This window comes from Cebidichthys violaceus, unplaced genomic scaffold (genome assembly GCF_023349555.1).
Source record: "Cebidichthys violaceus isolate CVI_PGR_0920_01 unplaced genomic scaffold, fCebVio1.0.p SCAF_1, whole genome shotgun sequence".
Taxonomy (NCBI): Eukaryota; Metazoa; Chordata; class Actinopteri; order Perciformes; family Stichaeidae; genus Cebidichthys; species Cebidichthys violaceus.
In genome coordinates this window covers 12,387,231-12,502,230 of record NW_027176262.1, presented here as the reverse complement: position 1 = coordinate 12,502,230, position 115,000 = coordinate 12,387,231, and the positions used below count along the sequence as shown (strand labels likewise).

Here is a 115,000-nt window from a genome sequence, read left to right as displayed (position 1 = left end):
ACAACTCAGAACAAGGATCTATGATGCAATGCACAACATTATATATATATATATATATATATATATATATATATATATATATATATATATATATATATATATATATATATAAAAACCTGTGGAACAACTATTTACCACCGTCTTACTCTCGCTGCACCTATACTTTCACTTCATCTTAGTGACAGATACTATGATAACTCACCTCTCCCCCTTCCCCTACCCCGGCCCCGCCCCCTGCCTCCTCGTCCTCGTGTGGGGGGAGCAAATGGGGCTGAGCCTTCGTCAGAGTCCAAAGCCAGCTCATTGGATATATCAGAGTCTGCAGGCTCATTGCCACGCTCCAAACGGTGAGCTTTGGCTCTGTTGATAGCCTGAGAAATGGAGAAATGAAGCACACACAGTGTAACACAACAGACCACACAACATTTAAGGCTTGTGTGCAATCATTACTTACTTCTTTGATTTCATTCTCTTCCTCGGTTGTGTTCTTTTTAGAGTCTCTGAATCGCCGGATCTGAAAGTGTAAAAGCATGCATTCTGTTAATGACGTGCAACAGTACCATCCTCTGCCCTACTTCCCATGCTAGCCCCAGCCCTTACCTCAGTGTCTATATCCTGCTCCGTGGTTACTCCTCTGGCTTGGAGGTGGCGCTGTGTCCTCTCTAACTGGTAAGTGATCAGCTCCTCAATGGCGTCTTTCTCATCTTTGTCTACAAACTCCTGGATTGCCTTCCCCATGCCCTGCTCTGTCAGAAGGGACAGCTGCACTGTCTGTGGAGATATGCACACACTTTTTATGAAAAAAAATAAATAAAAATTCAACAGAAAAAGTGTTATGAAACCCAGTAAGTGTGTGAATGTAAAACTGTGTATGTAGTACCTGTTCGGTAGCCTCAAAGTACTGTTTAACCAGGTCCTCCACTCTCAGCCCCTCAACTGCTGTGGTTTTTAACAGTTTGCTGTAGTCCACATTGACCTCATCTAAAAAGCACAAAAATGTAAACATGTCAAATAGATAATGCTGTAAATGAACCAATGGTGTATACTGTAGATCCATAGCTGTGTATTTAGCTTGACTCAGACCCTTGATGTCCTCCTTCTGCTCGCGGCGTCTGAGAAAGTGAATGAGGTCTTTTGGGTTGGCTACGCGGTCGACAAACTTCTGACTGAAGCGAGAAGTGTTAAACGTCTCAAAGCCTCCACTGTAGTCCACCTGGGAAGGCAATGAAGACGATGAACTTGACTGAAGCGCGAATGGAAATGTGTGTGCACACGCTGCAAGTGTGCCCATCTTACCCTCAGGCGAATAAGAGGTTTTTCTGGGGTGAGCGGACATCCAAGTCGTTCTCTTTCAGCTTCTTCCAACATCTCTGTGACCTACAGAATGACAGGAAGATTAAGACACAGATATAAGGGGACAGATGAGGACACAAATGGTAAGATGAGCAATAGATGTTTGCTGGTGACTTTTAAGTGTTACCTTTGCATAGCACAAGTTCTCCACCTTCTTTGTGACCTGGGGTGTATCAGGTGTGAAGACGTCTTGGTAGTCAGCCAGCACCACATCTTGGATGAAGAACTGACGCACCGTTTTTAGGGGGATCTTTTGCAGGTTCATCTTACGACCCTTCACCCTCAGCAGCCCTATGTGCCTATATCCACACAAACAGAGTGTTTGGGCAACTTTATCTCTTTAAGACACCTACAGAATATAGAGTATACTATCCATTGTGAGCATGTGTGTATTTGTTTGTACTTCTTGGTTGCCTCTCCAGGGGACAGGGAGGTGGCTACAGAGCTGCCAGGCTGTGTCACATAGAAGAGCTGCTGTTCATTTCTGGTTGGCGCAATCAAACACTCGTGCTCATGACCCCAAACCACCAAGTCGAGAAATTCATCCAGGAACTGCTCAGGGATGTAGTTAGTGGGTCCGTGTTTACTCCTAGAGAGGACACATAGGCAGAAAAGACAACAACTCAAAACAATTCACAAAGTGTAGAGTGATATTGAGAAAATATAGTGGTTTGAATCCCGAAACCACTAATATGCACACACCTGTTCTGGTGGATGGTGAAGAGGTTAAACCATTCATCTTGGTCTTCTTTGGGACGAAGCATCGTTACCTGGTTGTTGACAAACATCCTGTACAAGCGCTCATCTGGGATAGAGCCTAAACACAAATGCATAAATATTTTAGACCAAAACATGAATCATTTTACTAATCTTGGCGGAACACAGACAAAGAATATTCTAGGAATGAGTATTTACAGTTCACCATGATACAAATAAACTCTTACCAAGACCAAATAAGGCTAGCTTGGTGCTGCCTTTCTGCATGAGGATGGGACTAATTTCTATCCTCTCCACCGACTGGGAGTGACCAAAGTGATTGACAAGACCAGAGGCACTTAGCAGATCCAACGCACACAAACCTTCAGCCTTGAGTGGAAACAAAGAAACCGTGACAATAAAACAAACAGACACACACATAAACATACTTGGATATTAAGATCTGGTGTTATTTATTTTATGCTGATTCACAACTCACCCCAGTTGGGTCATCATGGTTACCATGAATGCTGAATGCAGGAATAGAGATGTTCAGGTTTTCATCCTGATAGTTAACCCAGGGGAACCTACAACACGTCAACAAACATAAAAACAACATTGATGTAACAAGACGACAACATTTTGATAAAATGACCACACTAACGCAGCAGAACTGACTGAGTGGTGTTGAAGTTGACAGTCTGGTCACTGAGAATGTTGAACTGTATGGGTGTGTCTCCCATGCAGTATCGTCTTAGCATGGTGATGCAGCTGTGGAGGCATCGGCGTGACGGCTTGTTCTCGTGGAACAAATCACCACCCAGCAGGATGAAATCTACCTGCAAGCGAAAAACCAAATAGAAAGCAGTGGGCATTTAGAGCAGGTACACTTTCTTACGTCCATTCAAGCAGACAGAGATAAAGATGTTGAGTCATCCACGTACACATTTATCAACTTGTATGTACCTGATTTGTCTTGGCACATTTCAGGATTTCATCGAGTGTGTTGTAAGAGTCGTTGCCACGAATAGCATCCTTCTCAAGGTAACCGAGGTGAATATCTGTAGCAATCAGGATCTTGAAGGTATCCTCATCATCCCTAGAAAAAAACAGCACACAGTACAACTCGTACATTAAGATTGTTTTATTGTTTTGTAGCCAGATTTAACTGTGAATCATCTAGATACAAACCATGTATTTGAGAAAAGCTTTGCAGGTATTTAAAAAGACTCACAAGGTGTTCTCTGAGGACATGATGAAAATGGGATCTCACTCTTGACGGGTGGTGGTCAGCAACAGGCTTCTGCAGAAAATGCATTCATATCTTGCTTAAAAAAGATTTCAGACACGCTATAGTGAGGCAAAACACTCATTCAATTATGAGACTAAGTAACACATTTGTGCAAATATTATGTTTATATGTAAGGAGCAAGTATGTATAAATACCACATATCACAGTTAACGTTAGGTCACAAAGACCATGAGCTAATCGTGGGAAATATTGCAGAATATATATTATATTTTTGTCAGTTTCTGACATAAAGCCATGTTTACAATATGTGGGTCACCGAACAATACACGTTGCGTTATACTGTGTGATAGCTAGCTAGCTAGCTAAGTATCCGTTAGTAAAGTCGTAGCTAACAGCAACATCTAAATTACTGACAGGATGAGTTAAGCTACCGTTAGCTTTCATTTTAGCTAGAAACCCTCAACAGCTAACGTTAGGTGAAACGTATCAATAAGATAGCTAACAGGAACTAAACTTTAGAGCTTACAAATCGGGTGTGTCTAACGGCAACCTACATGTCTATTGAACGTTAGCTAGATAATTACGGTTATTTGTATTGTATGCTATAAACTACAACCATACATCTATAACTACAACGTGGGAGAAGCTTAACCTACCTCCTCTTAGGTTCAACAACTTGTAAACATGCCAGTAAAATCCCGGCAACTCTTGCAAACCCTCTCTCCCCGCCTCTCACAGATGGCTCACAGTTATTGTAGTTGTATTATGAAACAGTAGGGTTCTAAACTCTGGAATAATCGCGGAAGAAAAACTACACTTCCGATAACCAAAACGGTGTGCGTTTGTTTTATCGCTACGATCACGCCGGTGCGGCTGCCTCGACACAGAACGGTAGTTTAAAACCGTCAGACGGGCTAGTCTGGTGTAGAAATCAATCTAACCCCTCAGAAACCCTGGATTGTGTGGCTTGTCAAGTGATGTTTTCTTTTCATGACCTAGTTATATTAGCAGTGGCAGCTACAGTCGTAGCTAGCAGGGCTGTCAATCAGGAATTAAAAACGGGTTGACTGTTATTTCACTTTTAACTAACATTAACATATTTGTGCATAATTTACTTCTCAGCACAAGCGACGCAGACTGGATTGGCTGCATTTCAATGGAGACGCTGTCAGAAACACCCGGTGCTGATGCTACGCGGGAGAAGGTAGCTTTGACTTTAAATTACTAACATTACATCTAGCATAATTGAACTAAAAAGAGAGAGTTAAAGCTGCTCTATGGAGCTATAGCTAGACTATACGGCTACCTAGCAGCAGTTGCTACAACTCAGACTCAGATGATGTTGCAGACCTGGAGAAGTTTCACCTTAATGTGTTCACGTTATATTTGACTCATGTTGTAACGTTAAGGTCAATTAGAGCATGCAATGTAAGGTTTTAGCTCATGTTATCTCATATCAAAAATGTACTGTAGAAATCAATATTCGCCAGATATTGTGGATGTTGGTCAACATTTAGCCCCGTTTCTCTGCAGGAGCTCTGTCCACCGCCAGCACCCAGTGGAGTAGTATCTGACAGCCTTTCATCTTATACGGACTATCCTCCTCACCGTCCCTTCATCAACACACTTCTGCATCACACACCCCAAACACGCTCACATCAGTCTTGTCGCCCATCATCACCCAGAAAGGCCTTCCCAGAGACCAGCAGTGCAGGTAACTCTTTAATTTATGCATTCATGTTTGTGTTTTATTTTCAAAGTTTCCATTCCAGGTATTGTGGTGTTTCAGAGCTCCATGGTAACAGCATGTGTAACATGATGCCGCACTACTTGAACGTCTCAGTTGCACCGACACCTATTCATTCTTTTCACATTATCCTCCCTCTCTTCCCAGCCTACCCTCCAGTTTTTTTCCATCCAAACCTAAAAATCATATCTTTTTATACCACGACTTTAATCATGCCTTAAATATGTTCAATCCACCCAACGTGTAGATATCTTATCTGCCCTGAGGAACCTCCAGGAGAAGATCAGGAGATTGGAGTTGGAGAAAGGACATGCGGAGCGCAGTCTGCACACTGTGGGGAAAAACGCATCACACACACATAGATTCACGCAGAGACTCTCACAGGATCACAGAGACCCAGAAAGAGAATTAAGTGGACAGTCCAACTGCAATCAAGGTGGGTGCATGAATAACATATTATAGCTTATTTATTTCCCCTCCTATTCCTTATATCTCATGGTGTCTCATTGTTCTCCAGTGTTGATCACTCACCTGGCTGCTGCAGAGTCTCGCTGTGTGAAGCTGGAGCGACAGCTGGATCACATGAGGAGGATGTTGCGCGGTGCCAAGGCAGACAGGACCATCCTGCTCAAACAGCAGGTTAACCCAGTGCTACTGAATTAATAATAAAGAATAAAAGAAGCACAATAAACACTCATGCTTTAATGCAATTCGTTTTGGCCTCTAAGGTGTGAGTGAGTAGATTTGTGTTTTATTAATTGTTCACTATGCTTTCAGGTTTCGATGGAGACGGCCAGGTCAGCTGATCAACAGTCTGACGTAGTGTCTGAGCATGCCCAGTTGGAGAAGCTGGAGCGACTGGAGCAGGAGTATCTCAGGCTGACACGCACACAGAACAACGCTGAGGTACAGATAAGGACACAGCCCAGTCTGAGAGGGAAAAGTCCATTTTTGGTAAAACTACCTGTAATTTGGTAGAAATTGATTAGTTCTAAAGGATCACAATCCAAATGCTGTAAGTCAAAATACACTGATCTAGCTCTGGTTCTTCAGATCAGTTAAGAAATGGCATTTGTGGGTGTTGTCTTACTTAGCCGGAATTATGTTGAAAACAATATTGATGTTTTAAGTGGGCAGTTACAGGAGGAAAAAAATCAATTGTCTTATTATTATTATTATTATTACCACAATGAAGAAGATTGTATGTGTTTTATTATGTCAGATAAAGATTCAGGAGCTGGAGATGAAACTACAGGAGGAGGAGCACCAGAGAAAGCTTGTCCAGGAAAAGGCCAATCGGGTAACAACGATTTAATTTGTATTTCTCTTTAGCTTCAACCATCACTATTGACAGTTGTAATGTTTGCTATACTTGAAAGGAAGCGTAGTCTATTGTTTTACGTACTGGGTTCTTTATGCTAAATGTAAATCTTGAAATTTCCACACACTCACTTGTAAATAATGTTCTGTGTTTGTGTTCCTCAGCTACAGACAGGTTTGGAGACCAATAGGATACTGCTGCAGTCAGTGTCTCCTTGCCTGTCCAGCAGACAGTCCAAAGAGAAGAAGTCTTATTCAAAGGTAAAGAACTCCACAGGGTTGCTTCAAAGTTTTTACTACTGTTTGAGAATGCTTCTTTCCTTCTTTATAAGTACATCTTAATCTTTGAAGTTGCATTTTCTCTGCTTTTATTTCCTCAAAAAAGCGCCACACTTTTGAATAAGAATCGCTTTAATTTTCCAGATAGTGTCGGTATGAAAATAATATATTTTGAAAATCTGTTGGACAGAAAAACTAATCATTTCATTATTTTGAACAGTAAATGATTTAATGAATACTTTTGATAGATTAACCGATTAAAAAAAACAATGCTTAGCTGCAGGTTTACTTCATGCACCCCAATCTACATTCTCTTGTGGATCTTACTATTGTTTATGTTGATTTTCCTCTTTCCAGAAATCTTCACCACAGCAGTCGTCCTACACACAACCACACTATAGACTGAGCCTCAGAGATGTTCCTTTTGTTGCTGGAACGGTAATATGGGCACACAAACGTTAGCGCTGGAATGTAAAATGGTATTTATTCAATGCTTCACTTCCCTAACTCTCTTTCTTCTCTCCGACCTAACTTTCAGTCAGTGGGCTGCAGCCACTCAGTCCGAGCAAACGTCCAGTCAGTTTTGTCTCTCCTGAAGCGACACCAGCCACACCTCTGCAACAGCCGCGTCCTCTCTAACACCGCAAACGGCTATGAGACGGGTTGCCGCAGGCATTCAGACGGCTCCTCTTCCTCCTCCTCCTCTGCTAGTGGGGAGGAGCTGTCCGAGCTGCTACAAGCGCTACAGGAGGAGCTGAGACTCATGAGCTTGTGAGTGTAGTTGCGTATGAGCTCTATAAGGAGTGACTTACTTAGAATAGTGTTGGATTTTAGTCTCTGTTTGTGTTGCAGGGAGCAGGACGAGTTGATGAGGCAGGTGGAGGCCAGTGGCTCAGACCAGGAGAGAAAAGAACTTCAGAGGGAGCAGGAGAGGCTGCTGCTGAAAATGGAGAGGAAAGGAGAACAGATCAATAAGCTCTACAAACACAAAACACACGTAGGTTTTCACACTGAAACAAGTCCGTTCACACAAAACTAAATTGCAGAAGTAAGATTTTGTTTTCCCTCCTTTTCCTCGCCGCTAGATAAAGAAGTTAAGAAACGAAGCTAATTCCAGGCGGAGCAGTGGGAGTGAGGTGAGGGTGACTTCCACAATGTCCACTAGAGGTCGCTCTGCTGCACCAGTCAAAGTTAGACCAGGAGAGAGAAGCAGGGGGAACCTGAGGCTGCTGAGGGACATGAGGGCTCTGCAGACCTCGTTACGGACCTGAAACCCACCAGGACATGAACACACCACATTAGGTTCTAGTTGTTGGTCCTATCTACGGCCACTATATCGTGATCAACACAGCCACTGTCTGTTCATGAACATATATGTACATTGGGATTTTTTTTTTTTTTTTTTGCTGCATTAGGAAAATGTAACACATCTAAACAGACTATGTTTAACAAGACCTAAGTTTTCTCTACCAGTCCGTCCAAAGTGCACCTTGTCAGTTTGTTGTCTTCTTGTCAAATTACTTTTTGGAATATTTTAAAGAAAGAGTGGGCTCTAAATGATTGTTCTTTATTAAGAATGGTTCAAACCTCTGCCTAGACTTTACTCAATGTTTAAGTCCTTTACCAGACGGAGGCATGAGGGTTCAGAGTGACAACTTAGCTATATAATTGAAGATCCAATGAAGAAAAGCTTGAAAATAATTTTTGTATTTTTTTAATAAATAAACATTTTCATTTTAGTTTTTCATGTAGTTTTCTGAGCATGGAAACAATGTTTACAATAATGGACAACCTGGACTTTTATGAGTCTCATAAAATAAAAATGATAATATATATATATTTTTTTCTTAAACATTCCTGAGTTGCTTGATAGTTACAGATTCTCACACTTAACTCACATATTCATGAATTGGATGCAGCAGCCGTGGTTTAAAGAAACTGCAGTAATGAAATTGTTTGATACATATTTCTACAATTTGATGAGCTAATTTTGTGCTGAAGGACCTAAGATACACTGTGCTGTATTTGGTTCAGACAAACTGAACCCCTTTGGTATGTCCTATTGCAGACTCACTATGTGTGTATATGCACACGTGTTGTGTGTTATGATCAGACATTTCTATTATTTCACCAAATATATGTAGGATTTTTTTTTTTGACAAACCTATTTTTGAGTGAAAACCTATTTCTCTAAGGAATAAAGTATTTGTGTTTGCTTATGGCTACAGTTCTGTTTTGTGTATTTTGGCTTTGGCCAAAGTTGTATTTTAGAAGATATTCAGTGATCCACTGTCCCTTGCTGGGCTCTATGTATCTATATTTTATTATCTACCATTGATGCTGGTTCCATGGACCGCCGTCATGATGTCAGTGGACATCAGACCAGAATAAAATCATCAGGACCACATCAACAGTTTCTTCTTTATCATAACCACAAAAACAAGAAATCCACTGTCTTCCCAAAATCAGGGATGGAGCTGGAGTCCAGGATACTTTCCTGACATATGAAGTACGTAAAGATGAAATCACCATGCTGTCAGTAGCAGAAACCTGTAAGCTCCTAGGTAAATGTATTACCATGTGTGTTCATGTTTTGTTTTACATTGTTCCTGGTAATTAAAACTTCCTCTCGAATAAATTAATATTTATTATTACTATATACGTATATATATATATATACATATATATATGTATATATATGTATATATATATATACATATATATATATATATATATATGTATATATATATATATATATATATACATATATATATATATGTATATATATATATACATATATATATATACATATATACGTATATATATATATATATATATACATATATATATATATATATATATATATATACATATATACATATATATTAATAATATAGTAATAATACAGAACAATACCGGTCCCTCATGCTTTATTGTAGCTTTGACACTATTTGACTTTCTGACTCTTTTACAGGTACTATTGGAGCTGTTGCTAAATATTTTTTCAACAGTGAAATAACAATGGAGACTGACAAACAGCTGGAGGAATTGGAGAGAACTGGGAAGAAGGAGCATGTGGTTTTCCTGGTTACACAGTGGCCAGCCGTTGATGCTCGTACCAACGTGGTCAGCATTCAAATTGGACATTTTACAAGAACCCATTCCCTCCTGCCTTTGGCTAACAGACATAATGCCATGATCAGGATTAAAGAGGTTAGATTAATGATCTGTGTTACAAGCTGTGTATGTAGGATACATTATTTTTGTAAATCTACACCTAAACTGTGTAGGGGCTAAGGATAACATAGACCATAAGAATAAACAAGACATGGTTATAATGAAATACCAACTCTGTCCTCACTGTGTCCCCAGCTCTTTCATCAAAACAGATCCGGTATCAGTTTCTCCATACGCAGGAGTCACTGGTTCGCCATGAGAGAGGTACAGTGCAGACACCCAAAAACATACATACAACACTGGACTCCACCTTTGCCCGATCCCTATGAAAAATGGAGACAGCCTGAGTGAACCCCCGCTGTCATCACATAGGTCTGAACCCCAGACCTCCCCAGCCATCAAGGCCCGGGACCCTGAGAGCTATACGGAAGCCTGCACACAGGATGGAGCGCTAGACCGGTTAAGAGATACAGATGAATTTGGCCGAACAGATGTTAAAAAAATATATATGGACAGCGACAGCCAGGTGGACACAGAGGTGATTACCAGTGCCATGGAAACCAACAATCAAAGCAAACAGACCTGAACCAGGTTCTGTGTGGTCCTATGAGCTGGTAATTACATGCCGAATGGCTGATTGACTATAAATGATTCAACCATGGTGCAGCGTATTTAACAAGTGCCATTGCTCTTGAACACAAGCTATTAACAAAAGAGCTTTTGTGCAGATGGCATCATTCATTCTCACTATGTACAACAGCTCTATTCTCTCTTGAGTGGATGTGCAGTACTTTAATGTAATATTTGATGTGCTACATCCAAAGTAGACAGTATTTGCTTTGCTTGTAGCCCCTGTCTGACATACTAAATAATAAATGTCTCTGTCAGTGATGGACTAATAATCCAATGAGCACAGAAGGTAAAAATATTCAGTTAATATTATATAATACTCATTTGTTTGCATGCAACATAGTGAAGAATCAACACTTCTTTATCAATCACCCTTGTTTTCCTGGTGCATTTAAACCAACAAAATCTGCAGTATATCAAACTAGAGGTACGCTATACTCAGAGTAAAAAGTAGTATTTTGAGGTGGTGCGACATACCGATATTAAGGATAACCATGACATTTAAAAATTAAATATTTATGATATTATGGAATTAATGCAGTGCCTTTTAAATCAGGCTTTTGTACAGTTATGGTAACAGACTTTCTCTCCACCCTCGCAATAAAGTTATTTGTTTGCCAAAAAAGAGACAAACACACAATAAATAAAATTTAAGATGAATTTTACTGACAGCAATATTTTTTTTCTTCAAATTTTCTATAGATATTGGGATGATATCATTATCACAAATTCTTTAGGCCACGATAATCGTGTCGTGAAAATGTGATATCGTGACAGCCCTAATTTGAAGCATGGACATTTTCTCTCTGAGTACATGAGCTCCTGAGTTTCAGCTAATGCCAAAATACTGAGACGACAAATGTGGACTTCAAAAGGCCTCGAGTTGAATTTGTTTGCGCAGTAATAGCTTATAATGACTGTTGAAGGTGCCTTACATTCATTTTCATAATAGTATACCAAACACTGGTTTATTTACAAGGAGCCTTTCATACATGAAAGCAGAGACTACAGTGTGCGATGTGCACTAAAAAAATACTCTTTAGAAACACTGTTAAGAAGTAGGTCACATGTTTCAAGGCACACATGGCCCCTTGACTACCCGTTAAAGTTTACATCATGAAAAGAAACAAAGATGAATAACTAATGAGCCTGATGTTGCTCACGAGGCCTGAGTCAGTGACCACAGCTGTCCGTAAAAGGGCCGTCACCTGCAGGTGTGGGTCTCACTCCAAAACGACACCCCAGGTCGGGAGAGGAGTCCAGACATCTGATCCTCTCTGCAGAGGGCCCCGTGTCACATCGCTGTTAACCGGGCCTGGATTGCAATGGCCTGATGAAAACAACACCCGTAACCAGAGTCTTCTATTTGTGTGGTCGGGTGTGATAAAATCGGTCTGCTGGCTCACTCATTAAGAGCCCAATCCACACTGAACTAAATGAAGAGGCTAACCTGTTTTGAGGCTCATTTCATGTGTTTTTAAGTCTTCAAAAGTTCTGCTTCTATCAGGAATCTGTCTCAGTTATGGAAGCCAGCTCAGTGATTTTAGGCACCTCATGGTGTTTGGCCAGAACTGGCCTGTTGGTGTAAATGTCCTCCACAGGTAGAAGAAAAGTGACCGTTTTTACCTTGGTCCTGAAAGATCAAAGAAATCACAAGCATTATATGGCTACAAAGCTGCAACTTAGGTGTATGCTATGGAGACAACATATCTTTAAATACGTGGCAGGCCAGTCTGTACCTGTTTTTGTGTACATATTCCTGCAGGGAGTGCCTGTTGGTTACTTTTCCCATTTCTTCTGTGGCTGAGTTACCAAAGATACCATTACCATGCTCGATCTGTTCATGTAGTCTTCCCCATCCAGAGTCACTGGGCTGTGCCCGATCAGTCCTTCCCTCTGTCATAGTCACACCGGACAGACTGGAGCTTATAGAGTATCTTCGGACAGTCATGACAGCGTTCTCTGTGAAATAACATGAACATGATGCATTAGAATGGATTCATTCCCACAGTGTAGATATGGATATGAAAAGAAAACACTAAGGACATTTTCTGATGTCAAATCAAAATGTCATGTTCATTTTTCTAGCCAATTTAATAATGTCATGACCTCCCATGTCTTAAAATAAACACATGGTTTTATTTTACTTTCTCATATATTGTTGCTGTGAATATAAAGTGCATTTATGTCACAATGTTTCATTAAGAGGCTATTGGATTGCAGTTGTATAGATCTAGTGTTTTTGTAGTTTGAATAATAATATTAATATCAGGGTATCTCGGCTCTTAACTTGCTTTTGGATTTGAAGTATTTTCTAATTTGTCTCTTATGACACCTCCAACTTAATGAAAGATGCTTAAATCACTTAACACAAAAACATATCACTTTCGTGTGTACTATAGTAATATGTTGTATTGCTTGTGATCTGGCCGATATTTTAATAACACGTTAATAGTTTGAACGCACAGCTGTGCAGTAACCGGACCTCTTACCTTTGTATTGGCCCTCCAGGACTGGTGCAGACGCATTTCGCCTCAGGTTCACATACGGGTTTTCCTCCATTCCCGCCCGCTGCTCTGCTACTGAAGATACAGTGCCGGCTCCCACTTGCATTGCCCCAAATGACCGCTGACCGTAGTCTCCCCGCAGCTCTCGGTTCTCCGCCTCCAGTTTATTGATTTCATCGCGCATCTCCATGATAACCTGCGCCAGGCCGCGGGTGCTCTCCATGGCGCTGCTGCTGCGCTGCCAGTACCACGGCTTCCCAAAAACCGGCGGGGAGTCGCGCAGGAGAAGCTCGCCGTGCCGCTGGGGTTTTAACATTGTGCTCCCAAAAGCTTGTGCGGTCTTCCCGCTGTGTGCCTTTCTCTGTTGTGTTTTTTGCCACAATCTCAGTCCAGATCTTGTTCTGAGGGAGATTATGTCACCTTTCACCACTTATACAGCTGAAAGGGCTCCAGTGATCAGTCAGCAGCGCACAAAGGATGTTTTATTAATCAGCCCCGGCGTCTAGTTTCAGGAAAACTAAGCAGGGGTCGGAACTGAAATGTGCACTGCATTAGAGCTTGAATGGCGGGAGACCTACTAAACCTGCAGGATGTCTGAAATAGTTCGAGTTTAATGACCACTTCTTGGTCCTGCAACACGTGCAGCACCTTCATGTTTTAGCTCAAGAAAAGATGGGCAAGATCTTGAACTTGGAGACACAGATGGATGGACTGGCCTCTAATCCAATATGCCTTCCCCTGTCTCGTGAATATGCATGTTAATTGATAAAAGCAGCGGTTTGGCGGTTAACCCAATGATGACGGGAGATCTTTGAAAAAAAAAAAAAAACACATGAAAACAAAGCAGGTGTTTGATAAATAATATGAGAAGGAATCACTGCAACAGACATCAAATACAAAAATACACATATTTACACTCAATGGGGCCTCCACAGCTGAGATTGTATGGTCAGGTGCTGCAGTGGAGCTCATGTGGACACAGGTTGTAACCCATAATGAATAGAGCAGACAGCCTCTGAGCACACCTGTAGCTTAGCTGGTTTGACTCCAACATGAAAAGAGGTTTAACACTGCCCACATGAATATAATATGAAATATTGTCCGATGAGCCAACGGCTACCAGGTAGCAGGTCCATGACCTGGACTGAATGTTGTTGGCTCAGAGCAACCTGACCCGCCAGACTGTAGGCCACTGGGAGGGAGACAGGCATACATAAGCCGCTCTGTGGAGGAGAGAAACCCAATCAGGCCCCTCTTTCTGGTTCACAAAATAGGCTACAGAGAGGGAGGGAGGCGAGAGAGATGAGACAGAGGAGAAATACTGATCGTCTGGAAGGAAATGAGTTTGTGAAGAAAAGGTAGGAGGTCAGTGAAACTCTATCTGCTGCACCTCAGGTGTGCAACTTACTGCCACTGCCCACGTTGCACTATTTGTGTGTGTTGGCAACCACAGAGTGACAGTGAAGAGACAGTCGTAGAAATTTGTCAGCTGTCTTGTCAGGCAGAGAAAGAAACAGACAACTGAGAGACAGAGGACTGCAAGCTGTCTTTTACCACCAGATGTATGTTCAGGGCCACTTTTTATACACAGTGCAACAACACCAGGCTTAGCATCAATAAGTAAACAACCACTCTGCACCGTCAGTAATTATACCCAACTATTGGAGAAAAGTGAAACCTGATCTCATGGAAAACTGTCAGTCATTTCACTTTCATTGAAACCCCTGTCACAAGTTTTGTACTTGGTGACTTCTCACAATACATTTTATAAGTTTCTGTCTATATTACTTTATTTAAGTGAATGATCTAATTCTAATACATCATTCTCTTAACTAATTCCTGTTTTTAGATGGCATCTTAGCTGCCCACATACTAGTAAAATAGGATGTCAATATGGTTATTGTGAAATAATAATAAGTCAACAATGAAGATGGAAAGCACAAAGGAAGCCAGAGCCTCTGCGTAAACATAACGGAGGCGGTCTGAAACAGAGACACCAAAACAACAGACAGACGCATAGCAGTGATGAAGAGAGCCTCCAGGCTCCATCAGATAAAAAAAAAAAAAACACTGTCGGATTTGGATTCATTTGGCTACTGACTTTGTTCTGACCCCTCTGATTTTGGAAAAGAAATCAATGATCCAAAACAAAGGATTGTTTCTTTTGGAGTCTATCTATTCATTTAAGGCAGGATTACTGTACAGCAACAGTAACCCTGCCTTCCGTTTCTACAGAACGATTGATAAACAAAGAAAACACAACACAATGCATGCACTTATTTAACAATGAAATATGCCCCAAAGCACTGGCCCTGTGACATTACTGATGAACGGAGATGACGTGACAGGTTGACCTAAAGCCGAATGCCTTTCTTCTGGTTAAAACAACCCTGGTCTCTTTTATCTGGTTGCTTTAATGCAGCAGAGCCTTTTCATCTCTTGCATTGGTCCTTCTCAGCTAAGTCCTATTCCGCTGCATATCTAAAGTTATTTTAGTGCCATTTACTCCTTGAAAAAGAGTCCAACTCATGATTGAAGATATGAAAGCTGGACATTTACTGTATAGTTTCACAATGGTGGTTCAACCTCCACTACCTCTATGTGTTAAAATTGGAAACAATACAATTGATATTAAGAGCTGATGGATTTAAACATTCAAACAGCTGCTGTCTATCATCTTGTGCACCATGGACCCAGGCAAAAAGTAATTTTCTTCTTCTTTGTTTGCTATTTCACACATTTTCATCTGTTGTGCAAATGAAGGGCTTCACACTTATCTATAATTAGCTGCAGTCCGGTCTCTGTCTCTGTCAATGGACAGAATGTGAGGGGCTGCTGAGCACAGCTGCAGCCAAGGCACAATTGTATTGTAGAAAGCTATTTTACCCCACTCAAATCTGGATTAATGCAATTAACATAGTGAGCAACATGAGTGATAGTGAGAGGAAGGGTGATCTGAATGTAAGGTGCAATGTCCTATGAAAGACTAGTACACTGACATGTGGATGAAGTGGAAAATTATGTAGTATAATCATGAATTTTGGACATTAACAAAATTTTATTTAAATGTTATACATAAAACTTTAGTTTTTGTTCTTTTTTTAAATTCAGCTAAACAAATATTTATATATTGTATATTTTATAAAAAGAAACATTTCAAACGTTTTAAATATTAATATTTCTTATTTACAATTCAAAACAGTACAGGAAATAATAACAGTAACAATGCAATTTCAATCATAAAAATGTTACAAAACATACTTTTTTTTTGTCTCCATTTGAAAATTGGCAAGCTGATATTTCCAGAACGTTAGCAAGGATACAAAGTAGCAATGTAAAGCTGCTCTACATTCAAACAAGAACTGGAGGTGCGTTCAACTCTTCAGATGCTTCGTTAGTTAAAAAACCTGTAATCCAATTATTTTTTTCACATTAGTCGTCTTACAAGATCTCTTGAGATAGTTTGAAGTACAATGATATTCCACTGAAAAAAATTTAAAAACTGTCATCAAAACGCACCAGGGCGCTACATGTTAGATATATAGCTGAACGCACCTCGAGCTCAGTAAGGTCATTGTTCTCTAAAGGGACTGGGTTGTGGAAAGAAGGCAGATGTTGGGTGGTTGTGTGCATGTATTTATGAACATGTGCACAGTATGTACTTGTTTGTGAGCGTGTTGTCGGTGTGTAAGGTGATGAATCAGTTGGCAGGGCGGGGGAGGGGTATCCATATGACACATGGATCGAGTCTCTAAAACCAAAACAAACGGTAGCTAACAGTCCAGCAGCCTGGCCTCTACTGTAGATAGTCAACGTTCAACGACAGGACCACAGACTATCACGACCACAGTCTACACACTTTTTCCCTTGTTTTCTCTACACGCCCCATCAGTCAAAGTTCCACTAACCTGCTGCTTTTTGCAGCAGGAAACAACTACAGTCAGAAGCAAGCAAATGAGCCACTTTTGAGGCTCGAACTGGCACTCTAAAGCCATTCATGGGAAAAATAAATGTCCTCCCTGGCAAAAAGGATTTCTTGAGTCTAGTGGCCATTCAGTAGGCGCTGTGCCGTTCCGTTCCTGGTTGTCTTGTGTGAGGAATCTGGACAAGAGCAAGAACAAAAAGAAAGCTTGCATTGGAACAGGAAAATTCAAAAGGCGGTTAAGTAGTGAGACTAGCAGTTTGGCTCTGGGATAGATTGGCTGACATATGGGAGAATGATAAAGTGGTTTAAGCAAGTAGCAAGGTGACAACAAGACGTTTTTTATGAAGGATTTTGATGACATGACATACCGGTCTTAGAAAGAGTGGACAGAGAGCTGTTAGAGAGAGAGGACGTACTGGCAGCAAGAACACTTTTTTGTAGCTGTAATGAAAAAAGTTGGAAAAGAAGTAGATGAAAACGTGAAGTAAAAACAGAAGCTGATACACATGAGAATGATGATGCTCATTATGCCATGCGAATAAAAAAAAGCAACAATGTGGTAATAACATAAGTGTGGACACTCATTGGTCATTGCATCGTGAGACCTGTTCATTCATTATGCCAGACAGCTCAGTCAGCATGTCTCGGTAGTGAGCTCTCATCTCCTCCTGATACTCCAGCTGGTCCTCCTTGATCAGACGCTCATTCACATCCAAAGCCTGACCGCAGGCTTCTGCAAACTGCCTGCAGGGAGAAAACAAAGTTTTAATGATTATTAATCATGCCATGGAAGCTGACCTTTAATGTTTCATTTTTTTTTCCCGAGAAGTAACATTGACAAAAGGCTCTAACGGGTGCGATTTACACTGTAAGAGTTTACACTTTGAAGAAGTGTTGCATTTATAAATCCTAATGTGCATATCAATTATGATCATATCATGTATCAATATAATCAAATAAATTAAAAAGGAACTGACCTTCATGAAGGTTTTCCTGTATTGTTTGCAATATTTCTTTCCCTTTTATTCACATGTATTTGACTGAAGTTTGACTTCATCTTGGCCTTTAATCATCTGGGTAAGTGTGTTACACTGTAACATTTGTGTTTATTCGCTACTAAAATGGATTTAGCTCTAAAGCAGCTGTCGAGACTATGCAAACATGTTAAATTAAGCATTATGTGTGTGGACTATTAAACATTGGAGAACACCTTTTGTGGTAATACACCATTTTTTGTTGTCATTATAAGGTGTTGAATTTTTTTTTTAAATATACATTCCTACAGTGTAATGCTAGGGACAAAATCCACAATTCTTTGCATTGAATTGTGCATGCATATTTTATAAATGTCCGACCTGAAGATCTCCTTGAGCAGTTTGACCTGGTTGTCTGGGTATTTCTTGGCATTCTTCTCTTCTAAAAACGCCCTGGCATAGGCCATAGGCCCTGCATTTACCTGGAAATGGAATGATCAGGTGAGATAAAACCAAGCAAACGATTTCAACCACAAATCAGTACTTTTGGAGGAATCCCCACCTTGACACTGACACTGCCCTGCAGTTTCAGCTGCAGCCGGATCATGTCCACCTCCTCCATATTGCAGAGCTGGTTGAGCTCAGAGACTTTACGAGACATCTCGTCAATGGCTACCTCAATCGGGTTCATTTCTGTGCTCTGCTGCTCCACCACCTGGATACGCTTCTTTAGATAGGGGAAGCAGGAACTCGCTGTTGAGAGAGAACCAATAACTCACTGGTCAGACCAACTCTACGTTTTAGTTCCCTCTGTTTTAAGGGCAGAAATTGTACAGACATACATGTATATGTTCTAGTGCTTTCCTGTTGATAGGGGAAAAAGTGTCAAACAAATACTTACTGGTCAGTATGGTGCGTCTCTTGCACTGCTCCTCCACGTCTCCATGTTTCTTTCCAGACAGAGTGAACGGCGTCTCAAATACGAAGCGGTTGATGTTGTGATGTCTCTCAAAATCTGTCCTTTTGTCTTGTTGTTCTTTCTCGTCAAAGTAGGGCACCACGTACGTTACCTGAATGTACGCAAACTTGGAGTCCAGGTCTTTAGGATTTACCTGTTGTTAAAGAATGTTAAGCAAGCAATAGTGAATGTCCACAAATTCACCAATAACTGGTAATAATAACAGCTAGGCAAATGATTCAGTTTTAATGTCTTAAAAGTATCTTAAACCGGCCACCTACCTTATTGGAGTCCTGGATCATCTTGACATTATCAGCTCCAAACTTGTCAGAGTAGAGTTTGAGTAATCTCTGGGAGATTTCCGACAGCCCTGTCAGCTTTGGCTCTTTGTAGATGAACTCTTTGCTCTCTTCTTCCTCAAAAAAACCCTACGAGAACACATGAACACACTCTAGTTAACAATGCCTTTTACATGTATGGGTGTTTGTATGTATGCAACGAAAGTTTACTATGTGGATGTTGCTTTTGCTGTCAAAACAAGCTGTATGTCGGTGTGATTTTATGTTGCCCCCTAGTGGTTTATTGAGTCACTGGTTGTACACACAGGTGTAACACATGTTAGAACAACTCAAGGTGTCAGTGTTAAGCTCTGGATGGGAGAGTTCAGAGGTCATACTCAAAGCAGTATTGGAGGCAAATGTCAAAAGGTGATTGAGGTTTATTAAATAGTTATTTTCCCATCCACTGTGGCTTTTGGACACCAGCTCTTCTTAAATGTTTGGGGAGGAAACAACATCTTTGGAGATTATGGGAAGTAAAATGGACCACAGCAAGCTTGAAACAAACCCATCACAGGGTAAGAGCAGCAGAAGTTAATAGTAGCAGAAGGAGAAGAGAGGTCAAGGTGGTTAGCACTGAGGAAAATGGAAAATCAAAGACATACAAAACTTACCACAATCTTGATATAGAATATATTTTTAAAAAAGGAAGAAAAAAGAAAAGAGCAGACGGAAGAATTAAGGACACTGACTCAGTAAAAAAAATCTGGACTTGTTATTTTTCAATCTCCCTGCCTCACTGATGAGAGACTGTAACTCTGTCCTCCTTTTTTCCAACAATAAGAGGATTTCTTATTCTTATCAGCTTATGAAACTTGACTTCAGAGCTCTGAAATCACTGCATGGAAATACTATCCTCTCATTAACAGATAGGCATCTGTGTCAAGGATCCAGGTTCTTAAGAAACAAGCCTGAACTGCACAGCTCTCCTTCATTGACAAAGCCATTAAAAACAAAATCACCTGTTATCTGTATCAAATATGCGATAACTAATTCCAAAGAATTAGTTCATCAAAATAACAATATAGAGAAATAAAGAGAAATATGTTTCAATCTTTTATGGCATTTAACTGTGCAACCTTTTTTGTTGCAGAGGTAAAAAAAGCGTTGTGGAGTTGGACATGTGTTTGCCAAGTTATAGTTTCCTAGGGCTTACAAGAGACATACAGTATTTTACTATAGTAGCACCTACATATCTGTACATTTAATACAGAGACATTTGGTATCAAATTCAGTTTGTCGAATCTGTCAGCGGTAGAGTTTCAGTTACTGTTGTTCTGCTGTGGCTTAAGTAATGTGCGTGTACAGACGTTCCCATGCAAGTGTGTGCTGTCTGCAGTAAGGAAGTGTCGCTCACCTGTCCATAGAAAGCTACACGGTAGTAGCGACCGAAGAGCCGCTTTTCTGAGTTCACCACCTCAGTCACCTTCAGGTAGGAGCGATGGATGTCGTAGTACAGCTCCGACAGCCTCTGTGGTCACGCACCAACACACATGTAAGGTCAAACCTAGCTCAATATGCACACACACACACACAGACTTACAAAGGATGGAAGGGTTAACAGTTACCTTAAAATCCCTTCGCTTCTCAAAAACAGCAATCACAGGTTTGTTGATGTCAGCGATGAGCTCGTGTCTCTCTGATTTCCACAGGTAGTCCACACACAACTCCAGCTGCTCTACCAGAGTGTCCTACACAGTACAGCAGGGAGCATGTTAGAGAGAAAGACTGCAAACCGGTCACAATATTTTCAAAGCTATTTAATTCAACATTTTTTAAAACTTGTAATAATGGTTCTGGTCATTAAATAATACTTGAAAAGCAAAAAGGAGACTTCAGTCATTTGTGAAGCTAAAAAAAGTGTATTTACGATGCTGTTTAGGATTAAAGGCTAACACTGACCTCAGTATAGGGCGTGTCTTGTGTACCAGTGTCTTCTTTCATGGCACCCTCCTCCTTGACATTGGGGCTGATGCACATAAAAGCTGCCCAGCCCATAGAAAACGACGCTGGCATTTCAAAGAAGTGACACAAAGGCAGGTTAGCAAGTAAAAGGATATCGACTTGCGCTACATTTATGCTCAGCTTGTTAACATACAGAAACTGAAATTCTTGTGTCAAAATACAAAACGTATTACTGTTTCACGAACACGCATTCGTCAAAAGTCATACCATTTTTTCAGACTAAATTAAAAACTTCAAATGCGAGCGTGCTTCATATCAAACCTTAGTGACACTTAACAACTTATCCCGCGAGACGTGAGTGAACAGTGAAGCCCAGCAGCGACAGTAGTGACAATGATAACCGGACACAATCATCATAAATGCAAGAACAGCAGTCATCAAAATATTATTAACTGTATTCTATAATATAGTGTAGAAACCTTATTTAACACCAGAGTGGTTTTGATTTAAACTGGTACCTTATGTCCCTTCAATGCAAACCATGTCCACCTGTCAATATCAAAACCTGCCACCCAGTGGCAAGTGGTTTAAACATGTCAGTGCACACCCACTCCCTCCCATGCTCCCTTGTCTCTCCATCCTGATCTTCTGAACTCCCGTCCCCACCACCCAGCAGGCCCCAGGCGCACACACTCACTGTCTTGATCTCGGGAGGTAGTTAGTAAGGAGCTACAGTTAAAGAGAGGGCTTTCTTCAGGGGACACACTGGACATCCTGGCCTTGTCAGCTCTCCAGTAGCCTGTTTGGTAGGAGGGGAGGAGGAGGAGGACGAGGTTTACAAAGTCCACTTGCTTTTGCCTATTATGCTCAAGGACAAGGCTCGCGAATCAGCTGAGCTGCTGGCATGCTATGCTAGCTATTATCACACAGGCTCACTGTGTAAAGTGCATGCAGAATAAGATTGACACATGCTGTAGCCTATGTGAGGAAGCACATGCAATGACAAAATATTTGCAGATAGAGGAACATGCAGCACAGCTAAAGGTGTCTAGAAGTCATGGAAGGGAATGGTATTTGGAATAAAAGACAGATCTCTACAACTAGTTGGAAACATGGGAATTCATCTTCATTCCCCATGAGTTCCTAATTAATCTCCACCACACAAAAACACACTCAAGTCAATGGCGTGCTCACTTTCAGGCATACATATCAACCCCCATGATGAGATGAAGGACTGATGCTTGAAAGTTTAAGTAATTTGCAGAGAGTTGTTGTGATGAGCATGTTAGCAGAGAGAAAGAGAGGTTTGCTGAATGACAGAAGATGGCTGTGATCAGACTTTCCATGTCCGCAGAGATGCAACACACTGGCAGCAACTTCAAATATATGCGCATATGTCCATATGTGCAAACACATGCAAAATGTAAAGTTAAAGCAGCAGTATGTGTGCACCAACCTCTCCTCTTCAGCGATTCAGCGATCAGGGCTGAGATGTGGATGTAGCACATGGCAGCCTGATGGGAAAATCAGACATTACCATAAAATTCACTTCTTAACTTCAATCAAAAAAAGCAATTTCTGAAGTTTCTGAAGTAAGACCACCCTGAAAAGTACAACATTTCTAACCTCTGAGAGATCGCCGTTGCGGACGTGAACCTTAGCCATGCTCTCCAGCCAAGTGCACCGAAGCTCGGGGGTGCTGGCGTAGGAGTTAGCCAGACTGTACTGAAGATCCACCAGCATCTCTGGATCCTTCTCATGCTCCTTCATTTGGGCTGTGGCCATCAGAACCGTTCTGATCCGTTTGGTCAGGTCCTTCACCTCAGCAGGGAATGGAGTGTTCTGCAGAAAACGTGTTATGAACATTCATTTCTTTTAAACAAAAAAATAGACAGAAATAACACTGTAAATCATAATCAACGGTAATAAAGCTGTGATACTGTGATACACCCCGAGAACCTGCTGTACCTTGAGTGGTGCATCTCCATTGGCAAAGTTATTAATGATAGCAAGGGACTGCTGAAATCTTGAGCCACCAATGCCAGCATCTGCTATCAACTGGCTCACTGCCTTGATAACCTGATTTGGAGTGAGGAGTGTTGGGTGAGGACAATGTCACGATTAACAAAACACAAAATGCTGAACATATATCTGGTCTCACTGACCTGCAGATGGGAGCGGACTATAGACTTGCCCTTGGTAAATTCAAAGTTTTTTCTCATGAAAAAATACAGCAGGGCAGCTGCCTCCGTCTGGGTGGAGCTGGAACGATGGTTACAGCACTTGAGGATTTCATAGCACAGACAGCCACACAGGTCTGCCTTACCCTGGAAGAATGCACTGGGGAACTACATGTACGCAGAGAGATGAAGATGAAATCACACATGAGGAAAAACAAATCTTCTTCATGTAGATGTTGTATGTTTACATGAAGCTTGCTGGACCTTTTGTACAAAGAGCCTGAGTCCAGCGAAGATATGCCGCAGAGTGGCGGTTGATTGGTTGATCTGAAAGAAGAGCAAGTAGGTGTCCAGCACCTTCTTCATCAGTGCATTTTGTCCTTCATCCAGCAACAGCTGCTTCTAAATAGATGGATGTGAGAAGAAAGAAGCAGAAAATACATTTTACTTTCAAGTTTTAACTGAAAGGTTTCCCACAAAGACGATAAAGAAAAATAATATATTTTGGGCACCAGGTGGCAGTAGAGTAGCATTAGCTTGGCTTCAGAATGTGCACGAAACACTGTATGTGCATGATTCAAAATGTAATTCGTCCTGGAGCCTACACATCTACGCAAATTCCATGCGGACAAAAAAAATACATACAATGTATTTTTACATTGTATGTATACAATGTAAAACTATACTGAATATACAGAACATAAGATAGATTGAAATAGATTACTCTTAACAATAGAAAATAGATGACGCACACAGTGAGTGTGTGGTGTGAAATGTAGTTTCAGGTCGTAAACTATGAAAGGACCAAAGACCTTGTGATGGTGAACAAAGAGCTCCAGTACATCCAGCACAGTGAGGGCCACCTCTGTAGACAAGTTTGCCTCAATATCTGTAGGACTCAGGGTGTCCCCATCCTGAATGTTCCCATCTGGAAACAGGATCAGATATCAATAACTCAAATCCATATCAGTAACTTTATATTCATCTCAGTCAAATGTGTGTGTGTGTGTGTGTGTGTGTGTGTGTGTGTGTGTGTGTGTGTGTGTGTGTTACCTGTCTCCATCATCTGCAGCAGCTTGGGGTTGGTGAGAGCATTCTTGCTCCTGATGATGGGCATGGTTTGGGAGCGAGCATGTCGGTGACCTTCCCCTCCAGATGACGCCATCCTGGAGGCAGCAGCAGGGATCAGCAGTTTGATCCAATACTTGTTTAAAATCATACTGCAGTAAATGTACATCTAAACTGTAGGCAAACCATCTCTATTTTAGTAGGAAGGTAAATATAAATGGCATCCATGTCCCAAGGACATGCTGTTATTGGGAGTCTATTAACACATGGGAGGACAGAGACAGAGACAGATCACACCAAACACTGAAGGTATGAGGAGGGACATGCTGAGAACACAGTTACAGTCTATAACATGGAAACACAAGGTGGTCACATCAATGATGAATATCCACAGGGCAAGAATGTATTTATTTAAATCTAAGTGTTGTTGTAGGTTGTACCTGTATTCAAATTGTCTGGAGTTTCTAGCTATTAAAGAAAATATTTACATTTTGAGCCAATCGCCATACATCATTAGCATTAAGAACAATTTCAGTAGCCAAAGACCCTTTAAATAGTTTAACTCTGTAACGTGGCCACAGTGTTTTCCTGGTGGAGGGTGATTACCATTGTGGGAAGAGACTTGAGGGATGAGAGGACTGGGAGGGGTGGTTAGAGACCTTCAGGGTGCCATTGGCGTGGGTGGACTGGGCCAGCTTTACTGCCGCTGCTAGCTTCCTGTTCACGAGCCAATCACATCAAAGCTAACATTAGTTAGTCTGGTTGAGACCATCATTGTTTGGTGTCCATCATTAGTCAGTTATATTAACTATGTGTGGCATGCTAATAGCTAAGCATGCCTACAATCAATACAAAAATTATCTTATATAGCGTAAATGTACACATTGCAAAACAGCACTATGTTTGCAATTTTATGATCTTGTTGCATGTTTATAGCAACTAGGTCACACTGTTTTCCTGTAAGGCTAAATGAAATGCAAAAAGCATACAGGATCACCAATTTGCCCTTGGCGCGATGAGAGCGGCTAAAGTCAAAGAGAAAGATCAAACAGCTCATATAGAGAGGGAGGTCAGCCAGATGGAAGGGTTAGTGGCGTAGCAGAGTCAATGGTTTTAGTTTGCCATTAGTAGAATATTGTGTAAATGTTGTATCAACTATTGGGAGAGTGTTAGTGGAGAGTTGAGTATAGGCTTGAGGTCAGCATTAACGGTGGACAGCAAGGAGATTAGGATGTATAGATGTGATGAAACCGATAGACAGTTAAGCTGCGGCACAAATCATCTTAGTAACAAACAGATGTTCAACATAGCATATTCTCATGATGCCTAAATGAAGCTTGATCTACACTGAGCACATGGTGCCTTGGCCGGCCAAAAGAAAGAGGACACAACTACTATGTAAGCCAATCAAAGAGACGGAGGGCTACAAACTCGGCATGCAACATCAATGAGAAAACAGTGTTACAGAATGTAAAGAGCAAACAAAACTAACAAGCAGCACCAGAATGAATACTACATAAAAGGGTTACTTAATGCAACAGAACATCAATAAATGTGCAGTCACACTGACAATCCATTAACAGCTGCAGCATGCACAGAGAGGGAGGACATGACGCATGCACTGGGGTGGAAACTACAAAAGCAAGGTAAAAATTACAATTCACAGTTATTGGTTTGTGTCCTGTAGTGCATATTGTGCATGTGCATGAGTGTGTTTGAATCTTAACTAAAGTCAAAAATATGTTCTAAGTTAAGGAAGTGATGCTCCCTGAACCAACGCAGCAAAAACAGCATACGTTAGAAGAATGTCTGGGATTAAACTGCAGCGTTGCTGGCTAACTTTAAAGGCCCTGACAACCTATTTTCTCAATCAGTTTGTAATGAGAACACACATGTTTGTAACAGTTTGGGTTATTTTAATTGCAATTTGGTCAAACCACATCCACACACTCCTAATGAAGCACATTAGCAGGTTGGCTTCACCTTTTATTGTTGCTTTATCAATAATATTTAAGATGAAGGAAAAATTTTAAACAAGTTTTCAGCAGGGACTTCAATGGTTGATTGTTGTCTGATTGTCCTCCTAGCTTGCTGGCTACACACTGCTAGTGTAACGCAACTCTCCTGAACTTCAATGGGTGCCCACACTGACTCAGCCAGGCTTTAATAAAGAGCTAACAGAGACAGACACAGGTGTAAGACTGTGAATCCCCCATGGCCTTGTATTAGAGACGAATGTTAAGTAGCTCGAAGACCCAGACAGGCTCAACTGCGTCTGAGAGCACTAGCTTCCAGCTATCTTTATTCTGTTAATGCCTCCACACACAGTAAAGCAGTGTGTTCTCCCAGCCTTTTGTTGGCTTACATCTCAGCATCTTATTGCTGAAAGGAAAAAGAGAGCTAATTTAATTAGCTGGGAGGAACCAGAAGATGGAAGAGTCTAGCTGTGCCAATGGCTCAGCTCCAGTAAGAGCACACACACACACACACACACACACACACACACACACACACACACACGATATCAACCCCCATCCTGTGCTTGCCAACTACTACAGTACAATATCCAGCAGTGCTTTTCTCTCAAAAGCAAGATCCAGGAGTTCCCCCTCCCCCTCTCTTCCTTTTCTTCCCCCCTTTACCTCTTCCCCTCTTGAAGCACATCCCTGAGCGTGCACACGCATACAGAACACATATGAGTATTTCTGCCTGACTGTGTTCGATTGATTTATTTGTGCGTGTTTGCATACGTGTCTGTGTGTGTGTCGCTGCATTTGCACATTTGTGTATTCGTGTGTGCGCATGATTAAAGGGTTTATGTGGGTTGGGGGTGTTACAACCATTAGCAGTATGTTGAGTTAATAAGCTGTTCCCATATATGCAACATTATAATAAATGCATGTGAATGAGACCTGGTCCACCCCTTTGTCGGAGAAAGCAGTCAGAAGCACACACTCACCTGGCTATGTGGCGTTTTCCGAGGAACCTGAAGTGCTGAAGACACAGCCTGAAGAAAGAGAAAATGCAGAAATACCTTGGTTGAAGGGGGAAGGTTTGCTCGTTTGTATGTGTTTTGTAAGTTAAGAACACAAGACAAATGAAGTGCATTTGATCAAACTGAGTTGCAACAGCCCAGTCTAGATGCTGACACAAACAGGAAACAGGCAGTTAATTAACTGCACTGTTCAGTGGAGAGGGAGCTCTCGTTGGAATTACAGTCTGTTTTTCTTCTCTCTCTTTCTTGCTGTGTCATTACTTTCATCTGGTCCCTTCTGGCTTGATTCTTCCCCTTTCTTCTCATATCAGTCTCCTGTCCCCGTCCCTGTCTGTCTCAATGTTTTTTTTCTCTCTGTGCTCAGTATCACTAGCCAGCCTAAAAGAAGCTGTGGTAATACTCTGCAATGAAAAGAGAAGAGCACTTACTCCAGGATGTTAAAGAAGTCTGATATCTCCTGGTGAATGGCCCGGTGCCAGTAGGACACCAGCACATCTGGAAACAGGAAGCAAATACATCATGTCACATAGCAAGGCAGATGTCCAGAGGGCCAACCAAATGCCAAAGAAAATGTTTGTAGGGTCAGTATTTTCATACTGAAAAGGTATTGGAGTGATTAAAACAGGCCCTGTACCTCTGATGATTGCGTGAAGTATGATAGTAAGTATAATAACCCATTTAAAAAATGTACAAAGGTAAAAGATTCTGGGTAAATCTAATTAACATGTTCGTGAGATGTCATTTCATACCCTCAGATATAGTTTTCATGATGTGCAAAAAGCACATGAGGAGACTGCGGGTCTCTGCCTGGTCCAGCTTGTCACATCGAGAACCGTAGCCTATGAGGGACTGTGGCCGTGCAAACTAAGGAGAAACATCCAGACAGAAATATGGTCAGAGATATACTGTTAGTATTGAGCTACCATTGTGGACACTGAGGTCATGTCCTCAATATTCTTCATACTTAACACATGAATAAAGGGTTCAGCAATTCCCTGCCAAAATTGTATTCCAGGAAATGTGGAGAGGGTTTGGAAACATAATTTATACCTTCATGTTGGGAAACTAAATTTAAAGAAAAATATGAGATATAGAATTCTTCTTTTATATTAAGAGATCTAGGGCCCTGGAAGTGGGGGATGTTGGAAGGAGTGATGGCTGTAATATTTTTTCTTTCGGGGATGACATGCAACAAAGCTCCCCGGATGGACTTGAACATAGCAAATATATGATAAGTCGTAGACCACCAGGCCATCACCCAACTTCAGTATTTCTTTAGCTGGTATTAGAGCAGTGTGCTAAGTCCACCTGTCCAATCTTAAAGGCACAGTGTGTAAGATTTAGTGGCATCTACTGGTGTGTTGCAGATTGCAACCAACTAAATAGCCCTCAGCTCACCCCTCCTTTTCCAAGCGTGTTGGAGAACTACGGTGGCCTACAGATAGGGAGAGTAATCTTTAACTAGGAGCTAGTCTTATCAATACTCTGCTTTTCTACATGACTAAATAATTGCTTTTAAAAATATATATAGAATATTAAAAAATAAATTCATAACAGGATTAGAATTCATATTTAAAATACATCTAAATATTGTTTCTAGAGCAGCAACAGTTATGTTTACAAAAAACAAAGTCACTGTATAAAGTCATGAATATCTCACTGGAAACAAATGCAAAAACACAGACATCTGTCCGTATCAGTAATTCCCCCTGTCCTCTGTCCTCCTGGCTGCTTTATCCCTGCCAGCAAAGAAGTTTTCCAAAATGAAAAGCTTTTGGCAGATCCTGCGTGCTGTGCTTGTGTAAACACAGCAGAGGTGGCCGATTGAATTAGGTTTCACTTTCGTTTACATGTTCGTTCTTGTTGCACAGATATATTGATAATGTATTGGCTTTTTACACGTGTAAGCATAGTTGCTGTCAACTCCAGTATCCTTCACTTCACCTGGTTCACTTTACCACAGCGGCCTATCTGCCCGCGCTTTGTGTCAATGTGTGTGTAGTTGTGTCTATGTGTGTGAGTAGTTTGAGGAGCTCAGCCCCACAGAGAGAGCAGAGCAAATGTGCGCTGCAGTGTGATAATAAATTACATTAAAACATTAAAAAGTATGAATAAAAACACCAGTAACATTGGGGCTTATCAATACTCCGGTAATTTAGCACCGGGCCCGTTAAATACCGGGATTCGCAACACATCACTACCTTAAGATAACGTAAAACGTGAATGTCTCTTGCTACAGCCAGTGTCTGTAGAAAACATGGCGGTGCAATATGTTGGACTCCGTGGAAGATGAGCTAGGAAGATATAAATGTTTTTTCTAAGTTATCGAAAAAACCCTACGATTCTTAGTTTCGGGGAATTATACACTGATTAAAACATAATTATGAATATTATATTTCATTGCTGCCAATCCCCCTAAATGTTACACACTGTACCTTTAAGTGGTCTAAAATGGAAGCCAATGGATGTCCATTTATTGCATACTTGCGTATATATGTATATATATATATATATATATATATATATATATATATATATATATATATATATATACACACACACACACACACATGTATGAAACACATACAATACATGTATATGTATGAAACACATACAATACATGTATCTAAACGATCTCAGTTCTTGCTGCTCCTCTCTGAGAGTTAGAAGTAAAGAACCATAAGGGGACGTGTCATAAAACAGTAATGGCTGTTCAACTATTTTCTTTCCTCACCTTCTCACATCCGTCCATCTTCTCACTGTTCCTGTCACTGTTGCTAGGGTTGGAGTCCACACTGATCAGAGAACCTCGAGACTCCGCCTGGTTACCCGTGGCAACTGCCAAGGATGAGAAGGCTGGTGGTGGTGGGGGGGGGGGGGGGGGGGGGGGGCATCAATGTCCTCATTCACAGCTTTTTATATATAGACACTGGAAATAGATAGACAGCTACATACAAGCATGTCACACACTCTTACCTGTTATGGAGTTTAGTACTTCTTTGGAAAAGGAAGCATCTACAGAGTTGCCATGGCGAGTAACAGGAATCACACCCCCCGCCACTCCGCCTCCTACACTGAGGTCGTCTCGAGAACCCTGGTGGGGGTGCAGACAGGGGAGAGTCTTATTATTTAAAAATTCAGGCTATTGTTTATATTAGTTATGAGAGCAATATTATTAACAAGCTGCCAAGATTTCAGGCTCAACTTTACAACACCAGCATCCATGAAGGCAAGCAACATAAGTCTCCTGTTTTCTCATAACAATGTTATGTTATGTTATTTTACTCATTTAATAATGAAAGTAAACATTCAAAGTTGTATCATAATTGACCATTGCATTGCTGTACTTCCAGCTCAACTTGCAGGATGATTCATATACAGTACAGTACTCATCAGCACACAAACTTTTGTTTAAAGTGTGGTGGAAATCAAATAGAAGAGGACAGACAGAGACCGAAAGACAACATGTACATCCAGCAAGACTGTATAGTGTAGGCAGCATTCCTGTAGTCCCTGCAAACCTATAACATCTAAGGAGGAGAACCTGTGCTGCAACGAATGATACAAAAAGATGTCCAGCTGATGAAGTAAAGCATGCTGGTGTCTCGTTGTGTTCAGATGAATCTACATTCCTAAAATCATTGTAATTCAGTAGGTAACATGTTGTCATAAGCAATAAGAATGAGAGCCCAAACTTTAAATATTAGATCAACATTATGTACCTTCAAACACTGCAGAAATGTATGATAAGATCTTTCATCTTGACTCTTACCTGGTCACTAGAAGTGAAGTAGATGGGGAAGAGGTCCCTGAGGAAGAATCGAGGCATGTTGTCCAGGATCAGGCCATACAGAGGCAGGTAGAGGGATGCAATTCTTGCCTGCTTCTCCTGGAAGGGCAGCCAATGAAAGAGGGTATAGCATTTTAAAGAGTTGTGCATATTCTTCATCCAGTAGCATCATCTTGTTATACCCCATCAAATCAACATGTTGTTTTATTTGTAAAGCTAGTATTGATACCTTTAATATGTTTGCAAATCCTTTTACACTACACTGGCAATACAAATCTCCAGTCTTTTGGTAGTCCATAGAACATTTCAGTGTTCACATTTACATAATATTTAATATCTCTTGCCAAGAAAATGCTGTGGCCTTTAACGAAACATGATTTCCCTATAATTTGGCACACATTTGGCTTTGACTGTCTTTACTACAGCCCTGCAGTTGTGTTGTAGTTGGCGGTATTTGGTTCTGTTTAACAGAGGGCAGATTACTGACTCGATCTGATCTGGACACTTCCCAGCATTCATTAAGCAGCTGCTACGAACAATCACATGTCAGTGTGTATGTGTTGTGTGTGTGAGTCACATAGGAAGAATTTCTACTGTGAGCTCATGACTCAGTGTTCATGCCTATTAGTTTCCTCCCGTGTAAACATGTGCTCTGGCTACCTTGGTGGCATAGCGTGCATCCAGAGAGTGTTTGGCCATGAGAGTCTTCAGGGTGGCCAAGGCTAGGTGTCTCAAGTCCTGCTCGTCCTGGAGAGCCAGCCCCAGCTCCCGTAGCAACAGGCCAGTCAGGAAGTGCTTCCTGCAGAACTCTCCAGTTAGGTTGTACTCGGGCACTGACACTGAGGAGAGACAGCATAAAAGATTCACATTTTAAATCAACTGAGCTGCACGTGATTTAAATAACGCCCGTGCCAATATGCTTTCCATCAGGGAGTTAATTAATCCGTTTATAAATAAAAAATCTGGTTACTGTGAGCAAATAATGTGACAAGCCAATTTTCCATGAATCTCATTCACATCATACCACAGTAGCACACGCAACATTACGAAGGAATGAGTGAACATATTTACCATGAGTACTTTGTGGCTCTGGAGATGCATGGTCTGACATGAACAAATAGTTAGAGAAAATGACAGGAAGAGAAAGAGAGAAAGACAGAGTGTTAATAGACAAATGAGAGTGAGAGCTACTGGATGTATGATAGTTACCACAACAACACTGGTGTCACTGAACCACAGCGTATGACTCGAGCTTACCTGTGATGCGAGCGGAGGGTAACGGCAGGCTGAGAGGAATGTAGTGCTCGTGGTTACACACCTCTCTTAGAAATTCAAATTTCCGCTCACACAAGACCTATCAGACAAGAAAAACATATGAATGTATTGTGTATACGCGTCTAGTTGCTCTTTTCCAGAATTTAATTCCAATTAAGTTGTTTTTTACCTTGCTGTCAGTAGCAGTGATCATGTTAATGTAGTTGCTAATCAGCTTGAATGTGAAGCCTCGGTCCATGAGGGTAAAGCAACGCTACGAAGAGACAGACAGAGACATCGGCTAATAAGACCATTTAACACAGATGGTTGAATCAATACGTTACAATTGTAAATGGAAACAATCTTCATTTGCAGTCTGTTTATATAGTTTGTATTGAGCATTATAAAGTATGCCCAGTTTGTTCACATGTACTCACACTGGGTCTTTTTTTCATTTAACATCTACAAGACAACAAATTTTGCTCCCACCTTGACAAAAGCTGCCACAGCTAAGTTGGCACTGCGTGTCTCTTCTGCCAGCTCTTTGTTTTTCCAGAAGATGTGTTCGGACACCGTCTCCACCAGGGTCTCCACGCGGCTCAGGTAGGATGAGGGGAAACGCTGGGGCCTCGGAAGCTGTAGGAGCACAGAGTCAGCATTGCATAATCATGCACTGTGTCCAAGGACAGATTATACAAATGCAAAGGAACTACATGGAACAAATAAGTAACAATGAGGGACTCCAAGGGCCAAAAGTAGAGTATGCCACCTTACCTTCACCTTGTCACAGTCGAGCAAATGTTGGGCCATGGATTTGACAATCAGCTCAAAGAAGAACCAGGAGAACTGAAAACCAAGAGAAGGCAAAGCAAGGTCAGTCTTGCTCCAATATTTTCCATCTAATCAGCTCCAGCATTAAAAAACGGGGGAGGCACACATGATTTTGTTTGAGAGTTTTGCACTGATTTACTTTCCTCTAGGACCTTAGAGGCATAAACAACAGTTTCCATAATTTAATAAAAGCTTTCTGTTTTAAAACTAAATAAACTGATGAGTAGGTATGAGGAGAGAGACAAACCTTCAGGACATTCTTGACTGCTGTCTGTTCATTGCTCTTCAGGTCAAAAGTCATTCCCTTAGCCAGCTCCTCGTGAACTGTCCTGAAGCCGTGGGCCTCTGACCTGAACACATACTACATACATAAAGAAAGGGAAATGGGTCAGTTAAAGCAAAAGTTGAGCGATAACAGTGAATGAGAGGGGAGAGAAAGGTAGGGAATTGCATGCAACAAAGATCTACGCCCAGATTTCATGGTGTTGCAGTTCATGGTCCTAACTAGAGCTGCAATGATTAGTCGATTATTGATAGGTCGATTGGAAGAAATATAATTGGCAACTATTTTGATAATCGTTAAAGTCACTTTCCAAGAAAATCCCTCAAAAACTCTTGGTTCTTAAATGAGAGAATGTGCTCCTTCTCTATCTCTTACATTAGAGTAAAATGAGGTTTACTGATTATTTTCTTGATTAATCAATCTATTATTGGTCTATAAAAAGTAAAAATAAAATATAAACGGTGAAAAGTGTGACACAATTTCCTACAGCCGAGGTGACATCTAAAAATGTCTTGTTGTGCAACCAACAAACCATTCATTATTATTATTAATTATATGATTATATAAAACAGATAAATGAAGCAAACTCTCTGGAATGTTTGGGCATTTCTTCTAGAAAAAAATGACCTCAACAAACAACCGATTATCAAAATACTTGCTAATTAATTTTCTATTCATTGGCTTATCAATTAATATATTAATTGTTTCAGCTCTAATATGGACTAATACGCACATTCACAAATACTGTACATGCATGAGGACAAAGACATTTACAGCAAACAGCAACCTGAAATAAGGCAAAAAAAATATTTTCCATTTGGCTAATTATATGAAAAACATATCTACGGTTTGATTCACACAATATTCCTGCACACTATTCAATTCATGCTACAGTGAATTGAACCCCCTCTCTTTCCTCTCCCTCACACACACACACACACACACACACACACACACACACACACACACACAAACACACACAAACACTCAGCAGTTTAAATTGGGCACCACTACTACTGAACATCATGCCAATCTGTTACTATGGCAACCTCGGTTCCATTAGCCGTGCTAGTCCTCTCCTCTTACCCTCCCACCATTCGTCTTTGCTACTGCCTCTTCAAGCGCAGCAGTTTTCCTTCACTGTGGCCAGCATGAAGCAGGTCTCGTGGTTTCTCCTGCTCTCTTCTCTAATTATCTTACTGATTTCCCCCTTAAACAAACACGCCTTGTGTTTCTGATTGAGCAGGCTGCATGTCCTTAGTTTGCCTCCTACTCAATCAGCCTTTCTTCGACTTCTTCATCTCTCCCTACTTCTCTGTTTGTGTTTGCACAGTTTTCTGGGCATGCGGCCCTAGCCACCCTCCTGCTGGTCCAACACACACACACACACACACACACACACACACACACACAGACACACACACACACACACACACACACAAACATACAAACACATAAAGCCTCTGAAATTAAATAGTCAGTGCAGAGATTCCAGTCCACAACAGCCTTTTCATAATTATCATATGATCATCCTGACAACACACATACAAACACACTCCATTCAAGGGATTGCTACTAGCACACCACACACACCATCGTATTGTTGCTGGATATGTTATTATACCTTGATATAGGAGTGCAGGTAGTGATCCAGGTTTTCTTCATGGCACTTTGCAACAATGTGGACCAGCACTCTGCAGACACAGGACAACAAAGCGTTGTATTTATTACAGCCGTTATCATCAATCAGTCACCAACACTGACACATTTTCTCCTCATTATTTCTTTTCAATAGCAAATCTCTGTTATAAAACAATAAAAATGGGGTATGGTGTTTTTGAACAGGAATTCTAAACACATCCCTCACTGTGTGCTTTAACACAACCACTGAGCCCCCACCCTGATGTGAGTAGAGCTGTTATGGGTGTTGTAGTACCACAGCCTACCTGGTGGTAGCAGTAGTGACCTCGTCGTTGTCATTCTGAGTCAGAACCTTGAACAGCTGGTTGAAGAGCACTGGCAGAAATCGGATGATCACTGGGATCCTTTCCATACTGAGAAGACCCTGTAGGATGGTGGAAAAAAGAGCGTAGGAGGAGAAGTGTGGAAATAAATAAGAAACATAAATCATACAAAGGGCAACAAAAAAAAATATGTTTGGCATACAGTACAGCAGGGGTGCACTGCTTAGTCATGTAGCAGTGTTCAGTAGTCAAAGCTTTGGTTTTTGTTTCAGTCAAAAAAAAAAAAATTGAGAGGAACTAGGGCCTTTTCTCTGACCTTTAAGCAGTTGAGGAAGTTGGAGGTAGGAGGTAGCGAGAGGTCCAGCTCTCTCTTCTGGCACTGCTGGAAGAATCGGTTCAGGTGGGGGTCCTGGCACAGAGAGAGGAAACCATGGATATCAGCAGTAAGCATCTGCACTAATACTTAGTGGACTGGTTCCTTTTTTAACAGTTAATCCTAAAATGTGAACCTCACTATGTCAGTCATTTTCAATTTCATTTTCTCAGTCATGTTACAAACAATTTAAGTACTTTTAATAGTTTCAAATAGGACATCAAATAACCACAAAGTTCATTGTGATATTTTTGGTTTGACTATTTACTATTGAGGCTAATACAATACAGTATATAGTAGTTTTTTGTTACGTGTAGTGAACGTTTTGTTGCAGCAGCATGACTTCACAGTAGTACCAATCATTTGCATCTAATAAATATCCATTCATATGATACTTGTTTTCTATTTAGTTGTTTGAAATGTTATTATGACAACATGACTTCACATTCTATCTTACTTTTAAAAAGATGTTTCAAAGGTATTTATTCAATTTTGAACTTGTCATTAAAAATATATATATAAAAATCCATCATAAACTAATTCATTTCATTTGCAAGTGAAACCAAGACATAGACTCTACCTGGACCCAAAGCCAATTTCTGATAAATTCGTGGCAATAAATAAAAGGCCTAATCTTCAAGGAGCGTTGTTTTTTCAGCTGCAATAGACCGCAGGCGCAGCTAATCCAGTTAGTACGGATACAGCTTCACTCAACTGAGCCAATCGAATCGATTGTTTACCGTGCGTAGACAGTTTGCTAGAGAGAACAACAGCATTAGAGTGACGTAAGAAAGAGATGGCAGCATGGACAGATGACTCTGCCACTTTCTGGCTACAGATCCTGTATGAGACTGTTTTCTTTGGTAGCACTCAAAGTAGCACTACACACCTTGACCATGTGCTTGGATTGACTTACAGCTGTCAGTCAGCTTTCTCCGATATGAAAATGTATTTTCCATAGAAGTTCAATGTGCCTGTATGTTAAAAGTATCCTACTTTGAAAGTTGATAATAAATGATATGAATGAATGAATCATATAAAAATATATTGAAAAGTACATTTCAGATTTTATTTGATAGATGTAGGTTAAAGGACGCAATTGAGAAACTTTGAGGTTCAGATTTTGCTTGGAGGAGATTTTAGTAACTGGACCTCTGGATACCCCTGACTTATACTATCCACTAATCCTCTTATTTGATTTGAGAAATCTAATGTTCATTTTATGTCCATTTTGCCATTCCACACAAGCAGATCCCACTCATTTGAATTATTTTGGAGAAAGCTGCGATGGAACAGCTAAGGAAAGGAAACTGGCCAATTATCTCGTTTTGGGGTTAAATGTTCTTTTGAGGCCTGACAGTGCATGTCCACATTCTAGCTCATTTTAACAAGGATGTTAAGGCTAAAACCAGCAATCCATTGATTTTCTATACCACTTCTTCCGTTTAGGTTCATGCAGAATTGTCACCTATCCGAGCATTCACAGCTCACACCTTGGACACATCGGCAGTCCATCACAGTATCAATAAACCGTGAACAACATAAAGAGAGCGAGGAGAGACTGCAGAAACCCAGATGGTTTTACCTGAGTGTATACTGTGGAGACGACATTGGTGGACACTTTGAAGATAGCTTTTCCTCCATCAACCCATTTCAGATCTGCTCCATTCTGTGAAAGGAAGAAAGTGAGGATGCCACCAACCCATGTTCATTCTCTTTCAACATTTATCCACTACCCTTCTTCTCACAGAAATTAATGTTTTCATTATTCATCACAATTTCTAATATTCATACACTCTGTATCTGTCCTTCTTTTCCCTTTCCTTCCTGTCTCTCACCTTGGTGTTGCTCGCTTCCTTGATGGCCAGGTATCCAGGTGGCAGATTACAGGAGATAGGGATGCTGAACTCCTGGGATGACAGACGACCTTCTTTGAGGAGAGGCAGCCAAGAATACCCCACTAAAAAAAGGTACACACGGATGGAAAACACAAAGTACTGAATGGTGGACAAGATCAACCACAAAAAAAACCCTGCTGCATAATAAGTTTCACTATATTATTGCTTCAGATCTGCCGCCAACTCACCTGGTGTCTCCAGGGTTTCTTTCCTCTTAGCATTCGTCTTGGCGTTGATGTCACAGGTGACGTGGTAAAAGGAGAAAAGAAGGTGATGCTTTTCATGAAGTTGAGTAGGAAGCTCAATCTTCACCTGGGAACACAAAGGCATGTACCGAGTTATATGATGGGCCTCAAGGGATGCTGCAGATTGGTGAGTTTTCTAGAAACACTTGTTTATGTTTTAAAGACTGCTGATGCCAAGCATTTACCTCATCATAGAAGTCTGGGTTCTGGGAGTGATGCAGGACTGTTGAACAGGCTGCTGTGGTGAGGACTGGACCTCCCGGCTTGCCGTAGATGCACTGGAAAAAATGTCAGTAACAGAAAAAGTCATGCTCTGCGAGTTTCTCATGATAGGCAGCATTTAAATGGAGAAAATAGAGTCGTATAAAAGCCAATAAATGTCACATCAGCATGTTTTTGGATAGCTTTCTACCTTTAAAGGTTTGGCAACTTCTTCGTCTGAGCAGCGAAACTCCACATTGACTGAAAGATTACGAGCCTGGGAACAAAAGGACCATTGTAACGTTAATTATTGCCAACAAACAAAAAACTGTGAAAAATAAAAGCATATGAAGTATGTAAAAAAACAAGAGGCACGTTGTTAGTGATTTTTTGGATCTAAGACTCTCAAATGATGCTTAAAAGCTAGCATGCTATACCTTGGCGAAGCTCTTCTGGCTGTCATATTTGAGGTGTTTAGGATAGACGTAGATGTGGTTTCTGTAGACGCGGTGCGGCTGCGTGAACTTGGTGGTGTCCTGGACAAACTCCTCCACCTCCACAGTAGGCTGGTGTTTGATCAGCTCCTCAAAGGGCTTCACCGGTACACAGGAGGATGTCACACAGTCTGAAAGAACAGAAAAGACAAGAGTTTCAAATGCATGGTAGAGTAGAGAAGTAGAAAGGGAGGAGGGGACAGAAAGGCAGCCGAATGGGAACATAAATGAACACAGACAGAGGGGAGGTATTGCCTAAAAAGTGGACATACTAGGATGCTCCAATGGAACGTGGTCGACTGCAATTTCCAGCGCCCCAGGAATAGTCTGCAGTTTGCTGGTCTTCTCAGCCCTGCACAAACAAAGGTTAGAGTTAAATGTCATAAGAACTGTTTATCTTGTCTTGGAGGAGCCGAAGTGACATTGTGTATGCCTTACCTCCTGTACTCAGATACCAGCTTAATCAAGTCATCTGTGGAAATCTTGTTGCTCTCCTGTTTGAAGAGAGGCGAGAATCGAGACTCTCTGTCCAGTGCCCCGTGGTTGTCCTTAAACACTGACCTATAATAGATAGACAGAGACATGCCGATTTTGGATAACAATTAGATCCTGTGGAGAGAACATGCTAAATACATTTTAAAATGTTTAGACAGCTGAGCTTCCAACCAGGGGCACTGACCTGACGGACCAGGCAAATGGCATACGGTACTTCCCCAGTTTACTACAGAACTGTTTGTTGGATTTCAGTATCTTCTGAACAGTCTGTACGAGACATAAGCAGAGAAAGAAGGGCAAAGGGAAATGTTAGCAAGACACCACAGCGGATATTTTATATTATACAATGGGATGGGATCAGCCCTAAATTCTAGTTGACCTAGACAGAGTGACAGACTAAATCAGAGGTTGTATAATACAGGCAGCAGGTTGAATGTCTGGTGATTCACTTAAACAAGTGAGCCATTTAAACAAGGACCACATGGAGCACAGCCAGCGGGGAAGCCAGGAAATGTCTTGGATAGGATGTCGGAAAAACCTAATTTCTAAACTATCCGACCAGACTGGCATTCAGTGATGAAGATAAACTCTGGCCTTACAGAAAAAAGATTTTATAAATGCTGTGCATTAAACTCTTGGAGTGCATTAAGCCATTTCTTGTACAATAAATGCCCTAACAGCATGTTTCATGAGACATTTTTGCCAGCTTGCTTCAAGAGATAAGACGATATAAAATGTTCAGCTTCGTATTGTTGGTGTCCATGTAATTGGTGTCAATGAACTCAAATATTGATGCAAAGTGAGAGTGACCATGAACAAATGACTGTCTGACCTTGCTGGAGTCTGTATTCTTGATATAAGGTTCTGCCCCACAAGCAATATTTCCCATCAGCACCTTTTCCACTCTTGCCACCATCACTATGTCCGTGTGGGGGTTGGTGACTGAGAAGATGGCCTACATGGAGAGCATTGGAAAGGCATATTAGACTCATCCACAAGTTAAATGCATTTTTCTTTGACATCTATAAAACATACTGCAGCAGTAACATCCTTGTACCTGTTTGGGAAAGGATAGCCAGTGCTCCAGGTCCAAGCTGAGGCAACAGTCTCCTGGCTTCTTCTCGGCAGGAGAGCACAGGCCATTTTCCTGACCTCCGACCCCCGTCACAGGACCGCCTATCCCGTTACAGCAGCTTCCAACCATCTGACGCACAGCCTCATGGTTGAGGTCTACGTGAAAGTCTGCGGACACCTTTCTCCCTTCTCGTACATCCAGCAGAGCCAGCGACACGAAGAAGGGTTCAATCTAGTGGAGCAGATTCAGCTCATTCATTCTCAGTTCCTTTACATATAAAACTGTCATATATTCACCCAGCAAAATAGCCCCTTTGACATGCTTTACCATATATTTCATTGAGACATATGAATGCAAAAGTCAGTATTGAAGCACTGAAAGTGTAAGAAGCACATGTTTCTAATCCTCACATTAGTGACTGGTCCAGTTTCACTCTCGTTGATGCAGCCCTGTAACATGAGGTTGAGTGATCGGCAGGTTATCATAAACCTTCTGCCCAGCTTCTCCTCAAACGGACGCACTGCTGCATTCTCAACTGAGGAATGTTCGGTCCGCGGGCTCCTCAGAACCTGTGGTTGGTTAAATACAGTTTCATTGAGAAGAATTAAAACCAACAATCTCATGAGATCTGGTTAAAAACATTCATGACAACAACGCATGATGTCAAAACATGATGTTTAGTTAAAACACTGCATCAAATAGAAAAATGGAAAAACAATGAAGACACTTGGTACATACTGGAGTATCAGGGTCCAGCGAGAACAGATTCAACCTCTCCTCTCTCCTGGCAGAGCGAATTCCTTCATCCGTTTCAGAGATATACTTTTACAGAAGAGATGGCGATAAAGACAGAGAGAGGCAATTAAAGAGCAACTTCATGCAAATAATAAATTGCTTATTATGAATTATAACATCAGTAAAAACAGCAAGGGTTTTCTTGGTCTTAAAGTGTTTTTTTGTGAACAAAGGCAGTTATGTTAACATTCTGTGTTTCTCATGAAAATGCACTGTGTGTATAAAAACATGGAAAATTCCTTCCTCATAAAAAATATTCACAAAGCCAACTTTTTGAATATCTGTATCAGCATTGTTTTCATCCATATTTAGTATTCTTTCCTGACTTTTGCTGACACATTGCCAAGCTTCTACCATCACCTACTGCTGATCGATGGAAAATATCAGGAATATATATTGCTTGTGTGCATAGATGTGAATCGTCATGACAAAACATTGCTCCATAGCGCCACTAATGGTCAAAATCTCCAAAGGGTACCTTTAAATAGACTGTTGTGCTTCGCATGCATGTACAGTTATCAGTAAAAGCGGTAACTGCAGGCAGTAACAGCAGAGGTATATTATCGTTTCAAAGAGAAGAGTTGACAGCTTATAGCCAACCTTTGCTAGCTCTGGATTGATGCCGTTCTCTGTAGTAGTATCTTCATTCTCCTGCAAACAGCAGTCACTCAACGACAGGTCAAACACATCTGGAGGGAGAACAAACACATTTAGGACTCCTGAGAGTGACTTCTGTTCATGAGTGATGACTGCCTCGATGGGAAAGTTTATCTAAGCAGTGCATTTTCCCAAAAGGTTAGATGCCATATCATATTTTATAAATAGGCAGCACACTAAATACACACTAACCAGAGTCAGCGGACATATATCCAGCTCAGAATTAAATATGACTCCATTTGTGGTATTTACGGGCAATAAGGCAGGCAGGCTTCTGCAGAAATATAACCTTCGTGTGCCTGGAGCACTTCTTCCCAATGGCCATGCCGAACAAAATGGCTCATTAATGGTAGGTCACCACACGCTCGCAGCCTGATTTAGAGGCATGCTAACAGACCACAGAGCCATGACGGCTGAGGCTATTACATCATCCCACCCCTTTTCACTGGGCCAAGTCTCAAAGGTCTGTCGGGGTGCGTTATGTTACAGGCCGTGGTCCCATGCCCAAGCTCTCACAGATAATTTTTAATAACAAGGTATGATGTATTTTACAAAGGTGGAGTCACTGGTTGGTGTCAGGCTTCATTTCCTGATGGTGATGTTGTGGATTGAGCCCTAACCTAACTGAAATTCCCAATTAAGTTAATGGCAAGATGGAGATTATTTAGTTTGAGTAAATCAGAGAGAGAGAGAGAGAGAGAGAGAGAGAGAGAGAGAGAGAGAGAGAGAGAGAGAGAGAGAGAGAGAGAGCAGAAGGTTAAATTGTTGCTGACACCGAGTATAAAATCGTACTCTCTCTTTAGGGCACGATGATTTATACATGTGATGGAATTATGCTAAAAATTTCCTCTCCTTAAATACCCCTTTTGCCACAAAATTACCATTTGTGCTTCCATCTACTTTACTCTTTCCAACTATTTTTTCAGTTCTCTCTCTCTCTCTACATCATAGATATACTTTGTGTATTCCTAAATACAAAAGCAGAACCGGTCTCACCCTGCCGATGGTCAGTGAGGTCCAGACTCTTGCGGTCAGGAGCTGGACCGTCGTGGGGACTGATCTGTAAGATGCGAGTCAACGTGCTAATCCACTCCTCCATGTCCTGCTCGCTCTCCGCGGCCAGCACGAAGTACGTAACCTCGTTCATCTTCAGCTCAAAGGCATGTTTCCTTAGACGGTTATTCTGTAGGGGGGTGAATGGAAGGATGGATAAGATAATGTGGTTACGCAACAAAACCAAAGCTTGGTTTTTGGAAAATTTGACTCTTTCTTCCACATGCAGTTTTTGAAGATCAATGCTGACTTATAAACTTAGCCTTGATTAGCTTAGTTTCTGGATCTCTAATGGATAATGAAACCTCTAAAAATATAAGAAATATCACCACATGTCACAAGGACATCTTAAATCATAAACATAAAATGATGGTTTGGGACATCTGCCATCCAACAGTCCAACTGTAGACTTTGATAGAGATATGGATTTATTTGACAATAATTAAAAGGTAAAGACTGCCATCACATACATTTAAAGTTCAGAGGACAAAAACTAAATAAACCAATGACAAAATTAAAGCAATTACTATAATTTTAACTGAACAACTGTCTTTAAACAGCATGCAGAGACATAACAATGGCACCATGAGTACAACTATGATCAAAATCAGAATCAGAATCAGAACCATTTATTGCAATCTAAGATAGCGCCGTGGACGGCTGTCTCTGTAATTTGGTGCTCATTGTTTTGTGTTGTTTTTGTTGTAAATACTGTTAAACATCATATAAAAGATAATACTTGCACAGTTAAAGTAAATTGTCACTTCTTATTACTTTTGTTTATAGAGTGATGGTCTGATGAAGGTCTTCGTGAACCCAGTAGATACAATATTTGATGCAATGGAATTAAATGTTTAGATGTTTTAATCCTTTTCTCTTTGCTGCTTTTTGCACCCAGCACATTCTTGTTTTGTGCAATAGTTTTAGAGGGATAGTAAATTTCTTTAAATATCCAAGTGTATAAATCTATAATATAGTTTCTGTTGTCTTACTAATATGAATGCTCTAAAACCCACCTGTACTACACCGGTGCACGAGTCAAGGAAGATGCACCCTTTTGGTTCCTTTGAGATCTTCTCGTCTTTGTAGAAGTTCATGATGTAGGAGTTATCTGTCAACTGGGTGAGCTGAAAATATCTCCTCTTGAATGACTGAAGACATGAAAAAAGATTAAAATACTGCATTAAGGACAAAGTCATCGGCAACTACAGTAATGATTTAAAAATATCACAGAAAACACAAAGGGGTTCTTCTTCAAATATTTTTGAGAAATCTTCCTTGAACTACAAACAGCAAAGTAGATGGTGATATACCCTTACATATATATGTCATCATATCAGAACAAATTTAAAGTTCAAACTAAGTTCGCCACCCGTTAGAGCATTTCAGCTGAAAAGGGGGAGGGGGGGTGATCTGAGGTCAAAAGGCAATAAAAAGGCAGGGAAAGGGAGAGCATCTGATATTTCCTCACCCGAACAGTGATGCTATTGTTGACGGTGCTGTTGAAGTTCCCTTTGTAGAGCCAGCCTGACCGAAACACACCGATCCCGCCACCACCACCACCTCCCCCTCCTCCTTTGGAAGAGGACAGGGAGGTCGTATCCTGTGAAACGCAAACACAGTCACAGTTATAGATACATTAACTTTCCATTCATCCCTCTGACACAGAGGAGCAGATGATCAATAGAGAGAGGGAGACTTTTCAAGACTCATCCTATCTTCGGATGGCCATTTGTCAGTCAAATTATGTTCATAAACAATGTGCCACTGAACTGTAATGAGCTAACCACTCTTGATAAGTATATTTTAACAGCTTCAACGCTGGGGTAAACTAATTTAAACAGGATGTCTCCAGATGGTAATGCATTCATTCTAAAAGCATTTGTCAGAAGATGGTCATTACTGACCTCATCCTTGTCAATGTCCTCATGGTCAATCTCAAAAGAATGGGATGGCAGCTTCTCTGCTTTGTACAGTTTCCTATAAAGGAATGGGGAAAGAAAAATGTGAAACTCTGATAATGAAATATATTGATGGAAAGAGAAAACAATTCAGAAATCAAATTTGTACACTCTATTTGAGTGGTGCAAATGAGTGTGGGTAGCTGACTCTGCTCCATCATTGTCTGTCAGCAGCCGACAATAGGTAGTCCTCACTCGATCCCGCTCCACTGATTTCACAGGCTGACCTGTCTTTGTGTGCGAGCCATGGGATAAAATGCCTTTGTGTGTGTGCTGTGAGCTGGAGACAGCTAGGCAGCAGACTGTGGAGGGTAACGCTGGAACCACCCTCTTCTAAAAGTCACTGTCGTAAAATCTGTCTGAAAAAAATCTCTTAAGGCGGCTGTGTTTAGAAGATTTCTGGAGATTCTGGCCTGACAGAGGAATGCTAATATTGTCCTCCACAGATGAGAAACGCTCCAATCAATCACAGTGGTAAAAACACCACATATACAGTAGCTGTAGATCTCTATTGTTTCCTGGTGTATTTCACTTCAACATGAACATATAACCCTTAAGTCTAAAGTTTATGGTTTGTTAGCTTGTCAGCCTTATAAACAAACAATGTTTGAGCTGGTATGCTAATTCCACAGCTGCAAAGAGACAACTAAAGTTGGTATGATTGTGCTCTAACTTGTGTTTAGGCTGAATCTTACTTTATAGTTCAGCTTGGATGTCAGTTCAGAGGTCATGTGAACTGACTGAAGGAGTACAGTGCCAACCCAGGGGACACAAGAGGGACATTCCTGTGGTTGAGAGCAGTAACTGCCGGGCCGCTCTGGGTCTGTCTCACTGGGACCGAAAAAACTCCAGTTGACTGAGTGACAGCCTGATTTAAATGAATGTCTGACGGACTGTTTGGGTGTCTGACTGGAGGATTGACATTTAGAAAACGGATCGAGGGAGCACTAAGAGTTAACATGTGTTAGGGTGGAAAATCCTCAGTCTTCCACTCTGACTTTTTCTCACTCAACACCTGCCACCACCTTGTTCTTGTTAATGTCCTCCAACCTCAGTATAACAAATTGTGGTTATCCTAGATGTTAGGGGCTACTTCTGCGTCTGGTTGTTCAGAAATCAAGTCAGTAAGTCAAACAATTCTGAATCCATATTTTTTTTAATCACATTCACTTCCATATTGTCATGAATTGAAAAATAAAGTACATACAAAAGCAACTGAACATGAGAAAATATGCTTCACGGCAGTTTATTAACATGAGAACTCAGAGTTTTAGTACCAATATCGAAAAGTTACCTTTTCAATACCTTACTATGGGAAATACAGAAAGACAGATTGTCTTTTGTGTAGACATATTTCAGACCAAATATGTGTTGTGACCAAATAAGAAACTTAAAGTGAAAGAAATGGTTCAGACATTTTGGCACAAACACTTCTTTGCCTTCCTGCTGAGAGTTATATGAGAAGATTGATACCACTTTCAAATTTGTAGGCTAAACATGAAGCTACAAAGGAGACGTTGTTGTTGTAAAGAAGGGGAAACAGCTAGCCTCACTAACTAACACTTAATTTATTGTTTGTTTAATCCCCCCAAAAATCACAGTGTAAAATGGACAAGTTGCTTTAAATCCCATAAAGCAGACACAGTTAAGAGGGTTATTGTGTAAACGCAGAGTATATTACCTGGGCAGCAGGCGGTAGTCTCCAGCATAGTCGTCATACTTGAACTGGACCACATTTAGGTCCGAGTTGTAATACTTACAGGCCTGAAGGAGAGGAAGGAGATTAAGTTGAATGTGATTAAATATGAACTTTCTAAAAACGATGGGCTCTCTGGGAGCCCAGGGGCAGCTGGAACGTCTGCAGACAATGAAGAAAGCTACACTACAGTGAAAGTACAGCCAGACACCAGCTCTCCTGAGGGCCTAGTTACTGATGTGCAGGCAAAGATTCATCATTACAGTATCTAAATTATTTAGGAACTGAATTAAGACTCTGTCCCAAAGGAATCTACAAATAAAGATATCGTTCCGTCTTTATAGATTTCTTGTCTGTCTCACGCGTTAAAATAGTACTCTCATAGGTTGCTCTCACTGTAAGTCATCTCTGCCCCTCTCTCTCTCTCACACACACACACACACACACACACACACACACACACACACACACACACACACACACACACACACACACACACACACACACGTCACAAAGGCAGTTTCACATCCCCTCATGTGACTGCTTGTTGAACGCTGTGTCGAGAACGTTCTCTTTCATCCTTTGGTTTAGAAAGATCTCGATCTGATGTTTACAATGTCACAAATTAAAAGCAGACCAAACATATTATCATCTACAATATCAACCTCTGACAGGAAAGCACACACACACACACACACACACACACACACACACACACACACAAACAAACACAAAGAAAGTCAGACACACACACTATTCTCCAGTGAGCTGTGACAGTACTGTCTGGGGAGTTTCCGTCTACTCAGGGCTCATTTTAGATCGACCATTCATAATCTCAAGGGCTCAGTGGAGAAATCATATCTGATAGCCCGAGCCCAGCCAGTCACCCACACACACACCCACCCACCCACCCACACACACACACACACACACACACACACACGCACACGCACACGCACACGCACACGCACACGCACACGCACACGGGCACACAGGCACACACACACAAACACGGGCAAATACACATCAAGACATGCACACACATCTGAGTTATTTTAGAGGCCTGGTGAAATTGCTCCACCGGTATCAGGATGTCCTACATTAAGAACAGCCTTAACTGAAAAACCTAACCACCACCAACTGAAATCTTATTCCTATCAAACCACAGCGGCTTCAGTCATGTCCTGTACACATGAGGATACATGTGGGCAAACACACACACGCACACACACAAACACACGCTCATTACCTGTCTGACCAGCAGACATTCAGCTTGTAGTTCTGCCCCCTCAGGAACAGTCGACTTGAGAGTCCGTCTCTCCTGAGGCACAGTGGATACCTGGAGGGATAAAAAAGGGAAGGAACGGTTAACATAATAAAAGATGTGTCATGGTGAGGTGAGTCATCTCGGCTGAAATAAAAAAACACCTCCACTTACATAAAAATAATATTCTTAAATGACATCAAACATTAACCACCAGGGAAAATGAGCAGAGGTGCTATTTCACAAAGAAATGCGAAGCTGTCATATCAATTGATCACAGGACGAGATGTTTGAGGATCTGGGTGGTTTAATAAGAAATGATCCATCCATCCATCTTCTCTCTAGGTCAATCACTCTGGTCAGGTAATATAAAAATGATGGCTACCAAAAATGTTTCTCTCGCTACACATACAATTAAACCATTGTTGTAAATCTAAGGACATTGTACAGATTAAAGACTAAATAAGTGGAGAAACATAATGTTTTAATGATTTGATGTGAACCAAATGGATAATATGGCCTTCACAAACACCTGATCTCAACAGAATTGTCAAGTCAAGTAAATTTTACAAATATAATCCAATATCACCAATCTTCCGCAAGTGGCTTTACAATCTGTACAGCATACAACACCCTCTGTCCCATGACCCTCGCTTCAGTCCAGATAAGGAGAAACTCATCCAAAAAAGGAACAAAAACCTCAGGAGGGGCAACTGAGGAGGAATCCCTCTTGTAGGACCGACAAATAGACATGCAAGCTAACTGACATGTTAGAGAATATCTCTTGTATGAATGCTGTTCAGCTTAAGAATCTAAAGTTGTTCTGGAGGCCAACACACTATTCTACACTTAAAGTTGTTGTTGTATACTGAATATCTGTATATTTAACTGTATATAATCACAGCACGAACAAAACTTTTGCTTCTCACCACATAACTCTTGCTGGTAAAACCAACCAGATAGAAAACAATTAAATTTATGAATTTGATTTTTGATCAAAGGCATCTTTACTGTATGAAACAATGGCCTCTGTATTTCGTAAAGACATTCGTGGTCCCCAGAGGATGCATCTTAATCTCTTTCATTTTAATTTTAATTTTGCATCTAGCACCACCAGCAGGTCAAAATTGCACTTTGTCCAATATGTCCAAACCTTTTTGAAATTCTATTCCGCCTCAGCTGTACTTGATGTAAAGCAAAGGTTAGCCTACAAACACACTAAACTAGAATAATGAACACCTACGCAGCTTAGCATCAGCATGCAACAATGTCATTGTGAGCATGTTGATGTTAGTATTTAGCTTGAAGCCCTTTGTGCGGTGTCCGGCACAGAAAATGTAAAGAAAATGATGGAAAAGCTGGAAAAACATTGTTCTCATGAACATTTCATTGGTTACTTATTCATGGCAGCATTATCTAGTGCAGATTCTAGTTACTTCATCTGTGTCTAAGAACAGGAGAGCTACTAACATGGCTGTAGACCAAATTTTTCTAAAAACTACACACACATTACATTTATGAAGTTTGGCCTCTGCATTTAATCCCATCCTAGGCATTTAGGAGCAGTGGGCTGCTGTAAAGAGCCCTGGAAGCAACTTGGGTTTCAGTGTCGTCTTATTTATTCGAGTCATTTATCATGAGCAATAATTTGAGAGGACATGCACAAACGTAGTATATAGATGTCATATTTTTTTCCTTCCTCTAGAAATAGTTTCTGGCCAGCTTTATTGCAGTGGAGATAGATAATCCAAGTCAAATCCCTTAATATGTATTTTTCTCGGACACTGATTATATCTAGAACAAATAACCCAAACTATGAATCATGCAGCTTTAAATATATAAAGCATATGTTATGATCCATGAAACAGAAAAACACATTCACTCTTTAAGGTGCACATTTATACTCTTCCAAGTGATTTTGCAGAATAGGAATGAAAATAAGTCAGCAGTAAAGATCTCTGTGTGTGCACGGAGACAGACTTTGATTTCTACAACCCAATCAGCCGGAGCACTGAGCTCACGAACCAACTGGCAAAGAAGCAGATCTAGTAAATGCCTTTTGTTCATTAGCAATGCTCAGCCAAGCCACTTTCAGTTACAATTATGGAAATTGACTGTAGGCTGCCTCCACAAGCACTGACACAGAGACAAAGAAAATCAGAGGAGATTGTGTTGTAGCCAGACCGAGCTGGGAACCAGCAGAGTCGAGCATTAAAGCTACAACTCCACAAGCCAATGTTTCCCTTTACCACAAGCAGCCAATTAGGTCATCTTAATGTGCAGGGGATCCGCGTTTGCAGAAACGCATTAGCACCGTAATAAAAGTACTAATGAACGAAGAGCTAAAGGCAGCGGGGAGAATAAATTGTTTACTGTAATTAAAAGGCCGCAATGCTCAACATGCATGATTAGTGTGAATAAGTGTGTGATGCTGATGCCACATGTTGCATTGCAAACAATGTATCAAAATAAGAAGTGATGACTTGTACTATGTTCCCGTTTACTATGTAGTGTACTCTATTTACTGTCCGCCAAGGGTCTGAATTATATAGTATCGTAACAAGTTCTCACAATAGAACAGAAAAAAGTAATATCTATTGCGAGTACACTGCTTTCTGCCAGCGATGCAATGTGTTGCATTTCATAGATACCAAAATCTACGGTCAACCAGGATTGGACTTCATTAACCACTGCCCCATAAGGTCCCCGCATACACACAAACACACACTTACCGTGAAATCATGGTCGGGGAATAGGAGCAGGTCTCTGAGAGGGTCTTCCTTCAACTCGTCTCCCAGTTCAGAAATGACAGTCTCATAGTCAAGAGGATCAATCAGCTTCGGCTTCTCTTGCTGCAAATTGAAAAACACAGAGACATTTGATCAGTATTCACTTGTATCAAACCTCAATGGAGATATTGATTCATATTAGTTTTAAACCATTATTATTTATTGTGCTTTTGGATTTTGTTTATTCTATGTAACATCTTATCATGTATCTGGACCCTAAGTCTGTAATAAAGTTTTGATTGATTGAATATAATACTAAACGATAAGATCCAATAACATATGACACAATGCAATACGATATGTCCAGCATTGAAAAATGTCTAGTACTGTAAGTTGACATTGAATGCTTGGTCAAATTAATTTCTTGATGAGTAATATTTTCAAACTTTAGACTATATTCTAAATCTCTTTATTTAACACTTATACAGTGAGCAGTTTGTCATTTTTAGTTAAATTTGTTAAATAAAACATGTTTATATTCCCCAGAGACTGTTTTGGCCTCTGCACTGTAATTTCAGTATCGTTTTGCCACCAATATTTTCACAACCCTTCTCAAAGTTAATTCTATTTCATATCTCATATGTATGACCAGATATTGTAAGAGCAGAAAAAAGACAAGAGTAAAAGTACATTTGTGTTCATGAACCACATTCTTGCAGCATACATATTATATTAAAAGCAGTATCCATGACAGCGACAGTCATGACATTTCCTGTGTTTTGCCATGACATCAACAGGACCTAAATAGTTGTAGAGGAAGTAGCTCTACAGTACAGTTGAAGCGAGGCTGTGATGCACCACACCTACAAATACATATTTATGTAGAGTTGTTTTAAATTAACTGAGATTAAAAAGAGAAGTATCAGATACCTGAATCATGGTACATGTTGTGTGGATTTTTCAGTAAATAAAAACTTCAATATACGCAACCAGACCAACATATTAACATTGAATGACCTCAAACATGAAAACACCACATACAAGAGTTCAACAGTCGCTTCTATATGTGAATGCCTGTTCTCACAAACCCATTTTACACGCTCAGTATATAAACCACCAAACTAGAACTTCAGACAAAACAATCCATTACACACTAACTTTCTCTTTTAAAGGGTTATGTGAGTAAAAGTCAATAAAAAAATATTTTAAACATGTGTTTTACAGAAAGAAGACAATGGTAAATTACTTCTGTCATTCAGAGAATAGCAACAGAGCAGCAAAGTGAGAGCTGGAGCAGGCTGTGGTGAGGAAGGTAGAGGAAGTAATGATCTCTGGTTTGGTTCACACGCACACAGTGCAGACCGGGGCTTTTACCCACCACTGCTACTTTAACACTCAGAACAGGCCTCTTGGTGCACGACCAAGAGAGAGCCCAGAGGAAAGAGGCAAGAACGTAACTCAACCCAAGGTGATCTATGTTTTAGGAAAGTCATCTGTCTAAGTCTGGAACTTGCCACCCATACTTTATGCTGTTAATATTTCCCCCATGCAGTGTTAAAAAGTAGCATGCTGAATTACACTTTCAGCTCAATTTTTATCTAGAGTGATATTTTCTAGTTTTTAGTTCCTAGTCCAACTTGTATTACACACTTGTTTTTTCGATCATAAGTACACGATTCATTTATTGGCCAAAAATGATTGTCAACAGTCATTACAATTAATTAATCAATTAAATGAATTAGGCAAAAAATCACTGTAAATGAAATGTCTTTAAGTGTTGCACTGTTGGTCAGCTAAAACAAGGTTTCTGAGGGTTTCAACTTGTGCTCTGAGAAATCATGATTTTTTTGGGGGGGTACTTTCTGACATCTTAGTGACAAATAATTAACCAATGAATAAAAAAACAACAATGCCAACAGAAATAATCATGAGTTCTTAGCCCTAATAGCTAATGGGTAAACCAAAGAAAACGCTTCTCTGCGCAGTAATTGTTAGCATGTAAATGACATGAGATTCAAACTGATAAATGACAGATGAAAGCAGGCAGGTGAGTAGATAAAGCTTTAGGTTTTGTGACTCTCTGACCTGTGTGACGTCAGTGTTAACGTTTCAGGGGAAAGTCTTTGGCTTTGGCACAAGCTGACATCTGACAAATCCAGTAATGTACCATTAGCTCTGCTAGGTGTGCATGATTAATACACACATCATTTAGTTTGAGTATTCTCTTCAATCTGGCTCTTCCTGTCACAGAGCCTAGCTCACTGTAGTGTAACAAACACATCTTCAAAAGGGGAGGAAATGAAAAGCACACAAATATCTCGAAACACATTACATTACAGAATAATGGCCACTGACTGTGGTCTTCAATGATTAAAGCTGTATAAATCACAATTAGCACTATGACTGACAGCATATGAACATGTGTAAGTCACTGATAGTAAACTGTAGCCATGTGATAGTCAATAAATACTTGTTGAGAGTTGTAATGCAGCGTGAATGTGACTTGGCGGAGACAGAAAGAGACAAATACATACAATACTCAGCCGGGTGAAATCCGATCGCACTCGTTTAGACTTTATTTTCCTCCTGAAGGTGATTTTACTCCTGAAGCTCATTGCGAGGAGAATAAAGTGTAAGTGTGTACAATATTACACAAAAAAGCACCAGAACTTCCACTATCTGGAGAATAAAAAAGGTCAAAGCTAAATTAAAAGTGAACTAAACAAAACGCACATCACAGACATGTGCTCTATCAGAAGCAGAACTAACGCTGAGAGGGATTGTGAGTTTGTGTCAGTGCACGTGGATGTAGAGGAAGTTGATGTTTGGTGTCCAACACACTTCAGCGCACACACGTAACCACACACTCCCCTGCAAACGAGAATCTAACCAACCAAACGTTTCTATTCATCATACTCTCAATGTCTTTCGTTTTCTGACAATTCAGCTAGACAAGGCAATACACTATTATCTGTAAGCAATTTAAGAGTAACAGCTATAAGACAATACATTTTTAACACTTCATATTACTAACCGTACAAATAGTCAACCCCTCAGCTAAACACTATCATGTACCCACACACACACTCAAAGTAAAACTCTCATCATCTTATCTGCCTGTCCAAAAGTATCAACAGTGCACCGTCAACCCCCACATGCACACAAACATTATGAACTAGCATGCAAACCATCAACTTCCTGTTCTAAAGCTAACCTGTCCTAATCCTCCACACAAAACTGTCTGCAAGCCGGTGAATGTACAAAAAGACATATACAAAAGTATTCACTCATACATGGAACGCAACATCAACTATAGCCTTTATATCTATATTTGTACATACACAGACACTCACTTCCCCAGATTAAACCTCATTGCAGAACAGAGATCAGTACACGAGGAAACAACTCCTGATGATGGAACAAATATATATACTTGCTGTTAACACGTTACATAATGCGCCGCCATTCGGCACAGTTTCTGAAATGACGCATGAATGTATTTTTCAATGCTGTGACTAAGCACCACGAATAAAATCTCATTCATCTCAAATGTGTTGGGGGAGAGGCGGCGATCTTAGCTACATATCTCAAAACCTGAACAAACAAATCCAGAACTATCTTCCACAAGAGATAAAAAAGAATATAGGTTCTTGTTTTTTTGTAATTTGTTTGCACTGAGCCTTTAAATATATATTAGATGTGTAAATGTAGAACTGTACATTGGGAATAAAGATAATCTTTTTAAAGTACAAATCTGAGGCGGCTAATTACAATAGTTTATAGTATGTGGAGGTTACGTCAGTTGGCAGTTCAAGTGATGCAAAGTGATAGACAATTTTGAGGTCAAATGTAATGGAAATGATGTGTGTGAAAAGTTTGTCATCTGTTTCGCTTTGAGCTTGCAGCTTGCTATTTGTGAGACCTTATGAATTATCCAAGATAAAACTACAGTATGTCCCGTGACTGCAACTCTAATGTTCATGAGAGAGTGGAACAACAACCTGCAAGTCTATCTGGACAAGACGTTTCTAAGTAAAGCATTCATCTTAATCTACTGTAGGTTTTTCTAATTTAATAAGTTTGAACTCTTTGATGTTTTGCATCTGAGACAGTGAATCATAATTATGCTCTTAGCGCTGCACTCCTTCAAAGCCATTTAACGTCTGGAGCTCAACCTCCCTCCTCTTTTTTCACCCTTTTCCTCCCTCCATCCGTCCTCTGTTCTGCAGCTGCCTCCATCCCTTCCTCTCATCCCCTCCTCTCCCGCTTCCTCTTTTCATCAAACATCCTCAGCAACGCACTCCTTTATTTTTTCTTCCTTTGATTCTCTCTCTGTCTCTTCCCTGATCCCTTGTTCTCACCCTATTTAACATCCCTTTTAACATCACTCTTTACTCCTCTGTTGTTCTCCCTCCCTCTTAGCAGGGGTGAGATAGAATGGGTGTTGATGTTGGTACCCTGCAGTTGTGTGGAGGGCACAAATAGAGCACTGGACTGGTGGCTCACAGCATAACTGTGTACAAGAGAACGAGACAGAGGGAGAGGAGGGTGGGGTGGGGTGCTCTGAATTGGTCAGAAGGAAAAAATAAGAGCAGAATCAAAGTTGTGAAACGATTACGACAAAAATGGGGAGAATTGACAGCATTCAACTCTTTGCACGTAATGCACACAAGCTGGTCTGTGTCATTCTCAAGCACAGATTAAGGGCTAATCATCCTTTTAGAGGAAAGATGTGAGGAAAGAGAGACAAAAGCGGAGAGAGGGGGAGTTTTGAGGAAGAGAAAGAGTATGAAAGATTGATAGGGAGTATGAGAGAGAGAGACAGAAAGGGGGGAGAGAGGGGGACAACTGGGACAGAAACGAGGAGAAGACACCAGACAGAAGTCATCTGCTTTACATCATTAGAGCAATGCAAAGTCTAAGGAGAGACACAGTGGGACTAATGGGCATTCATACGTCAAAGAGAAGTCGCTCATCTGATGAAAATTACTCTTCTTCTTTAGTAAGGCCAATATGCTGTGTTGAGTAATGGTAAAAAAGATAATTAACGTTTTTCTAACTTTCCTGCCTGCTTCCAAAACACACCACACAGTCTTTGCGTTGGCTGTTTACTTAACAAATCTCTTTTAGATCGTCCATTCAGCTGTGAGGTTATTCCACAAAACCATTAACAGCCCTCCTTCTGCAGTGAATGGACAAATAATTCCCCGAATCACACATCCTGTCAACGATCAATTAACCAACCAGTAACACATTATCGAATGACACTCAAGAGGTCGACACCAAAGACAATTGACAGTGTCCAAAGAGAGACCAGAGGGTTTGCATTCTTTCCCTGACCACAGTGTGAGTGACTGGGTGTTAGATAGAGTATCAAGCTTGGAGGGGTGGAGGTTTAGGAGGCCCGTCTGACAGCTATAGGGGACAACGTGGAGTATGTGTTAGACCCCTACACTAGAGCCCTTGATGGAAGCCATGGTTAAGAGACAAATTTCTTATAGAAGTCTTTCTTAACAGTTTTACCTTTTATCCTGACGATTGTGAACAAATCACAGACCAGTGGTACTATTCTTGCTCAGTTTAAAACTGAAAATACTGACCCACTTTTGAAGAAACCCTTCCTCGATCAAACAGTGTTGAAGAACTGAAGATCAACTTCCAAAGACTTCTATCAACCAAAGTTATTGTAGATGATTGCGTCATCATCGTTTTAAGACGTTTCCTGAGCATAGTTAGGAGATGGCACATATAAGTTATGAATGACTTACTACTAACAGCTGGCAGTTTTAGTTCTATAAGATCACAGCTGTGCATTTGACACTACAGATCAATCAATTAACTGAACATCTTTAACAATGGGTAGAAATATCAGCAAAGCTGACTTTGACTTTAGAGTTCCCCAAGGTTCAATACTTGGGCCTTTACTATTCTCTGACTTTGTTTATACTCAGGCATGGCACCTTAGCCTGAGCCTCCACAGACGGCGCAAATGTGAATCAATTGTGATTAACTGTAAACTCAAATCTCATACCCATGGACTACTTTATTGCCTTCATAAAAGCCCTATAAAGAAAGAAGTCAATGTTTTAAAAAAAATATTTATCAAATTTTTAAGACCTCAGACTTCTAAAGCCACTAAAAAACAAATTGGCCATCTTTTTTAAATCTTTCAACATGTTTATAGTGCTTTCTTCAGTGAACTACGTATGTCTACGTCTCGAACGCTCGCACCTAGTTACAAAAATTCAAAAGGTGAACGACCAAGTGTCGCGACCACTTGCATTTTTTGGAGTGTGGACCTTGTGCCGGCTTCCCTACGGTGAGTATAATCCACGCTTTACTCTGACATGAAAAACCATGTTCTCATGCTACAAAAGATCAGCAAAAGGCAGAGTTAGTGCACTAGTTTATAGTAAAGAATGGCCTACAGTACAAGAATCAGCAGGCAAACATGACCTTGGAGTGTAAACCATTATGACTCTAGTTTGCAACAGAGACCAGAAAAACAGGCACCAGAAGGTTTATGGAGGGAAAGAAACAAAGGGGAACCAGAAGGGGTGAGTGCAAAGATCCCACCATGCCAAAACTGTAACATTTTTTCCACTAGGTTTACAAAAACCAGGGTCTCTCTGGGAATAAAAAAAATCTGGCCAACACTAGTGGATACAGATACCAAACAGATGTACTGACTGTACTAAGATGAAAAGTTGGTAGAAACAACACACTTTTAAGCAACTTCTTCATCAATTCCTTCATTCAGTCATTCATTCTCAGGCAAATAACATTTTATTCATGGTGCTTTTTGAATAGCTATTTTTATCATCCTTTCTGTTGACCATATGCAGAGTTTGCAGATTTTTCCCACAGAAACTAGACTCCTCATGTCTGACCCCACCATCCCCCTCTATTCTCCTCCCTCCATTTCCGTCCTTCTGCCTCTCAGCTGTGAAGGGAAACAACCAGGCCCCAAAATCACTGATCATACATCAACCTCAGCAAAGAGAAAAAGAAAGAGGCAGTTAAGAAGAGAAAGTTGACAGGGAAAGTTTACTCTTTTATAGAGATAGCAGAATGCCGAAATCAAGAAAAGAAACTTTATACACATGGTAAAAATTACTTTAACTTTTTTTGTTCAGGACTTCCATCCGTCCATCATTGCAATTAAAATGGACAGAAATATACGCTAATGCACATCCAAGTATGTTCTACACCCACATGCTGTAGCCCACTCTACCTGTCCACACATGCATTAGGTAGAAAGGCAGAGTTAATGGGAGCTGCAAGTGCATTAGTGATGGTTACCATTACAATGATGGTCAGAGGTGAGGTGGTAGTGGTGTAACCCTCTAGGGTGGGAGTGGCAGCATCCAATGACATCTGGTCCTGTCGTGAACACATGTGACCGCAGTCGGCCCCGCCCACTGAGCGTAGGAGCAGGACCACACTCGCCGAACAACCCATAATCCACTGCTCTTGACTCCTCGTCCAGCCTGATCCTGTCCAGCAGTATAGGCTTCACCTGCACTGAGGTTCCTCGTCTATCCCAGTCAACCTGAACTCAAGTGTCCGCCCTGATGACACAGTCCAGTTCAGTCCAGCCAGCCCCTGGTCCAGCCAGTGGTGCTGTGTTCTGTTCAAGCCCAGTAGGATAACCGAGACACCATCCTACTCGACCCTCCCCAGTCTTACTTCCCCAGTTCTGATTTGCAAGCTTTCTGTTTCTTTCCTGTACTGCTCTAGTCCAGTCTCCAGCTCCTAATGTTGCTGAGCTTACACACTGGCAGCCTTACACGGCTCCCTCTCTTTCCCCCTCTCTCTCTCTCTTCCTCTAACACACACACACACACACACACACACACACACACACACACACACACACACACACACACACACACACTCTGACAGCAGCTGTGCACGGTTCAGCCCAGCCCAGCTCACCCAACAAATCACAGTCTGCAATAGCTGTCAGCTGACCAGAACCAGCTGCTGCATGCACGCACACACACATACAAACCTACATCATTTTTCAGATTTTCATTCTGCAGCACTCTCCTCCACCATTTTTCCTCCCAATAACATCAGTCCTTTCAAGTCGCAGTTCCGTTGGCTGTGTTTGTGCATTCGTGGTTTGTGCACTGAAGACAGGCACATGAATCGCAGACATGCTGTCCCACACTCTGATTTGGTAAAATAAACTGTTGCTTTAAAAAAATGGGAAAAAAATAAAAAGGAAAAGATTCAAATGTGTTTGTTTTAATGCATATGCATGTGTTCCCTACAGTAAATCAAGCTTGATGTTCCAGAGTGGAGGTTGGCAGAGTGTGTGTGCAGCTCCAGGCAGAGTGTTGGGGCGTGGTGAGAGAGGCTGTTGAACAGAAAGTGGATAGAAAGTGGGGAGTGGGTGGCTTTATGGATGAAGCGTGGATGTGGAGATTTAGTTCTGTAGAGCTGACATGTTAAATTCCTGCGACTTTGGTTCAGCACATAGACAGGCAATAGGACACTGACTGGGCTTTTGGTTAAATCTAGAACTACTTCATTTATACAATTCCATTACAACAGCTCTGGTGTCCACAAGTGCCACTCTAATTGTTCCCATGTCACCGTAACATCTGGTTTAGCTTTATTCTTCATGTGCCATTTTCACTGTGTGTGGCTAAATTGAAAGAAATAAAGAAATGTGCATTTTGAGAACAAAAAGGGTTTTCATATGTTTTGCAGCCATTTGAAATTCTTCTCATTATAAAATTACCCTTTGTATTCATTGCCAGTCGTACTTGCAGAACCAGAGGTTGTCCAAAACATAGATATTTTTGAAAAATATGGATGTAGCACCAGTTTTGTCACCCAGAGGTTTCTGAAGGTACGCTTTGAAGCCTGAATTTTGGTTTACTGTTCTTTGCCATCTTTGTCAGTCACTGGAATTTAATTTAATTTAGTTAATGGGGAGGTGGTGGAGCGAGACAGGGACAAGCACAACAAACTGAATATGACAGGCCGAGACGACGGTCAATCAAACACTGCCCAAAGCATACTTCTCAAATAAGCAGTAATATTTCCTAAATGGGACAATGGTTGTCAAGATCACCACCAAAACACACAAAAGAGGAAATCATTTAATAATTCACTGACTCTATTAAAAGAGAGAAGTTGGAAGATTTTTCAATTGACATCAACACAGTGAGTTTCATGGAACTATTAGAGAAACTGCACCTCAAAGGATGTCCACAACTGTCTCTTTCTGTTATTATTGGTGAAATATGACACAAAATAATCTCCACAACTAAATGGATTAAGATAATAAAAACCCAATGGAGAAAAACGTAGTGTTATAGTGATGAAAATGTGTCTTTTTTTTCTTAGCTTATGAAAAGTTGATGTTTTTGGAGCATCACAGAGATTACCCACACGAAGGGTCATTTGGGGGAAGGTTTTTTTACATAATCTACCCATAATATATTTAGCTTGACTGTTTGCATTGTTTTCAAAGGCTGTCGGTAGACCTGCAATCAAGTGACACATGATGTATAGGCGATGACTTTGCACACTCTCAGCCTCCTACAGAGAGGAGGAGGAAACCATGGTGACGTTGTTAGGTCATGATTAAGGGCATTAGTGTTCATGTCAATGTGGCAGAATACCCCACCCCCCCACCCACATAAATGGTCATTATTATAATGCTTTACATAGCTAAATATAAACAGCACATGAACACACAGCACGGCACACATAATGACAGTGCATATGTCCAGTGCAATGTTCAAATAGGAGAAACATTAACCCCCCCCCCCCCCCCCCCCCCCACTACACAACGCCTCCAAAACAATTACTTCTCACTAAAGGCTCTTCAGTTCAACATGCCTGATAGCAGCAGCTAAAACACACAGGAAACACAGAGATGGGCTTTGTTTGTATGCCAGGCCTCCACAATGGTTCTATCATGCAAATATGCCCACACAGACATGCCCTGTAGTCGCCAGCAAAGTCCCTGTGTTGCACAGCCCGCTTGGTGTTCGCTCCCATTCACTCCGCCTGCCTTCACACGGAGTTCAAACACAGATTATATCACCATGCTGGCTGCTGTGAGTATGTTTCCATCCAAATGTGCGTCAATGTTCAAAATAATCATTGAACGTTTCCATTATGACATGCAAACATTTACAAGAGAGGACGACCAGATGGGATCATTTAAAGAGTTAAAGAGCACCTTGCACTGTAGAATTTAAATGATGCCGATGTGGTATTTATGTCATTCCACATGCATTATGAGGCATTTTTATCTGCCATCTTTACAGTATTTTTGGGCTAGGGCACTCTGGTATGAAACAGAGGGAGGCAGTAATATACTGAAGATGTGTCTACACTACTATGAATAAAACAAGAAGAAAAGAAAGCAGGAGCAGGTCCTGTTACTATAAATTCAAAAAGTATAAAGATGTTTTTTTCTTCCACGCGTTTTTTTATGTACAAATGCGAAATAAATTTGCATTTAAGAGTAAAAGAAACATACTTGTATTTGATATTACAAAAGGCGTACTCTGTTGGTTTGAATGCATTATGGCATTGTGTTAAGATAAGTTATATGTTATTTACTGGAGCCATCAATTAAATACAAAATCTTTACACTTTTCCCATAAAAACAGTGCAGTCTTAATGCAGAGCCGGTGCAGGAGGGTAATTGAGGACACAAAGCTACAATGTTCTCTGCATTTTGTCATTGTTTTACGGGAGAGGTGAATTAAAGCAAAACACCTGAGGCAACTTTCAGCGAATGAGGCAGTGAGTGTTGAATAAGTGATGAGGACCTTGCATCTTCCATGAAGGGGAAACCGACAGTGGTACGGTGTAAAGCATCTCAGCTCCCAGGACACCTGTCCTTTAGTTAGAATCGGTTAGAAGAATAAATAAATCACACAATGAAATGGGATAACAAACCTCTACAAGGATAGTTACACATCCCCATACAAGACCACAAACACCCGTAACACAATGCACCACAATGAGATGGAATAATCTGATCTGGTCTTCATTCTGCCACCTCTTTTAAATTCCTCTGTCACTCCCTATGTATTCTCAATTCATCATCTGTAACTCACCTGTCCAATTCCTGAACTCCCTTGGGCGTATAATAAATGCCAAACTGTATCTTTGGTCATGCTTCATTTCATGGTTTTTTTTTATTTTCCAAATAATTTCCAAGCATCTGATATGTAAGTGATTTTTCTTCGACGTTCCCTGGAAAGTGCAATGTAAAATGGTGCTCTTTGTTTGAGGAAATATAGAAAGTGCTCAGTTGGTACATTAAATATGTGCTATGTTTTACTGTGGCTTCAGGAAATTTTCCTTATTTAAAAACATCCAAAGATCCATTTGGTAATGAATAAATAGGCTATAGATTAATGATTGAAAATGTATTGTTGCCAATACAGTATTTGTTAAATTGTATGCTTATATGTAACCATAAAGGATGACAGAAGTGGTCAAAGAAGTAATTTAATCCTTAACTGACTTTAAGTAAAAGTAGCAATACCACAATACAATAATACTCCCATTTAAAATTGTACTTGAATTAAAGGAGTCGTTATTGTTACTCATACATTAACATGTCAGCAGCATTTCAATGTGGAGGCAAAGCTACTTTGGTAATTTACAACAATGCTATATATATTTTATAAGCTAATCATATATTTTGTAGGTTAAATGTTAAGTGCAAAACATAAAGAGTGGATTTATAATTTTGCATGTTTTGCTGACCTCCACAAACACGAAGTAAAACAAATACTCTGGGTTGAAAAATGTGCCATGAAAATTGATTACTTTGTCTTTATTTATTTTTACAAATTTAAAGACTGTAGCAGTTACTTACCAATTGTTCCAATAGTTTCTTGATTTTCCCGAATTATTTAATAGGAAACTTTTATATCAGGTAATTTCTGCAATATTATTTAGAATCATATTGACGAGTACAATAAAGCTTTCGTATTCCATTGTTTGCACCTTTGCCATTGTTTGGACCTACAGTATGCCTGAGTATGTGACCTTCTTGTATGTGTCCACCGGTGCTTCCTTGTGTGAACGGGGTTAAGCTGTGTGTAAAGTCTGAACCTCTGCAAAGGATGACATCACTGGGCTGTATGTTGCAGTGTGCTGCCATCATTTGTGGAGTTAATGTTTTACAGCTGCACAGCCTCAGCCTCTTTAATCCTTCTGTTACTCCGCTGAACAACAGTGACGGTGACAAAGTGGCGGTTATGTACACTAGATTTGCAGGAGTTTGATGTGTGTGCAATGCTGCATGTTGGTTAACTATTTAGACAAAAGACAAATATAAGACATTTTACTGACTTCAAATACCTCAGCCAACTAGGCCAAGTAGGAAACCACAGTCCATTAAAACTCCTGCACGCTGCCTTGTAAGCATTTAGCTCTGCTATAGTTAGGTTCCCTGTAGTGCTGGAGGCTGACTCATGGCAGCGGTATTTGATGTGGTGCAGAGCTCCACTGAGTTTACTTGAGAAAACACTCTCCTGTTTCCATGGTGACCACAACAGGAAGGATGCTGTCACTCAAGGGTGCTGGGTTCTCAGCAAACTACGGTTTGGCCCCTGGCACTCACAGGGCAACACGAGGGACACAGGGTCAACCTCTTTCTGGCTGCACTACCCCCTCCCCCCCCTATTCTCACACATGGTGTTTTTCTTTGACGAGCTGCAGGGATGGAGAAAGTTCACTGACTGGACTGTAATAAAAAGAACTGAGCAGAATAACAAAAATATAGTCAGGAGTATCAATTTGGAGACTGGAGACTTTCAGATGAAGTTAATCTGGTGTCATTTCCTTTCCTTATCCAACTGTAGATAATGTACAAAATTACGATTGTTGGGTCGAATGAACGTCCTCAAATGACCAGTATTTTTCTCCAGTTTCTCAGAACTTAACAGACTTGAGTTTGCAGCTCAAGGTGTCTCTAGGTATGTAACTCTCCAGTGTTGCTAGTGATAACAGTGTTAATTTTATCTCAAACTCATCCTGATGCGCTGTTCTCAGTAAAACCTCAGCCTGCAGATGCAACACCACAACACACCATCTCTTGCACAAACAGGAAGACAGACCATAACAACTGAGCATACACCTGAAATCAATCGCGGCTTGATTTAATATAAAAAGACAAAATTGTCTTGCTAAGAATTGATGAGAGAAAACATTTCAATAAAAATCCTTATGTACTATACTTGTACCTGTAAGTTGTCACGTGGTTTGGTGGTCCTGAGTCCTTCATCATGTCGTATTTTGTGATGTTGTTTCAGTGGTTCTATGTATTTATGATGTTAACCTGCTGTGCTATAGCTGTGGCAAAATAGTGCTTGAAAAGTATGTGCTTTTGACTGTCATCCTTGTATCCTTGTTCCTCTGAGCAGATGTAAGACTTTTTCCATTCAAGCACAACACTTCTGTTTGAACTGCAGGGGGTTTTCTTGATCCTGTTTCATTTTGTCTTGTTTTTGTGGCTCCTCCAGAGCTTTTGCTTTTACCCTGTGTTACTCTTCTGTCTTTCTCTTTCACTTGTTAGATCTGTTTTTGTTTCTGCCCCCACGGCCGGCGCCTGCCTGTCACGTGATGCCCAGTTGTCTTGTTACTTGTTGAAGCAACCTAATGCAACAGACCGCCCTACTACTGTAAAAATATTTTCATGTGAGAATGCAATTGCCATTATGAATCAAACCCATGACTTATTTGTACAACCTTACTGTAACAAGATCATGTTGTAACCTGAAGACCTGAAGTTTAATTCCTGCCTCTGAATTGAGTTTAACAGGAAGAACAGAGTTCAGAGCCACAGCACACTGCCAATGCCATCTAGTGCTGAGAACCGGACACAGCAGGCTGTGTGGAGGATCAGAGGGTGCCAGTCTCCACACATCAGTGTAGCGATCGCCCTCCCTGCCACGTCTTTAATAAAGGACCTCCAGGAGGCGCTCTGTGCCAGAGATACTATCTGGTCCTCTGGCAGCTGTTTTGTTTAGAAAAGGAAGCTATTAAAAATGTCTTTAACTGAGAACCAAAGTCCCGGGGCAGGAGGGATGTTGGGGGAGGGATTGTGAGAGGGGAGACGGGTGTGGAGAATATGGGAGAGGGGAAGTCGGCGAGTAGCAACTGCCTGGATGGGGGGGGGGGGGGGGGGGGGGGGGGGCATTGTTAAAAATGTCCATTCATTTTCCTTAGACTCCTGAACTCCTTAATTCACCCACCCCCAACAACAACCAACCTCACCTTTTCCCCTGTCCATCCATCTTACCTACCCTCCAAAGAACTCGTCTTTACAGTGCTTCTACTTTTTCCAACAATTCAGTTGAGATAAACAAACACATACACCTTGGTTTATGGGATATGTATATATGTGCATATTGTTATTATAACAGACAATCAGGCAGCATATTGGTCAAATAGTGCCTGACAGAGGAGCAGCTTTAAATGGTAACAAATCAAGAGCGGACTCGACTTTTACATCTTTCAAAAAAAGTTAGTAAATAAATATTTATTGTTTGTTTATTGCATACTTTATGGACTCATATGAAAGATAAGTGGGACACTGTACATATCAAAGATGGTTTTAAATTCAACATCAGCAGGATCCGTTTCAGGAAGCGTTTTTGCTAAGGTGGTAAGTCAGCCAGATGTTGATACATCTGGCATCATGGTCAATGTAATTAGTAGATTAGTAGTCACACTCATTAAATGCATGCCATTTGCTCCTTTTCCCGAGAATGCAATGTTTTATCTTATGAAAATAGATATGTTTTTATAGTTATTGGTGAAGGTGGTCCTTGTTTCAGATGAGGTGAACCACATCCAATATAAAACACAGAGGGAAACGAGATAGACTTCTACATTGTGATGTTGCAAGTATGTTATTGGTCCTTGATCTACTCTGTGAACCACTCCTTTTAGCTTGGACTTAATGGCGGTAACGGTAATAAAACTATAGCTTATACCTGTCTACCTGCCTATTTTAACATCCATTCACTCACTGAATCACACATTCATAAAGAGCATGACTGACGACTGGTATTATTTAGCTTCCATTCAGCAGCAAAAGCAGTAGAAACACAGAGAGCTACTGTACTGTCACAGAGCTGGTGCCTCATTAATTCACTCTCCCACGTGGCATCTCTCCATATCTCCCTGCTGTCCCCCCCTTCCCACCCCAGCTCGGGAGTCAGCAGTGAAGCATAGGAGACTGAGGTCACCGGCTTCTTATGTGCTCTGCAATAAATATTTGCAATAATACCCATCCTTCATAAGGTAGTTACGATTTTTGGGGGTTTGTGCAGTAACAGGGTTATACTTATAAGATTGGATTCAGCGCTGTTGTTATGTACTGTTTAAATGAGAAACAGATAAAGTCAGCTCATACTCCAGGAGAGGTTTAAGGTAATAGAAGCAAGCAGAGCCTGCAAGACTGAGCTTTTCCTTAGATTGTGTTTTTCCATCCAAGAGAGAGTTCATTAATTAGAAAGAGAAAAAGTCCCTTTTGCCAATATTATTCCATTCATCAAAACCTGATATTACTTGAAAGAGTACTGCAGAAACATAATAAATACCACTCCAGCACAGTAGTCATGATTTGTCTCTCAGCACTGCAGTGTATCCGTTGTTTCCCTGTGATCTTATCTGGGCCATTTACACAGCTGTTTCCTGTCCAGGTAAGAGAGTCTCCAACCAATAAGACAGTTCACGTACTCCTTCACGCTGGCCAAGTCAAACTCTGAAATACTCCAAACTCTCCTCTACTTCCACTGCATGTCTGAGCCTCTGAAACTCCGAAACAGTAACTACTCCTCGGGCAATTATCCCTGATGATTTCTGCTTCCTGTAACTCTGTTCGCTTGAAAAATGTGTCCTCACTCTGAACCTGCCATATTCATCTTAAAATCAGGCCCAAGCCAATATTTACTTTGATGCAAACAGGCCAGAAACACGTACCAGCACAATGGATGCTATGTTTAGAAGCCAGTATGGTTACGAACAGTCACATCAGTCCAGCCCGAGTGAAAAATAAATCATAAGACTTCATGCCCAACCCCCCAATCTACACCCTCACAGTGAAGAAAAAAGCCCACTAGAATGCCTGCTTTGCAATAAATCATTCAGTCATGACGCCTACATGACACCTTCACAAAGCCTACATGTAACCTCTTTGTGACCTCCATACCAGCGCTAACTATCTACCAGACGCCCACTCAGCACAGCTCCCTCTCCCTAAGGTCCCAGTTTAGACCAAGGACACAGCTGTTCTGAAGTTCTTTCCTTGTGCGTTTTCATATCTATGATCCTCCCTTTACCTTTTCCCATCCCCCATCATTTCTCATCCCGTTCGTACAGACAAAAAAAAAATCACTCCTCTGTGTCCCTCTATGCCCGGTGTTTTTTTTTTCCCCTCCCTCATTTCTTTTGCAGATCCCCTTTCAGCTCTTTGCCTGACATTTAAGGCACACAGAATTGATGTACTCGCAAAGAAAGCGACGCATACAGTGTGCCGGCGCGGACTCACAGAAAGACTTTAAATTCAAATCAGAAGACTCTTGCCCTCATAACATCAGCATCCACGAGCATGACAGACAATCATGGATCTGAGTTTGTTTCTTCACCTTAACTCTCTTCACTTATTGAGCGCTTTGGCTCGGGGCTATTCCTGTGGGACACATGTCAGAGAGACACACTCTCTGTGTCAGTCAGGGAGGATAGCAATGAGTGGAACTGGCATCTTTGAATCAAATCCATCTCCACATGGCAGAAAAAAGGGTGAGACCATTTATTGATCATCCACCCTCAAGAGTCCTAATAACTCAGAGAGAGAGAGAAGTTAGGACTGGAACTAAAATAAATTGTTGTTCCTTGGAAAACAATAAATGCAACAGTAATTACTTTTGTATATCAGTGAATGTATTTCCTTTCTCCTGTCGACTCACTGCCCCCCCCTCCCAGATTAATGGTGATTTAGTTGAGCAGGTCTTGATTTACAAATACCTTTGAGTTGAAATTGACGACCACTTAAGATTCAATGAATGCACAGCGATTAAGTCTAACACACTACAACAGAGGCTGCTCTTTTGGTTCAAATTGAATAACTTTAGAGTAGACAGCCGTGTCCTCCAGATGTTTAACGAATCTGTCTTGTAGAGCGCTTATCCTTTGGCCTGAACTGTATCTTTGGAAATATGTGTGTTTAAGATCATGCCAAACTGCAGCGCATGATCAAGACAGCTAGTAGGATCATCGAGGTTGATCAGGTGTCTGTAGCACAGCTGTACAATGAACATATTCTTAAAAAGGCTGATCAGTTACTCAATGATCACATCTGTCCTCGCCACCTGAAATTCCATGGGTTTGTTAGTGCACGTACAGTGCACCTGTGTTTTAAATGGAACATATGACCACATGAATTTACCACAAAAACTTTACCCGAGTTTAACTGTACCTGGTATTCTGTTTGTGCTGTTTTATTACAGTATGACCAGTTCAGAAAATAGGTCAACATTTTGGGAAATACGCTTATTAACTTTCTTGCCAAGAGTTGGCATGGGATAAATTATAATGGCCAAAATAATTACAGTTCACGATATTATCCAAATAGTCATCAAAAAATGCTTTAAAACCAGATCAGCCCGAGCGTCCCCCATTTGGGGGACGTAGTACATAAAAACTTAGAGAGTTTTGTGTTAAAAGTAACTGGCAGAGAACCCACGAAGAACGAATATAATGATGTTATAGTTCTGCAGAAACCTCAGCGAACTATGTCACTTCTACATGAGACAAACACATCTCCCATCAGCCAAGCAAACAAATAACAAAATATCATAAATCATAACTTGATATGACTGGAAAAGACCGGAGAAAACAGCTGCTACTGTCCGTTAGCAACGTGCTACCTACGAACATGCAGCATGAAAAAGCATGTCCGCTTGACGGAGATTACGGACATATCTTCCATTTCTCTCTCTGGTAAACCATCGCAGAGATATTCAGCTTCGAACACAAAAAGTCACACAGCTTTCATCGAATATTGTACTCACTTTTGGTCGAATCTCAGCGAAAAAATGAATTATCGCCGTACTTCCACTGCTTGGTATGTCCAGCTGCATGTGCTCCATGTGAATCCGTTCGATTCGTGTCTCTCCGACACTCCTCGGCTTCTTGGGAGGGTTGGAAGCTCAGCAAATTAGATTTCAGATCTGCCATCAGATGGGACGTTTATCATTCCCATTGGCTAATAGTGCTGTCAATCATCTAGCTTTCAATTCCAGGCAATTCTATTGGCTTCTACGGTTCGAAGGAGGTCTCAATGGTGAAAATCGGAGAAAGGGGAGCTGAGATACAGCCCTAAACAGAGAGAGTGGGCTGAATCTGAAGCAGTATGTGACCATAAAATTACCATAAAAAGGGCTTAGAAAGAGCTTAAAACACTCAAAAAAAAGCCCAATCTTCTGACTTTTGATTCATTGAACATCAGGAGTGATAAACAGAAGTGATATACAGTGTTTTTTAATTTAAAAAAATATTTTTTTATTCAAATATTGGAATATTTCATCAGTTTTTCAATTTTATATGCTCTATATTTTATAAATGTTTCACTGTATCTATGTATAAATGTGTATAGAGAGCCTTTATCAGTTGTTATAAGAGCTGGGAATATTTTAAATCTTGGATTTCCATAATTTCCAAAAAACAATATCCTGAAATTGCTGTTTTTCCAGGGCGAGCTTTAGAATTTTCCAAGTTGTGCTGTGTTCCATCCTTATCTTATGTTAACCTGTAACATGTATACTGATATTTCCATGACTTTTCACATCTCAAAAATATATTATTTTTTTTTTTTTTTTTTTTTTTTTAAATTTAATTATACACTCAATTAGGTATTTCTTATCTTTTTTCGAGCTGAGGCCTGAAAATAGGCCTCGTTTTTAAAAGGTTTTAAACTCTTAATATGGAACTGAAACATACCGGAATCCCTTTACCTTAAATTATGTGAAGAAGCAAATATTTGTATTGCATCAAAGATAGGTTAATTAATCACAAGGTCCCCCCGCATGAATAAAGCAAAAAATAATGTAAAACAAAATAGCAACATTGAACTTCTGGTAAGATATCACTGTTTTTAGTAGTCATTGTCAATTTACACAGATTTATTGAAAACTGCAAACTTAGTACATTCTTGTAATCTGTCGGTAAGATTCCTAACGCTAGATGTAAAAAGAGGTGCCAGGACTTCACTGTTGAAAAATATATATTTTAATCCAGCATTTCACCAACTGAACATGTTGACATATATTGAGCCGGTGGGCTTTTTTCAGCCAGTTATCTTCTTCTATCACCAGTTATGCCAGCTATTTCTTCTGGTGCGCTGCTACCCAGGACACATTATCTGTAAGTTAAAACTAGCAGGTGGTGAAATATTAATAATGGCTGTTTATTTCTGTCTCTTTCTGTTTTACTTTCTGACACCGGGGCCAAGAGAACAGACACGGTCAGACGGGATTATTGGCTGGTCAGCCGGGCTGATCAAAACTGGCAAGGAAACAGTTAGACAGCAGAGGAGAAAGGGGACAAAAAGATCTTAAGAGGATTCGACCATCTAACAAAAACACAGTTCCGGTTAAAGATCTATACACTTTTAAGGACGGCTCGTACAAATGGCGGACACATTTTCTTTACATCCTTCCTTAATTAGATCCTGTCCTCTCTCCGTCACTCCCTGTCCAGCCAGCGAAGACAGTTAATGAGGGAAAGTCCACATCGCACATGACTGCCACACAAGTGTGTGTGTGCGGATACAACAGGGCAAGGGCAGCAGGGCATGGGGGTCGGACGGTAATGGCAGTAACATATTCAGGCCTCCTACTCTGGAATGCAGAGTGAGGGAGAGACACAACACAGCAATTCACTCGTCGAGAGCCGCTGAACTATTCTTAGTCCAGTATGTGAAGTGAAGTGGACCCTCATCCCCTCCTTCCCTCCCTCCCCCCTTCCCTGGGGGCCCGTGAAAAAAGTGTGGATGGACGAGTTGATGTGGTGTCTATTAAGGTACGGGGCAGGATGGAGAGTGTTAGAGAAAAAGGGAGAGGATAAAAGTTAAGCTCCAGTGAGGCAAAGCCTGGCCAGCTGAGTCTGAATGGAGCAGTTCACTGGCTGTGAAGCCTCTCCAAAGAGCCTATTGTAAACGTACATTGGCACAATGCATAGAGCTCTCTCTCTCTCTCTCTCTCTCTCTCTCTCTCTCTCTCTCTCTCTCTCTCTCTCTCTCTCTCTCTCTCTCCTCTCTCTCTCTCTCTCTCTCTCTCTCTCTCTCTCTCTCTCATGTGACCTCTCACAAACACTGGACTAAAAGGCAGACACATACTTTTTTTCTGTCCAGTTTTCCCACCTAGACTAAACAGGCTTTTTTATCTTCTAATACACTTCAACAACTGGCAGTGTGACACTACAAGGTTACATGTATTTCAGGGGGGGGGGGGGGGGTAGAATTTCCCGTGCTCACATCCAGCAGACACACACTAGTGAGATCAGTGCGCAGTCTCTCGCAGAGTTCAAACAGTAGGGGAATTCAGCAAGAGACAGTGTCAGTAGTGACAGGCTCAGATTTTTTTCTACTCTCTTCTCTTTGCTTTTATTTCTCTGCCCTTTCTGAATGAGTCATGGAGAAGATGGGGACGGACACACACCAAGGCCTGGCAGTGCACGGTCCTACTGTTATCAGGCAAACACGGCGGAGTCGTCTGCAGCTCAGTCATAACAAATGTCAAAGAGCTATTCATCTCCTCTAATCCCTTTCTCTATTCTCCTGTCTGTATATATACACACACACAGACACACACACACGCACCGGTGACACTAGAAGCATTCACTCAACATGACAAAGAGTGAGAACCGAAGAGCGATGAATGTAATTCTGTTGATTTCCAAAAAGAGTGAGGGAGTGAGAAAGGAAGTGTCGGCAATTAGGGAATTCATTTAGCTATGGAAAAGGGGAGAAGAAGAAAAAGAGGCAGAGAGGGCGCAGAGCGACAGGGAGGCAGAAGGTAAGAAAGTGAAGGCAAGAATAGAGACAGGGTGAGGGGAGGTTAGACAGGCGGAACAGAAGAAGTACGTGTCATCCTGCTGATGATATCTCTAAAGCGAAATGAACACATTTAGGTTGCACCGCATGACAAAGGCACCCCGAAGAACACCACAGCATGGCTCAGAAAATGAACGTTGAGAGAGAGAGAGAGAGGAGAGAGAGAGAGAGAGAGAGCGCATGACATCCTGTCCCACACTGTCAGAGTGTTTAATCTAGGAGGGGACTCTTTCACAACCCCGTTTGACACATACAGTATATAGAGTATAAGTAACACATAAGCACGATATGGAGAGCGGAAACACAACGCGAGGTGTGTGACTCACCACATGCATCGGCTACACTATAGAGTCTATAGTATAAACCGTCATATACAAGTGGACCCAAGAGGTGACTGAGATGCTAAATAAGTGATATACAAATTTGAGATGACAAATCCTAAATGTATGCAACTCCAACAGCTTTGTTGTTACTTTAGTGTTTCATGATGTGTCTACTGAGCATGACAAATGTCATATAGTGCCATGTATCACAGCTAATTTAGCTGCAGTATAATGAGAGTTTCCCCTGGGAAATTGTTTAGAAGAGGGGGATCATCATCCATCTTGTCTTGTGATCAATTTCTCTAACAGATAATGACCTAAACAGTAGCCACAGACATTCAAAACATGGAATGAAACTGTAATTGTTGCATTGCAATGTTAAAACTCCAAAGCTCCTTTCTTAATTGTTCTTGGTGCATGAGTCTGTTTTGTTCAATCGTATTGACATGGTTATACAATCAGACTGTGGTATGATTTCCAAAACTGCAACTTATGTAAGAGAATAACTGTATTGGCAGGCAGGGGAATGTTGCCTCTGTTGATTTGTCGAGCAGCTTCAATTGTGACTCTATGGAAATAAAGACGACTTTGTATTTTCTGTAATGGGGTGTTGAGAAAACAACTTTCTTCAAGAACTGGGACACTTACATGAATATCCACGGGGACCTGAAAAGTTACTGGCGGGCAAACTTCTTAATATCGCACAAAGATACAAAAAATTGAATGTACATCAAAATAATGACAATGTCAATGCTGATGAGACACCATACATAAAATCAAATACTGTACATAAAAACACACATCGACAATAGTCTGCTTTCACACACTAACTCACGGGACAGAGTGCTTATAAGAGGACAAGTTATCTGCATTAGAGCCTCTACTCCTCTGGGAGATGAGACAGATCTACCGACTCTCTTCCTGCCTCATTTTCTTCTTGGTTTTTCTCTCTTTACGATCCAGCTCTCTAAAATGATAAGACTGGTAATATCTGACCAAATTATAAGCTTATTATAAGAAAATAAGATTGGAATGTCAGCATCAATGCAGATCTCCTCCTCAGACCTATCATTGTGCAAGCTACAGATAACTAATTATTTTTTTTAAAACACATGAGGTGATAAAAGATGGAGTGGGTGTTCACAAAGCAATTAAAGGAGGCGGGTTACAGATTAAAATAATAAGTGTATAATATAAGCAGCTACACAAACTAGCTGAATTAATTTATGAAATGCTTGGAAGCGTGGGAACACTAGATGAGATGGAATAAGATTTACTCGGAGGGGAAAGAGATACCAGGAGTGCTTCCTGTTAGAATTCCATCCTAATTGACCTTTCTCTGTTGCCATAGTAACCGAGGCCCGGCTGCGGGAGAGTCGGCTAATCACTGGTAATCTAACGGGTTTCTAGACTCTGGGACAATGGATTCAAAGGCATTATCAGTTTGACTAACTCGCGTGAGACAAGCATATTAGTCGGCGTTACGTGCTGCCAGCGACTGATTAATGTGAAGCTGACTTTCTTAACACACTGTGGTCAAATCAAGATAAAAAACCACAATAACACAGCTCTACAGCAGCTACAAGAAGCCTGAACGTTTTATTCAGAACCACACACACACACACACACACACACACACACACTAGCCTACTATACGTTACGCTAAACAAATAGGCCGGTCAGCAGTCATGCACAATGCTTCCAAGGCAGTCGACCTGATGCGTCATGAGGAGAGAGTAAAGTCAGACTGACAGCATGTCCCCCCCACACACATACGAGACCACATACAACCAGCAACACATTGCTGGGGCTCGCCGGGTAGACGTGCCCCCCCCCCCAACACATCCAGGCTGTCTGACACACATTTTAGCTGCAGACAAACAGACGTGCCCAGTGGTGGTATTTTACTAGAAGAACAGAAACACACAAACAGAACATGACTGGTGCAAGCCCAGAAGACAGAGAAATTAAGGCTGATGAAGATACGGATTAACGGAAAGCAGAGAAGATTAAACTAACGTAATGAGACAAGCCAAAAACAGTCCCATTCTCCGAGAGAGGAGAGGAGAAGAGAGGATGGGAGACCTTAACGAATCCACTGAAATATCCACCTTTCTTCCTTAAAGTGTAAATGGAGACGAGTTACGTGACAAATAATGCATGCAAGTGAGTGTAAAATCAAAAAGACAAGCTGAAGGGAGGTCAATGAAATATGAACACCTTTTTGGGTCATTTATAAAACGTGGTGAAAAATACAGGAAGGAAATGCACTTGAACTTGAAACTACTTTCTATATGTTGCAGTGTGAGTGTGTGTTTGAGTGTCAAGGCCAAAGAACACAAACTGCTCTCTCTCTGGCGAGTTGAGCAAGGAGGTGAACCGCATTGGTAAAGGACCACCATACCAATAGGTTTTGCATGTTTAAGCCCATTAACTATAAGTCGCTTATATTTTAGATCACTGTCAACCACTTTCCAACGCACTACATTTACTTAATATCTCTTGTTTTTTCTGCAGAGGTCAGAAAATAAATAAGAACCTCGATGATCTCAGTGACTGTTTTCGCAGTCCTTCTAGGCAGCCATTGGTGTCAGTATGGTGCTGAAATCATTGTTTGAGTGATACTTTAGTTGATCGACACAAGAATAATCAACAATATTTAGCTAATTTATTATGTTTCTAAAGTAATTTATCAAGCAAAGGTAGCAGATTTACTCATGCACGTGTCTCAAATGTGAGGATTTGCACTGGGAAATTGTGATGGCTATTTTCTGACATAATGTATGTAGATTAATCAATACACATGAAGTCTATTAATCAATAACCTACGCAATAATAATAAAGATAGTTGACTTGAAACTTGCTTGAAATAGCCAATGGCAGTAAACAGTCAGGTCAGCAGCAGTAATGTAAAAAAAATCATACAGTGATTTGTAGTTAATAAGCTAAATGAGAAAATACAGTTGTATAATGATTCTAGATACCTTCGCATTATAGGATTACAGGTCCATCTCCATGACTGGACAACAGACACTGGTTTGTAACCAAATGGAAAATTTCTGCAAATACCTGGAGCCTGGAATTGGGCACCAAAATAGTCAATATGTGATCAGGCGTGAAGCTAGTGCCATAAGGGCACAGAGGACGCCAAGTGCAAGATGTAGCATGATCTGATGCTAAAAGAAAGAGAAGATAAAGATGATTTAACTATTAGGATATCATGTGGAAAATATATGTGGATGCATATGACCTTAAGTAGCGAGTGAGGGTGACTGCCTACAAGCAACCCCGTGTTTCTGGGCAAATAAACTGAGCTGCAGAGGGATGCTACATGCCAGGGTGGGTGTGTTGGCCCCAATCTCTGGCTGTGTGGTTAGTGTGGCTGGCATCCTGCAGGCAGGGTATGACATGTGGTTCATCCCAGCAGGCAGCCAGAGTCACAACAAGAACGGCACTTGTGTCTACGCTGCTGTGCTGCTCACTTTAGCTGAGAGTCATAATAAACACTCACTCCCCGGTGCCAATAATCAGCAGTAATGGGTCTAAAATGCAGCGTTCATTTTGTTGGTGATGTGATTTAAATACTGCTCTTCAGGCGTGTTTCATACGAATCCTGTTTCATTATCTTTAATATTTGACATATGTTGGATCTATTTCTTATTTTATTTCATCGTTATTTGTTGTCCAGCAGCTCAGAGACAGACAGAGGCCAGAAAAGATGTAATGGAAAAGATCTCATGGTCACTGAAGCAACAAACTGCAGCTCTTAAAAAAAAAAAAAAAAGAACCCAAACTCAACCACCATTACATCCTTCATTCTTGCATCTATCTGCCCTTCCATGCTCCCTGCATATTTGGGGATGGGTGGGCTGACCTACCATGAGAAACAGTGAAGTAGTCAGAAAGCAGTGATTGCTTTCACAGAGCACTTCATCAAAAGGAAAATGTAGCATGCGCCAGCTGGGATTTACCTGGTATCATGTATGCTATGTACACTCACGAATACACACACACACACACGCTTCAGACACTGATATAACCCATGAGGACCCATGGAGGGCAGAGGAATAGTAAGAAGCACAAAGGAAAACAGTGTCAGAAGCAACTCAAATATGGAAGAATCTGAAACAGTGAAGGCATGCAGAGGTGGGGAGTAGAGTCATTGGGGGGGGGGTGATGATAAGTGAATGAGGAAAAAGCTGGCAACTATGAAAAAAGTGAGGGGGTCAATGAGAGAGAGAGAGAAAGAGGCTCACGAGCGTTATGCCATAGGGCCTGATTCTGCTGACCTGGTTTCTTTCACCGACAAAGGCCATGCATTAACACACTCACACAAAAAAAAATACGTCCATGCACAAAACGCCTCTGGACATTTACACACCCACTTAACCTAAATCCGTGCACAGCTACTCATTCACACACACACACACACACACACACACGTTTACTCTTCTGTCCAGCTATCCAGCTCGTATATCTGCACATAGAATGACTTTGAGTAATTATTTATGTTTTTTTTTCATCTTTAGAGACTTTTTTTAAGATATAGGAAGGAATTGAAACTAACCAGTCAGTCTTTGCACATGCTGGTGTAGATCAAAGTTCAAGTTTCCATTTCGGTTCACTTTTACAAAAAACAACCGTACACTTTTTAAAGGAATTGATTGGGTGTTCTGGTAAATTCTGTTTACTGTGGGGGTGGGTGATCTGACATTATATACGAGTGGGAGAATAGAAACTTGTTAACCCTTGGAAATTCTGTAATACAGTTCACACTGTGATATTTATACCTTTGAGGCGATTGTGGGCAACGCTGCATAACAATTAGTAACAATATGATTTTGCACCAATGTGATAAAGTACCCTGAATTGTCAGGTATTTAATCCACTGCATTAGCTATTATCTTACCCACTAACAAATTCTCAACTGATTATCCAGAAAATCTATTACATCAAAATATAAATATTTAGTGTGTTTTATGTTGTTTATAGTGTATAGCTTATATATATGATGATTTTAATGTTAAGTGTCTTTGAGTACTATGAAAAGCGCTCGATAAATAAAATGTATTATTATTATTATATAGTGATATACCATTACATACACTGGGAAAGACAGTTTTATCCATATTTTCCGCCCCAAATAAACTCTAAACATATTGAGGCAAGAACATTTATGATCACAAGGTATTAAGGCACTTTTGAAGCAAAACCTTTAATAACTTAGCGCAATAGAACTGGTATCTGTAGTAATACATCTGGAACGTCGGCTTTCATGAAATACACAAACATGTTGACAGACTTTTACTAGTTAATGTCTGGATTAGCGTAACTGCTTATGTTGAACGCCATGTTGATAATGGAGAGACACCCAACAACTCAAATGCCTCTTGTTACAGGCTGAGATACTGTACATGTTCACACTCTGTGACTATTTTTCTCCATCTATCTCTCGTATATCTCTCACTTCCTTATTTTTAAATACTCACTTGTTTGTTGCGTCTTTGCTTGAAAACGCCATATTAAGTGTGGAGCTTCCACTGCAGTGCTTTTAGCCAAGGCAGTGAAGCTCAGTGTGTTATTTCTGCAGTATACAACGTGTGTGTCAGTGTGCTAAATGATACACAACACAAGGTGACTCACCAGTCGAATTCTACGTCCAATAAAGGAATCAATAAACACTGTTCTGTTGTACTCCATTTGGTGACATGACCAATGCATAAGGCTCATGCTATTCTATTGTATTCTCTTCTATTCGTCAGACCCTGTGTCGGTGGTAACATCTGGCTGCTCAAGGAAAATGTCTATATTTCATGAAAAAAGCAAGATTTCGTTCATTCAATTATTTTCCATTTTAGTCACGTATTCAGCTGTGCGCCCAGTTATATTAGATTTTCTCAATTTATTCCAATCAATTCTCACTGTGCTCTGTTACGCATGTGTCCCACTGACACACTAACACCAGAGTGAAGAGGATGCAGAGTAGCAGCAAAGCGTCTGGAGTGGAGTGACCTTTCTCTATGATAATCTCTACAGCATGGCCACACACACACACACACACACACACACACACACACACACACACACACACACACACACACACGTAAGGTAAAGGATTTGTCCTCTGCCAGATGAATCAAAAGGACATCATCAAAACACAGATCCTTCTCCTTGGGTGTGTGTGTGTGCTAGTGGATGTTTTTTACTGGACTACCCCTCCTCCCATTATCTTAATGTCAATCAGAGCCTCTCATTATAAGGCGTGACACACCCACTGAACCTTACATTTCACAAAGAGTTCTCGTGACATAAAAATTGCATGATAGTAGAAATAGTGATAAATCAATCCGGTGGTCGAATTCATCTCCTCTCTGTTCCTCCCTTCGTGATTCTGTGCACCGCTGGGCAGATGCAAACCGCTGCCTGTGTCATGCCGCATCCCACTACCCTACTACCAAGCCGCTGTTTACTGCATTTCATTCACTGAAGCCAGACACACCGAAATAAACTCCAACCCACGGGGGAATACGATAGGCTCCACGGCTTTATAGCCACATTACCAACCAACAATCGGGTTCTTTTCAGTAGTCGAAAAGAAACGTGGCGATTTGTGCACCTACTGAGCATTCTATCGTATTGAATTGTTTCCCCCCTGCAGGATCAATAGACAGAGGCTGAACAGCGGCGCTGCACTGTGCACATCCACTGCAAAGAAAGATGCAGCATGAATGTCAATGTCAGATTTGCCAGATTTACGGTGCAGTGACGCGTTTGCGTCTGGCACAGAGACCAAATCTAATTCACTTCCAGATGCAAAGCTTTAGTGGCTGCGACGCTAATAGCAATACAAAAAAAGCATCGGGCCCACAGGTGGTAATATGCGTTTTTTTGTCCCACTATACCTCCATGTTTTCACAATTCATACGGGTCTGCTCACCGTCACTGCGGAGTGTCTGACTGCGTTGCACGCTGTCTGTCGTATCTCCGCCGCGGTCCCGGGTTTCAGCAGGTTCTTGGTGAATCTCCGGGTCGATTCGGCTGCCATCTCCTCATCTGAGCGGCCACGGAGCGCAATTCAGCCCGAAGAGTTTACGCTGCAGTTCAGACCGACCTGGCCCCCTTCGCTCCTTAACTTGAGCCGACCCGACCGGAGCTGTGTTTACACACGCACACACGCCCCTCTCACACACACCGTCAGTCCACACACGCAGCAGCGCGCGCAGTGCAGAGGATGCCTGTGCGCCGAAACATTGATGTCAAACTAGACTGAATCAAAAACGCTACTTCCGGATATTACTTTCGAAATAAAGCATCTTTGACAAACCCGACCGACATCCATGCACCACTCCCAGATTGCATTTATTTTGAAGGCTAAAAGCATCAATTGCTCTGTAGTTGTTCTATTTCGCCTTAGGAGAACCTCACATGTGAAAATGAATATTATTTTCATACACTGCAACTGAAATTTAATTTCCATTAAGCCTAATGAAGATACGTTGTTTAGACTGTTGAATGGGTAGGAGTTCAATAACCTAACAGTTGAAACTGCTTACATTGATGTGACCACCGGTATTTGAGCCTACACTGTATACATCATGCATCTCAAGAGAAGCTCTGAAATGTCAACTACTTATCAGCAGTCCAGTCACGACCAAGGAAGGATGGAGCAGCCATAGACTGTACGTAAGGGAGCATCACAGTAGGTTACACGATGTAGGAGACACACACATGCCAACAGTGACACCTGGCGGTAGGACGTGGTTAAGGCATTTTGAAAAACATAGCACCGTTTTCAAGGAATTTCCTCAAAACAAACCTTGAAACAGCGTCCCCCCCAATGCTTAAATACATGTTTGAATACAGAAATAAATAAATAAAAGAAGAATTAAATGCTGAAATAAATAAATGCTGAAATAAATAAATACAAGTATAAATAAATAAATGCTGAGATAAATATGGAAATAAACTGGACCCTCTGCAATTTGCATACCAGCCTCATGTGGGAGTGGACGACGCCATCATCTACCTGCTGCAACGAGCTCAGTCGCACCTGGATGGAACCGGTGGCTCTGTGAGAATCACTTTCTTTGACTTCTCCAGTGCATTTAACACCATCCAACCAGTGCTACTGAGTGAGAAGCTGCGGGAGGTGGGGGTTAACGCGTCCACTGTCTCCTGGATCACTGACTACCTCACAGGCAGACCACAGTTTGTCCGACTGGGCCGTGTGCTGTCTGATACGGTGGTCAGTGATACTGGAGCCCCACAGGGAACTGTTCTGTCTCCCTTCCTGTTCACCTTATACACCACTGACTTCCAGTACAACTCAGGGTCATGCCATCTGCAGAAGTTCTCTGATGACTCTGCAGTGGTCGGGTGTATAAGGGACGGACGGGAGGAGGAGTACAGGGCAGTAGTGGATGACTTTGTGGAGTGGGCCGGTAGAAATCACCTGCTTCTGAACGTGGCCAAGACCAGAGAGATGGTGGTCGACTTCAGGAGGAGGACGACGGCTCCACAGCCACTGAGAGTTCTGGGAGAGGACGTGGACATGGTGAAGGAGTACAAGTACCTGGGTGTCTCCATCGACAGCAGACTGAGCTGGAAGGCCAACATCAACGCTGTGTACAAGAAGGGGATGAGTCGACTCTTTTTCTTGAGGAAACTTCGATCCTTCAACGTGTGCAGCAAGATGTTGGAGATGTTCTATCAGTCTGTTGTGGCCAGTGCCCTGTACTTCGCCGTAGTCTGCTGGGGAAGCAGCATTGGAGCCGGAGACACCAACAGACTTAACAAACTGGTTAAGAAGGCCGGCTCCATCATCGGCTGTAAACAAGACTATCTGGAACAGGTGGTGGAGAGGAGGACACTGAAGAAACTATCATCCATATTGGATAACCAGGACCACCCTCTCCACCACCTACTGCAGGGACAGCGGAGCACTTTCTCCAACAGAATGATCCAGCTCCGCTGTCATAAGGACAGGTACAGGAGAACATTCCTGCCTACTGCTATAAGACTGTACAATAAATCACCTCGGGCCAAATCAAATCGTTAAACCTCTGCACTACTGTTTATTTAGTTGATTTAATATTATTCTGTTCTATTCACTGTGTATATAGTGTGCATTTTTTATATAACATCTTTACTATATTATAACTGTATATATTGTGACATGTGTATTTTTCTTTTTATATAATATTAAGATTTTTTACCTGTGACCTATTGCTGCTCTGTAACCTATTGCTGCTTGTAACAAAATAATTTCCCCTCGCGGGATCAATAAAGTTAGTATCTATCTATCTATCTAAATAAATGAATGTATAGATAAATAAATAAAAGTTGATAATCAAACGGGACATACATAAATACATATTATATATTTATTCACTTATATTTATTTATTTATTTATTTATTTATGTGTCTGTATGCTAATGAGGTGGGGGGTCCTAAGGATTGCTTCTGGTCTACTACTTCTGCCTTGCACAGTGTCATTACTGATAGGTCTGATCTGATCAAGTCTATGCACACCAGGGACGTGCGGTCATCATGAAAAGTAAAAAACAAATAATGATCAAATAAAATAAAAAATTATATTTATCTACTGATCTGTGCTATAAATGTAATTTCTGTATGATTCCAATCATTTCAAGCATTTTTATAATCAAAATCGCTGAGTTTGCGCATGTCCTGTTCAAACAGAGAGGCAACAGCGAGGTGAGGCAGCGACGAGTTGAGCCTCATCTCAGATTGTGAATCCCTCACTAATTGGGTAGACACTTTTATTATATGTCCTTTCTTTCCATAGAATAGGAAATGTATTTCACGTCTGTGTAGAACATATTTAGTCTTGCTGATCTGACATTAAACCGCAGTGAAAAAGCGCAGAGGGGAGGCAAACACTACCTCTGCCTCAATGCAGTGCGAGAGCCCACGGGTCGGGGTTGTGCTTGCTCTGTCGCTCACTACCGTTACTCCTGACGTCTACCCTGCTTCCTCCAGTAACGTGCACTCGGCCGATTGGCCCCCTGGCCGGGTGCTTCTACCAGTCGCGTCAGTTATGGCAGCTTTCCTCCTCTGGATCCGGGCTCTTGGTAAATTGCCTTAGATTTAGAAATTGGCTTAGAAATTGGTTTAGATTTTAACGGCTAGGATTTCTAAAACCGTAAGGAGTTGTTAAGTGGACTGGGAACTAGGATAACCCTTCAGAACTCGGTTGTTAAACATACAATAAATTTAACCTTTTACAGCCATGAGGAACATTTACTACCAGTTAAATTAATTCTCTGAGAAATTTACTTTAAATGCAGATTAGATTTTTATTGCAGGATAGTTTAGCAGGGGCACAGCTCACACAAAATATTACTTTATATTATTACAAAATATTGTAATTTGATTCGTTACAATTTCTTTTAGGTTATATGATTCTTTTATATATTAATTTGTTCGGTGCCAAATCCTTTTGGGAGTTTTAGGAGCGGAGGTCCGGCCGAAACTTTCAGCTCCTCCTGCGTGGGACGACAAAGTCCGTTCAGTGATTCTTCAGGCTCAATACAAAGTTTTTAGGGCTGTGTCCTTCTGTCGTCCGGGTGTTAAAGTCAAACAGGGGGGAGAGGAAAATCTCCGTCTTTTAATCCTTGGTCACGAACTGCGGTCTTCTTCTTCGTGAACAAAGACAAAGTCCTCCGATGCTGCTGACGAACGAGGTCCAGTGGTCTCCGTCGAGCACTTGGAAGGCGCCCCGCGTCGAATCCCGTCTTGCCTTTGCAAGTCACTCTTTTTATAGCCCTTTTGGGCTGTCTTCCCCCTTCCCCAACATCCCCTTCTCTGGCCAATGATTAACATTACTTCATCGATTCTCTGCATATGTGCTCGGTTACACCCAAAAGGTTGCACCCATGTTCTGGTGTGTGTGTCTCTGTCAGGCCCACACACTCAAAACCCGATATGACCTCATCCTCTAAGGCCCACACCCAAGCATACTTCTCCTTCTTAGCTCTTTCCACATACATTGCTCTGGTGCTTCAGCACACACACTGATCTTTTTACTAAATCAAGTTTACAGATACATCATTATTATCAGTTTACACTTGTTAAATCACTTCATATATTTTTGTAATACACACTTTCTTAAAATGATTATTGGATTTTATCCTTTCAACCATAAGTATACGCTTTGTGTCCATTTAGCCTAATTTGCACAAACCGAACATGTTTTCCTTCTTTAAGGCAGCCCTCCTGGAATCTCAACCCTTCTTGACACCCCCTTCTTGAGGTCACAGGCTGCCTTGAGTTGCTAGTTGTATCCTTGCAGGAAGTTGTCGTCCTCCGGGACAGTGATGACGAGCACGCCGTCTTCACGTGAAGCCGGTTCTGCGTCCAACCCCCAGCTGTCGACCACTTCTAGCCCGTCCAGCGATGAGACCAACCCCGGTGGCTCCAGTTCCAGCAGCCCTTCGTCCTCGTCCGTCTCCTTCAGCTGTTCGGTCACGTTCTGCGCCAGGGCCAACACGTTCTGGTCTAGTATGGAGTTTGAAGAAAGGGAACCTTGGGTCGAGATGGGGCTGTAGATGGTCTCTTCTCCAGACTGACGAAATCCCTCCAGTCCTTCAGGGATCACCTCCACCAGCTCCCCACCTTCCTCATTGTAGCCCCACATTCCCATCAGGTTTGGTATTATCTCGGCGGTCTCCGTCTGTACCCCCACGTCCCGGTGTTCCACCTCTGTTTCTCTCGCAGTGTCGTCGACGTACTCAGGAGATATCGATGGTGATCGATACAACACAGGTGGCAAGCGCGGCCCAATGACTATGAACCGGCCATCGATGTGTCACGGGAGTTCAGGATCTGGACCCAATAGCAACCACAGGACACAGAATACGGTACAAATTTATTTATGTTCTACGAGACAGGAGTGCCTGTGTGGAGCCCATGGTCCAACACAGGATGGCTGGCGAATCGACGGTGTGATGTCCCGTGGCTCGACACCGGAGAGCTAGCGAATTGACGGTGTGATGTCCCGTGGCTCGACACCGAAGAGCTAGCGAATTGACGGTGTGATGTCCCGTGGCTCGACACCGGAGGCAGGCAGATTTTCCGCTACTCTATACCCGTAGCAGAGAGGAGAGCAATTAGGCTCTGGACTAGACAATGGGAACTTACGTAGCTGCGGTAGCAAAATACCGAGGCAGAAGACGGTACGGACTGACAACCCAGGCCTGTAAGACCAGGGTAGATATACTGCCATGCGGTGATTAGTGGGATCAAGACCCAGTGTGTCCAACTGCAGGTGGTAACGAGCCAGATTGTCCGCAGCTGTGCACCGATCAAGGGGCGTGACCATGGGAGGTGTCTGGAGGCAGGCCCAAGAAAACAAACACAGAGCACATGGCACACAATAACAATCCACAAGGTATTGGAGCCCCCGACCCCAACGGCGAACATCCAGAAGTCTGTTTACTGTGTGAGCCAGGCCTCCGTCAATGAGTCGGGCGGGTGACGGGGGTCTGGCTGGAGGGCACAGAGCACTGGTGGACACCGGTTTGATCTGTGACACGTGGAATGTTGGGTGGATCCTCATGGACGAGGTAAGTTTCAGACAGACTGCGGAAGGATTGATAATGGCCTGGATCTCAAATGGGCCAACGAACCGGGGGGATATCTTCCGGGATTCGGTCCTTAGCGGGATGTCGTTGACAGAGAGCCACACCCTTTGACCAACCTCGTACTGTGGAGCAGGGACGTGGCGGCGATCCGCCAAGCGTTTGTTTTGCTCTGCCGTACGGAGAAGAGTGCTTCTCCCTCCGTGGAGAAGAGCGCTTCTTCCGCTTCTGATCACTGATACAGGTTCTGTGTCAGAGGAGTTCTGGAATGCTTCTGTTATACTCACTCCGTATGTGGACTGTCCTGGGGGGTCGACAGTGGTGACTTCCCTTGTCATCTTGGATGTAAGTGTTGAATTTCCTTCTGCTCTTAGTTTTTGATGCTCTTGGTTGAGGACACGGGTCTGCAATGGCTATGGCGCTCCAGTAGTCCACCCTTTATAGGTGGGTGTGCCCCTCCCTTTTCCGGAGGAGGGGCTTCTTCTCTATTTCCTGTTTCTTTCTCGAGGCTTTCTTACAGCATGAGGAGATGGTTGCTGTGACCCAGCCCTTAATGGCGGCCCACGCTATTATGCCCAAAATCACAATTCCAACTATCATCAGCAGATAGGGCCAGACCCAGGAAAACAAATTCCCCATCCAGCTTTTTACGACTGAGAATCCTTCTCCAATTTTCCCCGCCACTTCTTCTACTACCACCGTTGCGGTCCCGACAATGGTGGCCCCTGTTAACTCGATCCAGGTGCACTTGTGTTCTCGTCGTCCGCTTCTCAGCCAATGTTCTTCTGGTGAATAGCACGTTCCATTTCCATATAAGCGATTAGGCCCTATCCACTCAAATCCTCTTCCTTCCTTTCCTTCGCATAGGCTATTTCTGAAGGCATGTCCTTCAGCCAGAAAAACTGTAGAATCAGTTACTTGAGGGATGATTCTTCCATTCACATATTTCCTGTCTTTCATACGATGGCCCAGGATTAAGTTGGTGCAGCTGCTCGTTGTTGGTCCCGATCTCCTCCATTTCTTGTCCGTCCCCTTCACCCAGGTCACTCCTTGCACATGGGTTTCATACTCATCCCCATAGTGCAGGGGTCACTAATAGGCGGACCGCGGTCCGGATCCGGACCCAAATGCCATTGTATCCGGACCCTGGACCTAAAACCGATAGATAATTGAGAATTATCACATTTTGACGGAGCGCTTATATTTTAACCGGCGCAGCTTTTCTAGCCTTTACAGCTCTCGGTCAGTGGTCCAGGAAACAAACCGACCAATTACATGCGTTGTAAATCACATCATGTGATGCAGCTCAGTAAATCAAATATGGGTATTCTGACATGTTTCCTGACTCGAGTGAGATGTACACACACGGGGCTGAGACGAGGAAAGAGAACAAAGGGCAAGTGAATAATTACGTGAGTCAGAGAAGTTGTTTCACATGACGTTCTCCAAAAAGAGGAAAGTGGTCAGAGAGACCAGAAAGACCAGAGTCTTTAAAAGAATGAACAGACTCTTATAGGTTAATTCTTCCCACGGACAGTTTAAAACCAGTGTGTCTCATATGTTCAGAAACCGTGACGATTATTAAGAGGGAATGGTGCATAGTTACGAAATCATTTCACCTCAGGTTAATAGCAGACCACCTCAAGGTGTCACTTAAAGAGAACCAGGACATTCTGATGTAGCGTTTCAAAATTAAAGCCCTTCAAAATCGCATGCATGAGCTAACGTCAAATCACAAATTGTCTCATGCATGAGATTTTAAAGGGCTTTAATTTGCTGCTATCAACCTGAGGTGAAATGATTTTGTAACTATACACCGTTTCCTCTTAAGATGCAATTTTTTTGAAAGTTTTCAGTTATGTCAGTTATTCTTTAATCCAGCCCTTATTTTACTTGAAATTAGAAGAACATTTATTTATGTATTTCTATGTATTATTTATAATCCAACCAGTTCAATTTGAAAATTGAGAATAATAATTGTTAACATATAATTGATGTGTACTTTCTTTATTTGATTTAACAGTTGTTGACTACACAAAAACATTAGTACTACTAAACTTCTTGAATATATATATATATATATATATATATATATATATACATATATAGCGCAAATATAATAGCGCAAGTTGGATAATGTAATGTTCCGGACCTTTGCACAAGGACATTTTCTCAATCTGGACCTTTTGGAATTTTAATTGAATACCCCTGCCATAGTGTCTTTGGCAATGGTCCTCCCATCCTGGCACGGTTTCAGAATGTCTCCCGGCAAGGCTGATGTTGCAAGTAGTGTTCCCTGGGTTACACTCCATTTTCCAGGGTCTTGGGCCTACATACGGTTCTGGTCTGCTCCACACTCCGGGCCATATGTCTCTGTCTTTGGAGTACACTGTGGCAATGTACTGATACTTCACCCAGTAATCTGTTGTTTGGGTTAGGCATGGCACAATCCATTCCAACACTTCGTCCTTCTGTAGGCCCCACAAGGTTGAGCTACTATCCCTGGTATGCCCCTCTTTCCAAGCTCGTAGGGTCCCTTTGATCATTTGATTTTCTTTCAGGCCTGTACAGTCATATAGCCATGTCCCCCAAATCCGGTGCCACTCCTGCCAGAGTGTGCATCGTGGTGAGGCTCCGTTGCCCAGATACCCTGTGCCATTCAGTGCATCAAACATTTTGTTAATCACACGTGTCAATCTTTGGGAAATCCCCTAGTGGCACTGTCACCAAATCCTCCGGCCTTGGCAGCTTCTGTACATACATGTCTGTCTTCCCAGGACCTATGAGGCCATGGCTTGCTCTGGAGTATCCTTTGCGGAACCCCCAGAAGTGTACCAGTGGGGTTACCCATACCCAAGGCATGGTTTGGTTGAGCCATTCTTCGTGCCGGGCATTGGGCTCGGGCAGATATAAGTTCTTATGAGACTGATACTGCGGTTTATTAGGCGGAGTTATCACAAAGTAATTCTGGGTCTCACAAGTGAAGAACACGTTCCAGAAACACTTAGCCAGTTGAGGGAGTTTGTTGCTCACACAATCCTTTGCCCATCTTCTGCTCATATTTCTCCGATGACCGGAGGCTCGTGGCTTGAATTCTGGATCCACCAGCTGCTCCGTGGACTGTTGAGCTGTAGGACTTACATTTTCCTCCTCTTCTTGCTGCTTCGTGGTTTTGGCCCGGCTTGTTATGTTGTACCGCTGACCGGTCGTTGGGTTACCCGGTGGCCCTTCCCTGGGCTGCTTGGGTTTACGTCGTTGTTGTGTGGCCTCGCAGGTGAAATTGTAGTGCCCCCAGAACATCCCTTCTCCTGGCATGATGGTCAGGCAAGTATCATTGCGGTGGCTCGCTGCGTACATCACCTTGGGTTTCCAATATCCCTCGGTCCCTTGCTCTCCCCATGGGACACATGCCCATGAACAGTACCAGCCAGGGTTCCCGTCTTCAGGGTAAATCCAATTACACTGTGGCCACTTTTTCTTTCTTTCTTTCTGGATCAAGATCGTTATCGTCATCTCCTCTCCTTCCGTAAATACTTCATCCACCTTCCATGTCGAATTCTCTGTCACTCTCTGGAATTCACCTGCCCAATCTGCTTCATCCTCTGTCTCGTTGATTCCACTCGTCCACTCCCAGGTGTTAATCCACTTGATAATAGTAACAGTCAGGTTCAGTGCAGTCCCACCCCCTTCTTGGACTTGGCGGTTCATTCCAGCTAGACTCGCCAGGTCCAACTGGGTCATGTTGTTCCCCCATCCTGTGAGTTTGGAGAGAACAACCGTTCTAGGTTCCACCGTCCAGCATGTCTGGTCGAATCTCTTTGTGGTAGTATAGGACACCCTTACGTGAGTTAGGGCCCATGGTTCACTACCATAGTGATACAGTATGGCCATGACAATTCCTAGTCCTGCCATTACTGCACACATTTTAGCCATTATGCAAATACAAAAATCCTTTTTCCATTCCATGGTCGTTGTCTTGATTCTTGCTGTCGCTTGCCGTTGTCCACTGATTCTTTGGCGTTTAATGTTTGGGGTCGCCTAATTCTTTGAACTCCCCCATGTAGAATTGGTAGATCCATTCCTCCTTTGGTTTGGGTTGCGCCTTTGTAGCTTCCCTCTGTTGTAGTCCCGTTGTCTCTCTTTGGTCGCTGCAGCTGCTGCTCGGAGGCGAGTCAGGGTCACTCTGAACAACCCTCCCTCGCAGGAGCTGCCCATATAGCACTGAGGGGTGTTGTCCAAGTCTGTGGTCCAGCCCTCTCCACACCCATCGGTAGTAGGTGACTACCACTGACGCTGGCTCTGGGAGTGTTCCGATGCAATCACCCTCCTTATTCGCGTGGCAAGTCAGTTGGCTGTACCCCTTTGCTTGTTTCTGTGAGATGAAGTTCCTGACTTGGGACAGTTCTGCGTAAAAGGGCTGACCTTCCTCAGTTTGGAGCTCCGTTACTTTTGCTCATAAATCCGAACGATTCTGCTGCCTGTTCATCCAATTCCTCTCCAGGGTATATGGCAAATCCTTAATTCTCAGACCCGGGTCTTGGCTCGGCAGGCTTTGGTACGGCAGGCGGTAACTTACAGTGCGTAACCGCATCTCTTGATTCTCAATCACATACCGTTCTTTGTCTTTTATTCTAAGCGCTGTACAGCGCTGCATGTTTGGGCTGGTCGTCCAAATCACATTTTCACCCAGCCAAATTTCAACATACTCTTCTTGTAATGGATCAGCATAGTTGGGTCCCCACCTTAGCTTTAGCTGTTTTCCTTGCACTTCTAGATAGGTGGTATTCAGGATCCAGGGAGATGAGGTAGGACAGCAGGGGACCGGCTGGAACTTCCATGGACAGGTCCAGACGACTAGGCTTCTATCGTACTGAAGATCCCATCTGTTTCGTACAACCCTACGCACGGCCACCTTCCCTGGGATCATCAGGTCTGGGGATCTCCGATACTCTCCATTGCTGCAGAAATATGCTCCGGTTCAACAGAAACTTTTTCTGTATGCGAAATCTTTTTGGGCTGTCTAAGTAGACTTTTACGTTTGGCAATTGAATATAGGGTCTTTGGGTTATTTGGGGATTAGAGGAAACTCTTTTCCTTTTTCGTCCTAATTTAACTTTTTCTTTTTGGTGCGACATTGCAACAATCACCTTCTTTCTTCAAAAATGTTTCTGCGGTTCCTTCCACTCGTCCTAATCTTGTGGAACGACCGTCGGGCCCAGCTTCTTAAGCCTCCAGTCTCCGCTTGTGGTTCCGGAGGAGGCCACGCTTCTTCCACTCTGGCAAGAACCACTCCGATGGAGTATACTCTGCAGAATGGGACCATCACGGACCTCACCGTCACTTTTACTCTCATCGTTTGGTCCGGCCTTGTGGGCGTGGCTGCTCTGGTCATCCACGATCCTGATATTTGCATGGTGCCCTCTCGGCGCCACCCTTCCGGGGTGACGGTAAAGGTCTTACTTTTTTCTTTTGCTCTTGCTCCTGAGTGCCCGAAGGCATCCAGGTTTATGATCTTGTGGTAAAGATTCGTGCCTCGGGCTCCTTCCTCTCTTGGCACCAGGGCTAGCTCTTGGACCGAAACGTTGGAATCACAAAAGATTTCCTCAATCAACCGGCTCCATGGTCCCATCCAGCCCCCACTTTCCACCATTTCTCAGCGGCAGTCTGGAAAGTCTGCTGCCACTGAGGTATACCCTGGTTCGTCGGGGTCTTGATAAACCCTGAAGGCCATAGGGATCTGCATTGCAGCCATTGGTGGGTTGATGAGTTCTGCTTGGGCTGGGCTGTATAGCCAATTCCTCTCTACCGACTCTCTCCAAGATCGCATAGGCCCATCTCCCTGGCTCCCGCTTGCCTCCTGCATGGCCATTCCTGATGGGTTCAGAGATGGTGCAGAGGGTACCCCAGGCTCCTCACAAACTGCTTCGAAAGGAGCATCTGCACCCCCTTCTTCCCATGAAGTTGGTGTCAGAGCTTGTAGGGACTCAAGGAATTTTCTCACCTGCCATCCTTCTGCGTTGCTAACCTGCACCATATTCCCGCTTCTCTGGAGAAGGGTGCATGATCCACAGAGGTGCAGCTGCTGTCCGTCCCACTTAGCCATTCTTGAGTTCCTGGTTTTCTTCTAGGTTGGAACTGGCTTCAGCTGCCCAACTCCTTGGATTCCTCTCTTCTTGAGTTGAACTGTATTGCTGTCCAAAATCTTCTCCACTATGTTGGATCTGTCGTACTTGGCTTTGACTGCAGAGTTAGCTGCACCGACTTGAGCCTTGATCCAGACTTTCTGTCCTACTCGTAGTGGCACTTTCTGCTCGAGCTTGGGTCCTTTATCCTCCAAGCCCCGCCCCACTTCTTGTGACGTGAATGGGCGGTGCATCAGCTCCTCCGCAGGGGAGGGTCTGTCACTACGGTACCGGTCATTCAAAGCCCTGGCAATGTCTAGGGTCTTAATGCTCCATTCTCGGGAGTTGGCATTTTTCCCAATCTAACTTTTCACCAAACCAATGGTCCTTTCCACCACCCCGTTGGCCTGGGGAGTGTATGGGGGAGAGTAGACCCTCATTATCCCATACTGTTGGCACCATTGATCCACGTTGGCGTTGCGATAGTGAATACCGTTGTCAGTTCTGAGCTCCTTAGGTAATCCTATGTAGCTACAGACATGGTCCAGCATGCTAACAATACTGTTGCCGTTAGCCTTTCTCACCGTTTTTGTGGTCATGTATCCTGACATGGAGTCCACAAGCACCAACAGGTACTTTTCTCCTTTCTTCCCTGCTACCCCCAGGGGTCCTGCTACATCCATGAACACTGACCCCCAGGGTACGGCACTTATAATGGTGAGTCCTTCCACCCTTTGTCCTCTCCTTCCTGCATTGTATTGACCACACAACTCACAGTCTTTGAGGATTCTACGGAATTGTCGTTCAGGAATCCAAAGTCGCTGCTTTTCCAGTTCTCTACGTGTCGGAGTGGTGCCTGCATGTCCTAGTGCTTCATGCACCACCTGCACCACTTCCTTCACATTCTCTACCCTTCCTTTGGGCTGCTCGTCCCATTTCTCGATCCCAACAAAGACAACAATTTTTGTCATTTGGACGAAACGGTCCACTTTGTCATTCCTTCTCGCGTGTGGGCCCTCTGGTGCACCACGTTGAGCTCCATACGTAGCCGCAATTCAGCTATTTTTCGCCATAGGTCTTCGTGAGCCACTTTTTTACATTTAGCACTCTCAAACCCATTTTCTTCCCATATGGACCCTTATCTTCGTTAAGGGCCTGAGCACAGTAGTAACCATCCGTTATGACTCTGGCTCTTTTTACCCTTCTTACCCCGCAGTTTCACTGGAACTCTGTTTTCTGGGCTTTCATGCAGTCCTTTAAGTCTTTTCTTGTCATCAAATTGTAGGCTCCTAGAAGCCACACAATTCCTTTCCAGATACCATATGGGACCGCTATGATGGTTTCATCGGCCAGTTGAATTTTCAGGTGTCCTTCTTTCTTAAGGCTTTTGCGGGTCATTGACACCTCAGCACCAGAGTCTATCAGATAGGGGATTCCATCCACGTTGGTATATATGTCATCCCCAACCCAATAGGCATGCTCCACAGTGACCCGCACCTTCTGAGCCATTACTTTCTTGGACCCTCACTCCCTGCTTTCATGCGGGACACACAAAGGGCCTGTTTTTGCTCTGTTGTCAACTTGTTGTAATCCTCAGGAGAGAGATAGCCACCCTTGTTGGCAGGTGGGGGCCTTGGCCCCTGCCTTCGGTTTTCTTGCGGGGCTCTTTGGAATCCGCCTTGTGGCCTCCTTGATGTCTGTGGAGGGCTGGACCTCTCTGTGGGCCTCGCATTTTCATACGAGGCTTTCGGTTGGTTCCCCTTCTCCCTTTTCTCTTCAAAATGTTTCTTCTTCAAATCCCATTTCCTTACAGTCTCTTTGATATGTTCTGTGGTACTTGTCTTGATGTTTAGGGTCACAAAATCCAACTCATTTATGAGCCCCTTTGTCAGCCTCCTAAGGGCTTGTACACTTCTCTCTGGCGGGATTGCCCTGCCTAAGGTGTACCATTCTTGTATCGACTCTTTTGGGTCTCTGTCTGCTACCATGATCTTGATCTTCTTGAACTCGTTAAAGCTCTGGCTGGAGGCTTGCACCTTCGTCAACCCATCATTACCTTCGGCTGAAGTCAGGTTGTTGCTCTGGTTGGTGCGCGGCCCCCTTCTCAGCTCATCTTCTTCGCTGTCTGAAATGTCCTGTTGCCGTGCCTTTTCTTCCTGCTTGGCCAACTTGTAGGCTGCTTTCTTCAAGCGTCGTAGCATGACATCGTACACGATTGCCAAAAAGGCTGTGCGGAAATTACCCGTCAGGTCCGTGCAGGCAGCGAGGGAGGCGTAGGTTGGGGTCATCAGAAAATTCGCCCATTCTCCTTTCGTGGAGTAGATCATTACTCCTTTCATTCCCTCGATGTCATCCAACCAAATCTCTGGAACATCGTAACTTGTCTGGTTAACCTCCGGTGCATAGGCCTTTCTTCCGTCTTTGGTGATCATGGGCCCATAACGGTCATCTCTGGCCATCCTCTGCAAAGTGGAGCACACCGATAGAAGGGGCACTGGTTTCTTTTTCCCTTTTCTGCTTCCCACCTTCAGATTTTTCACTCCGTCTGGTGCGTCATACTCGACCGAGGTCAGGCTTTGCTCATCCCTGTCTTCATCCAAGTCGTCGTCTGCGGAGTCTGACTCTCTCTTCTCCATCTGCCGTGGTGTGGGCAGCTCAGGATTGGTCGGTTCTGTTGACCTCGCTGGAGTTCTGGGACTCGCCCGACCTGGACTAGGACTCTTGAACGTTATTGTCCCTTCTCCTGTCTTCCTGTACAGCATCCTCTGCAGACCTCCAGGCGCCGTCTTGCTCATGTCCACGTACGTGGTCTCTGGTGCCCTAGGCACGGTGGTTTCCCCTTTGGTCTGTACAGCTACTCCATGGGTGTCGCCGCCGTGTGCCTCCCTTCTTCTTGTGGTATCCCTCTGGGGCGAATGGGTCGGCGGTGTTCTCAATTCCCAATAGCTCCCCTGGTTCGCTGCTCCCCTGCATGGGTCCGGCGTTGAGGTGAGTCGGGGTCAGCTTTCCCTGCAAGGAATGGGGGCCTCTTCCTCTTCGTATTTGGGCCTCCCTGCTCTCCAGCTGTTTGGTCCCTCTGTCATTTTGAGGGTCTCTCTATCTTCTCTTTCCGTTCTTGGTATTGGGCTTTAGAGGTGACTATGACCAACTCTTGGACATGACTCCAATGGTGGCCTGCTTTCATTAGGAGGTGCATAACCCTCATTGCCGCCTCTTCCGCCACCTCCCAGGGTAGACTGCCGGACCTTGAGCCGTAAATGGCAACCCTTTTATAGGTTAACTCACTTAGGTTATAGGTTAACCCGGCTGACTCCTTCATCCAGTGCATCAGCTATCTCCTCCCGGTAGGTGTCCTGATTTTGTTCGTCTTGATATCCTTCAATAGGTACATGTAGCACCGCAAAGTAGTCTGTATTTCCCCCGCTTGTGACCACTACCGGTGCTTTATTCGCTCGATATTTCTGGAGGCTTTCTTCAAGTTTCATTTTGTAGGGGTCCCCCGCCCGCCAAATCAGTTCCTTTCTGAACTTGTTGATATGGGGTTTCAGGTGGGAGTTGGTTAAAATCACCAACCCATGGCCGTCTATGTCCCAGGGCTCTCCGAAGTGGTTGTAGGCAGTTATCCCCGTCTGGTTCCCATACTTTTTGATACCTGAGGGCATTTTCTTTAAGGGTGGGAGTATTCTTTCCTGTCGTGGAGTATAGGTGTGTTTCTTTTCCTGCTTTTCTTTCTTGTACTGTACTCCTTTTTCCCGCACGCTCCACAGCGTCTGGGCCACGAGAGCGGGAGTCCACAATGTAAAGGTCGATGGGAGCCTAAGGCACTCTTCCTCCGTGCTCATCAATGTAAGGGTCGGTGGGGTCGGTGGCTCGTCCTCCTGAGAGTCCGATCCTGATACACCTTCTTCTGACCCCACTGACTCATTCTCTGAGCGCCTGGTCCCCGCTTTGCTGTGTTGTTCGTCTCTCTTCACATCATATTCCCCCTGCCCTTCTCTGAAGCAGGATATTTCTTCCCGCACCTCTTTGTGTTCTTGGTAGCGGGATGCAGCCCTTACTCTCGTCTTTATGGTGAGTCCTCCCGCCCTTGTCTGTTCAGCCAGCATCTTCACGATCGGGTTGTAGTCTTTTGAGGGGCTTATCAAGGTGACCACCCTTCCTGGGATGGCTTTTAATATCATGAGCCACCATTCCAGCCATTCGAACTCGGAACAATAACAAAAAACAGCTGAGGCTGCGACACCGCGTGTGTCTTCAGGGGGGCTAAGCTAACTAGCTTAGCGGCGAAACAACAGCTAACGGATTCAATTGTCCGGACAATAACCCCGCACATGACGGGATGCTTCGTAATTAACGGACAATGCATATAGTCCAAGTCAATGTAATTAACACAATGACAAGAAAAACTCACAATAACCAGTCACATACAGTGGCTTGCAAAAGTATTCATACCCCTTGAACTTTTCCACATTTTGTCACATTACACACCACAAACATAAATATATTTTATTGGAATTTTATGTGAAAGACCAACACAAAGTGTCACACAATTGTGAAGTACAAAGAAAATTATACATGATTTAAAAAAATTTTCACAAATAAAAAACTGAAAAGTGCAGTGTGCAAAAGTATTCAGCCCCCCTGAGTCAATACTTTGTGGAACCGCCTTTTGCTGCAATTACAGCTGCAAGTCTTTTGAGGTATGTCTCTACCAGCTTTGCATATCTAGAGACTGAGATTTTTGCCCATTCTTCTTTGCAAAACAGCTCAAGCTCAGTCAGATTAGATGGAGAGCGTTTGTGAACGGCGGTTTTCAGATCTTGCCACAGATTCTCGATGGGATTTAGGTCTGGACTTTGACTGGGCCATTCTAACACATGAATATGTTTTGTTTTAAACCGTTCCATTGTAGCCCTGGCTTTATGTTTAGGGTCGTTGTCCTGCTGGAAGGTGAACCTCCGCCCCAGTCTCAAGTCTTTTGCAGAGTCCAACAGGTTTTCTACCAAGATTGCCCTGTATTTGGCTCCATCCATCTTCCCATCAACTCTGACCAACTTCCCTGTCCCTGCTGAAGAGAAGCACCCCCAGAGCATAATGCTACCACCACCATGTTTGACAGTGGGGATGGTGTGTTCAGGGTGATGTGCAGTGTTAGGTTTCCGCCACACATAACGTTTTGCATTTAGGCCAAAAAGTTCAATTTTGGTCTCATCTGACCAGAGCACCTTCTTCCACATGTTTGCTGTGTCCCCCACATGGTTTCTGGCAAACTGCAAACGGGACTTCTTATGGTTTTCTTTTAACAATGGCTTTCTTCTTGCCACTCTTCCATAAAGGCCAGATTTGTGGAGTGCACGCCCAATAGTTGTCCTGTGGACAGATTTCCCCACCTGAGCTGTGGATCTCTGCAGTTCGTCCAGAGTCACCATGTGTAACGGGTGGTGTATGGACCCAATTGCAGTACAAAGGACTCAGAAGACAGAGGTAAAAAGTTCAACGTTTTACTTAGACTCCGGCAGACAGGCAAACGGTTTAGAAACCGGCAAACAGGAATCAGGAGAGGAGAGGCAAAGTTCTTGGTCAGGGACGGAAGGCTAGGTCGAATAACCAGGAGGCAGACGAAGCAGGGAATCAGGGACAGGCGAGGTCGGTACCGGGAAGACAGGCAGGAGAACGCTGGAAAGACTCGCATGGCAAAGAACAATCTGGCAAAGGAGTGAGTGTGGAGCTGATGACTATATGCTGGGCTGATTGCATGTGATGAGAGGCAGCTGTGTGCACAGGTGAGTGGAGTGAACTGACGAGGTGGGCGTGGCTGACAGGCTGAGTGGGGCAGAGGCAGGATCAATGGAAAATTACTGATGGCTGGATGACTGAACTGTGACACCATGGGCCTCTTGGCTGCATCTCTTGTCAGTGCTCTCCTTGTTCGGCCTCTAAGTTTAGGTGGACGGCCGTGTCTTGGTAGGTTTGTAGTTGTGCCATACTCTTTCCATTTCCGGATAATGGATTGAACAGTGCTCCGTGAGATGTTCAAAGCTTGGGAAATCTTTTTATAGCCTAACCCTGCTTTAAACTTCTCTACAACTTTATCTCTGACCTGTCTGGTGTGTTCCTTGGACTTCATGGTCCTGTTTGCGCCCCAATATTCTCTTAACAAACCTCTGAGGCCGTCACAGAACAGCTGTATTTGTACTGAGATTAGATTACACACAGGTGGACTCTATTTAGTCATTAGGTCAACATTCAATCATTCAGCAGTCATCAGGCAACTTCTGAAGGCAATTAGTTGCACTCAGAGAAAAGGGGGCTGAATAATTTTGCACACTGCACTTTTCAGTTTTTTATTTGTGAAATTTTTTTAAAATCATGTAAAATTTTCTTTGTACTTCACAATTGTGTGACACTTTGTGTTGGTCTTTCACATAAAATTCCAATAAAATATATTTATGTTTGTGGCGTGTAATGTGACAAAATGTGGAAAAGTTCAAGGGGTATGAATACTTTTGCAAGCCACTGTATATTTATATGACGACAAAGTAACAAATAAATCCAGCAACACTGCAGCGCTAGAGCACGAGCCATTCATATTATTCATAAAAACGACACGATAGACAAATGAACACAGTAGAAACGCTACTGCAGATATAAAGACTCAAAATCAGTTAACTTAGCTGCTCTTCACTTAAAAAGTCCACTCAGGTCTCTCCAAACAATTTCAAAAGCACGTAACTTGTGCGTGTCATGTCGTGTAGCTGCCTTGGTTAGTGTAGCATAGCTCCAAACAGCTCTAAACACCAAGAGCTTAGTTGCAAATGAAACACATTCTTAGCCATAAAATGTCCAACATTTCTCCGCCGCTGTCAGCCAGAAATACCGTTCTTACAATTCCTTTTCCATGCTGGGTCAGGGCTGCTAGCTGTGGGCTTGACCGACCCTTTGATACAATGTCCAGGTTTTCTGGAAATGTCCTTCTCCAGAAATCCATTTAAAATCGCTAAAAATGTCATGTCAATGTCATAACTAATTACATATGTTTCAACTTGAACTCTTACTAAACACTAAGATCTGCTAGATAGCTTTCTGTTCGATAAAAGTCACGCTGGCCCACTGACCAATCACGGCACATTAATGCTGACATACTTAGCAGGCTACCTAGACAGCTCTGGCACGTCAAAGAATATGCCCAACATGTCAAACTAAAGATCTGATTGGTTGAAGATGATGACAATCAACACTAGAAAATGCATCTCCTGCTGAAAATGCATTGGAATGCTGAAAGCTGAAATGAATTGCAAAAACATTGCTGAAAATACAGAAATGGGAGACTACCTGTCTGAAAAATGTTGAAGTATTTAAACTGCACTGCTGAAAACCCTTAGTTGAAACGTCTAACTATGGTGTCTGTAGCTGAAAGTATGAGAAATAAGAAGGCTTTGAAAGTTGAAGAATTTTAACAGGATTTGAAGATTTTCTCCATAGATATCGCATTGAAAAAAAATAGCAAAAAGCTTATTAATTCAAAAAGTTTAAAGATTACAAATATGAAGTCATACCCCTCTCCCGAAAAAGCTGAACATTTTGATATTTGAATGGTTTCTGTGGCTTAAAAAATGTCAGCAGTAGTGATATTTGTAGTAGTAGTAGTATAAGTTGTAATAGAAGTATTATTACTAGTAGAAGTATTAGTAGCATTAGAGATATTTATAGTAGTAGTAGTTGTAGTAGAAGTATTATTAGTAGTAGAAGTATTTAGAAGAAGTAGTAGAAGTAGTCATAGTGATAGCTTTAGTAATGGTCGTTGTATTTAATATAACAGTAGTAGTAGTAGTAGTGGAAGAAGTAGTAGTAGCAGTAATAGTAATGGCAGTATTTGAAGTAGCAGTAATAGCAGTAGTAGTAGTACTAGTAGCATTTGTACACTAATAGCTGTAGTAGTATTAGTACTGGTAGTAGCATGAATAGCAGCAGTAGTCGCAACAGCAAAAGTTGTAGTAGAAGTAGTAGTAGTATTAGTAGCAGTCGTAGTAATACTAGAAATATTAGCAGCAGTAGTAGTAGTTGTCGCAGTATTAGTAAGAGCATTAATTATTTCAACAAAAAAGCCTAATTTTGAGCTTAATGTTTAAATGCAGTTAATCCATGGAGCTTTTATTTTGAAAGGGTGGGGCTGGGTGAGTTAGAGAGGAGGAGAGGAGACAGAATCAGAATGTATGAAACACACAAACAGAGGTTATTAAATGACACACTTCATCACAAGCATTCCAGTTAGATTTCACTCTGTGGGGCTTTTATTTTGAAAGAGTGGGACTGGGTGGGGCAGAGAGGGGGAGAGGAGACATAATCATAATGTTTGACACATGTGTGTGTGTGTGTGTGTGTGTTTGTGTGTGTCTGTGGGGGGGTCCTCTAAAAATCTCCAAGACCTAAATGACTGTATGAGAGAGAGACACACACAGAGACAGAGAGACACACAGAAAGATAGAGTGAGAGGAGTGTATGTGCGTGTGTCTGTGTGTTTATCAACATCACTAATTAGCTACACCTGTGTCCTTGCAGCCATTGAGAAAAAACTATGTTGTCAAACAAAACCTAAAAAAAAACAATATCCGATATTAATACTGGAGAGGAAGGATGACTTGAAGAACAGATCCTGTGAAAATTGTGTCTGTAGTGTTAGAAATGTGAGCTCCAGCGCAATGTACAAAACTGGTACCGTCTGCTTTCTTTGAGAAATTAGTGCTCAGATTTAACATGGAGTCTAATGGAGCAGTCGGTTGGAGTTCATGTCGGTCTGCGGCTCTTTGAGCTAAATATGTAAATCTGTGAGATTTCACAGTCATTTGTCTACGACAAGGACAAGATTAGCTACGTTTCTATCCAAAAATTATGCATGAAGAGTGAAAATTGTGCAGTCAGTCGCAAAAGACAAATATTTTTTCACAAGAATCTCAAGCGCCTCTTCACTCTAGCGGTGACATCACACACTCCAAGCTGCGCAATACACACCCATTATAAACTCAAAAAAGGACTGAAAAAAACATAAAAGCAAAATTGGAAGCTTCAAAAAAGCTTTAAAAAATTGGAAGAAGAAGAGTGCCAAAATACGTACGGAAGAAATAGTTGAAGAATAAAGATTAGAAGAACAATACTTGGTATAATGAATCAGCATTGCAACAAATATCATCCCCATATACTTTAATCTGCAAGGTCTACCTAGAGGACCTCGGGCCTCTCTCCTTACATAGAGAAATAGAGGCTGAATCTGATTGGATAAAAGCTCTACTTGAAACAAGCTGCACTGGAAGTAGCGCTGCAGGCTGGAAGCAAAGTAACTGAGGAAGACAGGAGCTGTGCAATGAGAAAATAAGCTAATGGGAAAAAGTATATAATACTTGTAGTGTTTGTGAAAAATTATTAAATTATAAAACAACTATAACTTTGTGATTCTGTTTAGGCCAGCAGAGAAGGCTTAGCTGGCCCTGACGGCCCAACACTGATATATATATATATATATATATATATATATATATATATATATATATATATATATATATATAGTTTACTTTCTCTCTCTCTCTCTCTTGTGTAATGTGTACAACTCATAGCTGTACTGAATAGTAATATTCAGTAATAAGCACTGAAAGATAAAATATAAATAACTCTAGTTCAAATCAAATAGAAAATATATTTGACAAATATGAGAAAATAATGAATATTTCTCTCTCTCTGTCTTGCCCAATTGCACGCACACACGCACGCGAGTCACTACATGCCATGGAAACAGACCGAGTAACCGAGGTTACTTAAGGCCTCAGCACTTTCTGATCGCTCACTCTGCACTTGAACCTGAACACGAGTGGATCGTCTCTTGAGCTGAACTCCTCTTGTAGAGCCATACCGCGGAGAGCCAACTCTTTGAGTTTTTAACTGCTGGAGAAAAGCTACTTGATATTAATCTTTTGGAGAACAAAACTACTGGATCACTACTATCGTGGACACCAGAAGAGCCTGAAAAAGACCCTCAGTCATCTGACGATCGATGGGGGGGGGGACCTACTGAGGGGAGTGGCTGTGAGTTGGACGATAACCGAGCAGGTAAGACAACCTTTACTTATTTATTTTAGCATTTTTCTGTTTGAAAAAGTCCCTTAAATCCTTAAAAGTATTCTCAGTTTAGAAATTAGTGAAACTTTTTGAGTTTAAAGGTGAACAGTTCACACTATATGATCGAAGGACCACATCAATCTAGAATGGATAGTCCTTGTATGGTGCCATATCGCTGTGAAGTGTCTGGCTAAAGGTTTAACTTCTAAAGATTTGATGTTGCATGACACTGAAGAAGAAGTCATGAATTTGGTCAATATTAGCAGTAACAAATAGCTGATAACATGCCAACTACAATTTATAGTAATAAATGCGTAACAGAGCTATGTAGATCTAAGTTTCGCTCTAGATGCTGGCTTTTCTGCTACACAAGAACAATTTTTTTTTCCGCCAGTCCCAAAAAAAAAAATAAAAATTGGAATTTATTTTCATTTATTTTGTTTACTTTTTTGCAATCTTTTTTTTTTTTTTAGTGACTTTTTTTTTTGCTGGCGGAAACGGGCTTCCATTAGATACCCCTCCACACTGAAGTAGGCTCTCTCATGTGTGCTTGGTGTGAACATTTTCAGTGCGTATATGCTTGTTTTCAGTGTGTGTAAACATTTCAGTGTGTGTGTGCTCCTCTTCAGTGCATGTGTGCTTGTTTTCACTGCGTTTGTGAACATTTTCAATGCACATGTTCCTGTTTTCAGTGCGCACGTCTACATTTTCAGTGCATACGTCCCATTTTTTCAGTGGTTGTGTGCTCATTTTCAGAGCTAGTTTGTGTTTGTGCTAGTTCTCAGTGCATACATTTTCAGTGCGTTTGTGCACATTTTCAGTGTTACTGATTCAGTCAACTCAATGCAAACTTCGAAGATTGCCAAATTGTACACAGCAGAATATACACAAATTCACAGAAATCATTTACATGGATGTCTTATTGTGGGTTTAAATAAATAAAAGAAAAAGGTGACAGTCACAACTTGCATCTCTGTGGCAGCAACAATATTAAATAAGAAGTGTATTGTACTGGTTGTCCTATTAGTAAAGGCTTTATATAGGATGAGAGCTAATGTAACTGTAACCTTAAGTACAAGATGGTCAAATGGAGATTGACTAATGTCTTAATTCCAAGCTACGGTTGCTGAATGTTTGTCCCCGGTGAAGAGGCCATCGTTCTCCCCCCTCTGCTCAATTAACTGAGCCGCTATAACAAAACAAAATGTAGAGTTAGTTTTATTTCATACCACAAAACAAAAGGAGCAAAATACTCAAGTTCAGTTTATCCGTGTAATTAATCTCAACGTTTGTAACGTTACCGGATTTAAAGTGCTATTTCAGGTTCACAACTAACGGTAACGTTAGCTAGCTTGTCAGCTACTACTACTATTACTACTACTAAATGATTTTCCAGTTGCATACTGGGTCAAAATGTCTTCTTTGCTTTTGCTGCCTCGCTGGGATTTGAAAGAATTTTCCAATCTAAAAAAAGTTTTGAAATTGTTAAAATGAATACTGTATCAAATATGTAGAGAGAAACAATGTATTGCAATAAATTATGTAATGTTTAAATTATGTAACACACCTGGGAAGCCTCTCTCCTCAGAAGGCCAACTATCTCAGGAGCAGCCACATGTCCCTTAGGTGGCATGGAGTAGTTTGTGTTGCTGGCCCTTGCTGCTGTCTCACTTCCCTCTAGTCTTGTCAACATGCTCACAAATCTACCTTCACTTCAAGAGGCACTTTCTGTGGTTACCACAATTTCTACCTCACCACTGCTCTGTGATGGCCTTGGGTTAAAAGAGGTACTTTTTGTTATTGGGGCAAGTATATTTTATATTACATTACACATTCATGAAAACACTGCAACTAGAAAAGAATGGTCATATAAATAGAATAGAATAAATCCATTCAAATTCAACATTCCCTCAAGACCAATATTCAGGATCATATCCTCCATAATTGTATGCATTATTGAAGACAGAACAATTTGGCTTTACAGAGAGATTGTTGGCATCAAAATAACTAATATTAGGGCCCATAATTATGACACATCAGATGTACTGTCTTGTCATAATGTTTGCCCTGCATTTTTACAGTTATAACTATATTGTTTATCTTACATCCACATTCAAAATGCTTTACATCTTTTGGCAGACTCCCAGAGCCTAATGCTTAATGTCTAATGTACTGAATGCTTGACAAATGTGATGTTTCAGTTCTGTAGAGCAATACCTCACACATTCATCACTGTGAGCCTTGATTCTTGTAAAAGGGAACTCCTCTCCACACGCCACACATTTCTGAGGTGGTCCAACTAGCTCATTACTGCATTCTGGTTGACATGCCTGTAAACAAGGTCATTTTAAAATGAATGGGAACACCAATTTAAAAGTGAGGATCTTACAGGCTCCAGATTCAGGTTTCTTTGGAGTGGTCGGATGAAAATTGTAGCATGACCAATCTGTGTTTGTGGATCTTTCAAATTTCTCACATGGTATCCCTCATTGGGACATGGTATGAGGATCAGTTGTCGACTTTGTGTTGTTCCACAGATTTTGAGCAACTCAAATCCTCCCCCTTGTCTGAGTTTGGGATATGCCTCTAAAATAAATTCTCTAAAGTCATCTGGATCTGTATGACTACCTGAAAATAGAAGATAATAATACAAACAACCGATCTAACTTGAAATATAATAATGTTTAATGTTTTTGAAAGGTAACTTAATTCAAGAAAAATACGTCTGTCAATCATGATGCCTGACTTACCTTGGAATGTAAGACGTTTTCCCTCTAGTCCTGCAGCAGCAAGTCTGTCTTTGGCATATTGGTTGGGGACTAAGGCCATTTTTATCCTCAATACAACAGAAAGAGTGAGTGTACGAATTAAGTTGTGCAGGTGCAGCAACAGGTCGCCTCCTTGTCCTCCTTCTCCCTCCAATGTATGGACCAAACAGTCTTGAAACCTCGGCTAGAATCAAGTGAAGAGGATAAGCTATAATCGGTACGAGAGAATAATGACGTTGCAGAAGAAACATGTTGGCTAACGATATCATCGCACACTTTACAGGAATATGATCTGACGCACAGCATGAATAAATAAATCACTCATCACCGGTGATAGTAATTTAGTCTACCCAAGGGATTTAGCATGGAAAAGTGTTCCCTGCAGAAACCTACCATCCACTGGGTGTTACGTTATGTGGTGGCCGCGGAGGTGAACTTGGCGCATTTGCCTTGCCTTGCCTTTGACCTCGGGGCCCAACTTTTCAAGTACAAAGTGGCCCGGGACCCATTCAAATATTAACAATTATTGGTTTAACTAATTGATCGCACTCTTGGTTTGATTTGTATTCAATAACTTAATCAAATCCACTTACAGTTTAACAAGCAAAAACTTTGTCAAATACAGTAAATGACATGATACAATGTGATCATCACATTTATTTATCATGTGTATATAAACCTGCATACAACAAGATGCCCAACAGGCTAACAATTCATGGAACAAATCAAGGTAATACAAGAACAAATTTAAAGGCTCAAGTCAGGCTTATTAACACAAAAATAGCTAATAATTAGGTTTTACTACAGAAAAAAAGGAGGGACTCTCAAAAAAACAGAAACAAATGGAAATGTGGTAAATTCATATGTGGTAATAAAATATATACATTCAAAAAAATAAGTTTAAAATTAAATAAACTGTAAATTGAATTTAAATAAAGTGCAAATGAAAATATAGTCTTATAATCTGCGAATTATATGCTTCAGCAGTCTTCATTTTTGCATGGCAGAACAAGAAGTTGTTCTTCATATCTGTGATAAGTGAACAATAACAACAGTCCACACACTGGGCTCTTGGCTCTGCCTCGTTACCTCCGTTCACAAAGCCGTACTTAATGAAGTCAGGATTGTAAATGTAGACTTTTGGGGGGGGTTTGGCACCACTGTCGTCTTCATTTTTTGTTTTAAATTAGTGCTGGGCAACGCTTACATTTTTTAATCGCGATTAATCACATGATTTTCTGCGATTAATCACATTATTATGCACAACATTAAATAATGAATTCAAAAGTAGTGTATTGTGCACTTTTATTTTAAAAGTACTGCTATATGAACAAAAGTGCAATAACATTTGGTTTGCAAACACTTTAAACAAATCAGGTGCTTTTTAACAGCAGTATTCCCTTTACACAGTAGCAGTTAAAATACAGTTATAATGATTCTGATCATAGATATTCAGCCGGTGTTCACAACTTTATTTTTAGGTGTAATAGATGCAATTTGAAATATACACCTTGGAAACTGCAAACCTATCTGTCATGTTTTTATGTTTGATAAATTCTCAGTAGTTAAGAGCAGTTTGTTCTCACGTGCTCATATGCTTATTTAAAAACAAGACAATATGTATTTTGATATTGTCACGTTTGATCCTGTAACGAGACGTGTCACCTGGTGGGTGGGAGCGGCAGGAAGAGACGCCACACAAACAGCTGTTCACCGCTCGCTGCCCGGTTCTTGTGTAATTGTCGGCGTTAATTAATTAATGCGTTAATAATGCGTTAACTTGCCCAGCCCTATTTTAAATACTTCTCCATAACTTTCGCTACAGGCTAGCGGCTAGCTGAGTGACTTCTTCTGCGTATTAGAGCTTGCTAAACAACTGACTGACGCATTACCGCAACCAAGTGGTGGGAAGCTATATTGTAACTGAGCGTCTCATGGATAACAGTAATATCTCTGGTGTCTTCAATTGATAACCTACTGTATGCGGTCCCGCGGCCCACAGGTGCAAAACTGAAAGCTTTTTGCGGCCCACTAGGTGGGGCTACAGGGGTGATTTGCTAGGAATCGTTTGCTTCTGTCTTGCTCCCCTACTTGACCAATCCTGCTTAAGAATGAGGTTCGGACTGCCTACCTCATTAACATACGGACACAGAAATACAGAAATAAATAAATGAAGGTGAACAAAAATGTAGAAATAGATTTATTTATTGATGTCCTGTTTAGGTATCAACTTTTATTTATTAATTCCAGCATTTATTTATTTCAGCATTTAAATATTTCTGTATTTATTTCAGCATTTATTTATTCTTTTATTTATTAATTTCTGTATTTATAAATTTATTAATACATTTTTGTATTTATTCATACTTAAGCATTTTTTGTCCTCCATACATGTGTGGGTACATGCACTTGCAACTATTCTGTACCTGTAACGTTTTCAGGGTTGAAGCTTTTGTAATGAGATATATTTTTTTGTATGCTAAGAATAAAGGATGTGTGTAAGTCATGTATCTATGATATGTGCATTGTTTCATTTAATGCGATTGTCACCCTTGCATTCTCTATGGTTTGTTCACCACAATGGTGAAATAACAAAACAACTTTATATCTTATTTCTTTAGATGATTTGCCTGACTTAACTTCTGAACCAGTCCACTGCTAAAAATGAGCTCTCACTTTCAAAGTTGATGCAACTGGCCCCTCTAAGAGAACAGCTGGCCCTCGTCCGCCACAGGATGAGCCCTTGGGCACATGTGCCTATTACAATACCTTTGTTCTACCTACTTATATAGCTCCCAACCTCACAAATCCCAACAGCGTCATGATGAAGGCTTTTTGTTGTGAAATCTTAAAAGTGATGTTCTTCATAGACTGAGATGTAATGGTGTTGAGTGTTGAACACGGATATTGATGTATTTGAAGGCCTGCGTATCAAATCCATGGGAAATATACTCACAGTTGCCACTTTATTAGCTAAAGCTACTAAAATGTTTTTAATATAATGTACTTTAGTGAGGTGTTGGTTGAACTTAAGGATCATTTTGGAGGCTGCAGTTTGTGGTGCTGTTGATTTATATTGTGTTACTGTATACTGAGTGTGTTTCTATTATTTTGTCTATAAAATATTGATATAAATGGGGCTGACAACATATTTAAGACACCATAACAAAACACAATTTTAACAGGACCACAAACTGTAGACTTCAAAATGACCCTTAAGTTGAATCAACACCTCACCAAAGCATACAATATCACCTTCATGAAGGTAGAATTTGTTCAACAAAAGCTGAACATTATGAGATGAATGGAGGTAGCATTTATTGCAGGACTGTTAGTTTTAGGGTGCGACTAATAAAATTGTTATACCACATTTGACCTCTTGGTGGCAGTAACACATCAGGCATTGCCTTAGCTGAGCCTGTGTATCTGAGCAAAACAAACTATTGATGAACCACGTATGATACAGTTATACATCACGTACAATATGTGTAACATTAAAGACTTTGGGAACTCATATCATACCACTGAAGCCATCTGGAATAGATACAAATATATTCTGCATCCAAATGAAATACATGCACACACGCTCGCTGGCCGCTTTAGGTAGACTTTCCACTTCTGTAATCTGAATTTAATAAATCTAATTCAGTAGACAAAACTTATAGACAAGTTATCCACCGATCCTCATGTTGTCCAGCAAAGTTATATCATTGTCATTAGGTTATAATAAACAAATGATTTTTAAACCATGTGAAGCAAATATGGTCTTGAAGTCTTGATCTTTCATAAACGGACCACAAGAATTCTGAGGAATGATATGAAACTACCTCGTAAGTACCAAGTTCCTGTGTGTTGAATCCAATGTTGGCTGGTGATGCGTTACTCAAAAACATGTTACCCAGTAACCTGATTAGTGTAGTAAGGGATTACATTTTCAAATTCAGTTACGTTACTTTTACTAATTGCATGACTCTGACATTTTGAGACATGAACCGGTCATCTCTGTGATGCATTACCATGACCTAACCTAAACCTTAATGTAGCTCATGAGCGGTGCAGGAGGAGAGCTTCTGCCAAAAAGAGGCCGAACATTCCTTCAGGGAACTCCAAAGTTGTCTTGCGTGATACGCCTTCTTGGCTGGCTAGCTAACCCCTGGTGTGTCTGGTGGGGTTTGTTCAAAGTTGGAAGGTTGTGTGAAGCTTCACCGCGAGGATGGGACTTCTCGAGTGCCGTGTGAGTTACTGGGGCTCAGCTAGCTGCTCACACTCAGTGAAGCTTCAACGATAGATTGGCAGCCCTCCTTTTACTATTTCTCCCCCGTGTTAACAGAAATGCATGTGGGTGTGATGGCCTTGGATTGGGGCTTGCCTGTCTAACAGATAAGCAGTACATTTATGTGATTATTGTTTCCAGGTGCAAAACACGATGAGTGATTTGCACGTTGAACTTGAGCAACATTGCAGCGCTGCGGGCAAGTTAGTCCTCCCTAGAATGTGCAACTACTAAAGTGGCCACAGAATGTAGAAATACTATTTGGATGCATGACAGACTCTTGTGCGGTCTGACAGACATCTAGGCTCACTTCGGAGCTGCAGACAGAGGCAGCCAGATAGGGAGGGGTGGATGTATAAGAGGGGTATAAAGGTAAAAGAGCAGAAATGTAAAAGACAAGTAAAGTAGTCAAGAAATAAGTGCTGGTCTACTTGTAAATGATGAATTAATCTGTCTGCGCCAGCCAGACAGTTATGAATGCACTGCAAGTTCTACCCCAATCCCAGTCCTGTATGGCTGACAGTAAAGGTTAACTGAGAGGTGAATGTGAAATGTAGGGTTAGGAAAAGAGAAAATATTGAGCGGCCAAGACAGGAGAAAAAAAAGGGAGTGAAGAGGGTTGGTGAAATGCCGGATCTCTTCTGGACACAGTGCAGCTTTTGGCAGCCTATTTTTCTTGTCAAGTCCTCAGATTCAATAACAAGATAGCACTCTCCAGTGTCCACAGGTTCCTCAATTCGGGACTATCTTGAGGACAGAGGAAAGAATAAAGAGCATTTGAAACCATCCGGGAGAGCAGCAGGATCACATTTCTGCAGGCCAGGCTTTGCCCAAGTGTCTAATTCTAATTTCCTCTTCGACAAGCTAACACAAAAGGAGTGTGTGTTCATCTGCAATAGGGTCCCCCAAAGGGAAGGAAAAGAATGGTGTGTGTGTGTGTGTGTGTGTGTGTGTGTGTGTGTGTGTGTGTGTAGACCTGAAGCTTGCATGTGTGTGTGAGAGAATCTTTAAGAGATGTGGATATGATGTGTAGGAGAGTTAGTGACCGGACTTGTCTAAGATTGAGAGAGTATGGGGAGTGAGAGCTTTTGCCAGTAGAGGACAAGCTGATGGTGGATATACAACCACAGAGAGAGACTTAAGTGGGGGGAGAAGTGCAGTGATAATAAAAAGTAGGTGCAGAGGCAAAAATGGAGGAAAATGAAAACATTTTAAAATTACGTATGAACATTTTAGGGTTTTAAACATATGGGCCTCCATCTGTGGAGGACAAGTGATGTCAAGGGGAAACTCCCAAGTTGAAGATATATATATATTTAATTCTAAACACATCAGTTAAGTCAGTAGATGTGAACTTGAGTAAAGCCACAGAGGACTAAAGCTGTAGTCTGTGATGCCTTCATGAAACAAAGCCTGGAGCTGCTTCAACAACAGACTTAATGTTTTGTTATCAATCCAAATTAACTTTCTTTCATTTAACTGCTCACATATGCACAGTGAATTGTTGCTTGACCTGTCAGTCCACTCTAAGCATCACATTTGATCCCCAACTGTGATACTTTAGGGCAGCTCCAGCATTTCATAATCTGAGTTTTGCAAAGTAGTCAATCAAATGCAAGTTAAGTAATCAGTAAATTGATATGGGTGATGAGTTTGCCTGTTGTAATGCCACATGGTAATACGTATGGAGCAGAAGTCCTTCCAAACCTCAGTTGTTGAATAATAAAGGCTAACAGAAGCTACTCAGTGCATTTACACACACACACACACACACACACACACACACACACACACACACGTGTCAAGAAATACACTTCTAGCTTTTAAGTTAAAGGCTGTAAATATTTTGAGATAGAAAGCAGAAAAGGAGATGCAAAGGAATGAATGAAATACAGAATTTGTACTGCATATTTTCTCTAAATGCCAAACACAGTACTTTTTTGTCGAGGTAAAAAAATACTTTTTTCGTAACATCTAAAACATGTCCATGGGACTGAGAATTGAAGACCAAAAGTTCTCATCGAATGCCTGGCTTGAGTTTAACTCTTCTTAGTTTATTCTTTGATCAGATAATTCCTGATTTAAATCATTATTTTGCCTCATTTTGAATCATCAGAGCAAATTATTTTAACAAATATTGTTTTCGTAAAGGTACCATGAAGATTGTCTTACATCAGGCATTTATTTAGTCAATTAACTGATAATCGTTAGTGAGAAGTTCCCATTTATTTTTCCTAAAACTAAAGGTGTTGTCATCAAGTGATCTGTTTTGTACCAACCAAAAGTCCAAAACAAATAACTATTTCCCATAAGATGAAGAAAAGCAGCAAACCATGAAGTTTGATAAGCTGGAACTTGACTAGTTTGGCATCTTTACTTTAGAAATAATGATTCACTGCTTATTTAATCAATCAACCAATTGATAAATTGGCAGTTTCACCTCCACTGCAATGATGAATATAAGAGCAGATGTAAATTAATCCTGTTAATTGACACCTAATGGATGCCATTTATTTTTGCCATGTACGTTGATCCTAAATGTGTGTGCTTACTGACAAGTTGGTAAAATATGTATCTTTAGAGCGCACTTCAATATCTACCCCAGGGCAATTTTCTTTCTGATCTTTTTGTTTCGTCTTTTTCTGTCTACACACCAGAGTTTTACAAAGTCAACCAGGTATGTGAGGCGTCACTCCAACGCAGACTCCCAGATACTGGATGACGTGCCCTTCTCTCTTTGTTTTGTACTCTTACTTTCTAGCTTTTCTTTGTGTTCTTTAATAAATGAAAAGTGTTCATCCCCTCTTATCCCCTCTCTCATTCACTTACTCTGTGTGTGTGTGTGTGTGTGTGTGTGTGTGTGTGTGTGTGTGTGTGTGTGTGTGTGTGTTAGAGAAGAGTGTCTGGTGCCTGGGGTGAAATCAGGCAGATAAAAGGCAGTGATGAGGTCTGGATCGTCAGCATCCTGACAGCTGTAGATTAAATTAAAGAACTTCTGACAAATCAAACAGATTTCTCTCTCTTTCTCTCTCTCTCTTCCTCTTCACCCCTAGAGCCCTCATCAGGCAAGCTGGTTGCGGAACTTGAAACAAAATGGATTTCATCTTTAAGGGCTTGGGCAGGCTTTGAAACGGCACCAGCTGCCGGGCCTGCTTGTCTCTCTTTCTTTCTCTTTTGGACTCGTTGGCGTGCCTTTTTTTTTTTTTTTTTTCAGATACTTCAACAAACTTGAGCCATATTGTGACAGATATTGGTAGAACATCAGTACTTCAAACCCTGACAGTAATTGAGAGATGAAACAGACACATTTTCCAGGTTCTGAGAGGCCCACTCCGAACGGCACATCAAACGCTCTCACTCGGGATTCCGGGGAATGGCAGAGAGCGCAATCCGCTCCCACTGGATCTGAATGCCATCGTAATAAGATGTTAACACTTTCTAATGTGGTCTATTGGCAGTTAAACCCACTCTGATATGAAAATACAAGTCAAATAGGCCCACAGCAAAGCACACACACACACACACACACACACACACAGATGCTCAAAAAATAGCTACTACCATCATGATGTGTCTGCCCCCCCCCCAGTCCAATGTGTGGCCCTCATGTGACTGCCAGTTTAACATTATACAAATTCATATGGGAAGCCTAATTCAGACACATGCTGCACCACAAAAGGAAGTAACTGACATCTGTGTCACTTTTTTAATTCAAATTACTGCCCGAGTGCTTTGTTATCAGTCTACTGTAGCTTTTATCTTTTCATCGAATCACAGTTCCACATGGTTTCCCATGAATATATCTGTTAAATGAAATGCATATAAAAATAATAAATAGATTGTACAGTACACACCTGGACCAATAATGATTATCTGTGTTTCTGTTTGGTGCTTGTCTGATCAAACCAAGAAAAGGGGCTAAAATGTGCCTCCCACAGTAAAAGGGCTGCAACTAATGATTACTTTTAATATTGATTCATCTAATGATTTTATTCTGGTTTAATCGATTCATCGCCTTTTTTTTAAATGACGGAACAAAGTCATCTTCATGTTCAGTGTTTTATAGAAAAGAAAAGAACTCACAATTGAGAAGCTGTTGCATTTTTGCTCAAAAAAGTATGAAATGATTACTTGTTCATCAAAATGTTTGCTGATTAATTTTCATTTGATTAACTAATCGGTTCATTGACAAAAACTATTATATATTTTCCTGAATTGTTTTGTTTGTTTGATAAGTTGGTATGAAATTCAAAGTTTTCTTCTAATTTCTCTCTCATGTCTTCAGACAAGCAGAGGAGTCAGCTTTCGAGGATACAGCCTAAAAGTGCTATTAGAAAAAACTCATTCAAAAATGAGATCACAGAGCATCTTCAACAATCTTTTCTGTCACTAGAGAGCAGTATTGGGCAGCGATGAGAGGGGAGATATGCCAATCGTGTGTGTATGTGTGTGTGTGTGTGTGTGTGTGTGTGTGTCGGAGAGAGAGAGAGAGAGAGAGAGAGAGAGAGAGAGAGAGAGAGAGAGAGAGAGAGAAAGATAGAGAATGTAAAAGAGTGTGTGGACTCAAAGCTTCAGCAGCTGGCCAAACAGACTGAGCAGGGGTTCAGGCAGGACCTGTGTGTGTGTGTGTGTGTGTGTGTGTGTGTGTGTGTGTGTGGGAAAGAGAGAGAGGGAGTGGTGCAGACTGCTGAAGAGAGGCCTTCTTCTTATACCGACTCCTCGGCCCTGCTGCTCAAACCAACAGAATTAATAGGCTCGTTTGCCAAGAAAAACACTCTAATCAGTGGGTTTCCTCTCATTAAAAGTTAATTAGTTTGACACGAGTTTCCTGCAGAAGAAAGTATTGGCCACTTAGAACTCATTAGAGCCAAAGGAAAACATCACACTGAGGAAAGCTGGAGGAGAGGAGAGAAAGGAGGAATGGGGCACACACACATTCATACACTGTGACATACAGTATAGCGCACGCTGAAAGACCTACACATGTGCAGTACTTTGTTACTGCAAAATGTTGGTGACATATGTAAACATGCATGCCAGCACACATATACACATAGACACTCTGAAGCAGTTACGTGTGCACACACACATACAATACTGTTACCTCATATTGGAGACTGTATGACTGACATTAAAAGTGTTTTTGAAATACGGAAGGAGTGACAAAGGTTAAATATGAAAGAGAAATTACTACATTTAATATATGGCTCAACAGTAAGGGTTGCCAGTTTACCATTGGCAACCATTTTGAGAAATTGACATCCAATTCTTGTCCTTTTTTATCACATGAAAAGTAGGGACAGAAATCTGCAAAATGTGACCCTTAAAAAAACAAATTTTGTAATATTTGTTGCATTAGTAATATGTTATTGCTGTTACAGTCAGAACCCAACAACGCTGCATGTGCGTCACCGCGAATATTTGTGTTCACACAGTCATCTGTTTGACACAATGGCAAAGCTGATTAAGATGTGTGATTGTGAGGTTTTGATTTGGTTACCGTAATAAAAGTTCTATTCCTTTATGACACATTTTGGTGTGTGTCCACTATCAAAATGTTAAAATAAGAGTAGGCTATTACATGACAGGCTTGTAAGGGGCTTATCAAAAGTACACTGGGTGGATCCCAGTCTCTGCCACACCTCACCATTAAACAACATTAGAAATACAGAGACACATACACCAACTAAACCCTCCCCCCCGTTTCCTCCGTCCCTCCATCTCTCCAGTCTCGCTGATCTGTCCAGCCTGCTCAGACTTCCTCTTCTTAATGAATCCTGAAGTTTGACTTGTACTCCTTAATAAGCAGTGTTTTGCAGAGAGCGGGTGGAGGGCTCAGAGTTTGTTTTCCTTTAATTAGCCAGGCGGGATTCCCAGGCACGGGGCAGAGCGAGTGAGAAGGGCCTGGGCCCATGGAGCAGCATCAAATGAGGAAATGCTGAGAGGCAGCTCAGCGCTGCCAGGTGGCCGTAAGACGAATGGGCGTGGGCACGGACTAAGACGGGGCAGGAAACATAGAGGCACGGTGCTACGAGCTGAAGCACAATGATAGGAAATGTCCTGGAGAAAACACACCGGCCATTGGTGAAAGTATAGTCTGGAAAGAAAGAGGGAAAGAAAGGTGAGGAGTGAGGAAAGGAGAGAGATGGAAAGCAAAGACGAAAGAAATGCGCTATAAAGGAAAGAATGTTAAGATGGAGAGAAAGAAAACATGAACAAAGGTGGAGGAGTGAGAGCTGTGCATAGGTATTTATTTTAGGTACTTAGTTTACTTGAATAGTCTCATTTAGGCTTCTCATTTTATTTTACATATCAGGGTTCAGCTTTACCTGTGTTGCACCTTTATTTTACCCTCCTCAATGTGAGTAGACACTGGTTTACAGACAGTTATGAGGCCGGAGTTGATGGTGGAGGTTTCAATGACGATTCACTGTGCTGATTTCAGTTTAGTTAAAAGGTTCGTAGTCACTAATAATGTAGATGTGTTCACTTTCTTTCTCAGCTAAGCCGTTGCAGCACACTTACAGTACAGTAATAGTAAGTGAACACGTCACTGTTCATTACACCGCAACGAAATTCATTAGTTAATTTGTTGCTAGTTCAAGCTCTTACGTTGTAGTTCAGTAAAAAACTAGACCTTCTAACCAGGAAGTAATGTGCTTAGTATCACATCTTAGGTGACAACAATGCTGTTAGTCACTCGTAAGGAGAGATTCTGCGCTAAAGTTTCATTGCACATATGAGGAACACTTCTAGACATCTTTTAAATAAGCAAACTGGACTTATTGTTCCGTTACCAACAGAGCCAACAAACCTGCTACCTAACAGTTAACAAGCTTGCTAGCTTGTCCAGCTGTGACATCAAATGCTGCTTGCACAGGTAATATGCAATGTATTGCAATATAATGATTTAGTACTCTAAAGGGTGCATGCTATCCAATGAGTACTTTTACTTTCCATACTTGGTGTGTCTAGCTAATAGTCTGGCTACTTCAGGAGTATTTTTACAGATTGGTATTGTAATAGACCTGAGTACGTCTTCCACCACATTAGACTTTCGTCAGAGAGATTAACGGGATCAAGAATTCAAAATTTGGCATAATGACACAGTCATGCTCCTATAAGTGAATGCATGAAGGAATATCAAACCAAAATTAGATGGTAAGTGTCAACATGCACATATCATTATGGTGTTAGAAACAGTTTCCAGAGTGTTTTCTGAGCATGAAAGCATGAAATGACCTGAGCAGTTTGAATTGTTGCAGCTGAATACACACCAGAGAGAAAGTAATGTGTTGGTTATTCCAGGCTCTTAGCTTTTTTTTAA

At 41.6% G+C, this 115,000-nt stretch overlaps 4 protein-coding genes across 10 annotated transcripts in view; 1 reads left to right on the top strand and 3 right to left on the bottom strand.

Annotated features, from left to right (window-relative positions):
* mre11a (MRE11 homolog A, double strand break repair nuclease) overlaps positions 1–4,029 on the bottom strand; it is a 5,466-nt gene extending 1,437 nt beyond the window's left edge. Inside the window, exons 1-15 of the mRNA XM_068711048.1 lie at positions 3,958–4,029; positions 3,284–3,352; positions 3,016–3,148; positions 2,728–2,888; positions 2,549–2,636; positions 2,298–2,439; positions 2,056–2,170; positions 1,757–1,942; positions 1,481–1,652; positions 1,297–1,377; positions 1,084–1,213; positions 881–981; positions 601–771; positions 455–514; positions 203–371 (exon numbers count right to left, since the gene is read on the bottom strand). Of these exons, the coding sequence (XP_068567149.1) occupies positions 203–371; positions 455–514; positions 601–771; positions 881–981; positions 1,084–1,213; positions 1,297–1,377; positions 1,481–1,652; positions 1,757–1,942; positions 2,056–2,170; positions 2,298–2,439; positions 2,549–2,636; positions 2,728–2,888; positions 3,016–3,148; positions 3,284–3,303 (1,729 nt within the window). The 5' untranslated portion in view covers positions 3,304–3,352; positions 3,958–4,029. The remainder of the gene's footprint in view (positions 1–202; positions 372–454; positions 515–600; positions 772–880; positions 982–1,083; positions 1,214–1,296; positions 1,378–1,480; positions 1,653–1,756; positions 1,943–2,055; positions 2,171–2,297; positions 2,440–2,548; positions 2,637–2,727; positions 2,889–3,015; positions 3,149–3,283; positions 3,353–3,957) is intronic.
* Positions 4,030–4,273: 244 nt separating this feature from the next.
* On the top strand, positions 4,274–8,949 carry cep57 (centrosomal protein 57). Its single transcript, XM_068711062.1, has 11 exons — positions 4,274–4,505; positions 4,835–5,015; positions 5,296–5,484; positions 5,566–5,687; positions 5,826–5,954; positions 6,271–6,348; positions 6,534–6,629; positions 7,005–7,085; positions 7,186–7,418; positions 7,500–7,644; positions 7,733–8,949. Exons 1-11 carry the CDS (start codon positions 4,458–4,460, stop codon positions 7,916–7,918), a joined length of 1,488 nt encoding a protein of 495 aa, XP_068567163.1. The 5' UTR covers positions 4,274–4,457; the 3' UTR covers positions 7,919–8,949.
* A 2,843-nt stretch (positions 8,950–11,792) lies between these two features.
* Positions 11,793–13,277, bottom strand: LOC137891491 (putative coiled-coil domain-containing protein 195). Its single transcript, XM_068736166.1, has 3 exons — positions 12,947–13,277; positions 12,194–12,416; positions 11,793–12,087 (listed from the first exon to the last, which is right to left on the bottom strand). The coding sequence occupies exons 1-3, from the start codon at positions 13,275–13,277 to the stop codon at positions 11,958–11,960; spliced, it is 684 nt and encodes a 227-aa protein (XP_068592267.1). The 3' UTR covers positions 11,793–11,957.
* Positions 13,278–16,045: 2,768 nt separating this feature from the next.
* dock10 (dedicator of cytokinesis 10) lies at positions 16,046–78,991 on the bottom strand. 7 transcript variants are annotated; one of them, XM_068710998.1, is made up of 57 exons: positions 78,738–78,991; positions 50,366–50,485; positions 47,619–47,708; positions 46,355–46,437; positions 44,620–44,692; positions 44,184–44,315; positions 43,729–43,863; positions 42,656–42,842; positions 41,603–41,691; positions 40,946–41,029; positions 40,618–40,776; positions 40,190–40,438; positions 39,965–40,087; positions 39,317–39,399; positions 39,076–39,198; positions 38,910–38,989; positions 38,581–38,768; positions 38,355–38,420; positions 38,128–38,220; positions 37,886–38,009; positions 37,638–37,759; positions 37,385–37,468; positions 35,743–35,835; positions 35,409–35,527; positions 35,087–35,156; positions 33,427–33,540; positions 33,123–33,194; positions 32,838–32,984; positions 32,539–32,622; positions 32,352–32,448; positions 32,166–32,198; positions 31,755–31,933; positions 31,077–31,193; positions 30,281–30,398; positions 30,039–30,160; positions 28,054–28,168; positions 27,733–27,799; positions 27,269–27,316; positions 24,916–25,026; positions 24,295–24,407; positions 24,054–24,169; positions 23,506–23,643; positions 23,227–23,409; positions 23,030–23,140; positions 22,688–22,903; positions 22,518–22,575; positions 21,759–21,860; positions 21,059–21,165; positions 20,725–20,847; positions 20,514–20,627; positions 19,100–19,246; positions 18,762–18,972; positions 18,423–18,613; positions 18,242–18,342; positions 17,492–17,630; positions 17,255–17,327; positions 16,047–17,062 (listed from the first exon to the last, which is right to left on the bottom strand). In XM_068710998.1, the coding sequence occupies exons 1-57, from the start codon at positions 78,843–78,845 to the stop codon at positions 17,004–17,006; spliced, it is 6,603 nt and encodes a 2,200-aa protein (XP_068567099.1). In that variant the 5' UTR covers positions 78,846–78,991; the 3' UTR covers positions 16,047–17,003. The 7 variants fall into 7 exon arrangements, with proteins under 7 accessions (XP_068567124.1, XP_068567099.1, XP_068567080.1 ...); XM_068710979.1 differs by lacking the exon at positions 78,738–78,991 and adding an exon at positions 57,665–58,101; XM_068711006.1 differs by lacking the exon at positions 78,738–78,991 and adding an exon at positions 52,897–53,094.
* Positions 78,992–115,000: the final 36,009 nt, after the last annotated feature.

Bases quoted from the DNA above. Each gene is read 5' to 3' on its own strand.
- LOC137891491 (XM_068736166.1), bottom strand. From the start codon at position 13,277: ATGTTAAAACCCCAGCGGCACGGCGAGCTTCTCCTGCGCGACTCCCCG. The intron at 12,417-12,946 runs GTAAGAGGTCCG...GTTATTTCACAG, and splicing joins CCTGGAGGGCCAATACAAAG to AGAACGCTGTCATGACTGTC. The intron at 12,088-12,193 runs GTACAGACTGGC...TTGATCTTTCAG, and splicing joins GAATATGTACACAAAAACAG to GACCAAGGTAAAAACGGTCA.
- cep57 (XM_068711062.1), top strand. From the start codon at position 4,458: ATGGAGACGCTGTCAGAAACACCCGGTGCTGATGCTACGCGGGAGAAG. The intron at 4,506-4,834 runs GTAGCTTTGACT...GTTTCTCTGCAG, and splicing joins CTGATGCTACGCGGGAGAAG to GAGCTCTGTCCACCGCCAGC. The intron at 5,688-5,825 runs GTTAACCCAGTG...CTATGCTTTCAG, and splicing joins CCATCCTGCTCAAACAGCAG to GTTTCGATGGAGACGGCCAG.
- dock10 (XM_068710979.1), bottom strand. From the start codon at position 57,823: ATGGGTTGTTCGGCGAGTGTGGTCCTGCTCCTACGCTCAGTGGGCGGG. The intron at 39,199-39,316 runs GTCAGTGCCCCT...TATCTATTATAG, and splicing joins CCATTTGCCTGGTCCGTCAG to GTCAGTGTTTAAGGACAACC. The intron at 37,760-37,885 runs GTGAGTTGGCGG...ACCTTTTTTTAG, and splicing joins AGAAACCCTGGAGACACCAG to TGGGGTATTCTTGGCTGCCT.